We start from the raw sequence: 142,092 nt of genomic DNA, 5'->3' as shown, positions 1-142,092 counted from the left end.
AAGTCCGGAGTTTAGGATATCGTTTTATAACATACCCCTGCTTTCCTTTCTGAGCTGTCAGCTGTGTTTCTTGGTAAAATGTATTGCTTTTTGTTCAATGATTTCTCTAACCAACCTCTGAGGCCTTCACAGAACATCTTTATTTATAGTGATATTAGACAGAGAGGGAGTCTATTTGCTTATCAATTTCCTTCTCAAGGCAGTCTGTGTGCTCTTGATTATATCGAAGAGTATCAGAGTAAAAGGGAAGGAATACAAAGGCATGGCACAGTTTTCAGGCTTTTCTTTGTTTGATCGTTAATGCTGGCATCCTACTTGAACTCCCAATAAAATGCACCTAAGTCTGACGTTGTATTGTGACAAATTCTAGAAGAATTCAAGGGGTGGGAATATTTATAAAAGTTTCCTCTTCACTTTGGCCAAGACAAATTGAAATTAAGAAGGAAAAATCAGGTGGTATTTTAATTAAGAAAGCAGGTTTATTTAAAGAACTCAAAAAGTCGAGTGAAAGAAAGTGGAAAGAAGTAAAACTTATAAATTACTAATCAACCCAGAGTGCCACCAGATTATTATGACTGCACTTTAAATCATGCAAAGACTGTTCAAAGACTATATATATATATATATATATATATATATATATATATATATATATATATATATATATATATATATATATATATATATGATTCAAGATGTTTTTAATCTTTGGAAAATATTTTAAAACCAACTTAATTTGGCTTGAAGGTATTTTTGAAATTACTTTGGCTAGTTTTCAGGATAATGGGTAACACATGACCAAAAGAGCCAGGCACAGCTGTTTGTGTTACACCATATGAACCATTGAGATCAGGACATCCGCTAAAAGTCAAAGAAGAAGTGGGGCCACCCAGAGATGGTTTACTTTCTAGAGAGGCCCTTTCCTTAAACCCCAGTATAGCTCTGAAAGGCTTTCCCTCCAACGTTTATGAGTTATTCATGGAAAGTCCAACGTGGCGTACTTTAAAAAAATGACATTAATTGCTTCATGTGGCCTTCACAACACGAACAACGCGGAGAAGGGAACACCTAATCCAGTGTTGCTCGCTGAAACTTGTCATCTTTCCCATTTGGCAGGTTGATGCATTAGCATAGCAGTCCTGTCACTGCCTTGTCATTGTAATTGCAGGAGCCCAGAGACCGAGCAACAGCAGATGGAGACGGGAGCAGAGCTTGCTCTGTCAGAGCAGTTTGCCAGCACAGTAAATACAAGGCCTTAGAGGCAGGACACAGGTTTGCTTCTCATCCCAGATTACTTAAAGTGAGTTACACGTTTATATGCCCCAGGAGAAAAGAGAGGCTTAAAACACATACAGAGATATTTTGTGGCCCGTAAATTTAAACAGATTCCGCATTTTTCCTGGATTTTCTGCCTTCTAGTGTTGCACTCCTCAGGGCTCTGCCTTAAAAAGCGTTCTTACTTGAGGATCCTTTATTTGAGCATCATCCCAGCTTCACTGATGCGAGTCTGAAGTATCTCCAGCACAGCCCAAGTTGATATACATCCATGTCTAGACATGGTCTGTCAAAGTCAATCTACCAAATTAGCAGCTAGCGCACAGGCTGACACTCTGAACCCGATCGAGTGTTAAGACTCGTTTTACACAAAAGGGCTTCACTAAGCAAACGGAAATAGGTAGATGGAGACTCACGCACGCACACACACACACCTCACAGGTGAGGTGGACCTCTCAGCACAGAGTAATAACCTGACACCTCGGCAGCACGCTATACATGGCGAGGGACACGCTCAATGTTTCATCGACTGTAACAGGAGATGAAACTGACCGTAGCGACACCTATTTATGGATGTTGGCTTCTTTGCAGTCATGTTGAAAATTAGGACACCCTAATGTTCACATGCTCATCATGTCTAACCCCTTTTGTTTGATTGTTTTTGAAAATTTTAATTATAGGTAAACCCCAGAAATGAATCTGTATTTCTATCTGAGTATAGTAAGTCCTCCTTCAAACTTTAGTGTGACATTTTTTGCATCCATTTACCTAAGTTGGACATCAGTCTGAGGAAGGTTTGCTGGACTCCTCGCCTTCAGCTGTGAGATGTTTGAGAGGTTTCCTGCATGTTACGCCCATCACAAGTCACCCCAAACCCTCTCAGTGAGACCAAGAAGGGTTTTGACTTTGCTGCTCCAGACCTTTCATTTCATAATTCTCCTCCGGTTCTTGGTGGATTTACTCTAATGTTTTATCATGTTTCTGGGTAAAGTTCTTAGTTTTAAATTTTTGCTGTAGGAATTAACCCTACCCTGTTGTGGTTCTCCCAGGTTCTTTCCCTGTAAAAAAAAGTGGTCTTCTTGATTGTAGGCTTCTTATAATAATAAAAAAAGACTCTTGAAAACAGAAACCATACTTTAACATATGTAATCTAACAAGCCATGAGAAGGGCACAGCTTCATTACTGGACTCTCATACATAAAACAATGCGGCCAGGGGAAGATCCGGAAGCAAGAATGTCAAACCTGTCGCTTATGTCAGCTTATATGGATCAACAAGAACCCGCTCCAGGATAGGTCGATCCTTAGCCGTGTCGTCTTTGGGATATGTATCACCGTTAGACTGTGAAATATTCTGGCTCCAGGAATACACACGTGTCCATTCTGTCACAAGATAAGTGTCCATTTGTTTATGCATGCCACATATGTGAAGTCTTTGGCGTCCGTGAGTAATCTGCTGTTTCCTGGTCTAACTGCTTTTTGCAGCTCCAGCCGCATCAGATCGCATAATCCTCTCGGCTCCATACTTTAGACCTTGTTCTGACATATGGCATTGATTGTGAAGAATTAACAGTATTCTCTCACAACCCTGTCCTGTCTGATCATTTTTTAATAACATTTGAGTTTAATCTAACTGAGTTCTCCACCCCCAAAAGAGGGTTCCATTATAGTAGATTTTTATCGGATAATGCTGTATCAAAACTTAAAGAGTCTGTCCCCTTTTTAATATCCTCAGTATTGCAGAAATGCCCTGTAGATGGCAGCATTGCTGTTTCTTCCCATTCACAAATCGATACCTTTGCTAACAATCTGACTTCCTCATTGCGTTCTGCATTAGACAATGTAGCTCCCTTGAAAAAGAAGGTGATTATTCACAGGAAGCTGGCTCCTTGGTTTAATTCAGAGCTGCGTTCCTTGAAGCACAATGTTAGGAAATTGGAAAGAAAATGGCGCTCTACACACCAAGAGGAATCCTACTTAATCTGGAGGGACAGACTATTGTTGTATAACAAGACCCTCCGCAGTGTTAGAGCAGCATATTTTTCATCATTAATTGAAGAGAATAAAAATAATCCTAGATTTCTCTTTAGTACAGTTGCCAAACTTACCCAGAGCCACAGCTCTGTTGATCCATCCATTCCGTTAGCTCTTAGTAGTAATGATTTTATGGGATTCTTCATAAATAAAATTGATGCCATTAAAAATAAAATAATTGGCATCCTCCCAAACATGATTACCTCGTCCTCAGTAAGTGAGGCAGCATTGGAGGAATCTTTAGAATCTGCGCAGTGTTTGAACTGTTTAGAAGCAGTAGAGCTTTCTGAGCTATCTAAAATTTTAGCTTCATCTAAACCTTCTACCTGTATGTTAGACCCAATCCCAACCAAGTTGTTTAAGGACATATTCCCTTTGATTTGTGGCACTATTGTAGATATGATTAATCTATCCTTAGTAAATGGATATGTACCACAGGTTTTGAAAGTAGCTGTTATTAAACCTTTACTTAAGAAACCTTCTCTTGATCAAGATGAGTTAGTAAATTACAGACCTATATCTAATCTTCTTTTCTTATCTAAAATTCTTGAGAAAGTAGTTGCTAATCAACTTTGTGAACATTTACAAAGTAATGACCTACTTGAGGAGTTTCAGTCAGGCTTCAGAGCTCATCATAGCACTGAAACAGCTCTGGTGAAGGTCACTAATGATATTCTCATGGCCTCAGATAATGGACTTGTGTCTATACTTGTCCTGTTAGATCTCAGTGCTGCGTTTGATACAGTTGATCACAATATTCTCCTACAAAGACTTGAACATACTGTAGGGATTAAGGGGAAAGCATTAGGCTGGTTTAAATCTTATCTGTCAGACAGATTCCAATTTGTTCATGTTAATAATAAATCTTCCTCAAACTCTAGGGTCACCTGTGGAGTACCACAGGGTTCAGTCCTTGGACCAATTCTCTTTACTATATATATGCTTCCGATAGGCAAAATTATCAGACAGCATGGGATTAATTTCCACTGTTATGCTGATGATACTCAGCTATATTTATCCTTAAATCCTGATGAATCCAATCAATTACTTCGACTGCAGTCATGTCTTGATGACATCAAAAGCTGGATGACTTTAAATTTCCTGCATCTAAATTCTGACAAGACCGAAGTTGTAATCTTTGGGCCAGAGTCCTCAAAAAATAAACTTCTTAACCAATCACTTAATCTGGGTGGCATTAACCTGGCCCCTGGTAATAAAGTAAAAAATCTTGGTGTTATTTTTGACCAAGACATGTCATTTAAATCCCATATTAAACAGATTTCCAGAGTTTCCTTCTTTCACCTCCGGAATATCGCCAAAATTAGAAACATTCTGTCCAGGAGCGATGCTGAAAAACTGGTCCATGCATTTGTTACTTCAAGGCTGGACTATTGTAATTCTTTACTATCAGGAAGTCCACAAAATGCAGTTCAAAGCCTTCAGCTGATCCAAAATGCTGCAGCAAGAGTTCTGATTAAAATCAACAAGAGGGATCATATTTCTCCAATTTTAGTTTCCCTTCACTGGCTTCCTGTTAAATCAAGAATAGAATTTAAAATTCTTCTTCTAACGTATAAAGCCCTTAATAATCAAACTCCATCATATATCAGAGCTCTGATTACTCCGTATGTTCCTAACAGAGCACTTCGCTCTCAGACTGCAGGTCTGCTGGTGGTTCCTAGAGTCTCTAAAAGTAGAATGGGAGGCAGATCCTTTAGCTATCAGGCTCCTCTCCTGTGGAACCAACTCCCAGTTTTGGTCCGTGAGGCAGACACCCTGTCTACTTTTAAGACTAGGCTTAAAACTTTTCTTTTTGACAAAAATTATAACTAGTGGCTCATGTTACTCTCAGCTACCTTTATAGTTTTACTGCTATAGGCTTAGGCTACTGGAGTATATCAGGATCTAATTTTCTCACTCTATTGAGTTCTACTGTTCTTCAATTATGCATTATGTGTTGTCATTTCTGCTTTAACTTTCTGTTCTCTCTCTTTTCTCTTCATAGTAGGTACACCTGGTCTGGCGTTCTGTTAACTGTGACATCATCCAGAGAAGACGGCTCACCCGCTACTACTATCTAATGTAGAACAGATTACTGGATCAATGTGTGCTTCTGTGCTTTTTTGTCTCTCTTGTTGTGTCTCTGCTCTGTCTTCTGTAACCCCAGTCGGTCGAGGCAGATGACCGTTCATACTGAGCCCGGTTCTGCCGGAGGTTTTTCCTTCCCGTTAATGGGTGGTTTTTCTTCCCACTGTCGCTTCATGCTTGCTCAGTATGAGGGATTGCAGCAAAGCCATGTACAATGCAGATGACTCTTCCTGTGGCTCTACGCTTCTCCAGGAGTGAATGCTGCTTGTCGGGACTTTGATGCAATCAACTGGTTTCCTTATATAGGACATTTTTGACCAATCTGTATAATCTGACCCAATCTGTATAATATGATTGAACTTGACTTTGTAAAGTGCCTTGAGATGACATGTTTCATGATTTGGCGCTATATAAATAAAATTGAATTGAATTGAAATTGAATTAACGTTTCAGATGATCTCTAATCTTCTTCAAACACCTTCTGGTACAGAGTACAATTCATGGAATAACAACAACAAAAACAAAAAAAACATAACACTTCCACCTCCATGCTTCACAGCTAGCATGATGTTCATTAAAAGAATACAAGACTGGGTTAGTGCTAAACATGCCCTCTGTTTCAGATTCATCTGTCCAAGAAAATTAACCCTGATGTTCTGGTGTTTGTCTACATTTTCTCTGCCTAACCTTATTCTGGCCTTCATATTTTTCTAAGAGAGCAATCAAAGTTAAACTTGTCCAGTCTCATCCCTATTGTGAAAAGATACACTTTGATATCAAATGTAGTAAGAGTGTAGGTCTCATGATATTTTAGGGTTTTTGGAGGCTTCTTTTAGCATCTTGCGATCTGCTTTCAGGGTAAACTCTAGCATGCTGGCAGTTGTTCTGAATGCCACCTATATAATATTTTCCAAACAGTGTAATGGCTGATTTAAAATATTTTTTAGACTTCTTTAAATCTCTTACCAGGCCCATACAGTAATATGCTACAAGCTTCTTGCTGAAGGCCTCAGACAGCTCCTTTGATCTCAGTACGGTGTTCACCCTCATTTTATCGGTCGGGAATAAACCGAACTAAACATTTGAGGTCTAAACAGGACAAACTCTTTTCAAAATGTTGAGAAATTATGTAATTACCACGTGAACCTGATGTTATCAGCCTTAGACAATTTCAGTAGGAATAAATGTAGGGTTATCCTAATATCTTCCTCACCAGAAATTGCCTTGTTGTTACAATTCACGTAAGCTTTTAAACGGTTTTCTTCATTATCTTTCAATCTTCTGTATTGTTGCTATAATAAATATCCAAATCTGCTGTATATGTGAGAAAAAAAATTTCAATGGTGTCCTGATTTTTTTTAACTTCACAAATTGTCTGTTGGTGACCAACTGCATCACTTTTTAGGTACTGCCCAAAAGCTTTGAACTGTTTGACACAATCTGCTCTTTATGGTGGTGACAGCATGTTCTAGAAAGTCAACAGTAATCCTCTAACCTCTTTCATTCCCTCCACTTATGTGGCCCAGAGAGAGGCCTTCTCTACCCGAACAGAAATGCATGGTTTGCCAAGGTTGTTGACAAAGTTTTAAGTGATTTGTCTTCACTTCTGCTGTTTTAATTCTTTAGAAAATCATAAAAATAGCTATAGGTTGCATTCAAAATGTTAGACCAGTTCCAGGCTTAAAGCAGCTGGGTGTGGGCCGAGCACCGCGTGTCGCAAATTGAGCAGACATAAAACTGTATATGATGATAGCGGTCCATGACTTTAGAGAACAAAGCATGAACAGTGAGAAAGATTAAGGTTCCCTGAGCTGATTTAAGTTTGTCGTTGAATTAATTGCGAACTGATCTAAATAAATCATGAAGGAATGACTAAATCAAGAACTGATAATGTGTTAAGTTTTAGTAAAGTGTCAGGCCTAAATTAATACTGAAAAGTAATGCTCAGCTGAAAGTTTTACTAACTCCTCGAGCCTTTTCCCTTCAATCTGAAGCTTCAGCACACAGAAGCAGCTGTCTGTTTCATTGAAAGTGAAAATAATTGCCGGCAGTAAAGCAGAGGAAGGCTTTGAAAAGACAATGCCTCTTAAGGCAGCTGCTAGATCGGTTTGTAATGTAAATCTGAAGCAGAAGTTCGACTCTGAGCAGGATGAAGTAGAAAAGAGAGGCGATGCGCTGCTTCACTGTGCAGCCACGTCTGCAGAAATAACCAGACTTTCATGAATGGGTCAACAGCCAAAAATCCTTTCTACCATCCTTTAAACACTTTGCCTCAGATGTTTGCAAGAAACATCTAAACAAATCTGATGCATTTTGGAGGCAGTTCACAAGGACCGTTGGATGTTTAAAAAGAATGCTTTTTTCTACACAAAGCCTCATGTTTAGGGAAAAATAAAGGTGCAAATGTCCACGCAAAGAACACCTCTTCAAATGGATCTGAACCAGGGTTGGTGGTGGCTGGTGGCACAGAGAACGTTAAACTGATGGAGGGAACCACGGATTCATCTGCATTCATCCAGCAAATTCAGGAAGTAAACTTCTGCAAAGCGGGTTAAAAGAGTTCTGGCTTCCTCAAGAGATTCAAGCTATAAGTCTAGAAACAGCCTTCAGTCCCCAGATCTAGACCTCTTTGGAAATCTGTTAACACACGTCATAAGACCGGTTCATGCAGGACCCCTTCGCTATCTGATAGAAGTAGAGATTTTAAAAATCCAACTTGGGAGCCCTAAATAAACCTTTTTGTTAATTTAAATCAAACCTCTGGCCCAGCACCTGGCAACTCTTTAAGTGAGGACGTGCATTTTTTTTCCCCTTTTACTTTAAAGCAACACAATGAGCAGCGTGAAGATTTTTGTCTTGCAACAAAAATTATATTTAAACCATGAATCAAAAAATGTATAAGTACAGACACGGATAAAAATGTATTAGAATCCATGTTTAAGAAGTGTAGAAGTTTGAATGAGTTACATCTACAGCTAAAATAACCTTCGAGTACAATTGTTGGATGTTTTATTTTGTGATTTTTTTTAAACATCGGTTGTATAATTATTGTATCTGTAACAATATTTTTAAAATACATGTAACTGCAGCATGTTTTACATTTAAATGTATATCCATGACTTTCTGTTGCTCTGCGGCATAAACATGACATGACAGGGGCCCAATGCTTTTAGAAACTGCCCATTCTACTAGAGAAGGACACATGTGCATTTTTCAGCCATCTGACAAATCAAACTGGACACTTAATGAAAATGAATGACATGCCTATTCTTGTAGACCCGGCTTACAGAGGCCGTGTGAACTTTGCAAGAGAACGTGACATGATGAACTCTTTGATGTGACAAAATATGTCTAAATCTCCATTGAAATGCTTCAACCTTCTTCTAGTACCAGTTCCCCAAACCTAAATCTGACAGAAAAGCTGTGGAGCGAGTTGAAGAGCAGAGAGCATGAGAGAGGTCCCCGGTGCTTGACAATTTAAAGATTAAAAATCCCTCTCTCTGTTTGCTCCAACCTTCTGAAACATTTAAAACAAGTGTTGTCCTTTTGACGAAAGGGAGTATTTCCAGCAGGGCTAATTTTACCCCCTGTGGACTTTGTTGAAAATGAGTCCACGCTTAATAATTGTGCAGAAGATTAAAGGTAGAATTTATGTACATTTATTCAGTGTACAAAATCGCAACTAAATAAAAGATGAATCTAGTTTAAGACTTTTTGCTACGTTGTTTTTGCCAATACATTTAGGCAATGTGCTAGAATAAAATTTACCCAACCATAGCTAAAAATTTCCCTTTAATCCTTCTCTCCATTTTTGTCCGTTCTGATACAGTGAACTTGGAAAATAAGTACTCTTTCTTGGAACATGAAATAAATATATAATGATCTATTTTGTTCCCTTAGCTCACTGAAATTCTAACTATATTTTTGCATGCCTTTGTCCTTTCACTGGTGTCTTTTTGGCCAAAATAATACTTTGGCAAACTCAAATTTACGCTGCCTGCCACTCTGAGGTGGGTTTGTGCCATTATAAATTACAATGAAGGAAAAAAGAAATAGCAAAGCAACCAGCAATGGGCCTTTTTAAGCATTTTCTCCCGTCTCGCATAGACTGCCTATTAATTATCACCCAGAGTGCGCCTAAATGAAATTACACCAAGCTGCATATCATCACACGACACCAGGCGCATAACATGATATAATGTTGCTCCGCTTAAACTTACGGCATGTGAAGTATTTGAATGTGGAAACGCACACCGGCCCAGGCGCGCACAGATACACAAACACATACGTGCCATCAATCAGACGAGGAACTATGCTGCTGACACGTAAACACACCACAAGAGTCCCTCTCTTTTCTTTCAGGGCGCATACAGAGAACCAGTCATCTCTCCGTTTCCTTCACTCCATTCTCCACTCTTCCCCTCAGTTTCCTTCACACTGCACTCTTTCAGCCCATACCTGTGCGTTTTTTTCCCCGCTTCTGCAGATAAGTAAACAGCATCATCATTAAAGCTATGTCCGGACCGTGATGCATGCAGGACTTTTCGCGACAGGCGCAAATAACCACACAGAGATGCAAAGTGAAGTAGTAAAAGTCTGGGGTTCTTGCTAAAAAAAAAAAAAAGCCTATATTGGTGAAAAACACCAACGTTTAACACGTAACGATTGTTTAAATCTCGGCTCGTATACAGTGGGGGTCTTTGAATGAATGTCACCTAACCCTGGGCAAGCCCCTCCTTCTGTACCCCCACTCCACTTTCTCTAGTGAGTACCAAGACAAGAAATGTTTTACCATACAAATTAGTAAAAACATTAAGAGCTAAGATAAATACTGTTCTGTTCAATACAAAAAAATTACAAAAAATTAATTTATGGATGGCAAAAATATCCCTGGAGGTGTTTTGGAAGTTCCACCAGGGATTATCCCATAGGGCTCAAATTCTTCAAAAGAACCTCGAAACGGCTCTTTGATTTAGCGTCGAAGCTGCATTACTTATGGATCGCACACCTTACAGTGCTCACAGGGTGCAAAACACCAGGACCCCCGTTGAATGGACGCCGGTATCAATCGGGTTGGATCAATCTTGCCCTGAGATCGTTTATGTGGATCCAATTCACCAGGCTACTGTCACGGAAAGGGTTTGCTTCGCTGCCCCGGCTTCCTCTTTGTGTTTGACTCTGTATTTACAAAGTGAACTTGATACACCTCCATTGTCAGCGTTTGTGTGTGTGTGTGTGTGTGTGTGTCCAGCTGAAACTCTTCACCTGTCTCTTCCAGTTTGTGTAACTCTGACTCACTGAGTGCTCTCTTTTGGAAACAACAGGGACGTTCCAGGATTCAGGGAGAGCTGTCTAAACAAACAGCTGCAGCTCATATGATGCTTGTCTCTATTCCATCACTGCCATTCTTCTCTTCATGCGCTGCTGCTCTCGATGATTTAAAAATCCATATTGCGCTGAGAATTGCACATCTACTGAGGCCAGCTGCAAGAAGCCTTGGGGTGAAACTGCCTACCCCCCCCCTCATTCCTCCGTGCATATCCGTCCCATTTCACCTATAGGTATCAATCAAACACACGCTCTACTACACATGGCATCTTAATTATATTTTGCCTAAAGCAACAGAAACAGACTATTACCTCTTTGTTGGAATTCCACCTTGTCCCAGGATTTGCTGTGAGTTTTTATGGCAATTTGATCAAAGGCTATTTTAATTGGAAATAGGCCCCAAGTATGTCCAATATCAACAAGAAGCACTAAAAGAAGATTATTACACACAGGATGGCTCTACAGAGAAAGATTTATGATTAAGAATGGGCTTTAGCCTGCAGTGAAACTCTGTGTACATAACATATGGGAAGAAAAATATATACAGCGCAATTAAAATCCTGTAGCCATAAATATCTGCTGACATGAAGCTTTACTTATGGAGCTCTGTCTCATGGGGGTGTGTGGCTTTTTCACCTGGTGATAGAACTTAATGAATTAAAGCTGATGTGAAAAAATGTCATTGTGTCTTACAAAGGTATTCACACCTCTTAAAGCCTTTTGCGTATTTTTCCATGTTAAAACAGCAAATGTCAATGTACTTTAATAGGATTTTACACAAATCTGAAAAGTGCGGCATGCAGTTGAAAACAAACTCCTTATTCACCCCCTGAATGAAATCCTGTGCAACCAGTCACATTCAAAAGTAATGTTTTTAGTGAATAAAGTATCTGTGCATAAGAAAGTCTTGGTAAAAAATAAGACTGTTCTGTGAAGGTCTCAGAGGTTTGGGCGAGAACATTAGAGAACAAACAGCATCATGAAGGCCAAGCCATGTTGAGGACACAGCAGACCTATGGAAGAAGGCGCAACAAAAACTTGAGACTGGGGCGAAGGGTCGCCTTCCAATTGGCCTTGACACTTAACATACAGCCAGAGCAACAATAGGATGGAATCAGGGAGCTCTGTGATACTGATCTTTTAGTATCCAGTTGCTGAACATGAAGCCTCATAGCTGAAGGTCGTCAGACAATACATACAAAACAGGGCTGTAGTTCACTGATTGTGTGAATATAGAGGAAAACTAATGTTTCAACTCTCACTTTGTCTTCTTCAGAGTCTAGGTGAATTATACTCCTTTATTACTCTAATGTGGAATGGTTTTGATCAAATATTAAATAAGACTATGGATGACCCAGTGAGGGTTTTATGTTCCTACACCAACCGAGTCATTAAAATGCGCTTTGAAAAACAAACATTGGACATTTCATGAAAATTAAGGAAAAATGCCTATGCTTGCTGACCCACTAGCTTCAAAGTGCAGTTCACTCACCTGTGATCAGCTGTATTTAAGCGCTATAGGAAAGCTGTTAGGATTCCCAGAAGAGATGAATTTTTGGAGGAGCATTCTGTCTAGATGGAACCACTAATACCGATCCTGAAAAGGTTAGTGCCGTTTCAGATTCACTGACTCATCGATGGTTGTTCACCTGCCTTCTCCCCTGACAGAGGTTCTGGTGCGCTCCTGCAGACGTTTTTCAGACTCCTGCCTGTTTCAGATTTAAAATGTTGTAAACCATGCTCTGTCTGGCTGAAACTGGGGGTTCTTTGCCTGCTTTATTATACTAACTTTTTTTTCTTGAGACTTCAGTGTCTCATCCATGTACTATACATTACGATACATAATACTTTAACTTCAGGTTGGGTCCCATAAACTCCACCTGTGTGAAATTTTATTAGACTTGTTTTTCTAAAGATTTTGCACTAAACCCTTTTATAGGAATAAGATGACAATATAAACATCTCTAAGGATGCAGAAGAAAAACACATTTTTTTTTTCATCGATGAAGTTATACCAGATGATGAAGATGGCACTTCAGTTTGCAATTAAATACAAATTTTAGTTGTGGTTGCCTTCAGATCATTTCACTTTTGCCCACTCAGTCTAGTCCCCGCCACATTATGAAGCTCATAAATACACATTTTGAGCAGTCATGGTGTGATAGGTAACTCGAATGTACAACCCTTTATGTTTTGACCGTGCAATAAAGGAATACATTGGAAAATAAAATAAAATAATTTACCTCAAATAGATCATAAATCTGCTCCAGACAAACCAACCTGGAAAGATTCATCTGCTAAAATCCCTTTAGGTATGAATATGCACCTTCAAACAGTGTATAAAATAAATAAAGTACATCAAATAAAGTACATCAAATAAAGTACATCAAAATACACACAGCACCACAAGCACAAGCATCAGTCAAAGATTGTGATGCAGTGTGTGTGTGTATGTGTGTGGGGGATTATTTACTTCAATTTATTTAGCGTCAATTCACAACATGTCATCTTAAAGGACTTTACAAAAAAAGTTAATTGAATCTATTTATACAAACAGGTTAAATGAAAACCTTACAGCTTGATCGTATCAAACAATGCAGTCAAGTCAACAGATCATAATCGAGTCCTTCTGGATGAGCAACAGTGGACAGTCGCTCGCATTGTGTTGTTCACTTCCCAGCGATCCTGCATACGGAGCACACATGTAGCAACAGCAGAAAGGAAAACTCCCCTTTAACAGGAAGAAACCTCCAGCAGAACCAGAACCAGAACCAGAACCTGGCTCAGTGTGAACGGCCATCTGCCACGACTGACTGGGGGTTAGAGAAGACAGAGTGTACGAACAAAACGAACGCAGACGCACTGATCCAGTAGTACGTTCTATTTTAAAGAAAAGTAGGAATGTTAACGGCAGTAGTAGCTCCTTCAAAGGGGTTAGGGTTAGGGAGCGAATCGGAGCTAAGCTCTGAGTCAGTTTTCAAGAGGATGAAGGAAAGCACAGCTAGTTGGAGTAAAGACTCAGACAATAGCTAATTCTATGAGAGGAACAAGGTTAACCACTGACAGACATGGCTCGGAGTATCATCAATAGAAGGAGAACATGAGGTTATTTGCAGCAATAGTTCAGCCGATCTGCCCCCCAGGATGGTGTCAGAGTTAAACAGAACACCAGACGAAATGTGGCTACTATGAAGAGTAAAAACAGAGAGCATGAGTTAAAATAACATCAAAGATAAGAGGTTAACCTAAGCCACTCTAACTTTAAGCTTTGTCAAACAGGAAAGTTTTAAGATTAGTCTTAAAAGTAGACGGGGTGTCTGCCTCACGGATCTAAACTGGGAGTTGGTTCCACAGGAGAGGAGCCTGATAGCTAAAGGATCTGCCTCCCATTCTACTTTTAGAGACTCTAGGAACCACCAGCAGACCTGCAGTCTGAGAGCAAAGTGCTCTGTTAGGAACATACGGGGTAATCAGAGCTCTGATATATGATGGGGCTCGATTATTATTTCCTTAGATAAGAAATGTTTTGCCCAATCTGTCTGGATGATTTAATTGAATTTGACTTTGTAAAATGCCTTGAGATGACATGTGTTGTGAATTGGCGCTATGTAAATAAAACTGAATTGAATTAAACAGATTTATTCAGGGCTTTATATGTGAGAAGGGGAGTTTTAAATCCTGTTCTTGATTAAACAGGAAGCCAATCAAGGGAACTCTAGAATAGGAGAAATGTGATCTCTCTGTTTTTAATTTTTAACAGAAATCTTACTGCTGTGTTTTGGATCAGCTGTAGACATTTTCTGGACTTCCTAACGGTAAAGAATTACAAAAGTCCTGCTTTGAAGTAACAAGTGCATGGACTGGTTTTGCAGCATAACTCCTGGACAGGATCTTTCTAATTTTGGCAATATTTCGGAAGTGAAATAAGGAAATCTTGGTATAGTATAAAAAAAAAAACATGTGGTACATATCCATTTACTAAAGATAGATCAATCATTGTTAAATTGGTGCAGTAATCAAAGTGAACACTTCCTCTAATACTTTTTTTGGGATTGAGTTTTTCAATATGATTTTATTTTAAATATAATCTATTTTATTTATAATCCCATAAAGCCACCATTACTAAGCACTGGGGGAATAGATGGTTCATTGACTGGTGTTACCTGATTCTGAGGAAGGTGGAAGAACTGTGAAAGGTAAAAAGGGCTTCGATTGGTCCCCTTTTCCCCAAAACAACCCTCCCCCCCTCAGAAGTGGACAGAGAGTGCTACTCTGCACATCTGTATTCTCACTTCTCACACTCAGCACTACTATAAGCAAACTTTCATGTGCATGGAAACATGCTGCTGCTTACTTATGTACACATTCTGAGTAAACACAGGGCCACGCTGCCTCCCACTGCCGTCACGTTGTGCTTACAGGCCGTTTTATTTTCTGGACGATCACACAAATCTCAGGGCCCTTTATTCCTCTGTGACGCCACTCCTCTTCTCCCATAACCCACAAAGAGTTATTGCTAAAGATGCTGACTGTTCACAGAGTGCCTCATTCAAGGATATTGATGGGAAGTTGAGTGGAAGAAAAAAATGCAGTAGGAAAAGGTGGGTAAGATATAGAGACAGACAATTGCATCCTGGATAGCTTTATAGAGGAAGGCTCATGCAACAATTTTGGGAAGATTCACAAGCTGTGGACTGGGCTGGAGTCAGTGTACCTTCGTCAATACCTGCTGCTTCAATGGCCATGATATCACTGTGCTGTAAACTCACCTTGGACTAAAACTGTTTTCAAGAAGAAGATGAGACACTCTAGAGCCAGCAATGTAGCTTGGCTACAGGATGTTATCAAAGCAACCTGGGCTTCTCTAAAAGCTCTGCAGAAACACAGGCTGATGGCGTCCACGATAAGCTGCATTGACGCAGTAATTCGTTAAAAAAGGAGACCAAGTATGTGGCTGTTCACACACTTTACATTGCATGGACATGGCATTTGTGTGATTCAATGCATACTTTTAGGCTTAGGATTTTAGTGACCCTGTTGATAAAAAGACGGGATCACTAAAACTCCTTAATGACAAGTTTAAAACTTCTTTTTTCCCCGTATTTCAGCTTGCAATGAAATATATTTTAAAAATCTATTGTCTTAATATAAAATCTTGTAGATGCTTCTTCTTCCTCGATTGTTAGTCATTACTCAATTCTGAAGATTTTTATCTCCCTTTTTCCCCTCATTTGTGTCCCCTGTCCTCCTGCATGCTTCTTCTCAGCCGATATACTTTCTTGGCGGTTTTCCCTTACTTATCGAAGCCTTAAGCCTTTGTATGTTTGCTGTGTACACAAACAATCCATCAGTGCCATCTAGTAAGAAGGTTCTGACAGAAGGGGCCAAAGAAAAAAAAACTACAAGCTCATAAATGAGAACTTATTAGGAGGAGAACAGGAGGAGGAGAAAATGTTTTGAGGTCTCGACAGTCACCCAACATCTGCACCAATATGCAGAAGAGGTCTGTTCTCAGGACCCCTGTTCACACACTGTAAATATTGTTTCTCCGCATATACTGTAGAGTAAGCAACGTTCCAATCCTTGTTTATTCAAATCACAGTGGGTATATTAATTTTACTCTCATTGCTGGCTTAATTTTCGTTCACCGATCTCTAGAGGTTCGGGCCAGCCGGTCACATCTGTTTACTCTGAAGGTAGCAGTTCTCAAGCTTTTTATTATGAGTCACACCTCAGTTAATATATGTACCACCAGGTTGACGGACGTTTTATAACGTTATTGACGAGACTTTGCCTTTTTGAGCTGTGATGCATCACGAACATTGGGGGAAATGTAGCTCAGAGATCAGAGTAGCCGTCTTGCAGGAAGTGTGAAAGTAATGGGTGCAATTCCAGCTTTTTCCTGTCACTTGTCGATGAGCAAGGCACTTAGCTGCACTTGACCTCAAGTTGCCTGCTGATCTGGATTTTATCAGAGAGTGCAACTGGGTAAGTGTGACTCAGGTAATTTATATAGCTGTTTGAGTTGTCAGCATGACTAGCAGAGCGCTATATAAATTCAGTCCAATTACCATTTATGCCATGAAAACGAAGCATTGTTCTTTATTGGCATTGCGTAACTGGTTGAAGAAAGTGGTTTGACCATGGACGTTTAACCAGATGTTGATATGCATGTATCCCAAAGTTTGAGGTCAGAAAAATTACAAAAGCGGTCTCTAGAAATCAACCTATCAATCAACTAGAGAGACTTCAATCTGAAAAACTCACAGAGAAAGAAAAGGCAATTAGAAGGATTTTATTGATACAATATTTTAAGTCTTTGGCGCACAGACCTCGGCAGGAACATTAATGCTGAATTATACTTTAATATGCATAAGTAGATGTATGAGAACAGGGATGTTCCCCCCCAGGTCTGAAACTGGTGTTGGAGTGGAGATAGAAGAAGTTTGTTCAGTCCATATGGTGATCTGTGTAAGAGAGATGTCCAACTTGATAAACACAGGTTTGCATGAACTGTCCATGATGAGCAAGCTTGAAGCGACTGTGGAGAGGAAAAACTCCCCTTTGGGAAGAAACCTCTGGCAGAACCGGGCCCAACATGGTGGTCTTCTGCCGGACCAATAACGAGGTGATAGGGAGTGCTGAAGACTGAAGGGAGAAAACACTATGATGGGTTGAGGATGGAGGAACGTCTTGGAAGCTAGATGAACTCAGCTACGATGGTGGAGAAGGGGTTGGGGGTGGGTTGAATCGGACATCTGATTCGAAATCCAACATGCAATCCGTTTGCGCTTGTTGGTTAGCAGGCTGAGACGTGGATTTGAAGTTGCTTTTAAGATGAGCGCGGGATGCTGATTGGCTTCATGGAGGTGCGGTTCGTAGCTGATTGCTCACATCAGAGGCGGATCGGACTCTGATTGAATGGAGGCAGGCGATGAGTTTCTTCGATTGAACTTGCGCTTCAGCTTCATTTCAGTGTGCATGTTGGTAAAGTGTTTGAAAGCTAGCCTGGTCACTGACCAAATGAATGAGCAAATTCACTGGTTTTCATGGCTGGAGTTGGAATCAGATGAAGTCATGTGCGATGTCACTTCCAGCGAAGCCATGGTTGGGAACCATTAATAAAAAAAGGGCCCTTCTAATGAAGTTTTGAGTCTTTATTTTGACTTGGGTACAACTTTAGTACAAGTTTAAGACTCTGTTAATCTTTGCTAAATAACAAAACAGGAATTGATCTGAGCAGGAGGAGAACACGGTTAGAGCCGCTCCTTGAATTGTAAGTTAGCAAGGAATGTTATAATTTGTTTTTGAGATGGTTGCCAGCTCAAGTACTGTAGATCCCAGGGTGGATAAAAAGGTGGATGATGTGGCGGTGATTATTTAATCCCTATATCCTGTTTGTTGGCAAGGGCAGAAAGAATGGTGTGCTGCGGTAAATTGGATTAGCTGTGAACTCCCCTGGATTAACGTGAGTTTCCCAAGTAGGTTTTGCAGGTCAGAACCATTAAAAGGCTTGAGGAGGAGGCTCAAAATACGATCCACGTTGGTACTTTGATGGCACACAGAGGCAAAACAAACAAAGCAGGAACATAGTATCTTCAAGAGATGAATTACCACTGATAAATTGGACAATCTGGCATCGTTGCAGAGTCCCGCTGGTCATCTTAAGATGTGTCTTGGGATGATGGGGGACAGGTGGAGCAGAAAGCAGAAAACAGCCAAGGAAAATTTCAAAAAGTCGAGGATCACGACAACAGAGGCTTTTCCTTGACAGTCTCCAGGTTGGAAAGTGGGCAGAGAAAGAAGACAGCACTGGGAGCACAGGGAGTCAAACCTGGAACAGCTACAGTCTAGATGGACATCCTCAGCACATGAGCTACATGTTCTGCCCCCTTTATGTGTTAACTTATAACCTGGGCTAACTGGGGTAAATATAAAGGTTTTGCCTTCAAATTGTCTCATTAAAAATAAAATATAACTATATAAAAAACAAAGAAAAATGCTCTAACTGTGGACCATAGGAGCAGCTCTGTCATGTATTAAGTTCTATTTTCGTCCAATAAAAGTGATTTCTTTTTCAATTTTTTCCCCTTTAAAATGTTTTTTTTTTTTAAAAGAGTCAAAGGCTGGATTCAGATATGACTGATAATATCTTTTGGCTAAATCATGGCATTCCACAAACACATATGTAGTCTTTTATTCCTGTCTGCTTCTTCTTCTCACACTTAGTTTTTCTTGAACGTCATAAAACCGTTTACATAAAAACGGTGGAACCAAATATCTCCGCTGGCTCAAATGAAAAGAAACAGTAGAAAATCAAAAACAGGGAACAAAAGCATATTTTTTTTTTGGTAAACACTTGGTTTTAATGGATTTGTTGGCCTTTCAGACGGAATATCTGACTCCTAATTATCATCATGAAGTCGTTTTACCTACAAAATGTACTTCTCCTAAACTCCCCTCAGCGTCACATGTTTTAACAGTGACCTTAGCTATTCGCGCAGATTGTGCATCAACGCACAAAAAGACTAGAATAAATTGAGCAGTCCTTTGTTTAACTCTGCTATCAGGTCGTGCTCCATCCATATCTGTGCAGGCTGGTGGCTCTGATCGGTCTCCACAAGCTTCCATTTATAACCCGGCTGCCAGTGAGACTTGCAGGAAGGCCGTTCAGCGCATTCATCTATGTCTATTATGGCTATTAGTATGATAAAGCATATGGAGATAATAGTTGTATGAGAAGCGACTCCGGCTATCAAACTGTGACCACATGCATACACATATGTGACAAATTAATTTAACCCTCCCCCCCTTTAATTCCATAAATAGGTTATGTCATACAGAATCATTTGATATGAACAGAAAAAAACATTAGGCATGTCTGCACTTTATTTTAGGGGGATTATTTATTCATTGACATCACCTTGAAGCAAAACAGACCCCGAACCTGATCCCAGCAGCAGCTCTCAAATTATATGTAACTATGGACTATATCTTTTTTTTTTTTTAAATAAACACTTGGCATGTAAAGGTAGAGTTTTCTAAGGAACAGATGCAGTGCCTTACAAATGTATTTAATTCCCTAGGACCTTTTCACAAATTTCAATGGGTTTCATTGGAGTAGTATGTGATAAATCAACAGACTGATGTAAAGTAGCGCATACATTACTACGGTAATGTAGGCGATTCTCTGGAGGACTGGAAGAAGTAAGGATTAGGAGGTTTAGGAAGATGTTTATGTTTATGTTTATCCTGGAGGAGATGATATCTAATATCTGGCTTTGGCTTCCCAGTTGAGGATGAGAGGAAGGTGGAGGGCGGACATGGCCTGTTCTTTAAGTGGGGGATGAGCTGAGGCTGACTTTTACCCAGGAAGGCGTTAGGAAGGGCAACGAGGAGACTGGGAGGATCTGGGATGAGGAGGAGAAGGCGAGCGGTAAGCATGGGAGCCTATCCAAGCAGCAAAGCAGGAAACTGAGTTTATGCTTCCAATACCAATAGTCTGAGATCCAGGGATCTGTAAGGAGGGACAACAGGAGGTTAGTAACTTTCACTTGAAGAACAAGAATAACAACTGCAGCTAGTTTCCTCCAGTAACACGGAGAGAGAACTGGCAATACTCTGGCTCCTTAGTCTTTTAAGTCTGCCTTGATTAGCTCAGATGAGCTGCAGCTGGAGCTCGTTGACCAGCCTGCCTCGGCTGCTGCGGGAGGAAGGCAACACACACACACACACACACACACACACACACACACACACACACACACACACACACACACACACACACACACACACACACACACACACACACACACACCTGCCATCCCTGCAGACAGGAGACTATGGGGGGAAGAAGAAAATGACTTTGGATAATTTTTGTTTCTTGTTTCGTTTGTCAAGTCAGAATCCTTCTTCTGACTTGAGCCCCTTCCTCATGCAGGAAGACCAGACCTTCTTGTAACGTTGTTCCCTTGACTGTTTGGACCTATGGTGCGGACTACATATACCATTAAAATGGCAGACAGGAAATAAATAAATAAATTTGATTTGTAAATCTGTCTGCGCGCTTGTCAAGATTAGATTAATTACTTAATCACAAATTTGTTTCCACGTTTCTTTCAGTTTCTCACAGCCAGAATTAATGAATAACAGCGCAATTTTTAATGGAAACATTATTCTCCTAAGCCATGTATTAAACTATTGTGAAATAATCACAAGTCACATATTCATATTTACTTATTAATATAACAATAACATAAAATCACGTTTAGGATGCGGCTTTTTACTTCCAGGTTCAATTACAGGAAAAACACATTTCTAATTGCTGTTCCCAAAGCTCTTTTTAAGAATGTCCACATCTATGTGTTTTCTCTTTAAAATTTAAAACATGCACTATAACCCAGAATCACATATGATTGCATTATTTATAGTTTTGTGTATTTAACAGTGGATGGGGTTCTGTTTTTCCCAAAGTCTATTATAAAGTTAAAAACAAAAATAAATCATATTTGGCTTATTACACGCACCCACAGGTTTATGCAAGTTGTTAGGAAAAAAAATCTGTTTACATATTTAGCAATTTTCTACATATTAATTAGGTGTCATTCATCAAGACTGAGTTTGCAAAACAAATTAGCAATAGTAACCCACCATAGCAACACTTTGTCAACTAACATGACGCTGCCAGTCCATCCGTCTTGGAAGCTCGTCAGTAGCTGACCAATCAGTGATCGAAATTTCACCCAAAGTGAAACGGCCCTTTCCTGCGGGAGCTGCAGGTCCATTAACCCCGACAACATTATCAGGAGTTTACATTACGAACACCCTGACATCAGAGGGATTTTGTAAAAAACATCGGTAAAAATGGTCAAACATTGTCCGTGGGGAAAGTACAATTCAGATACGCGTTGGAGCAGGGGTGTCCAAACTTTTTGCCACATGGGCTCAAATAGTGAAGACAAAAGTATTCGAGGGCCAAAAAATTATAATAAAAGAAAACTATTTTGTGTTAAATATTCTGTTAAGAACAGCGGATGGGTCAGTATTTCTTTCAAAACGCTTTCAGTATTCAATTTTAATAAATTAATTCAAAGCAGATCTAAATGCACCAAAGTCTGCCTTTGAGTAAATGTCATTGAATAGATGTGGTCCTATTTAATATGAAATTAAAGAGAATGTGAAATTTGGGGTTATTAAAAGATGAATCCTTTGTGTTGTACCTCACATTTTAATTGTAAGATTTTAAAATGTTTGCCCTAGTTAAACAAAAAGTTTCAATATGCATCACCCAGCCATGCTGGCTGGTCAAGTCTTTCCTGCATTGCAGTTGGGGGGACCGCACAAAATACGTACAGAGGCCACAAATGACCACAGTGCCGCACTTTGGATACACCTGGTTTAGAGGGTGGAAAAAAAAGTTGATTCCTCTCCCAATACCTAAAAAGAGTCAAGAAAAAATAGATGAAAAAAGGCATGCAGCCGACCTCATAAGCAGCTGACCACAACAGTGATTGACGGGTAACTACCCCATGTTCGTTGGTATGAGGGTAACTCAATTTTTGTTCATAAACATTGTATGCTCTATGGTTATATATATATATATATATATATATATATAAACTTGGGCTTTAAAGTTGATTTGTCAGTGGTTATCCTGAATTAACTTCATTGACATGATTCACAACTCGTTTGAATTTTTTTTTAACCTGTATTTTAGCCTTGATATTGGTAAATAATGCAAATATGCCTCTGTTTATGCTGTGACTGTCATGATTGGGTAGTGGTTGTTGTAGGACCCAAAAAGCAGAGAGACAAAGGCAGGGAGTTGTTATGGGTGAATTTAATGAAAATCCAAAACAACGGAGGATGCGGGAGCCCAAGCAAAAACAAAACGTAGACCTAGGGTGCAAACAAGTGAGCGATCAGGCAAGGTGACATGAAGCAACATTAGGAGCCAGCGGTAAATGGGACAATGAGAGGAGCTTAAATACTGGGAGGATGAGAGTTGTAGCAATGGCAGGGGCAGATTGAATAATTGATGGCATGTGTGGAGAAGGAGTCGGAAGAACAACTGAGGAGGGAGAGCTAGTGGCAACAGGGGGCGAGAGAGAGCAACAGAGGAACAAGAAAGACAATCTAAATGTAACTGAGAATAACTAGATACAGGGAATAAACTAAATATATTGCAGAAGGGACCTGAAACAAGGCTGATCTGATAAATACCAAAACCAAGAACTGTGTAAACCGTGACAGTGACCTTCACTATTATCGCTATTAACAACGTCTTTGTTGTTGGGGTTTAGCTCGGCCTGGGGTTCATTTTGCCGTCATTAGATAACTGATGTTTTACTTCTAAATTATTAAACCATTGTGTTTAATAATTAGAAATGACAAAACTGTATTATTTTCACCCATTTCTTTGATTCAAATTGACTCTCAGTGACTTGCAGGAAATATCTGTGACTCCACAGACCGAAGGACAGTCAAGTGATCTGGACCTCTGTTATCTGCTCTCTGACATCGCCAGTGGCTAGTAGAGATTTACGTCACCAAACCTGTGGCTGCAAATGCAGCTAAAGGTGAGTCTGCAGAGCATTGACTCAGCACGGTGGCATGCACATGCAAATTTGTTATGATCGTGAATCAGGCAAACCCAGTATTCAAGCCAAACAAGTGAGGTTAAGGCAAAAAACAGGATTTTAATAATGAAAACAGGGACAGGCGGGCTCAATAGTCAAAAGGGCAGTCCAAAATCCGGTACACAAAAAGCAGTCCAAAATAGGCAGAGGTACAGACAGGGCAAAGCAAGCTCGGATAACCATGGGACAGAAACTAGTCGGTAAACCGGTAAATCAGTCAGACAGGGCAGGAAAAACAGATCAGGGAACAGGCTGGCTCAGAATCAAAAAAGGCTCTCGGGTTATCATCAACAGGTCAATCAGAATAAAGAATGCTGGAACTAAACTCACCGTGGCTCGTTAATGATCTGGCAGATAACTGAAGACCGAGGCAGAACTATATAGTGGAGTGAGCAGGTGAACGGGAGTGAAGACTAATTACAAGTGACAGGTGGAAACTGAACTGATTGGCTAGTGACTGGAGGTTGACAGGTGAGCAGATCTGATTGGCTGGTAACTGGTGTTTGGGGAGTGACAGATAAACAGATTGCTGGGAAGAGACAGAACTGAACTGGAAACATAAATAAAATCAAACTACAATAAAATCTAACCTATTCCATAAACCAAAACTAATACAGAACCTAAACCTAAGACTAAACACAACACACACAAGCTATAATAGAAACCAAACAAGAAAGAGCCCAAACCCAAAACTGATTTTAAAGACCAGAGAGTTAACTAATAAATCAAAATTAACAAACAGCTGAAACAAAACCCAAATCCTGACAAAATTGCGTTTTTCCGATTTTTGTTTGTAAGAAAATTTGTAAACCTACCTCATGGTTATGCCCTAGTTTGTGCTGGTCTATCTATCTTAGAAAATCCCAATAAAATACATTGAGGTTTGTTTTTGTATTGTCACAAAATGTTAAAAAGTGACAGCATATCTGTAGTTTAGCAGTTGTACAGAAAATCATTTTGAGTAAAAAGCTTTGTTGAGGTTGGGATTTTAATTTAAGACATTTCCTTCTTACTTTAGGAGAGCAGCTTTTCTTTATTTCCTGTGATTTTCTTTCCAAACAAAAAGCGTGAAAAACAGAAAGTTATTTCCGTTTATTGTATATGTGGAAATTGTGCCGTTAAAAACACATTTGTCATCCTTTTCTCCTTTTCGTAAAAATACAAAACAATAAAACAAAGTCAAACAAAACAACATTTGCAGATAAGTTGTGTTTTCCAAACTCTGAAGTGTTTCATTAACATGGTATTACACTTAACAGAAGAAAATTACAATAGTCACCTCTTTTTTCGTCTCTTTGGCTCAGCAGGATTCCTGTGCCCAGATGCTGAGAACAGATGTGGGATGGATAATTTTGAAGGTCAATTACAGGTTTGCAAAAGCAATCTGATGGAGAGGAGCTTTGCGATGCTGTGTTTCCTGGTTATTATGGGTCCACAAAAGACAAAACCTAAATTCTCCATCTGTCTTGGGTATTTATTGGTGGTCTGACAGCTAATGATTCCCTCAGATGTTTTTCAGCTTTTTTTTCTGTCCCGTGGCCAGGTGGTGTTCTTCTATGCTATATGCACGGCTTGACTCTTCCGAATGCCCTTTCACCTCGCCGTCGTTTCTCTTTGTGCTCCGGCTGATGGTTGCGCCGTCTGCAGCCAAACCCTTTGGACTGGAAAGTGAACGTGATTGATTTATTTTTCTTTCTTTTTTTAATTCCTTTCAGCATGTTCAGTGTTTCCATCAAACTTTCCTTCATACCGTTGAAGCCCTTCGTGCTGCAGGACTTTACTGACCGTAGGGTTTACTAATGCAACCTCAGTTGTGTGTGTTTCTAAGAAATGTTTTGTGCAAATGAAGAGGGTCCTGAAAAGGCGGCGGGGGGAGAGGTCTGAGCAGGTGAGACTCCATCTGGGAGAGAAACAGCTGTCGTTTTTATTTCTGGCGCAAACTGGGAGCTGAAAATAAGCTGAAACATGTGGGAGAATGACCAGCCAGAAACCTCAGAGGAAAAGACTGTCATGGTCTGGGATATTTAAAGTCTCCACATTCCTTTTGAGCTTCCAGGCGACTTCACTTGTTGGGCAAAAGATGCTCCAGTGGATGATAGACAGAGCAGAAAAATGTTGTATTGCAACAATTTTGTTGTTGCTGCCGCTGAGATCTTTCGGTCATGACTTTAAGAACGTAATCATTTCATGATTTTCAGCTGCAATCTCCCCTTATCTTCCCCTCCTGCTCGTCGGTTGTCGAGTTTGGCCACTCGGCGAGCAAAGTGGAATAATTTTTGTGGTTTTACTGCCTCAAAACAAAATGTCCTCCAGGATCCAAGCAGCCAGGATAATCACATTAGAGCGATTCTCAGGGAACCTGTTGTCCCACCTCCTCAGCTGAGGACAAAATGGTTCAACTCGAGGAGGCGAGTCATGTAACAGCCGACGGAAAGAGACAGATTCTCTGACAACACGGGATAATCTAAAATTCATTTGGGGAGAGCGGCACTGATTTAAATAATACATGCATAAACATCAGCAAACCGAAGGGATCCCTGTTGCCACAAAGTTTAAGGGGAAAAAAATTAGATGAGATGGGAGCTAAATTACTTTTTTTCACCTGGGATAATTTTAGAGCGCTTTACAAAATGTATCATACGCCTTGAACATTTTCATCATTATGCTGACAGAAGCCGTCCATCCGGTCAGACTGAGCCTGAGCTATTTCACAGAGACAAATAACGAGATTAGATAACGACTTTTACCCAGTCTTTTAACGAGTCTTTGGATTTGCTGAGTGTTGACATCCCTTAAAATGCTTACATATGTAATAGCACCTACAGGTAGTTCAAATATAAACACATACTGTTTTAGTTTGCAAATAATTTTGAAAACCGTTCAACTTTTTTTTTGTTCCACTTCCCTGTTATATTTTGTTTTAATGTATCATAAATTTTATTTGAAGATGTCGGGAGCATTTTGATGTCACTTTTATTTAGGAGTGTCGGTGTGATGGGGGCTAAAAACCCTTTTCAGATCTTTATACGTGCAAAGAAATTAAAAACCACATCACAAATCCCCTTTTATCCTATGATTGTGCACTATTTTGTTTTTTTACCTATCACAAATAATCCAGGTGAAATACGTTCGACGCTGTGATTGTAAAGCAGCAAAACGGCAGAGGGTTTAAGCGTGTTGAATACATTCGATTCTGTGTATTTATGTTGGTGCGGAGGTAGCTTTGTGAACCCCCCTCCCTGTGCACACTTCTCAATGTTTTCATGCATGCCAGTAAGATTTCCTTACAATCACAAGAGCACGCCCAAGACAGAGAAACAGAGAGACCAAAACTGAAACACAGCATCTTTTTTTTATTTATTTTGTGTAAACGCGAGTGTGTGCATCAAGGGCGTGACCCGGCTGACTCAACCACTCTGCATTCCTGCCCAGGTGCTCCGGTTCTTGTCCTCCATCAACAAAGGAGTAAAGGGGGGAACAAAAAAAAAAACAAAGAGTTGCACAAAACGTGCGAGCTTGGATTCAAAACAAACACAGCCTACGTGTTACACAAGAGACAAATTAGTAGATTGGAAAGGGGACGGGTAGGTTGCTGCTTGACCTTCAACTTGTGGTCGGTCCTGCTCACAATAACGCACAATAAACACATGCTTTTTGTTCACGTTGGAGCCAGAGACACATTCAGAAAACACACACACACACACTTCATAGGTATGTGTAACATCCTCCCTCCACTGCTGACAGCAGGCTCCACCCTCAGTAACAGAGGACAGGCTGGTTGACCTGGGAGGAGGAGAAAGCTAAGAATGGGAGGTGGGTAGTGTGTGTGCGCGTGTGTGTGTGGTGTGTGTGTGTGTGTGTGGGGGGGGGGGGAGTATGGAGCTGAAAATCAGTTGTGCTGGTGGTGTTGGAGCCACGGCACACTGGACAGAGACACACGGAGGAGCGAGGGGAACTCTGAATGGACCGCACTATTAAACAGTTTGTGACTTACAGCCCAGGAAGGACGACACAAGGGGACCTGCACCGGACTCCGTCTTTGAAACACTGGCCAGGAGAAAAGTTGCCAGGCTTTTTTTTTTTTTTTTTCCCCCAGACGTGACAGATTCATTGAGGATTCAGCTGATGGGACGCTGAGGAGTCTTTGAGAAGCCTGAGGAACTGAAGGTGTTAACCTGAATCGGGAAACAAAAACAGAGCATTGGTGAGTAGAAATCTTTACTTTGTCAGAGGTGATTTATCTGATGGCTGACACTGATTTCTATTGAGTCATATTGGTATTTTTAATACTACCACTTAGGCAAAAATATTAATGTTCATAGAGCTTTACTATTTTTAATCTTTTGTTAGTATTGTTGATTTGCCACAGTGGCTAAAAATATTTACCAGGTCAGTGTTCTGAAACACCTTGAAATAAAATTCATATAAACATGTTTCTTGATCGACCCAGATTAGCCCAGTGTATGTTTATGTTTGCACAAGATAACATTTACACCATTCAAGCTTTATGCGCATTGTTGTTATAAATCAGTTTATATATTTCTGCAGCATATTAAACTAACGTTGTGCTCTCATCAGCGGCGCCCTTATTAATCTCGACATTGTCTTATTTGAATTTGAAGCTGTTTTCTCTAAAATCTTACGTCAAATGAATTTTAGGAATGAGATACATAACACCGAATAATATTTGTTTTTAAAATATTATGTATATTGGCAGAATACCAAGTTTTGACAGTTTGTTTATAGGTCAGAATTTGTTTTATTAGTTTTTTCATAATTTATGATTATTATCATATTTATTTATTCTTATTTAATCAATATATAATTAAATGCACATAGTTTTACTAGCAATTGTTAAGTGTAGCATTATTAATATTTCCATACACCGTGTAATAAAAAAAACAGTCTTCACTGACTAACATCAAACCTGAGTACGCCTTGCTGACGCACACCTATTATGCTCGGCCTAAAAATATAGTTTCAGACTAAGATCGGGACTTTACAATGCAAAACACTAACTCTGTTGTTCTTAAGCCATGTTTAAAACTACTTTGATTGTATATTTAAGGTTATTGTAAATTTGGAAGATGCTTTTGTGCTCAATTTTTAACTTTCTGACTGATGTCTTGAAATATTGATTTAACATTTCCATGTATTGTCCTTTCCTCATGATCTCACAGCAATTTTGTGAATTGCACCAGGCCCTCATGTAGCCAAACACACAGGCATGTCTACTACATGATGCTACCACTGCCTTACTTCACACATGGAATGGTGTTTTCAGGCTTACAAACTTCTCCCCTTTTTTTCTTAGCATAGTTAACATGGTCATTATAGCCAAACACTTTAATTGCAGTATTAAATAGAGCCAGAGGACATAGCTCCAAAGATTAAGATGTTTGTCTTGTCCCTGAGTGCATGTGCACACTGTAATTGTTCTTTTGTTGTTGGTCTTCTTCCTTCCTGAGTGGCCGTACGGTACAGGTTTTGTGCCCCTCTAACGGGCTTCCACCAGCATCTTCACGTTATCTGTTGTTCTGGGCTTGGTGGGCTCACTTCACATCAAAGCACGTTCATCTCCAGGGGACAGCAACTGTCTCCTTCCTAAACTGTAATAGCTGGACACTCTCATGGTCTTTATACTACTGCATAATTATTTGAACAGATGAACGTGGCACCATCAGGCTTCTGGAAATTGTCCCCAGGGATGAACTAGGCATGTGGAGGTCTATCGTTTTCTTCCTGATATCTTGGCTGATTTCTTTTGACTTTTCCATGACGTCACACAAGGAGACAGTAGCGACTGTCGAGACGGTTGCCTTAAAATTTGCCCAGAAAAGTAAATTATATTCATAAATTTTTACATCACTACATATTTTTTAGATGTTATATTCCCATGAGATGCCGGAACCTCAAAGTAAACAGATTTTTAAAACAGCTACACCATCTTTTCCCCTCATAAGTTTCAAGCTTTAAGCACAGCAGTATGAAATTCCATGTTTTCATCCGACATTAACGCTGAAATTCAACACAGTATGTTACAATATTGTTTCCGTATGTTCTCAAACAATATTTCATGTACAGCCGGCCGTCGTCAATTGGAAGTATTTTGTCCCGGTTCCTCCCCGAGAATGTGTTTGTCTAAGTTTTTCCATGGATTAGGGACAAGCTCGGAGGGGAGGGTGGGTGGTTCTGTCAGGTCGTTAATGTGAGCCGCTGTTGCATGTAATATTAATGGACTGTAATAATGCCGCCTCTTAACACTTTGTCTTATACCTAAACAGAGAGAGAGAGAGAGAGAAAAAGGGACACACATGAGACAACCTACAATGCACTGACAGCGAGGTAGGTGACCGAGGCATGTTGCTCACCTTGCGGTTGCTCTTTTCTCCCTGCTCACGTGTGTTTGTGTGTCTTTTCTGTGTAGTGTTTTTTTTTTTTCCATAAATGTGAGTTTCCTGTCCGTGTCCTCAAAGGGGAAAATTAAGGCTCTAAAAAAGACACAGGAGATTTAGCCCATGAAGCATTGCTGTGCCTTTGGTTTGACAAAGATCAATGATTTATTGCCTGACTTTAGAGCGAGATTTACAAAGCAGACGGGATCATTATAAAGCAATATTTTTCTTTGCCAGCGAGGTGATAATTGCAGGATTTTCACAGCGAAAACATGCATCTTTCTGTCAGAATAGTTTCTAAATGGCCTTTATTAAGCCTTGAAGTAAATCTGTCTGGCTTGTCAGTGGAATCAAGAAACCGCAGTAACCAAAGACAGGAAGCTGATTTGTCTCGAAAAGAGCAATTTTGCTAACAATGTGCACAAAATCAGCTGCTTGATTGTGGACCCCACCAGGAATAATCGCAATCAACACTGTTGTTATCACAGTCATCTCGGCCTGGTTTCTAAAAGGGACTCATTCCATCATGTGGTGCATGTCTGACCATATCAGCTGCCAACCTCCAGGCTTATTTTAGTTGAAGTGGCAACACAGAAGCTTTCTTCTTAGTCTGCAGGGGCGACGCTCTGAATTTTACATCAGCTGTGTGACGTCCGGCTTTGTGTAAGGCGCAGGTTTGATGTTGGTGTGCTAGTTAATGATACATAACAAGGAAAACAGCCCATGGTCTCAGGAACAGACATTATCAGAAACGATAAGAGGACTTGGACCCTCTTCTGCATCGGCCCTCCCCATTGGCCAGAGGAAGGAAGCACGCTGCCTGCCTATTTTCTGAATGCAATGCAACTGGGCCCATTTGAGATGAGGTTAGACAGTAACCCTAATAAGTCAGCACAATTAGGGTTGGTCGGACATCGTTAAAGTTTTATAGGGCATATATCACCATTTTTACAAGTTTTCTTTTGTAAATGTGTTTGGGCTTGTAGCTCATTATAGCCATATTAATTTCCATGTCTGAAATGAAGAAATATATTTTTTAAAAAGCATGAAAGAAAGAAAAGAAAGCACGAGAAAGCCTCGGGTCACAGCTGAAAGTTGCCAAACAGTGATAATGTTGTATTTGGAGTCCCAAACCGCTGGCATCAGTACATAACTCAGTGACCACCCAAGAACAAAGTGGCGATAACAGTGTTATTGCGTTTTATCTGTGTACCTCTGTGTTTTATTGTGTTTTATCTGTGAAGCGCTTTGTTATTTTATATCAGGGAAAGTGCTATATATGAATAAAATGTATGTACTTGCTCCTGTATTCACTTCTCAATGTGAGATTTATATGGTAAACAAAACATTCAGTGAGGAAGAGAAAGCTGGGAGACCAACGGTGGATTGGAGACCTAACAAACCGGTACCCTACACAGGGATTTAAAATCACTCTATGATGTGCTCAGTCTGCCTGTAATTCAACACAGCGGTGAACTAGAAAAATGTACATTTCTGGTTGCTTTAAGGTCGATGTAAAATCTGCTGCCGCTCTGATAGCGCCCTTGATGTGTAGGAATCCAATTTCTCCAGCTGTTTGAGGTAGTTGTGTAAAACATAGCAGCAGTGAATGGAAGCAGCTGAAAGTCACCTTTCAACACATAATCAATCTGTGCTTTATTTGTGTCGTTTTTAAGTGGACTCTGTTAATGTGTCTGTCAAAACATTATTCTGAGGACACCATCCGTCACTCCGCTTAATCTATGTGGGTCCGTCTACAGGTAGCTTTATCACAACATGTTGTTTAGCTCAAAAACACACTTCAAGCTAGCATATACTGGCAAGACAAGGGAAATTTATTTGTATAGCGCATTTCAGTACAGAGACAATGCAAAGTGCTTTACATGATTAAAATGCAGGAAAAAAACAGATTGCATTTGTAAAAGAATTGAAAAAAAAAAAAACCTAAACAAATTAACCATCAGTCAGTACACAAAGTAAACTAAACTTAAATTCTGTTTATTTTTAGCCATTTAGGGGTGGATTTGCTAGTTTTATAACAAACATTTTCTGCTACGAAGCAAAAGTCTTGGTTCCATTAATAACAACAAGCCTTCCAGGTCCTGAAGGAGCAAAAGAGCTCAAGGCCGTCATACTATCACCACCGTGTCGGATCATGGGAAGGATGTTTTTGTCTGAAATGCTGTGTTAGATTTCCTCCTGATGTAACTTTTGAACATGTTCCACTCTTGTCTCATCGGTCCACAGAATAATTTTCACATTCTTGGGTCTAATCAATATATTTAATTTTTGTTCTCACAAATGTTTTTCTCTTTGTTAATGAATTGTCAACACTGATGGTAACCAAGGCAAATTAGTCATGCAGTCATGTAGGATGTTTTTCTGGTTGCTTTGTGACTTCCTGGATGATCTTCCAATCCTCTCTTGGAGTAATCTCGGTCCCCGGAAGGGTTCACCACTGCTTTAGTGGAGACCCAAAGCCTTTAAAATGGCATTGTAACCCTTTTCAGACAGAGCAATGTCAATGACTTTGTTACTCATCTGTCCTACTTCATGTTTTCATGAAGTAGAAGATCTTTTCAAGGGATTTCTTGATTCCACAGGTCTGGTGATAATCAGGCCTGGGCATGGTGAGTGAAATCGAACCAAAAATATGTTAGTTTATGATGTGACAAAGGGAGCAAATACTTTATCAAATATGGCCAGCTAGGATCATCCATATGTTGTAGTTCTTTTAGAAAGGTGTTGCATCAAAAGCATTTTTTTGTGTGTGTGCCACACAAGTTTATTTAAAAAAATCTCTTCCTTGAAAAACAATGAAAAGACCTATAACAATTCCTTTATGTTAAATGGTTTGCCAGTTCTTTGGTTTTTTTACCTCTTAAAAAGGGATTTAGACTTTTACTGTAAGGTCGTTTTGGACTCGTTTTTAGTCAACTTGCATCAACGGAGAAGGTTGGCATGAATAGAAAGCTGTGAGTTTAGCTCCTACAAATTGAAATGCACAAGCGGATATAGAGTATCAAGATGTCATTGAGGATCATTCAGAAGGTGAATGTACAGTGAATGCGAGTGCGATAGTGAGGATCAGATGATATACGGGGTTCAAAGATGAATTTGTGGTCACAGCCGCTTTATCATGCAGATGAAATGTCAGCTGCCCAAGCCGGTGGCACCACATGACTCATCCAAGCCTTTATTCTGTCTGAATCTTCTGATCCGTGTGTGATGTGCAATGCTACATAAAGGAGAGCCGCATATTTTACTCCCAGTGATAGGCTTATATCAAACGTTTAACTCCTGTCAGCTTGGATGCTTTTTATTACAGTCGTGCTCTTTCCTGCTGCCAAACTCTATAAATGAGGAGCCATTTATTGTCGAAATTTCTTTTTGGTGTATCAGAGGCATTTTGAGCTCTAAAGACGCTGGGTTGTCTAGGGAAGAAGTGACCTGGTGAAAATAAGAGAGCAAACACACAGAGGAGGAAGAAGAGGAGATTAGAGAAGGGAATTTGCAGCGTGTTGTTGCCGTTCACACTGGGCTGCTAATGAGGACTGAGAGGTTCCCATCGATCAGTCCGGGTCGGACCTTGTCAACGGAAACTAATCAAGGGACTGACAAGCGCAATCAAGACGAGCAAGGCTGCGGGGGGAAAGTGAATGATTTTTAATTATGTTTGGATTACAGCCCCTAATGTGTGAAAACCTGTTTGTGGGCAACCAGCATAGAAAACTCTTGGCTAAAGGGACTAAAAAAAAAGAGGTCTTTAATATGGCTAGCCTATAAACATCACTGCATATCTAAGAAAGGCTCTGTTTTATAGTGTAAATTTGGCTTTGATCATTTTTCCTTTAGTTTTCTAAATGCTTTAATCTTCCTGCCACAAAGACAAACGTTCAACCTTGAAATAAGACATTTCATAGTTTCTCTCTAAATATTAACAAAATCTTTTTTCTTAGCATATTCAATTATAATTGAAACAAACTTGCAATTCATGAAAGATCTTATTGTTTTCTGACAGGAAATATAGGCAAGCCTTAAGATAATTTTTTTTTTCAAAACTCCGTTTGTTTTTCTTCAGCTTAGAGTTTACCAGGTTTATTATTGTTGTTCTAAAAAGAAAATTAGATTTTTAGTGTTCTTGATTTAAGCTTCTCAGCAGTTCTGGGCCTCCTTTTTATTCTTAAATTTTGTTATTTTTTGTTTTGTGAGTGCTCAAAATGCTTTCAGTTGAGATAGCTAAAAAGCGTGTTTAAGTCTCTTTTCGAGGTAAAATGTGTGTCCACCACTGAAAAATGTGGTGCTGGCATAAAAAAAACTCTCAAACGTTTTATCTCAACTGTTGTTTGGATTATTTATTTATTTTTATTGGTTTAGTAACATCTGTTTACCTTATTATAGTAAATTTTTAAAATTATATGCAGTTCTTGAATCAAATGTGTGCAAAAATTGTAGTTTTAATCTTCCTCAGTTGGGATACTTGCTCCCATTTTCTAGTCAAAAACTTTTTTATGCAACCCAGACGATTTTTTTTAGAGAAATTTGTTGTATCGTTTACAGCTATTAATGCAGCAAAGGCCATGTTAAAACTGACAGACTACAGCTGCTTTCATAATCATTGGCGCCTCTGGTAAAGGCGTGTAAAAAGCCTCACATAAATCCATCTTTGATTCGGGTAGCGTGACCTGACACAGAAAAGTTTGAAAAAAAAAATTAAAAAGTATATTTAATACAATGATATATGCACAGTCTTCAGTGGCTCATTTATTGACAATTTTAACAACTAAATGTTCCTATAAAACCTTATGCTTTTATTATATTGAAAAGCATCATCATTATCTATCTATCTATCTATCTATCTATCTATCTATCTATCTATCTATCTATCTATCTATCTATCTATCTATCTATCTATCTATCTATCTATCTATCATAGTTTTTCTTTTAATTATTGAGTGTAAGCTGCTTAGGGAGTTGCTTAGGGAACTGGACATTTGCTTTTTAGAGTGGCTGCAAAGTTTGCCGGTTCGAAACTCTGTCTGTCACTCTAGGTCCTCGAGCAAGACCCTTGACCACAGAAAGGTCCCAGAGTGCCACTTATTGTGGCAGCACACTGCTCCCTAAGGGATGGATTAAACACAGAGAAATTCCCCTCTGTAGGTCTATAAAGGGAAATATTTATTTATTTTCCAACTGTATAGACATGAACCAAGACTCAACTGCCCTTGTTTCACAGAATAAAGCATTTTCTTGTGTGCTTCAAAACCCCAATATGCATATAGAATTGTGTTTCCTTAATTTTCACCATTAAACAAATACAATTTAACAAGACAGATACACATTTTGATGAATTGTGTTTTTTCTTATGCTTTTTTCCTGCTGTACACACATTTTATTTGGCAGGAGCAAGTGGGAAATTGGCTCTTTTGATTGTAAAGGTTGGTGACCCGCCTGGTTTAGGCTTTTAAAAGTTGGACCATGACTTTTAATTTTCCTGGAGTATAACTATGACCTGGCACAGACGGCCATTTCACTTAGCCTCTTTTCAAAACTGTAAAGAATAGAACATACCATTCAAGCAAGGCAGCTGCGTGTTTTTTCTTCCTAGGTGCAAAGAAATACGTAAATCTGCCAATATCCCCATTCAGAGGAATAATGACTGGACCTGCGATAAACAAGGCTGGGAGCGGATCGCCACAGACGGCATCTTGGAGTCATTAAGTCTTATTAACGGCTGTTTATCTCAAGGCTTTTGTACACATGAAAGCGTGTCGATAATTGTCAAAGGTGCTGTAACTGCATAATGAAACACTTTGACAGCTGTGTTCGTCTAAAGCCGTGACTTTATGACATTTGGTTGTGAACTTTCAGGGCTTTTATTTAACTTAGCATTGCTGGAACATGATGTAAATGAACAGAATGACCAAAACATGTGGGAGAAAAGAATAAAAGGGTGTAAAGAGCTGATACTTTTGATGTTTTTACGCACTCTTAACAACCTGGATCTGCCTGCCTGTGTCGTTTTGTGTTTGCCCCCCCCCATGCTGGAAGACAGCGTAAGACAGAGAGGAAAATGGATGGTTGCCCACCAGCTTTGCCCGTGGGGAGGAAGGCGGAGGGAGGGTTCGGGGCGTGCGGGGTTTCCATCTCTATCATTAATCAGACAGAAAGCTTTAGAGTAAAGAGAGGAAGCAATGTAGTGGACTAACTCCTAAAAGCAGTGTTTACAGTCCATCCGGCGCGGGGAGATGGGATAATTTGAGCTTTGCATTAAGCCAGTCGGACAAACAGGGATTGATGCGATGTGCTTGGAATACATTAAACAGCATACGGCACGGTTCTGGAGACGTGATGTTCTTTCAACATGCAGCGGTTGAGCTTCCTCTGTGAATACGAGAAATATGAGCAGCAGAAGTTTTCAGCTGTTTATGCGGTGGCCCACTGAGCGAGTAGAAGTCAGCCTGTGCAGATCTCTGTGAAGCGCAAGCAAAGCAAATGAAGCTGAAGCAATCGGCTAAAACCCCCCATGTCCTTTGACGGTTCAGAACAGCGAGAGCTTAAAGCGAAGAAGGCTAAACTCCCCTTTTTTAGACCTCTATACTCCTTTACCTGTAATTAATATATTGATTTAATCAAACTTAATGCAGTTTGTTTGACATACTTCGATACTTCTCGTCTGTGACCTCCATCTAGGCGCGTAACTGAAAATCAGGATTTCGCATGAGAAATTGATGACATGGATAGTCATATTTAATAAGATTATTTACCAGTTCAGAAGGCGCACAGCAGCTCTTACAAACGAGCTCATAAATTATGCTGTAATTACAGAGAAGGACACGAGTCCGACCAACACAAGGTCAGAAGATCCCATGGTGGAGTAGAAGACCTTGCTGTGTGCAGAGGAAAATAATGAACATATAATAGGAAGACATTCCAAGGCTCTGAAATCATGTAATATTTTTGGACGAACTTGAGATTTTATATGAATAAAAAGCACGTGTAAGGAATCATAAAAATAACTCCACTGTGTTTCACCCTCCTTCCACATCTCCAGCCTTCTGTTGGACACGGCGGACCAGCTGGCCTGCTCTATCACGCGTGCATCTTGAAAAATCCGTCTGGCAGAGCCGTTACATAAAGCCGGCGGTATTATAAGCTCTGTTATCTCACACGCCCGTCACTGAGGGGGCTATTACTTGCAAATTGGTCATTAGGCCTCAGTGTCGCAGTGACAATAACCTCATAATGGAGTATTAGTCACATGTGATTGCTCAATATTATCACTGGTTGGTTCAATGATATTTTTAGGCACTTGTACTGAAAGACATGTTAGCTCACGAGTCGTTAACGCAGAATGAAGCCAATCAAATCACGCTTGGCGATAATACACGGCACATCGATCCTGAGAGATACCACCACTTTCAGCGCTGTCATGCCCACACTACGGGTAAACCTGCCAATTTCTCATCAAATTTCTACAAAAAGCTTTAACCGTTAAAAAAAACAAAAGGCCCAAAGATTTGCCTTAAAATATTACAGAAAAGTCTAACAATTTGGAGGGAAAAAATCAAGTACAAAACAAATTAATAATGCTCAATACCTTACTTAAATTAGCACATATAAAAATGCTATGTAAGTGACACAAATAGAGTTTTACTTTATAACACGGATAAAGCACTAGAGTACTTGTTGTCATTTAAAAGGCTATAGTGTGTAAAATGTTGTGAAACTTATTGGCCTCCTTACAGATTCCTTTTTTCTCTTGCTTAATTTATCACACATAAATGTTCAAGATATAATTAGATAAAAATGAGTAAATACTAGAAGCAGTTTTCAAATTATGATTTAATTTATTAATGGCATAAATCTATCCAAATCACCCTGACCCTGTGTGAAAGTATTATTGTCCTTTCATGTTTTGATCTGTTTGTTGTTCAGTTTTCCTAGCTACAAACACGCTTCATTATCAGCAGGTCTGAGTTATCAAGAAATCTCTTAAATAGAACCTGTCTGACAACATGAAGGAGTCTAAAACATCCCGAGTAGCAAAACAGCAAAGACGGGCAACAAAGATTAATAAACCAAGTATTTTATATCTGTCAGTCTTGAAAGGGTGGTAAGCCATTTCTAACGCTTTGGGATTCCAGCAAACCACAGTCTGAGCCATTATCCTCACACGGAGAAGACACGGAGCGCGAGTGGCCAGCCCACAAGAATCACTCCAAGAGAGCGCCAACAGCTCATTCAGGAGGTCACAAAGGAAATCTCGGGCAAGATCTCACTTGCCTCGGTTAACATCAGTTAACACGACTTAATAACAAAGAGACAGGGCAAAAATAGCATCCATGAGAGAGCTCCCAGGCCAAAATCGCTGTTTACCCAAAAAAACACAAAGTGTGGACTGACCAGACAGAAGTATAAAGTTCTATTTGACATTTAAATACCACAGCATTTCAGGTAAATAACATCACGCAGCTTTGGCAGCTGGACGACTTGTTGTAATTGGTGGAACCATGAATTGTGCTTTGAGGCAGAGAATCCTAAAGGAAAACGTCCACCCTTCAGTCTGCGACCTGAAGACCAGGCCCACCTTTGTGATGCAGCAGGACAAGGGTGAGATGCATAACTTTAAAAATGGCTGTTAAGGCTTAAAAAATCTCCAATGTGGCTGAATTAAAACGACTGTGAAAAGCAGAGTGGGACAAATCTCCTCCACGGCGGCGTAAAAGACTCATTATCAGTTGCTGCCGCTAATTCTTTTTCACATGAGGCCAAGTCAATTTGCATAGTTTTTTTCTCCCTTGCTCAAATAAAAAAAGAGAAAAAATCAAATTAGATCACTGCATGTCTTCAAAAAAATACTCAGGTTATATTTTGTTTTTAGAATATTTCGAAACATTTAAGTGTGACACAATGTTCTGATCCTGTGACCGGAATGGCTTCATGTATGTAGCCACGTCCCTAACCTCCATGTTTCCCACTTTTTAATCTTCCTTAACAAATTCATTTTTGGGCTTTAGGTCTTTTCTTTCCCGACCCCCATCGTTTGTCCTCCCATCCTTCAGCCTGCGTGCGGTTTATTTGACCAAGTTTGACCCCTCCCACCCGAAGCTACCCATGACTCTGTTTCTCAAATTATCATCTCACCCCTCTCAACTTTCCATTCTTTTTTGGCATTTATTTTGAAGCTAAGAAAAATAAACGAAAAGTTTATTGCGATCAAGAGTGAGTGTGACATGATGGTGGGGGGGCTATGAGAGAAAGCTGCAGCGGAGGGGAACAAAAACAAGGGAAAACAGGAATGTCCAAGGAGGGGGGGGTATCCATGGGATGAGAACGATTGAGTGCAGAGGTGAATGGATGTCGACTGGTGGGATAAAGTGGAAAGCTGTCAATTCAACCTTGAGAAAGTTTGAGAAAGTAAATAAACTTAAGTTGGCTTGCGTCAGAAAAAAATGTGAAGTTTTGAAAGATGAACAAGCGGAGAAGTTGAGGAGTTATTAAAAAAAATAAGAGACAGCACCAAAGCTCAGCATGATTGGCTCATTGTCTAGCTTTCAGTCAAAACTTCATAACTTAAGGCTGGACAGTCTATTTGTGGTGCATAATGTGAAAATATTTCTGATGCTCCAACAGCAAAAGGTCTCTATGGTCAAGCTTCATGTTAAGAAAGGTCCCAGGATTTTGTGAATCTCACCTGTTAAATATGGGAAACACAAAAAGAGACCAAACAACTCGGCAACCAAAGATAGTTTTTGCTTTGGGTGATTCAATAATGCGACCGAACACGATACTTTTGTCGTGACAAGACTGAGTGTACAGAGGCTTGTGAGCGTGCCCGCGTTCAGCTTCAGCGTGTCATCATTCGGCCGGAAATTGTTTTGATAAACAATAAACACATTAACACTTTGCTTGTTTTCTCAGGAATGGAAAGGATCAGCGTGGAAACAGACTGGGATGGGTTAGGTCGCTCCTCTCCGGCCGCTGCGGAAGTAAACAACTTCTCCTTGTTTGTGACTGAACTGAACTTGTTCAACGCTTCTCGCGGCGGAGGGCCCCTCTTCGGGATCTTCCCCGAGAACGGCTCCAACACCACACCTCACGCCCTGCCGCAACCCAGGGCGAGGGACCAAGGCCTGGCCCGGGCCGAGATCGCCGTTCTGGGGATGGTGCTGGCTCTCACCACGCTGGGCAACAGCTTCGTGCTGTGGGTGCTTCTGAGGAGGAGGAAGCACAACGCGCCCATGCACCTGTTCATGGTCAACCTGTGTGTGGCCGACCTGGTGGTGGCGCTCTTTCAGGTCAGTTCACTAGGCCTAAACAAATGCATTCTCAGGACATACAAATGTGATAAACTGTTGTCTGTCAAGAAATCAGTGAAGTATGTAAGTAATTAATTAGGTAAGCAAAGAAGTAGACTAATAAGTCATTTGGAAGGTAAATAAGTAAGTGTTTAGATAAGTAAGTAAAATACTACATAAGTAGGTAATTAGGTTGGCAAATAAATAAACAAGTAATTATCTAAGTGCCAAATAATGGGGTCTAAATCACCACTTTGCCACGATGTGACGTTATATTGATTTGTTTGAATCACGAGACGATGTTTTCCAATATAACAAAATCTGTTACAATTTCCGATCGATAAGATTGATATGAGATGATGTTATCTGCCCATCTTACATTAGTATACACTATATAAAAGCATTCATCTAATGTAATAATAATAATAATAATAATAATAATAATAATAATAATAATAATAATAATAATAATAATAATAACCATAGTAATAATAGATCACCTGTTCACTGTAATTTTGTGCCTGAATTTAAAAATATATGCGCATCATAAAAATGACGATATGGATTGATATTTCCATTTTTGCATTTATTTGATTGTTAATCATTGATGTGGATTGATGTATTGTTAAACCCCTACCAAGTAACCAAGCTAGTAAATAGTTGAATGAGTCATGGAGTAACTATGATCATGTTTAATGAGGTAAGTAAGGAATAAAGAAACCCATGAAGTTAGAAAACAAATGGCCTAGTGAAGAAGTACATATTTCAAGAAAGTTGGCAAGTACTTGGGTAGACAAGTAAGTAAGTAACTGATCAATTGGTAGGAAGTAAAATAAAGTAATTAGGTTAATACCTACTGACAGAAGTCAGCAAGGAGTTAGGTAAAAAATGAAGAAAGAACATAAGTAATTAGATAAGTAAATACATTATTTGGTAATAATAATAAAAGTAAGAAAGTTATTAGAATAGACACAACGAAGGAAGGAAGGAAGGAAGGAAGGAAGAAAGGAAGGAAGGAAGGAAGGAAGGAAGGAAGGAAGGAAGGAAGGAAGGAAGGAAGGAAGGAAGGAAGGAAGGAAGGAAGGAAGGAAGGAAGGAAGGAGTATGTAAGTAATTAGGTGAGTAGCTAAGTAAATAACTGCTTAAGTAATTAAGTAAGAAACGACATTAATTGGGAAAATATTCAAGAAAAATAAACAAGTGTGAAAGTAAGTAATTAGATAATATGTAAATAATAAGCAAAGGAGTAGGTAAATATGTACAAAATAAAGTAATTAGGTTAGTGTAAAAGTAGGCAAATAAGTAAGTGAGGGCCTAATCAGGTAAGTAAATAAGAGAGAATGTCAGTAGGTAGGTCAGTAAGCAGTTAAGAAAGTAAGTAAGGTAGCAAACAGGATTAAGTAAATAAATAGGTAATGAACTATATATAAAAGCAAGTGGCTAATTGACTATGAGTGTATTAGTTTAGTATGGAAGTATATAAGCATGTCACTTAATACACACAAAATAACAGAATAAATAAATACATAAAATAAATAAATGTTTATAATTATAATCAGGTTGAACATATAAACCAATGTTTAAATATTTTGTTTATTAATGGGTGATGTGCAAATTTGCTGGAAGTTGATCAGTGATCCATCCTCAACATCCTCAGCACAGAATCAAGGTTGAAGGTCAGATCACGCTTTACGGCCTCCAGGTTTTTTGCTATCAGTTCACATGGCTGGTCTCCAAACTTACAAGGGTTTGTTTTAAGCTTCTGAGGACAAACTATATGTCAAAATCAGGGAATATGTTATTTTAGTGACTCCATCCAGATCTTATTTGCTCTGCATAAAATACTGGACCACTTGTGAAACTCGTCCAAGTCGCTTTCACCATCGACTGGCTTGTTTTGCCAACTTAACATTTGAGATCCTGGCAAAATGTTTCCTCAGCACTGATTTTTATTTTTATTTCTGTTACCTTACAACTAAACAAAAGCGACATACTGTTTGTGCTTATTCGTTGATGTTTCCATCATTATGAGGAACACATTTTTTTTGGAGACTGCTCACTCAGAGCAGAAGATCTTGCAGCGTACCATAAACAGTCGGGGCAAGGATGCCAACTCTTTCGCATGCCAGGATGAGGCCCCTCCAGCGGAAGGTCTGTTTTGATAACAGGTCTTGTTTTGGATGAGCCAAACCAAACCAATTTACCCCATCATGTCAATTTGTAATGTTAATGACGCATGCCGAAGACATTTAACAAGCTCGTTTACTTTCAAATACGGTTACGTCTTGGTGGCTTTGGAGGCATGCTGGTAAAAAGTATGCTATAATGATGGTTGGGGAGATTGTATGGTGTCGTGCAGAAGTGTTCACACTAGGTGAATTTGATGCATTTTGTCCAATACACTTTATTTAGATTTTCTTTGATAGACACAAAGTCCTACATAACTGTTAGATGGAAGGGCATGGATGGTTTTTGGTTTTCGATTTGGATTTATTTATTTTTCTTTCTGTCAGGTATATTTTAAAAGGATTGCTTGCTGATGTATTCATCCCCCATTACACAACAACCCCTAAATAAAATCCAGATCAACCAGCTGCCTTCAGATGTCACCTGGTTTTTATATAGAGGGGAAGACGAAACTTTGGTCAGTCAGATTAAATCCAAACTGAACCTGTTGGTTCAACATGCAGAACACTATGAGGAAAACTAAACTGCACATCCCCCATGAATGGCAGCATCATGCTGCAGAGATGATTTCCTTCAGTTCAGTCGGGGAATCTGGTCAGAGTTGATGGGTAAAATTAGGCAATCCTAGAAGAAAATCTACCAGAGACTTGTTCTTCCACTTGACAATAACAATTACAATACCATACTGTGTTGGTCCATCACAAAACTGCAGTAATGTATAGAAAATACATTAGAAAAATGTGTTACTCATAGTTAAGGGGAGTTTTAAGTAGAGGCTTGTATGATTGTCATTGGGTTTTGATTGAAACAACCAATCAGCGAGACTTAAATGTATAATCTGACAGCTAATAAATAGTTAAAGGCTATTTTTTGTTGATCTTTGTGCGTGTGTGCGTGTGTGCGTACGTGTGTGTGTGGTTCAGTGTTTTTTAAAAGGTCTAGTCAGAAGTCAGCTCTGTAGTTTTCACACAGGAGTATAAGGTCATTTTGTTGGGACAGTTTTCAGGTGCATATAAATAGCCTTTAGGTGTTAAAGGCAGCATGGAGGAGTGTAATCCACTGCAACATTGTGATTTACTGATGTGCATCTGGATAAGAATAGGAGCGTGTGGCACTGAAGGGTAAGCCTCGCAACAAAGATAAAACCCGGTATCACCTGAGATGGCCTTCAGCGTTGCACTTCCAAAACTTCTGCACCGCAACAACAACAACAACAAAATATCAGCGCTGCAAAACGAACCGTGACTCATGATTTTCTCATTGTTTGTGTCCAGGTTCTACCGCAGCTGATATGGGACATAACAGAGAGGTTTCAGGGGCCGGACTTGCTGTGCCGGTCCGTCAAGTACTTGCAGATTGTGGGAATGTTTGCTTCCTCCTACATGATAGTTGCCATGACGGTGGACCGGCACCATGCCATCTGCTGCCCGCTGCAGGCCTACCGCGTCGGGGCTATGTCCCGCTGGAACACCCCCGTGATGGTGGCGTGGGGCCTGGCTCTGGTCCTCAGCATACCGCAGGTAGGGAGCGGCGAACGAACCAAGCCTTTTAAACACAAAACACACACGCATACATGTTGAAATAGAAAAAAAAATAAGCCCTAATCAGGTGTCCACACCCTGGTTTGTAAAGAGCGGCTCGAGGTGTCGGTTTATTTTTAGCTACGTGAGTTCACTACAGTTCAGGTGACTGAAACCTACCTTGTGTCATCTCTGTGGGAGTGCTGACCACAGGTTCTTGTTACGTCTGTCAGGTGTTCATCTTCTCCCGCTCGGAGGTGGCTCCAGGGGAGTTTGAGTGCTGGGGTCACTTCACTGAGCCGTGGGGGCTGAAGGCCTACGTCACCTGGATGACTGTGGCCGTGTTCCTGCTGCCCGCCCTCATCATCACCATCTGCCAGGTAATCAGGGTTGCACCGGTCGCTTCCCCGCAGCGTGCACAGAGACTACCGATAACAGGATTACATGCACTAGGCAGCCTCAGGCATGAATGAAATGCGAGGTGCACTTGGCAGCCATTGTCCAAGCGCCCACGGGGACGCTGCAGTTGGTGTTTTGTGGCAGACAGGCATTCTGGACCGCCTCCCACCGGCCCTGCTCTATTTGGGGAAAGATATTTCAAGAGTCTGGCCATTTCTCCCTAATTAAAGCAGCGCTTGGAGGTCCACCGCTGAAGCGACTGCCCGCTCTCTGAGCGACCTGCCAGGAGATGAAATGTACGCAATCTCAGCCAAACTCCCAGCCAGTGACCTACTTCTCAATATCGCCTTGAGATCAAGAAGAATATTTTTTACATACAGAGGCTCTCGAAAGTTTACATTCTCCTGTTAAAATGCTGGGGTTTTCTGATTTAAAATTTTGGCACTGACAAAACATCCCCATACTTTACATTTTACACAAAATATGTCGAATAATTCTCTACCGGTTAACTGGAAGGAAATGGATTTCTTAGAAGGAAATACATTAACATTAACAGAGCATGACCCCCAACAACGTCTTTACTGGCCGTCTATCAACATCCCACATCTTGACTTGACATCATTGACCCACTCTGCCTTTCAACATTTTCCAAATCTGTCAGATTGGGAGGACATCTCTAATCCACTGTCCTCTTTAGGTGACCCCTCAGACTTTCTCTTAAATTTAATTCTTGTTTTTCATTTTCCTCTCATAAAGTCATTCTTTTGTTGCTCTTTTACACACAAACTACTTAAACTCATTGTGATATTAAAAACTAAAACATATCTTCATGCTCAGCTTCCAGCAGTCTTGTTAAAGGTTGGGAGCAGAAACGGCTAAACGTTTTTTAGGAGTATTCAGAATTCGATACACTTTAATGAAATCCCCCGTTCCGTCTGGTCTAACTAAAGCAATCCTAGAGCATGTTTCTCTGTGGGAGTGATGTTCTTTTCGAGATGCTCTGTCTTGTCTGGTACACTTTTTTGGAATTGTTTCCCAAAACTTTAAGTTTAGTTTTGTCAGACCATAACAGAAACCTCCATGAGGTTTTGGGAGATTTTTGTCTGGTCTGGACATTTTCTTCAGAAGATGTTTCTGTCTCACAACCCAGCAACCCTCAACCTAAACCTTTTGCTCCGACAGTGTTGTTATTGGCCTTATGGCAGACTCCCATCCTCTTTTGAAACAAAAAGTTACAGAAATGTCCAGATTTTGTAATGGCACTGTTTTCATATATTTTCTCTTATAGCTTCATTATCTCATAATATATAAATAATGCTGTGGTACTCTCTGTGTTCTTCTCCTGACTGGTACCTTTGTGCAATGAGATTCTTTTAATCCTGTGTAACCTCTCTGCAAACTATGTTCTCAGCTAAAATATGCGAGACAGGAAAATCAGATTCAGCGTAATTGATAGTAGGTGTGAACTCGGTGAGACTCGGTTATAAGACTGGATGAAAACCTGTTTCAGCAAAGTATTTGTTTAAGGGAGTCCACATTCAAACAACCATGCTTTTGCTACTGTTTGATTATTCATTTTCCTCTCACAGATTTATTTCTCTCGGTTCAATTGTTCAAAATTTAATCTCACATTGAAGGTGGAATCAGATTGGAAATGATTCATCGTGGTTTCATTTATTTTATTTTTTTACATTGCACGGGTGTGTGCACTTTTGAGAGCCACTGTATTTAGCAGGGCAGGATCAAAACCTGCAAAAATGCTGAACAAAGAAGGTCTAAGTTTAGCTGATTCGATTCATTACCCTGGATGGTAAAAATCCCCCTCAAAGCTTCTCTGATTTTCTTTTTAAAGGAGAGGTGGAGCAGGAACAAGAGGTTGAGTGGTTTTTTAAAAAGAAATCCATAAAACATTTTTACCGCAATAAAATTTCATGGACCCCATTCTCTAAAGCAGTGAAGATATAAACCTGTTCAGTAATGCTACTAAAAAGTTTCAGAGACAGTTTTATTGTAGATGGCTGATGCCAGCAAGCTCTCTCTTTTATGTCCTCTGAACGTACTGTTTCCACCCCCCCTCAGCTTCTGGCACGTGGCAGCCGTAAAACCCATCTGGTTTCCTCGCATTAAACTGCTGCCACAAATGTTGTCTTTCAGATAAGAATATTCCGCGAGATTCACAACAACATCTACTTGAAGTCTGAGAGGATAATGATGGCTGAGCTGAAGAGGAGCGAAAACCTGTTTCGCATCCATGGCCTCAGGAAGGAGGACGAGCGGGCGAGGGAGCGGGAGCGGGAGCGGGGCAGACAGGCGCCCGGGAGGGGGGGAGCAGGACAGCTACTAAAAGACAATAATGTCCATGACTGCGAAGTGGGAGAACATTATGACTATGTGCCGTCTGTTATTCAGTATAGTAGCTGCTGCGGGGAACATCAGACAGCGGCGACGTCACTGCCGCAGGAGCAAATACCCAACGGCTCAGATTTCCGGGAGTCCTGTGCCAACTCTCCCCGCTGCTCCCTGGACTATGCCCCCCCTCCGCATCCAGTCACTCCACCCCCCAGCATCACTAAAGCCATGTCCAAGACAGTGAGGATGACCCTGGTCATAGTGCTGGTCTACACCATCTGCTGGTCGCCCTTCTTCATCGTCCAGCTGTGGGCGGCCTGGGATCCGGACCCTCCAGACCAAGGTGAGTGACACACATCATGCTAAGGTGCAGCCCCACCCTGCAGAAATACTCACGCCTCTTGAAGATTTCCACATTTTGTCACATTAGAACCACAACCTTCAATGCACTTTTTTTTTTTGGGTCATTCTATGGGATAAACCAGGGGTCAGCAACCTTTACAACCCACAGAGCCATTTTTGCCCTCGGCCCAGCTAAACAAATTTTGTTTAGAGCCACAAAAGTTAATAATCTCTTTGAAACAAGAACTTGTTTTTTTGGTATACTATAGGACATTTGTTTACTTTTTTTTAATTAAAGATCAACAGTTATTATTTCACCAACAGTATTTTTATGTTTAGGCTTAATACATTTTCTTAAATTGGACATTTGATTTTTATAGCAAAGCAAGTCGTTTGCAAGCTATTGACAAAAAGATACTTCATTTATCTATAGTAAAATATTATACACACCATTAGTTTCTTTCTTTCTGCAAATATTATGCATATATTGCAAAACTAAATGCATCCTAAAGCTAGCAATTTTAAATGACCTTTAGATTTAGAAATATTGACCAATTTCCCCCCCACATTTTTGGTCAAAGTTTTTAAGAGCCAAAGCTGAAGGTGTAAAGAGCCCCATGCGGCTCTGGAGCCACAGGTTGCAGACCCCTGGGATAGACAAACACAAAGTGGAGCATGAATCTCAAGTGGAAAGAAAATGTATGTTTTTTTTCTAACATATTTTTTACAACTATAAAAACTCTCACACTACAAAATAAAATCCAATACAACCAGTGGCCTGCGATTGTCTGGCGACCTGTCCAGGGTGTATCCCGCCTCTCGCCCATTGACAGCTGAGGATAGGCACCAGCAACCCTCACGACCCCAATAGGGATATACGTGGTTAGAAAATGGATGGATGGATGGATGGCAAACAATGGCCTTCAAAACTCAACAAATTACTGTAGAGGCCGCTGCAATTTAAACTTTGCTCTGTGAAAGCCTCTGGGGGTTTGTTGGAGAACATTAGGGTGCCAAAAGATTCATGGAAACCCAAGTACACACCAGTAAGTTCAATGACAACTGCAAACCTACAAATGCATTGTGTCTCCTCTGAACGCCTGGGCAAAGAAGTCAACTATTGGAGAAACAAAGCCCACACGGCCATGGTAGCTGGAGGAGCTGCAGAGCGCCACAGCTCAGTTGGAATAATCTGTGGAAAGAACGAATATCAGTCGAGTGACAATAAGAAAGCCATAAGTCCCGTCTCCAGTTTCCCCGCATAGAGGACACAACAAACACGCTCAAGATCACCAAACACAACTTTCTGATAAACACTGTGTAGCAGAAACAAAGACATTTCTCTCAATGAACAAAGTGAGAACATAACAACACGATGATAAAACATGGTAGTGGCAGAATCATGCTGTGGGGATGTTGATAGAAAGAGCTGATGCCAGTGCAAGGGTTCACGTTTCCACAAGACAACTACCTCAACAACCAGAGCTGCAATGCAGTGGTTTTATATCAAAGCATATTTATGTATAAGAATGGCCTAGTCAAAGTTCAGAGTGAAATCTTATTGAGAATCTGTGGCAGGATTTGAAAATCAATGTTAACAGACTTCCTCTATCCAACTAGACTGAGACGCAGATGCATTTAGCTTCAACTTCAGAATGATGCTCTACTTTGTGTTAGTCTGTCACATAAAACCCTAATGAAATACACGGAAATACTGTATTTGGTTGTTATGTGAAAAAGTCCAGGGGGGTAGGAGGACTCGTTCAATTTCACAGTGAATATTCAATCCAGATAGAAAAAAAGAGTAAAAAAAACAACAACAAACAAACACCTGGGTCCAGGGAGCTACTGGCAGTCTTTGATGTTGTTTTGTCCCAGATGGATTAATTCTCCTCAGCCATGTTAATCCTTTTAATTGCTTTAAATGGCCAACCCTGATCTGTTTTGTCACACCAGACGGACCAAAAAAAACTAAGCAATCACGTTACACAGCAGCAGCCTCCGATCACCGCTGCTGTCCGTCTTATTGGGAAAGAATAGCTCATTATTCCAAGCACCACTCTCTTATTCCAAGAACAGGCTACAAGCTCAGATGATGTAACAGGGAATGAAACACAAGATCAAAAACAATGTCTGTTTTGACCCGCAACCAGAACCTCCTGGATCACATGTCTATGTAGGTTTTAAGCACAAACAACATTTGTTGATGTATTTACCGGCAGCTAGAGGCGGTGCAGTCGCACCTATAGCCGGGACAAAGGGTGTGGCGAGTGGGTGAATAACAGTAAATAACTTGTTTATATCCCCTGCTAATTTTGGACCGCGGCCAAGTGTTCACATTTCCTACACAACGATCCGTGCAAGCAGCTCGCACATGTTGTCAAAAACACAGAGGTGGACACACGGGGAAGAGCCATGTAACAGGCACACTCGCACATGCATATGCAAAGTTTAAATATGAATGAGCTCCCCTCGGCATGCAGCTCCACAAACACACCAACAGAAACACGCAGAGGATTGTTATCAGCGCTGCATTCAAAACATCAGTTTCACCATTTCTGCTGTTCCCGAGTGACCGCACCGTACCAGACTATTCTAGTTGACATATAAACAACCTATAAATAGACGTGAAATAAAAAAAAAAAAAAAGGACGAACGTACAGCTTTGTTCCTCTGGGAGATCGTTAATCCTAGTAAAAAATAAACAAAACACAACTACCACAAATGTTTTATATTTAATCCAAACTGTTCTATATGGTTGTGTGTGTAAACTGTCCCCCCTCCCTCACTTCTTACCGTACCGTACTGGTCAAAAAGTATTCATATTGCTCGAAGGTTTTCACAGTTTTGCACGTTACGATCAAAAATAGTTACAGTCCTTTATTGCTTCAAAGTAGCACAGAATTGAGAGGCAGAAAAAAAACACACAAATAGCATAAAATGCGTCTTCTATTCATCCACCTTTACTATGATATGACTGAATGACATCCTTTGGAACCGACTGCTTTCACCAAATTAGTAAAGAATCCACCTTTGAGAAAAGTATTAGCGGTATAAATCCAGATGTTGTGTGAAGGCGTCAGAGGTTTGTTGGAGAAAAATTAGGGAACAAAAAGCCTCACAAAGACCAAGGAACAGGGCAGACAGGTCAGGGATAGCTGCAGACCCACAAACATGATCGTTTGCCTGAGCTGAAAGCCAAGAGGCTCTGAAGTTTCTCCAGAGGAAGCTCTGCCAGAGGTAACTCTGAAGGAGCTGCACTGATCTACAGCTCAGGTGGGAGCAACAAGGCGAGTGTTAGGCGTGCACTCCACAAATCTGGTATTTAGAGAAGTGTGGCAGGAGGAAAGTCACCGTTAAAAGTCTTGTTCAAGTTCGTCTCAGGCTGTGTACATTACACAGCAAACATCTGGAAGAAGGAGACCAAAACTGAACCTTTGCACCTCCCAGCGAGACGCTAAGCAAGGCAGAAAACGTACAATGCACATAACCCTGAACGCACCATCTCTAAAACATGATGGTGGTAGACTCATGCTGTGGGGATGCCTTTCTTCAACAGAGACGAGGAAACAGGTCAGACTCCCACATCAAGATGGATGGAGGTGAGTACAGGGCAGCCCAGGGAAGAAAACTGAAAGAAGCCCTAAGCTCAGAGCAAGAGCTATAGTTAAATGGTGTAGATTAATGTCCATAAATATGTCACTATGACCCAGTCAAAGTTTAGATCAAAATCTAACTAAAAATCTGTGGCAAGACTTACAAACCAATGTCCATTGATGCTGTTTGTCCAATCTGACGGAGCTTGAGCTGTTTTGTGAGGAGGAAGGAGCAAAAACGTGTCTCATAAAACCCAGAGGAATGCATCAAAGGTTACAATATGACAAAATGCGGTGAGGTGTGCTAATGCTGCTGTCCCTTTTTCCTGTCCGTCCTCTGCAGGAGTGGCCTTCACCATCCTGATGCTACTGGCCAGCCTGAACTCGTGCACCAACCCGTGGATCTACACAGCGTTTTCCAGCAGCGTCTCCAGAGAGCTCCAAAACCTGCTGCAGTGTCGGTCGCGGCTCGGCCGCCGGGGCTCCCTCCCCGACGACTCCACGGCCACGCACACCTCCACCACTAAGGACAACCTGTACTGAAAGATGCCGATGAGACATAGACGTACACACCGAGACATGCTTGAAAAAAAAAAAAAACCCATGAAGGCTTGGCTGCACGACCACCACGCTGCAAGGACTAATGCTGCTGCCGTCACCATCTGCAGCACCGCAGCCTGAGAACAGTCTGACCTCTACCAGATGTTTGCTTTGACAAAGGACAGCTGTACCCACAGCAGGACATCCATCTGTACTCACCTGTCTGCTCCGCCCCCTCCTCCTCCTCCTCCTCCACCCGCCGGAAGGATGTCATTGACGATGTCAACACCACGCGCAGTCTAGCCTCTCGGTGTATCTGCAATGCAAAGCGACCTGGAAAGTAAAGAGTTTTTCACTTCAGTAGCTTTTGGCTTCGGATCTTGTGGAGCGACTCATGTGAGGAAAAGAAAAAGAAAACAGTGGCTGACTCTAACACAACGGAGAACACCAGGAATGCAACGGACGGATCGCTGCATTAATGTCCTCGCGGCATGACTAATGCACAAAGCAGCAGACAAAGCTGCGGATCCAGAGGAACCCAAACAGCAACATGAGAGATTGCTACAACTAGATATAGGGACCTAAACTAAGGTGAGTTTTTTTTTATGTCAATAAAGGATCAAAGACCGGATGAACACTCAGTTCACTCCGAAGGGTTTAGTCAAAAGGTGGACACCTATTCACTCCTGAGGATGGTGCGTTGAAGTGAAGCTCTGCGAGAAACTGCAGAACTAAACTCACTAGAAAGTCTGAAACCGGAGCGGCAAAGAAACAAGCAGAAACGAACAAAGAAACTTTCCACGAGCGACTGGGATGCAGCGATCTGGCTCTGTTTTTGAGCAAACATGCAAGACTTTCCGATCATGCAGACTCTGGAAAGTATGAAACCCAAAACAATACATCGGAGAAGTTGCATTCCATGTGCAGTACAGACGTTGTAACGTATATTTATTGAACACGTAAGGCACAACAGATACTACCTTTTATTTAAAAGCTGAATGTAAATCATGGACTGTAACGGTGTGGGGGGGGGGATGCCAAACCAAAGTTTTTATCTACGCAGGTCTTAACAGTAACACGCTTACACAAACCTGAAACAACGGAAAGAAATCACTGCATTTAAGCTGAAAGGAGGGAAGAAAGTCCACATTAGGAGTGAAATTAGCTCAAGTCCAAACCAAGTGCCTGAGATGTGGGTTTATAGACGCGTTCAGAGAGGCCTCCCTGAGCGTTTTAATCTTCAAATGATGTCAGCTGCGTTATTCTTAGACAGAGCTACCATCAGAGCAGGGATCACAAGATTTGTTATATCACACCATGAGCCATTCATGAATTTTGCCTTCTTATTTATTGTTTTCCAGAAAAAGGATATACACACACATTAACACAGATATATATATATGTATTTAAACCTCTTTTACTACATGTCTAGTATTATTTTTACACTGTGTTTCTATCTGTGTAACATATTATGCCCCTCCACTGCATGACGAGCTAAATGTTTCATATAAAAGTGTATTAATATAAGCTACTCCTCTTTTAGCAGATACGGTTCTGGTCGGAAGCTTCATCGGTGTGGTAGTCAGTCACATCGATTTTACAAAGTTTTTCTTTTTCTTTCTTAAATTAGCATTAAGGACACAAGTTTGAATTTATTGGGGATTTTCTCTTGTCAGGACAAGGTCACAACTCACACAGAGGCTAAAACATCATACAGACCCCTCCACTGGTATTTGAATAAATGTGCTTCAACATCAACGGGGGTCCTGGCCGGGTATTTGACCGATTTTATTTACAGAGCTTATAGAGCTCGTTTAAATTGGCAGGTTTTCTGGCTCAAACCTCGCTTTCAAACATAGTCCAGATATTTTAGTGTCAGCCTGCCTTATCTTTTCCAAAACCAGCTTTGTTGTGTGTTGATCATTCCCCCGTTGGAGAGCCCAGCTTCATCCCAGTTTGAGCCAGATAACGGTTGATATGAACTTGGAGCTAGTTCTCCTTCTTCATTACTCCATTAAGCTTGTATAGAGCACCAGTACCAGTGGTAAGCAAAAAAAGTCCCTCAGCATGATGCTGCCACTCCTATGCTTGACAGTTTATGATCTTAGGTTCAAACCCATCATCTTACTCCTTCAGACAGTCCTCAAAGGCTGGTGTCCTGCCTGTTCCAGATGTTTCTCTGCTTCAACATACCTGCATCAAATGAATTAGTCGTTAGCAACCTCCTGCCCAACTTTGGGAGACATCCAGAAGAGAAATCAGCCGTTTCAATAATCTTTACTGGAGCAGGGTCCCGTTGAAAACACGCATGATCCTGGACATGGAGTCCTCAGGGTGGACAGTCAAGTTCAGACTTTCCTGAAACCCTTCAAATTGTTCATTTCTGAGTCAGCGCCCTTTTAGTCTACATTCTCTCTGCAGACAACGACACTTGTGTTCAACGTGTTCTAGTTTAAAATCTACATCGGCCCCCGAGGCTTTCTGCTTCGTTCCCGAACATCCTAATCGACTTCCTCTCACCGGAGGACGAGAGTTTGGGTAAGACGGTGAAAACTCTCATCCTGCTGGGATCCCAAACAGACATCAGAACTGCTCCAGGAACAGATAAAGCAGCCGAACACTAAGCTTTTAGAATGGCCTTGACTTCAAACCCTTTCAATATTACTGGACTCTGCTTGAAAAAAAAACACAATACACATGAACTCTACATTTTCTGATGAGAACAGTAGTCAAATACGCAGCTCACTAAGGGATGCATATTAAAATATCGATGGGGGATTATGTTACATGTTATAAGTATTCTTCTACATATTCAATATATATCCCTTGTGTACATTCATGAAAATTCACTATTTATTCAAATACTGTGTGTTCGTAAACTGATTTGAAAAAAGAAATTCATTCGAACGGTTGGTGCCTGTAAACTTCTGACCAGAACTGGGAATCTGTGTGGATAACATGAGATTTGATCACGTTTGGTAAAAGTATCCTTGTCAGTTGAGATGTTTCAGAAAATAATGTTCGGGGCGGCTCAGTTCGGCTCCATCTGGTGTTTTTTCATCCGAGCAGCAGTGTTACGTGAGTCTTCAGGACAATACCGGGATGCTTTAAAGGTGTCTCAGGAGTCCTCGCCCTTGTTGAAGGAGCAGCCTCACCTTTTCCTCTGTGAGCCCAAAGTGTTTGGGCTTCCAGCACGCCACCGTGCATTTGCTCCCCAGACGCACGGCCTCCCACTTTGATTCCCCGCCAAACAAAAGGTTATTGCAACAACGTCCCGTGTTTCACTTTGTTATATCAGGAAATGGATAAACTTCTCCTAAACCTTCGGAGGATTCGCGTGTTTTTCCTCTCTCTCTGTCAGGAAGCACGGAGGTCAGAGGCAAGACAAGGCCCAGACTTCAGACTGAATCCGCTTGAGCTGCCTGTTCTGCTTTTCCTTCAAGTCATTAGAGCACATTAGATACAACTTAATAATGAATGGGCTTTAATAGAAGGACAATTTACTGATATGACCCTCTCTGAACGTCAACTAAAAATAGACCCATCCTCGCGGTGAATTTGCTTTTGACTCCCGAGAGCAGAGAGCTGCTACAACCGCAGACGTCATCATTCCTCTCTTTTCGTAAAACAAGATGGATGGTCCCTTTGGCTGGTCACAATTTATCTGTAATCACGTGTGACAGCGTGGGCGTGTTCATAGCGAGTGTCCCGACACCCCCTGGTTTTCGCACTGAGCCGCGGCCGACGTCTAAACTCAAGGTCACCTCATCGTTTCGGTCGGGCAGCACGTTCTGCGATGGGGTGTGAAAGAAATAAATGACCTGAGCTGGATCGCCGCAAGGGCAGAAGGGGCGTCCTACCTCCTCAGATCAGTCTGAGGTCAGGCTGAGGAATGACTGGGGGGGGGGTCAACCTTGACCACTGTCTATATAAATCAGACCAGGAGTGATGCGTTTTACTCAGGACCCCTCCTGCCTCCCTGATGTCTGCTGTAGCTGCTGCTGAGATCATTCCAAGACTGCGGGAGTCATATCTACAACAACAACTCCACGGTGTACATTGGAAGGCGGGGGTACAGGACCATAAAATCCTAAACATCTACATGTTTAGACAAAGCAAACAATTTTATGTTTTACTGTTTTTTTTTACGCCCCTCGGGTTCTTATTCCTTTCACACTTGCAATGTAATACCATTACTGCAATTTTTCTCCTTTATATAAATAGAGAGAGGTTTATATTGCAGGCCTTCGTCGTGATTTAACACAAACTTTCACCTTATATTTTCTGGCAAGACATTTTTAAGCTATGCAGCAAGGGCTCTGTGGGATCAGTGTAATCTGTTATCACTCTGAGACACTTGTTTTCTTTACTCCAGGGGTGTTTTTCTACCACCTGACAAGCCACTGCAGCTTTTCTCCTCATTAGAGTAAGCCAAAACAAGGCGTATGGACGACGTCGGGTAAAACATGTTTTACACGGGCTTGTTCAATAAGCGTTTTACAGGATTTATTAGCTGCAATTGGCTGTGGTGTGCCTGCTCCTGTTTAGCCTGCAGTACATCACATCTATGGGGCCATCTGATCCACGCATATAAACAACAAAAGCCTTCCAGCATGCGTGAGGCGCATCTAATGTGATGGAGAAGAAGACGGTCATTTCTAACACATACAGCGCCTTGCAAGCATATTCATATCATATTTTCACGCTTTGTCACTGTAAAACCACACATTTCAGCACGTTTTGTTTGGATTTTACGGGACAGGCCAACAAGAAGTAGTGCACGGCTGTGAAGTGGGAGAAAAATTATAAATCATTTTAAATCTCCCATGGTATTAGAGTTGTGGTCTCCACAAATCTGGGTGTTATGGAAGTCCTGTGCGCAGCAAACCATAGGTAAGACGTGCTACTTGGAGGGAAACTAACGCTGCACATCACTCTAAATGCACCATCCTCGTGATTAAGCAGGGTGGTGGCATCATGCTATTGGAATGCATTTTTCCAGGAGGGAAAGCGGAGCTGTTTGGGGTTTATTTGTAATATGGATTGAGCTGAATTAAGGGACATCCTCAGCTGTTAGAGGCTGCAAAAGACTTGAGACTGTGGTTGAGGTTCACATTCCAGCAGAACAACGACCCTCTAGGTCAGGGGTGTCAAAGTCATTTTGGTTTAGGGGCCGCATACAGCTTAATCTGATCTCAAGAGGGCCACACGAGTAAACTCATTGCAAGATTAAATAGAACTAATAAAAGTGGACTTGTTGTTGATTTTTATATTAAGTTAATTTCACTTTTACACAATATATTATGAATAACCTCAGCGTTTTTAAGAAAAGTATGTGCAATTTCAACAATACATTTACTCAGTTAAACATTTACTTAAGTGCATCATGCATAAGAACTGATCACAGTGATTGTACAATGTTGAAAAAACATTTATTCATATTTTTTGGAACTTAGAAACACTGTCCTGCATGACAAAATACATCAAACAGATAAAAATTAAGAAATGATTTAAAATCAATTTTCCACATCTGAAGCTCAGGGCTACCATCTGCTGATTAAAACACAGCGCCCCTCGTGGAAAATATGGGAACTGCAGATTTTCAATTAAACAAAGTACATGTTTTTTTCCAATAATTGTTTTATCATTCTCTTCCTTTTATCTCCTCTTTCTTTCACCTTTTCTTTTTTTCTTCTTGTTGTTCCTTTCCTCTCCTACTTTCCCATTGTAGTGTCCATATCATTTGAGATATTCCCCGCATGAATCATAATAAAACTATTCACATTCATAAATCAAGCGGAGCTCTATGGCAAAAGCAGTTCTGCTCCACTTGTGAAAGTCAAATCTGATGAGCTCTTTTTGGCATTAAGACAACAATTCTTATTTCCACATTGCCAGACAGGACACTGGAAAAAATAAATAAATAAATAAAACATACACCCCTGCTGTAGGTACAGCCAGAGCTACGATTGAATGGTCCAGATCAAAGTATATTCAGGAGTTAGAATGGCCCAGTCAAAGTCCGAAACCTAAATTCAACAGACTTTACTGCAAGGTTGGAAATTTGACATTCACAGACCCTCTCTATTCCATGCAACTTTTTATTTTTATGTATAAGAAACCTTGAGTAATTTTTTTCACTTTGCTGCTTCACTACCTTATTTTGGTCTTTCACTTAAAATCCCAATGAAATACAGTGAAACGTGTGGTTTTAACACGAGGAAGTATGGAAAAAAGGGTTCATCAGTACTTTTGCAAGCCACTGTATGTTATGTTTTTTTTTTGTTTTTTTTTACAGGAATTTGCATCGACAGGGAAGGCAGACAGTGAGGTATAATGGAGAAACAACGTTTGTTCTCTGTGAACTGTTTCATTTGAAGAAGGTACGCGTTTAACACATGAAACAAAAACAGTTATTGTAGGGAAGGAAGCGGACAGCGCAGTAAAAAGATACAGTCCTCTGGTAGATTATTGAGTTAACCCAGGGTTTGTTGACCTTGTCCTGCCTTACAGAAAATGGGAGTAAGGAGCTGCAAAAACAATACTTTTAGACAGAAAGCGTGACCCCATGTGAAGATCATCTCTGAGACGCCAGTTTCCACATTACTGACTCCCAGCAAGCCCATCAGTGTCTGCCGCAGGAGTCGGGGCTTTACACACCTCTGTCAAAGCAGCTTTTATCTGCCTTACAGCACACACATGCTCACTTACTATTACTTCTTTTATAATATGTTGTCTAGTAACTGACATGTGATAAGATGGCAAGACTTATTGGTTCTTCTCCAAACGTTTGTTAAACATACTTGAAGATTTCAGAAATGCTGCATAAATGGAGCCAAAATTCACATTTTCTGGGCTCCTTAAAATCAGAAAAATCTGAGGATGACTACAAAGTAGGGATTCTATGAGACATATAATCAGAATTAAACGTCATGCAGGACTTTGTACATTAACATTTGTTTAACATAAAAAAAAAGAAAGGTTATACATTTTGCAAGCATTCTAGACGCAGAAATAATGTTTAATGAGAACCGGTTAACTCCTAAAATGCATTGTTTTTCCAGAGTCGCTCTTACGACATCATAAAATGTTTGTCTCCTGTTACGGTAATGATCGAATCCCAATATATCTGAAGTTTTCTCATATATAAAACTATGAACAGTTTCTCTCTGGTAAAATAAACCTTTTCTCGTCAATCTTTAAAGAATAGCTTTAAGGTGATTTTTTTTTTTTTGTTCTTGGTCCTGAGTTCTTGACGTTGACATGTGGGTTGGAGTTCTCTGCTCCGAGCTGAAAGGAGGAAGAGGCTTGTCCAGCACCAATTCAGAGGTCTTAGACTGTTTGTTTGTTCATTCCATTTATATCCCTCCATGCATCCAGCTGTTCCGCTCTTCCCACAGTTTAATAGGTGATGCATGGATGGGTTAGTGGACTTATTCAGCTCAGGCTTTCTCTTGCTACAACTACGTAAAAACGTTATGTGAAAAAGTATTTGTCCCCTTACAGGTTTCAACATTTTTTTTTTTGCTTTTTTGTGAAAATAAGAGCTTTCAGGCCATAAAACCAATGTTAACATCTTGAAGCAGTTTGCCAGATGATTGATTTGTTTATCAAGGGGAAAAGCTATCTAGGGCAACCCGGCTATATGTGAAGTTACTAATCCCCCTGAAAATCATGATTTAACCATGATTAAAACACTTTTTTAGGAAAGCGGAGTTAGCAAATCACTCAAACAGAAACGGTCTTATACAACATAAAGTGGACTAGAAGATCTAAAGAACAACTCATGCCTCCATCTAAAGACATTCAAGAACAGATGAGAAACCATGTATCGGTCTTAAAAGGGTTACAAGACATCTCTAAGTTTTTGGGAGTGCAGTGAGGCACAGCGAGGGCCATTACCCACAAATGGAGAAATCATGAAACAGCGGTGAACCCTTCCAGGAGATGTCTGCTTTCCAAGACTACACCAACAGCGAAGTGGAGCTTAACGGATAAAACTGCTGACCAACAATAACACATGAACACTGTAAAACAAACATTGATTGGTGTGGATTAGGTCTGATGAGCAACAAAAGAGAAGAAATCTTTAAAAATATTATAGCAGAATGTCTTTGTACAAAAACAAACCAACTACTCAAGATACATTAGCTTCACTGATCCGTTATGAAGTATGAAGCAGCATGAAGAGACAATGTTCTTCTAAATGTATTTAACAAACTATAATATACATTATCAAAGTGTCAATAAATAAACAAAGACAGCTGGTCGATAAAAAATATTTAAATATCTGGTTTGTAGCATTTTATAAGTGAGTTTGTTTTTCTTTTCAGGTCAGGCGTTTTAATTATGCAGCACGGTGCTGCCACCGTGTGTTCAGCTGCTGGTACTGCAGATGCGGAAGTCAAACCATTCTGCAATAGAAAGGCTCAGAAATTCAAAGATTGAACCATTGCTAGAAAACACAGAAAACAAAACACCTTGAAATTAAAACATTTGTTCTTTTAGCAACTTTAAATGTTTTACCGTTTCTTAACTTGAAGCTAGAAAAGCACTAATATTTTACCAACCATCCGACAATAAAATATCTATTTCCTGAAAACTTGGTAAACAGGAATCACACGCTGAAAGATGGTGCATCTCTCAGGTTCATGCTGGATATTTAGATGTTTGGTTTTATAGGCCCCCTGTGGATCACGTTTGTCATTTTTTAAATACTGCACATTTGTTGTCGTTGTCACACAAAAGAATTGGACAGAAAAGATTAAAAAAAAAAAAAACTGCCGAAATCCAAAGAAAAGTCCTTCAGGAACTCTTAATCTGGACAGAGTTAAAAAATTAGGTGATTTAAACCTTTTAACAGCCTGCCTAGGTTAAGCCCCTTTTTTTTTTTTTTTTTTTTTTTACATTATTTTTGGTTGGATCAGCTTATTGCCTTCGGTAGATCAGATCACCAGAAGCCTCCCATCAAAGGAGCTGTGTGTTATTATGGAATAAGAGATTTTCCCAGGTCCTTTTGGAGAAAAACATATTTCTAGTTGAAGAGAAGCAACACACCACACAGGATTAACAACAAGCCATTTATTCATATTCTAGGAAGAGACGTGTCTACAAAGGCCTGTGCAGACCAGTCAGCGCTCTCATTCATGTTTCGTTGGAGGCCCAGCTTGACTGGGGCTCATTCCCACTCTGACCAGTCTTCCCACTCAGAAGACAGTTCTGGTGTGGATGAATCAATGGGTTTTAGACTTGTATGTATACAAAGTATACTTAATGTTGGTTCGGTTTAATTAGATTTGATCCTTAAAAAAAAAACAACATAAAAAAAAAACCCTCGAGACTGACGGGATAACTTCTGAAAAAAAAATGAATGTGTAAACACACAAGGACAGTCTTAATAAAAAAAAATATATAAAGACTGCAACCTCTGCTTCTTTCCCTGAAGGTTGACAAGGTGACAGAAACCTGTTGGTTCGGGCTGTGCCGCTGGTTGATGGCTTAATTAATCCAGCTCCGCAGGAATTCAGTCTTTTCAATTATCCTGTGGTCACAGGCGGTGACTGTGGATCACGTTATGCTTGGATGGTGCTCTTGGTACTGAAGGCAAAGTAATAGACGACGATGCCAATCAGGCCGGCCAACACCTCGGTCGACACCCAAGGGCCGCTCCACGCGCCCTGAAAAGGAGAGCAAGGAACAAATGAGTCAACCTGCAAATGATGCATTCAGAGGTGTGTGGTTTTAAATAAGCAGCATCAGTTGTTTTATAAAAGCTGGGAAATCCTGTTCTGATTAGCAGGTTAAAACTGTGCCTCGTCTACTCGGAGACAAACCCAGTCCTTTTTAACAAACAATTAAGAAAAAAAAGTGTACGTCCGCACGAGAGGATGCAGCACAACTGAAGAAGGCTGTAGTAGGTATGCCGGGCCCATTGGTGGCGCTGTGACACCGCCAAAAAAACAAGCAAAAAAACCACTGGGCATGCAACCAAGCAGACAACTCAGACAAGGGACACGCTGTGTAGAGCGAGCCAGTTAGAAAGGAAGAGTCCAAGGACACAACTAACAGTCATAGCAACGGCGCAACACTGTGACGCCATCTTTGTTGTTATTTGTGACAGTGAGGCGAAGTTACAAGGTCATTGTTTAAAAAAAAAAAAAAAAAAAAAAAAAAAAGATGCGGCTCACATGAGGACATGGAGAAATTAAACCGGCGTTTTGAAACGTATCCACTCTGGGACCCGGTTTCAAAGATGATTGTTTACAGTCTCCCAAAACGCCGCATCCATGTGGACGCACAGCCCAAACGACAAAATACCTTTGCGAATACACCTAATCTCGTCTCCATGGGGACGGGGCCTGATTTGTATTGCATCCTATTCCAATCCCACTCATCACTAGCCAGATGAACTAAAACTCACCTGGCTTAAGGACTGACTAGTCACTTCGTATTTGTAAGTGAACATTGAATCCGACACGTCTGCTGTTATAATAACTTCACATTTAATTACCTATGTCTATTATCTGTACAGCAGAACAAATATTAATCCGTAGACTGAGGAATATTTATGAAAGCTATAGAATAAGAAATATTTAAAAGTAGGCAGGCATGTCTAAGTTTACACCACATAACGCTGAGTTTGAATTGAGCCTCGAGTCGGCAGTGTTCTAGTTGCAAATCAGAAAGCAGAGGGATTTGACATTTGTTTTATGTCGCTACTATTAGCGACACATATGAACAGCAAAATACTGCGTGTGCTGCCGCTTAGGACAAGAATCTAAATAATTCTCCCTGATTACGGCTGCAGTCATCTGTAAGGGACTCACCCTGTGGTCGATGTTGACGGTGAAGAGAGGCTGAATTGCGTTAACGTCTTCATTGTTTCTCTGAGCCTGAAAAAGGACAAAAAGTGTTTTCATTAAACATTTTACTTAATTAAAATAAATAAATAAATCATCCAAAAAGGTTTAAGCCAAACTTCTGCGTATGAAAGCGTACTTTTCGCAGGGCGCTGTAGGACTCCTCGTCAAAGAATTTGACCTGATATGTTCCAGAGCTGGCCTGTTTGTGGGGAAGACTCCAGGACACCTGAAAGAGCATCAGGAGAAAACGATTCATCCACAATCCACGTTCTCTCCCTGCTAAAAGGATTTTAACCGTTTAAGCATTCATACTCAAAGAATAAGTGTCAAGGAATGTGATCAAGATGTTAGACATTCAAAAAGGTAGAGGGACGAGCATGTTGCTTTTAAATTACCAATCTTAGTGACCCTTCTATTTTGTAAATATTAAAAATAGAGCGCATATTTAGACAATCTCAAGACTGATTCTGACAAATGTTTTATTTTGAAAGTTTAATCAATTCACTAACAGCTGCCTGAATGCAATTCTTATTAGGAAACTATATTACAAGTTCCAACAGCACGTTTGGCCTGTTGGGACGATTTTTAGGGTTCTTCTTAGGATCTTAGCAGTTCCTAAGATTGTGCTCGTCTGGACTGAGATGTCTGATGTTTCTCTGTTGAAGCCACTTCTTCACCTTCCAGGCTCTTTCTAGTTCTTCCCTGAGCCCTTGGCATTTCTCTGGTTTCTCATGCTCTTTTTTCCCCTGGTGTTTCCATCACTCAGGATGGCCACATCAGGCAGGTAAGTGTTCTTCCACTTACCTGTCCATCAAAGTCACAGAATACAGCTTTATATGAGCAGCCATCTTCTGTCTCTCTTATTTATGTTTGTCTCTATCATATAAATGTACACATGGTTATACTTTGAAGGCTACCTGCCTTTCTTACTTCCCATTTCTTGATTGAATAAAAATTTCTTTAAAATCTACACCTGCCAGAGTGCATAATATTTTTGAGCATAACTTTATTCAATTTTAATTTTATTACATTTAGAATCTGTTTCTGATCCATTCTGGAGTCTATCTAGCAACACAAATGTGTTTTCCCAACTATAAAGCAGCCATCTTATTTCAGTGATAGACTCAGGAAGAGAACAGGCAGACTTTTGGTGATTTGTGACAATCAAAGCAAATGGCATTTTTGTAGGACATCTGAAAATGACCATAGAGCCGTTTATTTGTTGAGAATGTGCTGTATTGAGCGTTAATGCTTATAATAGAGTTTACACAGACATGACCATCCTCATATTTGTTTCAGGCAAACGTTCTCAGTATATTGAAGTAATCAGGGCACCATGTGAAATAAAAAAAAAAAAAGCGTCCTTTTTCTATTGTTACGACTGAAAAAGGACGCATTTATCCCGTTGGATCCCGCGCTCCCGACACAAGCGATGCTAATTCTGCCAGGGATAATTCTTGGTCATTTAAGCATTTCTCTTGCGAGTTTACTTGCAGGCGAACCCAAGTGACTGAGCTGAAATTCCTACGTTTCCAACAGCAGACACCCACTGCACACCTGTCAGTCCGTGGTGCAGAGAGGCTGTGACGCTGCAGGAGCTTGCGAGTCGCAGCTGCCTTGAAGACTTTTCCACGCTGAGCAGTTTATAGTGACGTCGCGTACGCGCTCGTTAAATTGGGCTCTGCACGTACCCGTCCTCGGAAACCATGTCCGCCTTATTATGTGGGTGCCTAGAGACAGAAATAGCTCAGGAGGCGACCTGGCGCCATTTAGAACGACTAATTTTAATAAAATTAACCATGAACACGCACAGACGTATAATAATGTACTGCATGCCAAAACTTTCTTTGTTGAATGGTAGGATTGGGTCATATCAGCCGTGTTACATGGGATGTACCATGGGGTGGGCTACGAAGGCAATGGACTTTAGGTCGGCCAATAGATCGATGGATGGATGAATCAATAGAATATATGAGAAAGCTTTTAAAGAGTAGTCAGGATATTGTGGTGAAGGAAAAGAAAAGCGCCAGGAAATGTGTGTTTGTCATAATTTATATTACAACATTCAGTAATAGTACTGCAATTAAAATATCTTCCTAATACTTCGCAACCCTAATGAAGAGCTTGTGTGATGTTGGAGCTTTGAGTGGACCATTCTAACGCAAATATGCTTTGACTAGTCCATTCTCAACATTATACTACCGCCACCAAGTGTCACCCTGATGATGGTGTGGTTATGGCAATGGCTCCACTTTGTGTTTTGCAAAAGTTCAGTCCTGACTTTTGTCTTTCATCAAGAAATTCCATGAAAACCGTGAATCCCCTTCCTTTAAACTTCACAACTATGCACTACAGCGGTATAGAAGAGTTTATTGTCCACTTTATTGTATTCTAGGCGCACATTAAAGGGCACTAGTCCAGTGCAAAAGTCCAGCTCTTATTTTGAAGCATTGAAGGTGGAAGGGAAATACTTTTTGTATGCAGCTTTCTGGACCAGAGGGACTTTAAACCTTCAACCTAACGGGAGCAGCTGGAATGAGTGAAGGTGGGGTGCAGACTAGGTTTGAGTCAATCACCTAAAATCACAGGAATTTACTTTAAACTGTGTGGTTACAGCATACCAAAATGTGACAAAGGAGTTCAAAGGGCCATGGATACATTTAACAGGGTAGTGTTGTGCACTAAATAAATCATTATATCATTAACTATTATCAATTAAGAGAATGTAAGGCGTCCTCAATGCATTTTTTCCCCAAATGTGAGCCCCGTACCTGGTATTTCCCAACATCCTGGCCTCTGGTCACAGGGAACTGTCTTCCGTTGACGTCAGCATACAGAGTGACGCTCTGCAGGGGGGAAACAGAGATCATAGGCACAGTCAGTCCCTCAGTAACACACCAGTAACACATGAGTAACACATGAGTAACACATGAGTAAAGCACTGTAGCAGATCTGTCTGCCGCGGTCACCTGCGCTCCGTTGGCGCAGCTCAGGCTGAGCTCCACGATGAAGACGGACTCTGAGGAGATGACGGCGTCAGACGTGGTGTAGGCCGACGGGGTGATCACCGGGTCCTTGCAGCTCTCCCCTGCCACCGAAAAAATATAGATCGACCACACTTTAGAAACACTAAACCCGCCCTCTGAGCAGTCAACACCATGCGCCCTGGCTTAACAAATGGCTCAACGATATCTGAAGGTGTGTTGATTAGCTGTCTATTAGCATCACAGGCTAATTGGAGCTAACAAACCCTCCTGAAAATGTTCGCTTAGACTCACCCGAGCAGGCAACCACCAGCAAGGCCAGGAAGGCAGCTATCCGGATCATTCTGGCGTCTGATACGTCGTGGTTCGCTTCTAAATAGACGTGGACGAGCCGCTGTGTAACCTCCACACTGTATGAAAGAAGTCCACCTCAGCCTACCGCTGCCACAGCACTGCGCCTGCGCCGCAATGAGGTGGACGTAGCGCCGCACAGCACTCTGGGAAACAACGCTGGAGACACGTCATCACCAAAGAGAAGCCACACGTCTTTCTCAAAACACCCGCAACGTTGGAAACTACACAATGTATTATTTTTACAATGGAGAGGAATGTTCATATAAACTGTGCAATTGTTGAATAAAAAAAAATAAAAAAAAAATAGTCTGTCTTTCTCGTTCTAGGGACGTTTCGTATGCTTAAAGCCAAATGTTCCCGGTCCAACTCACTCTTCAGGTTATTCTTAATAGAGTTAGAAATATACTTTCAATGTCTCCATTATGTAACCAACAAGAAAGGTACCTCAATTACCAGTTTTTACGTGAAATTATTTAAATGAAATTACTGTATTCAGTTGGAGTCTGTTCCCTATTGATTCCTTTATTTATGATTTTTTTAACACTTTAGATATTCATATACAAATTGTATATTTTATTTTATTATTTGGAGCTGTTATGACTGATTTACTACAGTCTATTCTTTGATAACTTAAAAAAATGGTCTATCCAACTTCATTTTGGAGTTTAATCTCCTAAAATACCAGTGGATGCCCGTGGAATGTTCTATTATGTTCTATTTTGTTCTTTCCTATATTGTATGAATGGGTAATTTAATTTGATGTGTAGGACAGGTACAAATGCTGTGCTTCTGCCTGTACCTTTTCAGTAATTTTCCGGTTAATGTTTTTCTTGTTGCCTGTAAATGCTGACAAATTATTTGATGATTGACTGAAAACAATGAACTTAAACTTTGTAGCGGCTATTAGCGCGGTTTAAATTATAACATCAATCAATCAATCAATCAATCTATAAACCCCATGTAAATGTGCTTGTGGTGGTGTGAAGATTTCTACTAGTATGACAGGAGTCTGGCTCTTAAAGAGCAATAATTGCAATGTTAAAAGCGTCTGCATGCAGTTTTTTCCCCATTCTTTTCCGTGTAGAGGTGAAAACTAGTCTTTTTAATCTATCCATTGTTGTCCGCTTATCCGAGTTTGGGGACAACAGTTCCAGGAGAGAAACCCAGCAACATTTGCTCATTCTGGGGAATCCCAAGGCATTCCCAGGCCAGTTCTGGGTCTTCCCCGGGGCCTCTTCCTACAATGACTTGCCCGGGAACCCCTTTTCTAATCCAATAAAATTAAATTCAGTTTATTCATATAACACCAATTCACAACACGTCAGCTGACTTTACAAGGTCTATGAAATCATGCAGATTGGTTAAAATGTTTTCTAAGGAAACCTTGAAGACTTGGAGCATCGACTACTCCTGGAAGAGCAGGTGGTCACAGTGGACAGTCACTTGAATTTTGCATTTTGAACCAGCTTTCAGGACTGGAGGATGATAGAGGGCACATAACTTTAGCTGTAATAAAAGCTCAGCCAATAGCTGTGTCTGCAGGAGAAACAGAACTAAATATTGAAATGATTTATACAGCATTATAGATAAGCTCACAATTATTCATACCCCTAGTAAATTTAGATTGAAAATTGTTATTGTATCATAGCAGTTAATCCCTTCTTATAATTGCTAACCAGGTTTCCACTGGTATTTTTCAATATATAAACATAGTTTTAGTTATAAATAACATCTTAGTTACTTATACCTGATAACGTCACACAGCAAATAAAGAGATCAAACAGACTGGTAACAACAGGAGGATAACATTTATTATTTTGAAAATCTCAAATAAAGTTCCAATATCAGTTTATAGAAATCAAGCAATTTAAGGTAAGGAAACACCTGTTGTGTGCAGAAGAAGGGGCCATATTGTCCAAAGCGAGTAAGTAGGACAAATTAAGAGTTATGAGGAATGCTTATCTGCAGTTATTCCTGCACATGAAGGTAATGAAAGAAAAGCATGTTTTTTATGATGTGGTTCAGCTTTCATGCTCCATCACATCATGAAGTGTTTGTGAAAAGAAAAACATATATATTTTAAGATTATTTTAGAGCTTTTCAAAGCCTCAAAAGTATTGTTTGAGTGCAAATCCTTCTAACATAAAACAATACAAGAATTTATTTACTATGTACAGACAACTCAAAGTGATGATATAAGTATTATATATAATTACTACAGCCACAGTATTCACAGCAGTTTATGAGTTTTGTGCTTTCATCTTTCTTTTTAAAAAAAAAAGATCTCATGCAAAAAAGTTTGAAAAACAGCACATAACTGGAAAAATTCAGTCCAGCTGAGAACCAACCAGCCCAAAGTCGCAAACATCTTTGCATTTCACGTCATTCACAGTTTTCATAAATTACTGTGGTTCTGAAGTCACTCCAGCAGTTGTTAAAAAAGAAAAATCATGACTTAGAGGATGTCGAGTCCTGGGTGCCTCTGAACAGGGACCACGGGTCACTGGCTTTAGATTTCTAGAAATAGACGTGCTGAAAGCTTCTGTCAAAGCCCTTCACTGCCCCTCGGTTTTCATTAGCATCATCGTCTCTGTTTATGTCATGTGCTGATGCTGTTCCTCTCAGTCCAGTGGATCTGCTGCTCTGAAAAGCCCAGTTCCTCTCCCCCAGCGCCCGTCACGCTTTCCCTTTTTCTGTTGAGCCTGAGCGGAAGCAGCCGAGACGGAGGGATCCTGCTGCGCCTGTCGTGTCAGAAGCTCCTTGAAGACCGTCTCCATGTGTTGACACACATCCTTAAGTATGAGATAAAAGGAAGCGAAGATGGAGGAGAAAAAAAAAAAAAAAAAAAAAAGAGTTCATATCTGTGATATTTTACACCAAAACTATTAGTGTAATTATAAGTAGGCTACTTGATAAAAAGCTAAATTATATTAAAAACTGTTTTATCGTAGTTTACAAATGGCTATGAAACATTCATTAGAAAAATTAAAATTAATGAATATATACATTTTTAAAACTAACCTTATCAACTTTAACAATCAAGTCCTCTGAAGATGAATGTTGCTGAAACCTGCATGCAGAAAAGGACAAATCAATACAAAAAAAATATTTCACTTTCTTTCAGACTTATCTTGAGGGACTGATAATAGCTAAATGGAAGCAGAAACAGAAAGCACAGAAATGCTGTTGTTATAGTATCATATTCATGCAAGTAAATTGGTTAAAACAGACAGAAATAATGAAGTGATATGATCAGTTTCTAAAATGTAAAGGAAATAACATTTCAGGTTTGAATTTAAAGGTTGCCATTTTCTATTGCATCTAAAATCATTAAAAGAAAATGTAATCATGATACAAATTATTCTTATACATGGAAGGTAATATGATAATAGGTGTAGTAAAGGAAACCAGACAGTCGTGAAATGCCTGCTGCTGATTTTTTGTAATTGAATCATTAATTGAAATGGGTATGTTCAAAATAATATTAAAAAAATGCACAAAAGGATTGAGCGCTCCGCTAATATGATCTAAAATGCCTTAAAATGGATCAAAGATAAGTCAAAAACGCAGCCAGTGATCGGTTCTAGGGTGCACATAGGTGTGGGTAATGTGATGTGAACCCAAGCCATCAGTAAGAAGTGCCAACAAAGTCTCACTGATGAGGAGTGGAAATGGTCTGAAGACGGCCAACTAATACCTTGACTGGCCTAAAGAAAAATGAAGCAACATTTTATGCTTCAGTGAATCTAAGGTTGTTCTGTAACACCCAGATTCAAGCATGGTGGCTCTGGCATCAGGGTATGGGGATGTTTCTCATACTACGGCATTGTGCCCATATCACATACCAGGGATCATGGATCACTTTCAATCCATGACACTACTAGGAAAAAGTCATGTTGCCCTATGCTGAAGAGGAAATTCCCCAAACCCAAAAGGAAGCAAGCAGCTTCTTGACTCCAGACCAAGATGATTAAGGTTATGGTGTTACCAGGCCAGTCACCAGGCAATAATGCAGTAGAGAACTCATGGGGTGACATCAAACATCCTATCGCTGAGGCTGAAAACTTCAGAGGAGTAGTGGAATATGGTCCACTCATCAGGGGCTGTAATACCCGCTGGTCGGCTCCAACTAACATGGAAAGCAGTTTTCAGAAACCTTTTATGCAATTCATTTTAGTACACTGACCGTCAGAACAGCTATTATTTTGAATAATAAAAAAAAAAGCATGCAAACTCTACACTGAATTTTTATCCTTCACCCCTCTGAGGCTGAGCTGATAAACACTGGATGTGCCTGTCCAGCCAATATTTATTCAGCCTTACTGACAGAGTAAGCCAGGTGGTTTCCATAACAACAATGACAAATGATCTAAAGGCAAACCATACTCCCCTAAGAGGCTTAAATTAAAATCACACAAAGCTGTAATGTAGGGAGGCAATTAAAGCCTGTAATGATTACTGGGACATGAAAAATACAGATACAAAAAAATAAAATACAATAAAATGATACAAAAGTAAAAAAAACAACAATTAAAAATAGATATTGCTTTTAATTGAAAAAAAAAAAAAACTTTAGACAAAGAGCAAAACATCTTCAACCACACAATTGAAGTACAGTTGTCTTTAATTTTTAACAGTTTTGTAGTGTTATGTAATTATAATTAGCTTTAAACAAATAACCGTTTTATTATTTAAACAAATAATTAAACATATTCTTTTTTTATTTAACTCAACTATTTACATTTACTTCTACTTGGTTTTTTATCAATTATAGAAAAACATGTTTTTTACATGTACACAAACAATGGCTTATTTCTGGAGTTGTGGTATTCAGTGAAGAAACATTTATTCATATTGGAACTGGCATACGTTTGGGATTTAAGATAAATTCAAGTCAGCTTATGCATTTCTTTTACATCTGCGTATTTGATAGTTTTACTTACTCGTTGCGCAAATGAGACGGAGAGGGCGCTCTTCTTAGCCTGAACTGTGGCCCTACGGGAATCTGCAGGTTCATCTTTCCAGCTGCAGAAAGGCTGCCCCCTGCTGGTGTCCTACGATCTAAGCAGCCACTGCTGTTGGCTCTTGGACGCTCTACCTTTGTCGTTGCAGGTGAGACAGACACCTCTGGACCATTACCGGCCGAACATCCCATCTCTAAATCTGTCGCAAACAATGTTGTTATATTATTATGCAGAAATATGTAAAAAAAAGAAATAAAGAAAACAAACATGTTTTGTTTCTGAAGTTAAAATACACACCATCTTTGCTTTGGGTGTAGTCCGCCTCGACTTCTCCTTCAATAATAACGTCACTGTAAGAGACATGACCCCCCAAATACAGTTTTACTTTTCCCCCACATGTCCTGCATACGCTTTTATCCGTGGTTTTGAAGACGTTTTATCATCTCACCTGTCGTCCGGTTCGAGAGTCATGCACTTCTCATACATCGGTCCTTGTACTTCGCTGTGACTGGGGAAGATGCTCTCGTGCTGCACGATGATCCCCTTCACCAGGGCATTGACCTGAGGCTGCAGGGTCACAACCTCATCATCCTGCAGGCCTCTCACCAGACTGGGGCCGAAACACACGGCCAGGTTGTACGGCTGCATCATGTTTTCGTCACTGTACTGAGACACACTGGAGGCGTGGAGAATAGAGAAGAAAATGCTTAACCACAGCACAGTGTCAGAGCGTCTTAACTCTTGTTCTTGGCAAGCTTGGAGATTTTCAGTTCTTGTTCAGGGTCTATTATTTCTACAAGCAGCTCTTGTTGGATGTCGTTTTGCTCACACCACTGTTTTGTGGTCTAACTGACATTTGGGTTGGAAAATAAGGCTGAAGGGGGTGAAAATGTAGTGGGGATGGAGGAGGGGGGGGTTTACTGAAATCATTATTAGGTCTTAATAATTTCCCACATCTCACTGCTAACAGGGTTTCTGATCGTCCTCTGGGTTTACCATTGCAAATTTGCTACTTTCAAACCTAATTTCACTCACTGCACTGCTATGTAATTTGTCATTTGTTTCATTAATCCTTTTCTCTTGTCAAACTGCAAGATTAATTTGGTATTTGTATTGATCAAGATTAGTTTTATCCTTCAAACCTCACTGTCGTGGCCTCTGTGGTGACTACTATCAGCAGTGGCTGTCAAATGCATCACGTACTGCTGAATCTGCCTTTGTGTGGCTATATTTTGGGAACAACTTGAGACAGAAAGCTCTGTTCGTACTGATTGGTCACCTCATTAGGGACAGCTGTTCATTTCTTCGTTGCATTTTTAACATGACGACGTGTTCATTGTTTTGACGTCGTTTCCACAGTCACCAGATTTCAATCCAGCAGATCTGCTTTGAGATGTGGTGGAGCCGGAGAGTCACATGGGTGTGTGCAGCCGACACCTCTGTTGCAACGGCAGTGAAGCCTGTATGTCAACATGGGCTAAAATCTCTAAGGATTGTTAGACACCTCCTTAAATCTATTCCAAGAAGGCATTTTTTTAAGATAAAAGAGGAATCAACTAACAATCTACAACTGGTTAAGTGGCCAAACCGTGTCAGAGTTAAAACCTGTGAGCGATTGCTGGAGAAATTACTGGAGTTTGATAGTTGGAGAAGAAAACTACTGAGAGCACAAACGTGGTGAATACTCCTTGGTTAACTGAAAGACATACGGTTATTGGAAGATAGCCACACCCTTGCTATTTCACGTGATTTAAGAGGGAGAAGTAGCAGCCAGACAATATTTAAATAAACAGTTAAGTGAAAATAACTGAATATCTCCATAAAAGCAGAAGTTTTGGCAGTTTGTTGATCTCTAGCGTACGATGGCATGACAAAAAGACAATAGCGCGGACCTTTGAGAAGCAATTTTAGCTGTCCATCAATCTGAGAAAAGTCATTAGAAAACAATTTGAAGTCCGGACAGATCGTTCACATGTCCAAAACACAAAGGTCGCCAATCTTCCCAGGATTGGCCGTCCCGGCAAATTTAACCCAACTTTTCACTTTGCAGTGTTCAGAGAAATTGCAAAAAAACAACAACAAAAAACAACGAAACAAAAAAAAACCGGAAGAGCTAACTCTCAGTCTACAGGCCTTTGCGTTTTATATCTTAAAGTTTATAACAGGACAAACGATGAATGAACATGTGTGGCTTTTCTGGAAGAGTTGCCGGGAGAAAGCATCGTCTCACTCAAAAGAATATTTCAGTAAAACTTAAACAAGCAGCCTGTGAATAACACCATAAGATTGGTGTTCTTTGGACAGATGTGACCAAAGTAGAGAGGTTAGGCCATAATGTCAACCACCATGCTTAGTGAGAAAGCAAACACAACACATCAGCACAAACAACTCAACTGCCAAGCACTGTGGTGGAAGACTGATGATTCGGGGATAGTTTTTCAGCAACAGAACCATCAGCTCTTCTGAAAACAAAAATTACAGCAGATCCAAAAGGTGAGGAAGCCTACAACAGCAACGCTGCAGAAAGACAAGAACCAAGGCCTTGCTTTGACTCAAAGAGCAACAGTCAATCTTTTAGACATGTTATGGTGACACCTTCAGAGAACTTTGGGTAATCAAGTACCCAAAAACCGCAATGAGCTGAAGCAATGTTGTAAAGAAAAATGGACCACTATTATCTGCAACATCAACTATTGCCAATTCTTGCTGCTAAAGGTTGTTTTAAAAAGTGATGCACATTTTTCCTCATGACTTCCTCATGGGTGACCTCCCTCCCCCCCCACTATGAATGTAAATCAGGTCATGTTTCACTTCACTACCGAGTATTCACATTAATTATGGGCCAAAGTATTTTAAGAGAACTGCAATAAAATATTCACCACAGCACAGCTCCCTTAGTTCTCTGTTCTCCTACCCAACAGCTGTAATGCTGTGGCACTTTGGGTCATGGAAGCGGCATTCAACACATAATATAGGTCTCAGCTATTTGCAAGTTAAATAACTTAAAAATAACTAAAAAAAAATAAAAAATTGAGAGATAAGTGAATATTTTTGAAAACCTCTGAGGAAACAAAATTTCCACTGAAGCCCGTCTAAAAAATAAAAAAAATAATAAAAATAGCCAATGGGAGTTAAATGTCAGCCCTCAAAAAAGCAGAAAAGCAGAGGGGGTCGGCCACATGTGACCGTGCCAGCTGCCAGCCAAAGAGCCGGGGCTCCTCTCTGCTAACAACCTAACAGAGACGCGTCAAGATCACCATCATGCCACAGGGCAACGACAGGTTGAGGGATAATAAATACACTGAAGGAGCGTGTTAAATGCTGATAATATCCCATGCACTCAAACATGATCACCGATCTGGCATATCTGGTTTCTTTACATCCGTATTGATATGATGGCAGAGCCTAGAGAGCTGAACTCCTGAACTTGTGTTTATCCGATACAGACAAGCAAACAAGCTCAGGTGGTACACGTTAGCATTCTTGCTCTTTTAGATTTTAATGCACATTTTAACCCAGGTAATCAGAAGGTTGTGAACTCTGTCAGTAAGGCTGAATAAATGAATGAGAATCCAGTAGGAACGGTTCTGAGCGGTCGGGGTGACCAGAAACGTGCCGGAGAAGTTCAGTTCTTGTGCCGCTTTGTTTTCTGCCGTGTAGAGCTTCGTCTGTGACCACATGGCTTGTGGTAAACCTTTAGTGGGGCTGTGATGGCCTCAGTCACACTGGTAAAACAGGTCCACCAACTCACCTCATTATGTTTTGTTTTACAGTCAAACATTTAGTCCTGCAGTTCATTCATTTTTTTTGCTTAAAGCTAACAATGATATTATGAAATGTGCACCTAATAGCGGCGTGTGGTTTTTGAAATGCATTCTGTTATATTAGTTTTGTTTCTCTCTTTTTTGGGGGGGTTATGTGGTTAGGGGAGTTGGCTGCGTTCTGTCTTGGAAAGAGGTGTGGTCAAGGTGCTGAGGACTTTGAAAGCACAATGTCAGATTATTTGCTCTTAGTATCGGTGTGTAGTGCTGTTTCTGCTATTGTGAGTAAATGGTCTGGCCAAAATCACAATAAAAGCAATCCTTCTTTTGGAGTTAACGGGGTTGAGTTAGTTTAATAATTCACTTTTTGAGTGGAGTTATTTTTTATGTACATTTTTCATAGCTCCACTACATTTTGAACTGTTTCATTTTCAAACGTTTTGCGGCTGAAAGAAAAACTCATTTTAAGCACGTGTTTCCAACGTTCTCTCTCTCTCTCTTCACTGCGTGGCACCTCAGAGGCACTTGTGACTTCTTGTGTGGTTGAAACGCGACAAAGAGTTGAAAGGTTCAACAGGTGTGAACACGTTTGCAAAGGGCTGCAGATGTCATTTCGAATGCTAAGCTTTAACAATACAGAAGTGGCTGACGACATTTAAAAAGAATAACTCATTTCATTTAGTCATGTTGGTGCCATAAAGAGTACTTGGTTTGAAAAAACACCAACTTAATCTGTATTTTTTTGGCTTCTGCTCTTTTTCAGTTTGTATCTACCTGGTTTGCCAATAAAAACACAGTTTCAACTTTCAGTTTTGTTTTTAAAATTTCCTCCAACTGCATCAGATTTGTATTGCTCCTGAAGTTGCAGTACTCACTGATGAAGGAAGGCAAAGAGGTATCTCATGACGATGATGACAGGCTCAGGGTAGGAAGAAACAATCGCCTTGAGCTGAGCTGCTCTCTCTGCATCGTCCTTTACTTCTAAGGAGACGTGATGAAAGAAAGATCAGCTGTCGCTGTGCATCTTCGGCCAAATTTAAACGCTTCGTCTTACTCGAACACTTACGGTTGCACTCCAGGAGCTGACTGTTGCTGTCTACAGGAAACAGAGGATTCTCCAGACATCTGAAGTAGAGCTTCAGCACTCCGGCCACAGAGTCCAGATCATATCTCCGTTCAGACAGAGGGTCCTCTCCTGAAGGGAAGATTGATGACACACTGTCCCACATTATTAACCCTCAATAGTGACTGAAGCTATACAGTAAGTGGAAGTTATCCTAACAAACACGCATGTGTGCGTACACACACACACACACGTTGATCTACCTCGTTCAAATGCATCCCTCAGGGCGTTGACCTCCATCTGAGATCCTGGTACTCTAAAAATCCCTTCATGGTGGAGACCTACAGAGGAAAACACACAGTTACCTTCCTCCGTTACTGTAAAGCAAAGGTTTTACTTTTCAGCTGCCACAGTATACCTAAACACAGAGTGGTGCGGTATAACACAACCGTACCTCCAATCCTGAACACTCACCATAAAGATTGATGAAGCGGATGCAGCTTTCCACAACGCTTGGTATTTGTTGTCCTGAAGCCTAAATAAAAACAATAAATGAAATACTTAAAAAACGATCTCTCTCTCCCACTCACTCAAAACAGAGACTGCTAATAGATAGATAGTAGCAATAGTTACTAAATTTTATATATATATATATATATATATATATATATATATATATATATATATATATATATATATATATATATATATATATATATATATATATATATATATATATATATATATATATATATATATATATAAATAAAAATAATGCTGCTACTATTACAACTACTAAATACGTAAATTCATCTTTTTATACTGTACAAGCAAAAGTTGCAATGGTGCCTTTAGTAAATACTGCAATTGGGGATAAGGAATTATTTCTACCTTTATGAAGGACAACATGTCGCCACTGAACAGTTTGTGATTGGGAAACAAATTGGCACTTGAAGGATTCTTTCTGATCCGCAGAGACTTTCCAGAAAACCTGCAGAACCCATAACAAACCCACAAGGTTTTTCTCCCCCTTCTAATTATATATTCTTGCACAGCTTAATCTTACACCAAGTCATTGAATGACAGATAAACAGGAACCACAATGCAGAACTTGAAGTTATACCTGGGCTGATGTCCATTTGAAGCTTCAGCTAAGAGGAAAGAAGAGATTTATTGAAAATGACAGGACAACATAATCTGACTTTCTATTTCAATTACCTGACCAGTCTATAACAAAAAAGGAGAACAGATTAAAATGTATTTAACCAATAATGGTAAGATCGCAACAGGACACCAGCACTTCTACAATGGCACATTGTGTCTGCAGTTCATTTTGTCACATTGTCACATGAAAAATGCAGAAGTGGTACCTTTTTCCACAGCCACTTTAAGCAGGTCATGTTTGGCTTGGAGCTTTGACACTAACGAGCTGCCAACTAGATATTCTTTTACTTTCTGTGAAACCAAACAAACATACATACATAGTTAGAAGTGGCCAGTGTTGCAACATTTATCACAGAGCTTCCCTAAAAGTTGATTTATTCTCGTCTGCAGACTCACCGTGAAGTAGACGTTTTCTACTTCCAGCAGGTTGGCCCTGCGTCGAGCCACGCTGGGTTTAACCGTCAGATTCTCAGTGCTGCCCTCCTGGGAAAGACCAGAGCCGATGCTGGGCTCCAGATCGTCATCGCCAATGCCCTCCAGCAGGGAGGACTTGGCTGTTGACATGCTTTTACCAGCCTGCGTGACAGAGGAAAACACATCAGCTCAAACCAAAGGTCACACTAAAGATGGCACAGATAATATAGACGGGAATATGACTATGGACCAAGATGTTAGTATAAGTTTCATATTTTTTTCCCCCAGTGTGCTTTTAGACCCAACTTGTTACATTTAGTGAAAGATGCAGTCTGTGTATGTGAAAGGTTCTTTAAAAAGACACAAACTTCACAAGACAAGACAACACAACTTGTTGAAATAACCAACCAAAGATTTTCTTTCCGTCATCTAGAAAATGAAACCGCTTGTATTTATGTTCCTTGAAGTTTGTCGCATTTTGCCACATTATCACCACAAACGTCAACGTAATTTAGAGCAATTTCATGTGACAGAGCAGCACAAAGTAGCACATAATTGTGAAGTAGAAGTAAAACGGGTACATGGTTCATCCCCTTGACACCCCTACAAAAGTCGCCTGTAAAGTCAAACCCTGTTCATCTGTGCTGAGTGGGCCTCAAAAGGTTTGTAGAAGACAACAGCAAGAAAGAAGATGCTCTGGTCAGATGAGGCAAAGCGTTTTATGGAATTACCCACATGCAAAATGGTAGGTGTGGAGGGAACCATCGCTGCATATTACTTTGAATGTACCATACCCATGTTGAAACATGGTGGTGGCAACAGCATGCTGTGGGGAGGGTTTTATTCAGTGACTGAAGTCTGAAGTTATGGGAAGATGAATGGAGCTAAATCTTAAGACAGTGGGGGTTCATCTTCCAGCAGAAGCACCCTAAACGTACAGCCAGAATTACAATGTGTTGCAATCTGACTGGGCTTAAGCTATTTGGCAAAATGGAAAACCCGAAACAATTTTAGTCCGCTGCTGAAATAGCAGTGAAACATGGTTTTAGAACGTTTTGATGCAGAATGGGGCACATCCAAATTTAGATTAATGAAGAAGAAGAAAAAAAAAAAGGAAAACCATACAATATTTCTGCTTAACTTGGTAATTATGCACTACTTTGCGTTTGGGCTGGGTTAAAAAGCAAGAAAAGTTGCATAAATACTTCTGCAATGCGCTGCATATGTGCTGGCCTTGTGCTTTGTGCACAATTCATCTGATCACAAGGTGCATTAATCAGGAGCAACATGAAGAACCCTTCAAATCTTATGCCGGTTAATCCTCGGGTACCTGCATAACTGCTACTCAACTAGTTTTACAAATCTCCTTTCCCTAAAGAGAATACAGATTTGCATATTTAACCCAGAAGAGTTTGGGAGACTTTGATGGTGCTCTAAAGTGACCAAGATCTTTCCAGCTTAACAAGTTAATAAATCATCTTGTTTGAAAAATTATTTGGTTCCTTGAAGTTGGAGCACATAACTAACGGTGCAAGCAAGTATTCTTTCAAGGTTTCAGCCATGTATTACAGTAAATGCTCAAGTCTGCTGTTTGCATGCACTTTGCATGCAGCACTTCCTTTAAATCCTAAATGTTTCCATAGGACGTTTTTTTAAATACCCACTGAACTCTATTTTTTTCCCTGCGTCACTAGTATTAGCCTTACTGCTGTTCTAGTTAATGTAACCGCTGTTCAAGTACAGTACAATGTACAGTATTGTCACAAGTGTGCAACTGTATTCTTCTGCTGTGGACAGAAAAAAAAAAAAAAATCACAAGGTTTTGGTCAAATTTTTTTTTCTTGCAGAGAACAGGCTTTCTATTGTGTTCTGTGGCGACATTGCTGTATAATTGCCAACATTAGTATTTTAGAATGGAGACATGCATCATTTCTACTTCCCATTGACACGTTTTGCATACAACAGACGGAGAGAAGAGCCCTCCGATCCGCAAACTTAGAGAGGAGTTGATGGACGAGTCAGAACACGACAGGAGGCACTGACACAAAACCCAAACCTGATAAACTTGACACCTATGGGTGAGGATTCCAAGGTCTTTTGAGTTATTCTTCTCATACTGCTCCACTCTGAATTGTTGCTGCATATACTAACATATAAACATATACTACATCTACAGTCCAACAGAAGTTAAAGTCTGTTGATGAAGTGCCAAGTTTCTTAGGATGATCTTTACCTCTTCTGTTTCTTCGGCCAAAGTTTTCAGTCGGCTTTGTATCTGCTTGAATCGAGTCTCCATCTCGCACCTCATTTCACACTCAGCACTAACTTCAGAAATCTGCAACATGCAAGGAAGTCATTGAGTCGCTTGTGCCATTAAAATTCACAAACATAAAGTTGCCTTAAAAGAAAAACAAAAAAAAAACCCACCTGGTCTTCTTCATGAGGCAAATAAGGGAAGCGGACAGGCATGGAGAAGGTGCTGTAGTGGTCCTGCAGGAGGGCGTCTCTGTCTCGGCTCTGGTCCAGTCCGACCGCGGCCTCCTGGAGCTGCTGCAGACCCGTGTCCAGGTTCTTCTGGGCCCACGACCGTCTGGACAGGTAGGCTTGCATCACCCGACCCAAAGAGAGGTGGTACCCTACGTCTGCACACTGAGGAAAACGGCCAACGTGAGCAGCAGATCGGGTGGTACATGAGGGGGTGGGGGTGGAAAATGGTGGAAAACTGAAGCTCTTACATCTATGAGAGTGGTGATGTCCTGGATGTAGTACTTATTCATGGAGGAGTTTGCTGCAGACAGGTTTAGGAGGTAGTCGTTCCTGGCCTTGCTGCACTTCAGTTCTATCTCCTGGACTTTAAGTTGTCTCTACATGTCACAATCATGTTAAATAAGAACTCAGGCAGCTACATAAACAAAATGCATGATCTACAAAAAAAAGAAAAAAACTATTTGTTTACCTTTTCTATCAACCTCTCAAGTTTTTTATTAGCACCCTGCTTTTGCTTTTCCTCCTGTTTCTCTGCCTCCCTCAGCTTCACCTCTGCACAAACAAACTCTGAGTGGTACTGGTGGTACGTCCGCCACGCCTGCACGCAGACACAAACACGCACGGCTTTTTTTTCTCTCTCTCCGTCTTTTGTTTTGGAAAAAGAAACTGTTTTAAGTGGTTGGTTTCTTTCTTACTGTCTGCAACTCAGTGGTAACCTTGAGTAGTCCGTCTTGCAGCTGAGTACAAAGGTCTTTACTCTGGAAACATGATGCAAAGACAAAATATCACAGATGGCACAAAAAAAAAAGAGGAAGAAAAGCAAGCCGGTGGCAAATCTGTCAACGTTAAGACACCTACAGTGAGACCACACAAACCTATCTCAATAAATAAGTTTCCGACAGAGTTATACATTTTAAGTTTGATTACTGTTAATTCTGATTATGAAAACTGAGAGATTGGTTTCTCAGATAACGTATTTATAAGTTGCATCAGTCAAAAAAATCCATCATAAAGTGAAAAAAAACAACATACATAAGTCGTGTCAGACTATTAGATATAAAATGTGGTAATTAGAATATCATATAAGACCTACGTAAGAAAAATATTTATATCCAGAAATGCTGTGGCCTACACAATCATGGGGAAGACTGCTGACTTTTATTCTCAACAAGAAGGGTAAAAAGCTTTAAATTCAAGAAGCTGGCTGTTCAGAATGCTGCATGTAAGCATATAAGTGGAAAACTGTGTGGAAGGAAAAAGTCTGGTAGAAAATGGTGCACATGCAACAGGGATAAGTGCACGCTATTAGGTTAGTGAGTTTTTGTGATCTTGAGGATTTGGGAGGCAGCTTATTGCCTTATGTTGATATAGTTAGGGGAAAAACTGAAACAGTTTTAACTAGAACCAGTTTCTATTATTTTTACCACATAAAACATAACATCAGTGCAGCAGCAGTCTAGGTCAAAATCTCATGCTTCTTTCTGCTAACAAGACTTAAGGAAATTTTTCCAGCATGATGGACCCATCACCTGCCCACATTGCAATACAAATACCTACTTTAATGACCATGATACATCTTTGCTTGATTGATCATCAAACTGACCATATATGCAAAATCAGAATATCAATTTGTGAAAAACTGATTTTAGGTTTCCATTAGCTGTAAGCAGCAGCAACCCCCACCCCAACAAGTAACATGACTCATTGTTTCAAAATACTCTCAAGGATGCATTGCTCACCTCATTCTATCTCACTTTTTCCTTCTACTCAACTTATCATTAATTACTTTGATATAGCGCTATGGACAAAGCTTCTTCAGCAGTGACCTTTTTGCAGAGGTTGCCTTCAACTGTCCGCTGAACGACTAACAAGTCAGAAGTCTTTCTCTGCGATCGAGTAGGCCAGAGCGTGGCGTTTTTCTATCAACAATCCATTTCCTTGTAACTTTCAGAGAAATGTAATTAAATTGATAAATTAATGGAAAATCAAACCCTTGAAATATATGTGTGTTGTAATCAATCTCTATAAAGTTAGCTTCCCTTTTTGAATTTTGCTACTGAAACAACGCAACATTTTTATGATATTTCAGCTAGTTAAAATGCACCAATAAACAGTGCCCGGTTCTGTAATAGGCCGATTCTGACAGTACCTTCTTAGCCAGACGTTGTGTGTACTCCAGACAGTGCATGATGGGCTGAACCAAGATGTTGCTGCAACTCTCACCGAGTCTAATGTGGTCCTTACTTTCCTGGCGGGTTTGAGACAGGAGAGCCAGCCAGACCTGGGAGACTGAGTGAGTGCTGGGCTCCTTCCTGAGAGGGACAAATGAGATTCATGGAGTGCTTTCTGGTCAGCAGCTCATTGCTTTTGTGCATTATGCTAGGGTCATTACCTTTTAATCCTCAAAGTGAACCTTTCTGCAAGTTTTTCCAGGGAGCGGGCGTACTCGCATTCAATCTCACCCCGCCGCCGCAGGTAGTCTGTCAGGTCCTGCAGCTGTTGGCTCTTCTGCTCCAGCTGGAGGTCCAGCACCTTCAGCTGGTCCACAAGCTGGCAACGCACCTCTGGAAATATTAAAAGCCAGGGGAGACAGAATGACTGGGAAGGCTCAAAAACAACAGAAAGAGTGACTCATTCTGAAAGGGGTGCATCAAGCTTTCAGTGGGATTTCCCACAAAATGCTGATCACTGCCAGGAAGAGGGGTGAGGGGTGTAAAAATTTACACACAAGACTACTTTTACCTTTTATCTGCGTGTCATAGTCCACCACACCCCCCCTCTCCTTTCGAAGCTTCGGATAAGAAGTCATTGTTGCGCCGACGGGGTGAAATTCTGTGTCAACAATAATATTCACAATAAAAAAAACATATATAAATTCATCAGCTGTGTTCTGTTAAACATAGACATAACCTGACTTGTGCGCATGCAAACAGCTCAGAGCATTTCAGCGAACAAACTTTAACAGCTGAAAGCTGTGCCCCCCCCGTTGCCGCAACAATCACACGTTTTCATAACCCTTCGCGCCTCACTTTCCACCGACCAGAACCAGCTTCTTCCTGCTGCATACAGTGAGAAGGCAAGAGATCTCGTTCATCTTACTGTAGCACATCTTCCCCGTACCGGTGGCTCTCTACCATGCTTTTCTGAGTGACTGACAGCTCGAAAAGCAGTTGGGCACGTGTTGCCTGCAAGTACCAGGCCAGTTGCACTGCACGGCTTTGCATGAGGTGTAAAAAAAAAAAAAAAAAACAGCTCCCACAGCATCTTAGCTCTATCCTAAAAATAGGCTGAACCACGAAGCAGTATACTCTGTGGGGAGGTTTGCTTTAGAGACAACAGGTGGTCTGAGCGATGACGTTGAAGTTTACTGATGCAGTCACAGCAAATGCCGGAAGGCTTGACTTATTACTTGAATGACTGATTCTTCTCAGGGAGCTTGTGCCAGAGTGTTTGATTCAACATGTTGGGCTGAAACTGGTCTTTCTGCACAGTAAAAAAAAATAACATAAGCAAACTTAAGCGGATAATGCAAAACAAAATGAAGACCAAAAGTGTTACGTTTTTGGCCCGCTATCATAAGAATGTGAAAAAAATAAACAGGGATAAGAATGTAAACATGGGATATTTTACCATCAATTTTACAGCCTTTCCCTCCCTCCAGTTGGGTAACAGTGCACATCAGAAAGGGGAAGAACAGGGTTTTTTCTTGCTGGGTCATAAAAACTTTGTACACTATCAGCACCGCAGTTCTCCTCACTCTTTAACTTCCCTTTTTCTTGGCCATTTTTAAAATCAAACACTCATCAGCACTCTCTTCAACTAAAACACGGGTCCTCTTTTCTTTTAAAGGAGACATTTAGTAACTGACCTGCAAAAGGGACTAAAAGCAGAGCCACGAGGTCCCCGTTGAAGGGGGGAATGTCTGGTTTTATTATTTTACAGCATGTGTCACCTTTTCCACATCTAACTTTCATTCTTTAACAGTGTGATCACCGGCGAATCACAACTTTCTGCCGTCACCTTAAATATAGCTTCAACCTTACAAGTATAGCTAGCTTTGCACTTGTTAAAATAGCTGTGCGTCTTATTTCACCTTTAGGTTTTCACAGTAACAAACGTGAAATCTGACAGGGTTATAAAACAATTAAAGCCCGAGGGTTGCCTCTGCTGCCAATAAAAACAATGAGGTAGGCAAGCACTTCTCACGGGAATTGAGCACATGCTGTAGTTAAATCAAAGATGAAGAAAGGTCAAATACAACCAGAAAGAAAACAAGATTTATTACCTTTAAGAGAAATGTTGACAAGCCCCTTCTCCTGACTCAAGCAACTAAATAATGTCAGTTAACAGCACAGTAAACCCTAAATGGTTTCACCTCCCCCTCAATTTGGACATGGATGTTTGTGGGTGGAGCAGAACTCATATCTCTCTATGACTCTTTCTCTCCCTTTTCTCACATACACACTTCTTGTTCTGCATCTCTCTCTTTCTCACCCAACCTTCCTCTCGCTCACACATACAGTTGGAGGCATCAGCGTGTGATTGTGCAAGCGTGACGAACAAAAAAAAAAAAAAAAAAAAAAAAAAAAACCTTTTTGAGTCAAGCCCTTCCTCTCTTTCCTTTTCATGATGCCTGCTGAACTCCACACTTCAGTCTTTGACCCCAATCATATTCCAGCTGTTCTCACTGATTAGCTCCTCCTCAGAGGTGTGGCGTCAGTGACTGAATGAAATCAGGTACATGAAAAAAAAAAACAAAAAACAAAAAACACAACAGAAAAACAAAACAAAAAAAGGGCTCTTTGCACAAGGGTTTAAAAATATAGTCAGAAAACATCTGGGGTCCGTTCTTCGTACGTTGCTTAAAACATCCAAGATCAACTGAGACATCCAAGATGATTTCATCCGGCTAATCATGATCCGGCTAATTGGGTTCTTCGAACACACCTGTTGTTTACGATTAGTATGGCTGGATTGAGTTATCTGAGACAACTGCGCGTTCATGCGTTTGTTTAAAAGGGGAAATGTATCGATAGTAGAAACATTGATCAGCAACGCTGCTATTGGCTGTTCAGCATGGCCAAAGAACGCCCACAGTTTTTTTTCCCAGCAGAACAAAAGCTTTTAATGGAAGGTTATGCCGAATTTGAGTCATTAATTAAAACACCTCAAAATCTGTTAAAGCCAGGAGAGAGGGCTGGCAAAAAGCAGCAGACAAATTAATGTGTAAATACTGTCCATGGTAGATGTTTCTATCACTTTCTACAGTATTCATTTTTGCATTTTAATAATCTCATATTTACTTTGTTCTTTTATGTCAGAGCCTCCACGGGACCCACTAGAACATGGGGACAAGTAAAAGTGAAATACAAGAATATTCTACAAAATGGTAGCCTTTAATTATTACACTTTATTTTAAAAAGGCACTTGTTATGTCAAGAGATCCAAATTTCAGTGTCATTCCTTAGACACGGGAAGTAAAGGACACGTGCAAACTGGGAATTTTAACAAAAAAAAATAAACAATCTTTATCCATAAAAAATGAAAATCTTCCTTTTCCAAGTCATCCACAGTTTACACGGTAAAACTGTATTGCTCCGTGTCTCGATAATCCAACCATAGTTTTTTCTAATACAATATATGGCTCGACAGGAAGCAAGCCTCTCAAAGTAAACTAAACTTCACAATAAAATGGCCCGAACAAATCTTCTTACTGAATATGATAAAAATAAAAAGCAAACCACCATACAAATAACTTAAAATTTTAGATTTATGGCTCCAACACCACTTTTTCCTCTTTAAAAGCCACTGTTAAATGATGTGTTTGTCTGTTTATAACAGGCACCAAGAAAAATCTCTCTACAATTACACTGTAAAGGATCCTGTCTATTGCGCAATACGCGATTAATTCGGAAAAACTCTGCAAATTATTCTTGCACCTTCCGCAACAGGTTGCAGTCGTAAAAATGGACATGGCTACGGCAGACTTCCCTATCTCCTCCGCGTATACAGCTGTGATCTAATATTGTTTACATGAAATAAGCCTGCTCTGGAGCAGGCTCAAGCTGGCGCACTTGTTGCTATGACAACAAGTGCAGGAAGTCTTTCGAAGAACCAAACGATCCAAGATCATGCCAAATCGTCAACAATGAAATCCTGCTAACTGAGTTAGCGACGTACGAAGAACGGACCCCTGGTGAAGAATGCATATATATAAATATATATATTGCATTCAGACTTATAGATAATGTTACATATATTTATTTACATGACCGAATGGTGAAATATCTAGAAAAGCAATAAAGAAAAAAAAGCCTAGGAGCCAAAAGTGATGATGCCAAGCCCAGGCGTAAAAGCATAACGCATAGCAGTTACTGAGAGCAAACACTCTAGTCCCAAGTTTCCGACTACAAAGTCTAAGCTACATGCACACAGACCCGAATAAAGGATCCGCACAAAAACATTTGTGTGTAAAGATGAAACCGTTCAAAGCCACGCCTGCGGGTGGCGCGTTAACGCTGCAGCCGGAGTAAAGAAAGCCACACTGAGCATGTGCGTGAAGGTGCTGGACATTGGCATTGGTGTCCACCCCAGCATGTAGCCAGTTATGTGGGCTATCAAACTTTCCCACGCTGGGAGCGGATTTCAAAAGTTGCCGGTTTTGCGTCCGCTTCGTCTGGACAGGACCGCCTGTCTGACAAAGAACTTTGATCTGGATGGGGCCAAAGATTGGTCCAGTCAAAAGAAAGCCTGGAGAATCCAGTAGCTTGGGGACCTTACAAACCAACACCTACAGAAGGATGTGAAGGGGCTATGAAACAAGCTCAGCCTGCCTGGTAATCAAATTCTGCGGCACAAAAATAATTTCCGCATACGGATTGATTTAGTCATTTATGCTCCAGTTCTGACCAGCATTGTTAGAACCAGGAAACATGTTTGTTCTCTCCAAATGTTCTCAGTTTTTGGAATTTGCACTGCAAAAAGATAAGTAAAATGGGAAGATGGGTTGGGTGGGAGCAGGCGCCAGTATCCTGCACTGCAAAAAGAGAACTGAAAATAAGTCAAATTTTCTTAAAATGAATGTATTTGCCCTTGATTTGAGCAGGTAAATAAGATTATCCGCCAATGGAATGAGTATTTTTACCCCTAAAATAAGATAACTAGATATACAGCACTTGAAATAAGATGATGGAGATGAATTGTCCATATTTTAAGTGCAAAAATCTTATTCCATTGGCAAATAATCTTATTTACATGCTCAAATCAAAGAAAAATACTCTCATTTCAATAAGGTTTTTCTTATTTTTAGTTCTATTTTTGCAGTGTGGAAAGAACTTCTTCTCTCATGTTTGGTCTGACTCCTACTGTGTGAATGATCAGGCATGGTTAATGTGGGAAACAGTGTAATGAATGGTGCAGTGGGAGTGCCCAGTCCCAGGAGTTTGACACAGGGTTTTCGTGCAGTATGAAATGTTCTAGCCAGAACGAACTGCGTTTTTGCTACTGTGAGTAAACACAGACTTGCATTTGGACAATTCTCTCAAGGCGTCACCAGAATAGCCTACATTATAACTAGTGGGGCCTGCAAGGATTGTGCAAGTCGCGTTTTCCTCTACATCATCAGTTTGTTTTAGACATGAGGATTTAACTATACTACAGCAATTTAGCTGTTAAAACCTTATACAGAGAACAGTCTGTAAATCCACCAATCCTGTATAGATCCATCTGCATTTAGTTTTCCCACAACAGGGTCGTTTGGCCCTAAAAAGTCGCTTCAAGCTAATATGGTGAATTGAAAAGAAGTTAGATTATTCGTACAGGATCAGATAGTAGCTAAAAAAAGAGTGGCTGTTACGAATAATTATGATCTAAACCAACCTGTGGACATCAGCAGATGTTTAAGACTGATAGTGGACACTTAAAAAGTGAAACCTGAAGTGAAAGAAAACAAGTTTCTTACGTGACAAACTTTATGCTCGCAAACAACCGCTGTCTCCTTGATCGTTCAATCCCTGATGATCTTTAGGGTAAAAGTGCTTCCTCCATCGTTTTTCTGTGTTGTGTCCTCTCGAGAGATTTCAGTTAATTCAGGTCTCTTTTTTTAATAAAGAATACAATCTGTGTCCTATGAACATCATAAGTCCATCAGACACTCTGGGTGCAGAGGATGCGTCCTCATCCATATATAGTGCTCACTTCCTGTTTTTAAGAGCAATGGAGATAAAGGCTTTTGTTGCCAAATATTGCTCTTGAAGTTACTTATCTGATCTGAATAACAATGGAAGGGGTGATTCTTATTTATTTTCTTTACTTGAAGATTTCTAGGTTTTATGGCTCTAAAATGATATTTACCTTTTAAGTATATTGTCTCCCAGGCATCCAAACATACAGTAGACCATGAGCAGAAACTGCATCCTCTAGTAATCTAACGAAATACAAAGTTGAAAGGTTTTAAGCTAAGATTTTAATGATTTCTGAAAAACAGCTTCATTTCTGAAAGGTCACTTGCCTGTGGGTTGCTCTTATCTGCCACGTACCTCTCTTTCTGCCGTTTCCTTCCTCAAACACTCACAGCTGGATAGTGTTGTGCAAGCACATTAAAATTCCTCTTAACAGACACTTTCTGGTCACTGTGACAAAGGACATTTTAGTGCTCATCTCGGTTTGTGATTTAACGAGAAGCCTTAAAAACTTGGAACAGACGCATTGCTGCAGGTTTAAGCCTTGTTGTGACCTAAACCAGAATTTGGTTAAAGAGTTCACAAATCCAGTAATCTGTGTTTAGGATGAGTTATGACTGAATTAGTTTTCTATTGTCGAAACTGAAAGCTAACCAATCCAGTTAATCTTTGTGTCATTTGCTGTGGAGACCGCTTCTTTTCCCCTGATGCCATCACTAAGAGTCACCAAAACTAATTTTGCACTGTAACAAAATTAAAAAGTCTCTCTCCGCGCTTTGAAATCTGATAGCAGACCACTTTGGACCAGCAGATTCAGAAGTCATCAAGTTACTTGTAAAGATAAGGTCAAAGTAATCCGCTAGATTACATCAGAGGACCAACATATATTTCGTATCTGTTTTGTTTTTACAGCAGTCACCTAGAATGTCAGGTGACCCATTCAGTGAAGGATTCGACCCTTTCAAGTTACATAGGAGAGTTTTTGCGAAGGGAGCCTGAACGGAGCCTATTGACCTGAAAAACAATTTAATATATCTCAAATTAAGCTAATACTTGGGTCAAAACGTACATAGTGCTGCTTTACCAACACAGATGAGGCACATAGTTGTTTTATAGAAGGGGAAATGATACTTGAATTTCTACATATAAAAATCTAGGAAAAACAACTGAACATACACTTGACTACTGCTTTCACGGTGGGGACAGTATCAAGTTGGAATTGCTTTTCTTTAGCATGGAGAAGAGAGCTGGTCAAGTTGATGGGAAGATGGGTTGGGTGGGAGCAGGCGCCAGTATCCTGCACTGCAAAAAGAGAACTGAAAATAAGTAAAATTTTCTTAAAATGAATGTATTTGCCCTTGATTTGAGCAGGTAAATAAGATTATTCACCAATGGAATGAGTATTTTTACCCCTAAAAAAAGATAATTAGATATTCTGCACTTGAAAAAAGATGATGGAGATGAACTGTTCCTATTTTAAGTGCAAAAATCTTATTCCATTGGCAAATAGTCCTATTTACCTGCTCAAATCAAGGAAAAATACTTTCATTTCAAGAAGAATTTTCTTATTTTTATTCTATTTTTCAGTGTGCATGTTTTAGATGTTCCCCTGGCTCAACACACAACCTGGATCTCGCTACTGAATGCTCAGGATTAGTGGCGCGTTCCTTTTGCCTTCGGAAGTCAGAACTCATGAGTTGCAGATTACGTCATCTCCGCTTTTTCCCGATCGTTTCCCCTCTGTCGGACAGTAGGAAAAAACTCGCACTGTTGTTGAAACAGTAACAATGATAACGCGGTTCTATGTGGTATTTTGTGCAAATAAACAGAGCTGAAACATCCCGTCTGATGAACACTGAAGGGTAGCTCCTGTATGACTGACTAAATGTTACATAAATAATAGAGCTGCTAGTGACAGAATGGGCTTTTTACTCTATGTTGCTGCGAGTAGCAACCATCGTGAATAAAGAGGTCGGGTAGAGCCGTTCCAGTTAAATTTTCCGACCCGGAGGTCGAGAAACCTGACTACCGAGGACAAATGAAATGCACTATTAATTAGTGTTGCTTTTTTCCCCCCAAAGCCTTTGAATGTGTCCCTTAGCTCCAATTTAAGATTTATTCCCATGTGTCTCTGACAATAAAACATGTTGCATTCTACTGCAGTCAACTTTGTATTGTTTTTATTTCATTAGTTGATGTGCTCAATCTTTTAGGTGCCAAAGCAGGCCCACGGCATAATAAAAACTCTGCATGTATTGGAAGTGAAATAGTCTTTTCAACACAGACTTTGTCAGACTGTAACTGTCTAAACTAACGCTCCGTTTCCACAAGCTTCTCGCTTTGATTGCACAGAACCGGATCTCTATTGATCAAAGCTTTTTGTTACAATTTCAGCCATGCACCGTTAGAGTAGCGGTAGGTAACTAGCTTCTGTGTGCAGAGGTAAATCATGCTACAGCACTAACCCCCTTCCCCTTGCTTTGCAGACTGCAACTGCAAAGCATGAGACTTGGAGTGATCAGACATTTGCAGAAAGCTCAAATTGAATCCTGCCACATTGATAATGCACTTTTGCAGCACCGTGAAACAGCTTGGTCTTTATAACAAAGGAAAAACTGGAGACTGTTTGCTTTATACAGCAGAATTTATTCGGACCAATGATCTGATTAAAAAGGAGCGTTGCACCAATTAAATTTTTTTTCTGGTGGGATGTTAAAATGTTTGTATTTTAAGATAAAGCCCTTTCTCTTTCTTCAATACCTGGGCACATGTGAAACACTAAAAGAAGTAGTTAAACGTCACATTTATAGTTTTTTTTCTTTTCAAACTAAAGAGACTAAACTACACTGCATGGATATTATAGGGCTTTTGGTATGAAATTATTAATCCAGTAAAAAAAAAAAAAAAAACTTTAGACCAGTAAGTTGTGTTTAATTGAGATAGCACATTGGCTCACTCCGTTCATCACAGCAGAAAAAAAAAAAAAACTAAGAAAAAAAACAGAGATGCAGCTTTGATAATCACACAACCGGCAAAGTCCGAAATAGCTGCAACCTGAAATAAAAATGGCTGCTTTAAAAAAACGTCAGGAACCGTGGCGTCATTGTGAGTCAGAGGAAGAATCTTTAACGTCTGTGCTTTCTGTTGCCTCGCTGACTTCACTCAACTCTTTGCTTTCTCCTCCGCTGTCCCTCTCGCTTTCTCTCTCCTGGTCGCCGGAGCCTGAAGGGCTCTGGCCAGACGTTGCTTCTTGACTCGACACACGAAAGCCAGGCTTCCTCAGCTGCAGGAAGATGGTAAAAATAATAAATAAATTTACACCTATAGAAAGAAAAAGAAAGAAAAAGCAATCATCTGAGAGCAAAAACAATAGTGTGAAAATAGGAAAAATTGGGGACATTTACAGATTCTCATTCACCTCATCGGCCATGTGGGCCAGGTCCCTCTTCATGGCGTAGGCGTCTTCTCCATCCGCGTAATACTTTGGTTCAACTTCACTAATCCTGTAGAGAGACAAGATAATATTTTATCTTATATTGTCCAACCCAATAAATTAGACGATTTCACTAATTAAATTTACTAAATAAAACACAACATATAGATAACACAGATGTTTTCAGGTCTTTATTCCTGATACTTTTCCTCTTAAAGCTACATTTAGGATTAGAATATTATGTAGAATAACATCAGACAAAAAAAAAAAAACATTTTAATATAGAAATGTGTAAAAACAATGTTAATACCTGCTTAACTGTTATTTTTAAAAGGTTACTTTGAGCTTACAAATTCTCTCTCTCTGATATATATATATATATATATATATATATATATATATATATATATATATATATATATATATATATATATATATATATATATATATATATAAAAACATCTATACATCCATTTAACGCCCCGCACTTTAATATGAGACAAAAACAGGCTTACTGGAACTTGAGGGTGTTAGAGTACAGGTGTAGAGCCGCTCGGTTGCTGCAGTGCGGAGAAAAGAATACATTAGTAAATTTCAGGGTGCTAATGAACTGGAAGCATAATGATAACTCATCTAGACCTGACCAAAACAAAACCGGCTAGCAAGTAAATGTAGAATACGAACCTTTTGCGAACGTGAAGAGACACATATTTAGCATTGAAGTTTTCTATCATGGCCCGGCTGGCCTGGTCCATCAACTTCTGGGCCAGACCGAGACGTCTGTGGGATCGCTTCACCGCCTGCAAAACGCAGACAGAGTCAGACACAGAACAATCAGCGAGGTACAAATTACAGCGAGCCATCTTTATTCAGACTCACCAGTGATGTAATATGTCCATGAGGCACATCATCTGGGTCCTCCTCCCTAAAAACAAAGATTATTTTAAACCTAATGTGTGATTGGATGCTATTACACTTGTAGAGCTGCATCTCGATAAATCAGAACCTCGCTGAAAACGTCATTTATTCCAGCAATTTAAAAAAAATAAAGCTTTATTTCCTCCCACATTACACAGTGACATATTTTAACGGATAATTTTTCGTGTTTATGTCCTCCCAAATTCAGAACCAACCATCTGTTGAATGCTCTTGTCCTAATTAAATAAACTATTTCACTTCACAACATGGCTAGTTTTTTTTATAGCTATTACTTGCACAGCATCTCAGTATGAATGACATGTTGCAACATACAAAAACAAAAACAAAGAATAGTTCCTGTTCAGGGTTTAAGATCTACCTGAAACTGTGTTCAGATACTCACATCTTTGCCAGAACATATCCAACAATTTTACCATTTTCATCCTCTGCGATGTACGAAAGCTGGATTTCAGGAAGACAGACACAGAGTGTTAAACATGATCCCACCCTGCTGGCCTTTAGGAGCAGGTAGTAACAAGAGGCGAAACGAGACAGAAGCAGCACCTGAGGCCAGGACAATCCGTGATAGAAGTAGTATTTCATCTGGTAGTTTTCTGGGAGACACAGCAGGTTACAGTGCTGCATGTTCATCAGGTCCTCCGGCTGAAACAGAGGAAATAAACGCCACAAAGTTCCGTTACAAAGAAGGGAAAAATACAGCCAGTATCTGTAAATGCAGCAGGAGTTACAGTTAGCTTAGCTTTAGCTGGTGCTTCAAACAGCGTGGCTGACATAGGATTCTTACCCGGGCGTTTCGTATGTTCATTTTGTTGTTTGTATTTAAATAAAGGCTTTAGAAAAAAACGTTTTTAATGTACACTATTTCAAAGAAGCGTATTATAATTAACTGCACAACAGAATTTAAAGCTCCGGGTCCGCTTGCTAACTGAGTCAATCAGCTAGCATGGAAGGAAGGAAGGAGGGAGGATGTTAGACGGGATCACTTCCGGTGCAAATGTGTCAGGACTTCAAAATAAAAGCACTCGATGAATTTTCTGCCTTATTTTGGCGGATATCGGCTGGTTCGTCTTTTGTGGGGTTCCATGATTACTTTACTCATTTGTTCGAAAAGTAAAAACAAAAAACGACTAAAATGTGAAGAAATTAAAAACTGCAAACATGAAAAGAGAGTCTATAAGAGTTTATAAGAAAGTCACACGATCTATTTTAACTTTATGGGATTTCATCAAATTCCAAAAAAGTAAAAAACAAAACACCTGGACAAACAAAACAGTTTTTTTTTTTTTTTTTTTTTTTTTTTTTTTTTTTACTTTTTTGGAATGACCATGACCTGGATGACTGAGAATCTTCACCAGCAGATTTCATTAAATCCCTCCCATTAGATAAGTAATTTCAAATGCAGATGTTATGTTTTACAGCAGTGTAAGAAACCCACAAACAAAATAAAAACAAAGTGGAAGGAGATGCAACAATCAATCGGTCAGTTTGCCCTTTATCGTCAAATACTAGGAAATCACACTATATTTTACCCTTTTCTTTAAATACATCCACACTAATGACTTCCACACATCAACCAGCAGTGTTTCCTACTAGTTTTTGGTTTGGTTTTAAAAAAGATGACATATGTTAGGGACAAATACTTTGATGCACAAATGGGGAAAAACATTTGATGTCTTCATTTTCTGTTAAATTAATAAGTACTACATACATCAATTTGCCTCTTTTATGTGTAATGAAAGAAATGGAACAGGTCAAATTTGGAATCTGCAGGTTAGACCTATACAAAAAACAAACAAACATAGAGATTGGTGTCAACCAGGAAAATTGCTAAAATGTACATTTTCATTCTCAAAAGTCTATTGTTTGTACTCTTAGTTGAGAATTTGTCATTATATAAATACTGACAGCCAACAACTCTGGCTCCAAGTTCCTCTCCTAGACTTGTCAATCGAGACTTTATTCACACACGTCTATCTTCCTAATCAACATACTTGAATAAACTTTAATCCCAATATTTGAGTCATGAACATACTTTTTAATATCTGAATTTGCTTTTAGATCAAATAACTTTATACATGAATGTCATTTTTTCATGGGGATGAGCTGTTTTATACCAGTTGCTCACACATTTTCAGCTTTTGATTCTCAAAATAGCATGATCCTGACTATTTAATTACATGGGTTGATAACGGAACATATCATTAGCTATCTATCCATAGCATGATTGCCATCATATTGATAATATTTGTTATTCTTTTTTGAACTGAACAGGTACTCTAACTTTAGTGGCCACCTGTGGAGTGCTGACCCAAACCAATAGCTACAACAATCAAACTTAATGGAAGCACAGCCCACAAATAGTAATTTCAAAATGATGCAAATAAAAGTAATTGGTCATGCCAAAAAGTTAGGGCAACCCAAAGTCAGTGTATGTTTCTAACAATTTTGTCAAAAATAAATATTAATTTTGACAAAACTGAATTCAATTCAAAGAGAAAATATCTCAAAACCTATGGTTATTTGTTAAACAAAACCTTGCTGCTTCTGATGGCAAATTAGGCCATTTGCCCCTTTTACTCCCATCTTAAAAGAAAAGGCTAAAAGTATACACAGTAGTGTTACATTAGGTGTACATGATCAGAACATTGTTACTCAGCATTTTGAAGGAGGTTAAAGGTCTGACATTTGACTTTGGTGCCCCTAGTTGTTGAAATGAGAGGAGAAATCAAGCTGGGGCTGGGGCAAAGAACTTTAAAAATTTGATTATTCCAGTTTGTGAGTCTCAAAAATATTTGAAAACAATTTTTCTATAGTATGGAAAAGGAGCTAAGTGCTGGACTTGTGAAAATAGCGTGCCCATCTCACCGTCCAAATAAGTTGACCCTAAAAGCATCATCATATCTAAATCACCATGAATTCTTCTGTGTTTTAGAAGAGGCTAGACCACCTGTAAAATAAATTAAGGCTGGAGCAGAACTGGGACGTGACAGTGACCCCAAACAATACCAGTAAATCAGAGATTAAAAAAAGACAAGACATCAACATTGAAAAGCACATTTAGAAATGAATTTTTAATCCAGATTCAAAACATGGCCCTTGCTCATTACGTTTCAGTCATGTAACTGACTTGATTAGTAATTGCAATAATGTCGCAAACTCCAAACCTCAACGGACTCAGGTGAACTCCACAAGGGGGAACTTTTGTCCAATCAGCAGCTGTATGGAAATCTACAGGTGCCATGAGGGGAGGGAGCGATGAGGACACAGGATATTTTTGACGCTCGGGCGGCAGCGACAACATTGTTACGCGAATGTCGTTTCATCCGTGGAGCAAGATGAGGACTTTTCCCACCCAGACCTGTGACGCCAGAGAAAACAAGTCGTCGTTTGGATCGCTGATTGTCGTCGTCTGAAATCCAGATCACTGGCACCGCCGACCTTTTGTACCGCTGATGTGAAAGTTATGGATGTAAACGGCGGTCGGGAAAGGGACCTTTGGAGACATTTCGGGTGAATGAAAGCGCAGATGGAGACCGACCTGAGACTGGAGTCAAGTTTGTGGGTCGGGAATAAGAGATACCTGGCTGTCCTGACAGGCTGGCATCTCAAATGGACCGAGGCGGAAAAGAAGAACCCCGATAAGCAAACAGGTGAGCAGCTGTCACCTTGACACCCTCCATCATATACCTGCGCACAAGTCTTAGAGTAGTATAAATAAAAAACAAAATCAAATGCAGCTTAATTAAAGCTATAGTCTATAACATATTAAGTATGCATGTTGTTATACCTACTTTATCATTGATGTTGCAAACACTACGCAACTTTGGGTTAAAAACAAAACGACAAAAACGGTGTTTAAGGTACAGACAGGGAGTGCTTTAATTAGGTCTTGCATAAAACGTGAAGAACGAGTTGAGCAGCACCAACATGTCATGAAACAAGTTTACTGAAAACAGGCTGGAAAACACACACAGGCCTCCTGACACATGATGGCGGGGTCCCATGGGCTGCGTTACTCCAAAATATTTCCCATATCTAAGTTATTATTATCAGTAGCAGTATGTGTGTGTTGAATTAAGTAGGTGCTATTTCAATCCCGTAAACAGAAAATGTGCAGTACAATAAATAAAGGTTTTCATTAGCTTTTCTGTCACACTTGAATGTTTCAGATCACCAAACAAGTTTTAAAGTCACATGTTGATAACAGGAGAATACAAATATAATTGAAATTGATTTTAAAATGTTGATTTCATTTATTTAGAGGGGGGAAAAAATCACGAATTAAGTTTGATTAACCACTAGCCTCATCACTAACTTGAGTAGAGCCTGTATGACATCAGAGATCATTAAAAGCAACACATCTTGCTTCAGTGTGAAAACAAAAATCACTGACATTTATCAGACAGCGCTACAAAGCTTTTATTTAAAAAGGCTTTGGGAGTTGAGCCAACCGCTTTGAGAACCTTGACCCACAATTAGGGAAAACATGAATATTGCAAATTTGTTGGTTCACTTTCAATAATCACACCTCATCATTACCAGACCTGTATAATCAAAAATGTCCCTTAAACAGAATCTGTCTGACACCATACAGTAAGCTAAACGATCTCAAATAACAAAACATAATTCCCACACATGAAGACACTCTAGCAAAAAGCCAAGAAACCTATGGTAGGGGAGGGTCTATAATTCTGAAAAACATTAAAAATCTACTTCTAAAGTTTTGGGTGTCCAGGGAACCTCTGCAAGAGCCATTATCCACAAAGGGAGAAAACATGGAGCAGGCCTAAAAAATTACTCCAAGAGTGCATTCAGAGTGCAACCTAGAACAGCATCTAAAGCACTGCAGACCCCAATCCCCTCAGTTAGTTAGTTTTTATGATCTAACAAAAAGAGAGACCCTGGGCAAAAATGACATCCATGGGAGAGATTGAAGGCCAAAACCCCTTGGTGATCCTCCAGGCTTTTGGGAGAATACTGGATTCTGTTGAATGACGAGATTAGGAATGCATCCCGCAACACCTGATTTAATGCCAACAACATTTCAGAAAAACAACAACATTGCACTGCAGTCTAACATGGTGGTGGTAGTATGATGGTCTGTGGTTACTTGCTGTGTTTGATTGATCCATGAATTCTTCTTTCTGCTACAAAATCCAGTGATTGCTTTGTGGCGTTAAGTTAAATTGCACCTGGGTTATGCGGTGCCAGAGGTGGCCTAGTCAAAGTTCTTACTTAAACCAATGAGAGGATGCATGGCATGATCTTAAACAGGCTGTCATGGTCCAAAATCCTGGCTGAATACAGAAAATCTACAAAGAAGAGCAGGATATGGTTTCCTCACAGCGTTGTGAAGAACTCTGACAGTTTTTACAAGGAGTGTCACTAGCAGCTACTAGGTTTAGGGGGTAATTACTGTTTTCTCTCAAGAAAATGAATAATGGGATAACAGTTTTTTTTATTTACTCACATTATATTTTTCTGATATTAAAATATGTTTGATGATCTGAAACTACTGACAGTGACAAAAAAAAAAAAAAAGGCAAAAACAGAGCAAATGGAAATGGAGCAAATATTTCTTTCATAAAACTGTAAGTGTCCTGTAACGTAAAAATAGAAAGACAAAAAGCTGGCTGCATGAATTTGAACCTCAACTAGAAGCAGCATTAAATTTCACAGGTGTCAGAAATCAGTGGGGTGGGCCTGTTGATTCATCATTAATGGATAGAGTGAATAACACTGACATAACCTGTTCCCTTGTCGGCGTACTGGTCAGGCAACATGCACTGCAGGCCGTTTTAAGCAAACAAAGGCTAAATTCTAATCGTGTTTATCTAGTATAAGCCAGGAGGGCACCCAGACCAGCGCAAACTCTATGAAAATGATGTGGCTCAACAGATTCAGCTTTCATAACAATCACACTGTAGTTTTGTTTTTCTTCCTGCATTCACTTGTCGCAGTATAGAAAGATCCAGGATGTCTCGTTGCCATGGAGATTAATTAAATAACTAAATGGTACACCTCTGTTATTCACGCTCTTCATCACTCCTGTGCTTTGACTTATAACAAGCCAGGACTCAGTGAGTTTGATATCGGTTCAGGACTTTCATTGGTCACATTTTAAAGTTTCAGTTCCCGTGGCCGAGGTGGTGGGAGTGGAGGAGGGCCGGGTGGAGATCCTGCCTCACAAGTCTGTGGAAGACACAGACAGAGACTTCACAGGTATGTCCGCGTCGGGGAAATAATCCTTACACCGCCGCAGTTTAATATTGGCACGTTGCATTGTCATCAGATCTGTCATTACGGTCCATTGTGACAGTGGCTACTGCCGCGGTTGATGATGTGGTGATGAGACATTTATTTTCTCGTCCTTTATCTGTCGACAGTTTTCTATGTGAAGCGTAGCAGCAGCAGGGCATCCGCTGGGCTGCTGTGGAGACTGGGCCGGACCCAGTTTACCTGTCCCAGTCGGGTCCTCCGAGACCAGTGGATTAAAAACCTAAGGACAGCCGTCAAAACACACAGTACGGAGAGATTCTTTTTTATTTTTTATTTAGATCATTTCTGAACCTCAGTTCTGCAGCTATTTATAATATTCTAAATGTATGTTTCAGGCCCCCTGCGTCCACACAGGCTGTTGGTGTTCATCAACCCGTTTGGAGGAAAGAAAAAAGGAAGGCAGATCTACCACTCACTGGTTGCCCCTTTGTTTGAGCTGGCTGGTATCAGCTCTCATGTAATAGGTAAACACTGATACGGTTTCTTGATGAAGTATACGTACCCCTTAAAAGTTTTCACATTTTGTCACATTTACAGCCTTTAAACGTCACTGAATCCTGTTGTGATGTTATATGATAGACCAACACAAAGTAGTACAAAACAAGAGGAAGGATATTTTTCTAAATATTCAAAAAAAGTGTTGTGTGTATTCATATTTACACCAATTTAATCTGAGGCCCCTAAATAATATCCAGTGCAACCAACTGCCCTCAGAAGTAAACTAATTAATAATAGAGTCATTTACTTGTCTTTAATGTCATCTCTGTATCAATCCAGCTTTTCTAACAGCACCATGAGACCAAGGAACATAGCGGTCAGGTCGGACAGTGGCAAGAAGAAGTCATTGTTGAAAGCAATAAGAAATCCCATTTGAAGGCACAAACATACACTTGAAGAGTGGACAAACTTGTTATTTTGCTCACAATTGCAAGAACCAACCACAATGGAGTTCCTTTCCCGCCAAGACATTTCATACTTCACAAGAACTCAGATGCAGAACTTTTAGGAAACCCTCATAGGTCCTTCCTGATGCAGCATTTTCATATAATAGTAGTCGGACAAATAAAATCTGTCAGATGCTTAGAGATTTATGAAACACTGTTCAGTCCATCGTCCGGGAATGGAAAAAGGTAGGCAGAACATCCAAAACATTGGTGTTCCACGTAACATGCTGGGCAATGAGAGCATTAATCAGAGAAGCAGCCAAAAGGCCAATGGTGACTGTGGAGGACCTGCAGAGATCCACGCCTCAGGTGGGAGATCTGACTACAGGACAAAAGTTAGCTGTGCACTCCACAAATCTAGCCTTTCATTAAGAATGGCAAGAAAAAAACCTGTTATTAAAAGGAAGTCATAAGAAGTCCCGTTGCCAGTTTACCACAAGCCATGCAGAGGAACCGAGTGGAAGAACAGATCAAAACTGAACTTTCTGTCACCCTGAACACGTCGTCTTCATAGTGGAAACTAATGGTGGCACCATCATGTTGTGGGGTTGACCTTTTTCCGCAGGGATGAAAAAGATGGTCAGAGTCAGAGTTAATGTGAAAATAAATGAAGCTTATTTTAGGGTAATCCTGGATGAAAAAAATAGCATCACACTAGGGTTACTGTGGCTCAGAGGGAAGAGTAGTAATCTTGCAGTTTCAGGTTCAATTCCACTTTTCTCACCAGCCACACGTCGCTTTGTCCTTGGGCAAGACAAAAGCGTTTTACAACTTCAGTACATTTACCACGGGTCACTTTCCAGCAGGGGAACAATCCTAAATCCAATTAGAAATCTGTAGGAAGACCCGAAAGCGGATGTTCTCCTATTTTGTGAAGTAAAACTGACTAAAAAAAACCCATCTCTGGATGTGCAAAGCTTGGAGAGACATGCCTAAAAAAGGCACAACCCATCATAAAGGACACTTCTCATCCCGGACATTCTCTGTTTACACTGTTGCCTTCAGGCAGATGATACAGAGAAATCAGATCAAGAACCAACCGTTTTAGAGACAGTTTTTACCCGACAGCAATAACAAAACTAAATGCAACCAAAAATAACCATTAATTATCATGGATGATGTGTGTGAGAATGTGCTATTCTTATTTATTAGTTTTTTTTTTTATCAATTATTTGTTATTTATTTCTTATATTGTGTGTAAATTGTGGGACAGAGATTTTTTTAAACATATGCACGGATTGATGGCACTTTTTAAAATTTCGTTGTTCTTGTGACAATGACAATAAAGATTCATTCATTCATTCATTCATTCAAAAAGACTTGAAGCTGCAACTGTAGTAAACGGAGGGTCTACAGAGCATTGACTCTGCATAAAAATGTCCAGCACAGCTTTTAAAATAGTTTTTGACACATTAACCCTTTTCCCTTTAACTTCCCCATGAAATTTGGCACAATCTCTGCTTATGTCGTGAAAAATATCAATAGCTTTTGAAAATGGTTTTAATCTGACAGGCAGCCTCTGTCTGACGCGCGTAACTCTAAAGCTAATTTTCTATGTGCTGAAATGTTTTTCTTTCTAGTGACTGAACGGGCCAACCAGGCCAGGGATCACCTCCTTAAGAAAGACCTGACAGGCTTTGATGGGTGAGTGCGGTCAGCCTTGTGATGTAAATTCTGTGGTGGGAGAGTGCAATAAAGGCAGCGTGTAGGTTCCCTCACATCACAGAAACACTCGTGTTTGCATTTGACAGTGTGGTGTGTGTGGGCGGCGACGGCATGTTCAGTGAAATACTTCACGGTGTGATTGGGAGGACGCAGCAAGAGGCGGGCCTTTGTGAGAACGATCCTGCGGTCACTCTGCAACAATGTCCGCTCCACATTGGCATCATCCCCGCAGGTGATTGTTCGAAGTCGTTCATAAAGTGTTCATCGCTGTAGGGATGGGAAGTCGACATATAGTCGCTTATTGTGTCTTATTGTAGGCTCCACAGATTGTGTGTGCTACGCCACAGTGGGCGTGATTGACCCTGTTACCTCAGCTTTGCACGTTGTCATTGGTGAGAAAAGATTTGCATTAAAAGAAATCCAGATTTTATCGCATTTTCGGCTCAAGTCTTTAACATTTTGTCACCTTGCAGGAGACTCTCAGCCTTTGGATGTGTGCTCAGTCCACCATGGCCTTGGTCAGGTGCGATACTCAGTGTCCCTGGTGGGCTACGGCTTCTATGGTGACGTGCTAGCCGAGAGCGAAAACCACCGCTGGATGGGACCATTCAGATACGACTACTCAGGTCTAACAAAGCTCTTTTATGAAGAGAGAAAAATATATATTGCAAGTCCGAGTTCAAGGGTATCTTGTTTTATTTCATCTTCTCAGTAAGGCTGATTGCTGCAATCTGACCACAACTTCCCTTATTAAAGATTTTCTGCAACCAAACCACTATGTACTCTTTGTTTCCTATCTTTTGCTGTGCATTTCTTTCCAACCCAAGTGATCTGTTTTGTTTAGGTGCAGTGGTGTTCCTGAGTAACCGAAGCTACAGGGGCACAGTCCAGTATCTGCCGGCAGACCCGCTGCTGTCCAGCCCGAGAGATAAAACCCGCTGCTTGTCTGGGTAAAACACCATCCATCCATTGTGTATATCTGCTTATCTGTGCAGGATCATGGGGGGTTGGGGGCGGCTGGTGCGTATCTCCAGCGGTCAATGGGCGAGAGGTCGGCTCCACCCTGGACAGGTCGGCAGTCCATGGCAGGGCAACATAGAGACACACAGGACAAGCAACCATGCACACACACTCACACCTAAGGGCAATTTAGAGAAACTCATTAACCAAACCATGCTTTTGGTCTGTGGTAAGAAGCTGGAGTAGCCGGAGGGAACCCACACATGCACAGGGAGTACATGCAGGCTCCATGCAAAAGACCCCCCGGCTGGGTTTTGAACCCAGGACCTTCTACCTGCAAGGCAGCAGTGGTAAAACACCATCCTTTGATAAAGAATGAAATAGTAAATCCATGCAAAAATTTTAATCAAGAAAGAATGACCGAAAGTTTAACTTTACAGTAGTTTAACAGAATCAAACTTTGAAGCAGTACAGGGCTGTTGTGTTACCTTACTTCTCTATTCTTTAAGAACTGTGCTATCCACCCACACACCGTTAGACACGTGCATTTTGTTACTTCTGTAACATAGAACTGAAGGACACCATAAATAGCAACATGCACCCAGGAACTTTTCATCAGAAAATTTTCCAAAAAGGCACATTGTAAATTAAAGGAATAATGGTGCATTGCTGTATATACACGATGTGCTTACGAAGTTGCTCAAATTCCAGGTTTCGGATGTGAAATAATTGAGACTTTGATCAATCATTTCAAAATTTCTATGTGACATATACCTTGTTTAATTCAAGTGAAAAACAAAATGTTTATCCAAGGAAAAAAACGACAGCATAAAAAGCAAAACTGTGCAATAACCTGATTGCATACATGGACGTCCACTGGACGTTACTTTGTTCAAGCACCTTTTGACTCATTTTGAGCATTTAGTCATTTTGAATGACCTGTCATCAGTTGTAAAGGATGGGATTGACTGTAAGTGAAGTTAAAATTGCTCTGGTAAGTTTTTTTTTTTTTTTTTTTTTACATTTGCTCATTTGCATCCTTTTGATAAGGCCATTATAAAAAAATTTATTTAAAGGAAGAGAGGTTACAAAGGATCAAAATGATCACATCACACAACAGTATCTCTCAGGGGAAGAATGCAAAAGGCACAATAAAGAAAGTTATTAATATCTGCACACGTGAGAGAACACTTTTGTTGTACAGGTGACAACGATCTGCTGTATTCTCCATGTGTCTGGCCTTAAGAGTTTCCAAAGGAAACATTCAGTTCTGACTAAAAATCTCCAAAACTCTTAGGTGAGAATGCGTTACGGTCTAATGAATCCATAGTTGGACACCTAAGCCATGATTTCAAAGAATAAATTTGGTGAAACAACATATCTCCAAACAAACATGGTGATGGCTGCATCATTCTCTGGAGTCAATGTTCCTCCGGTGCAACTTGTCAAGTGAACATCGTTATGAACAGTCAAACGTATCAGTCAGTGTTCTCCTCACAGTCAAATAGTTTTGGGGAATTATGCAAGACGTTGGATGCAGATAGACTCCAGTCAAAGAAGACTCGGTGCTGAAATTGGACCAAAAGGTGCTAAAGAACTAGCTTAAAGGTGTGCACACACTCATGCAGCCAGATTATTGCTCCTTTGTTATTTTATTGTTTTGCTTTCTTACACATTTTTTTGTTTGTTTTTAAGATACACCGTAAAAATGTTAAATGCTTTCTTATAGGTGTAAAAGATATTTAGCATGGTCTAATTTTCGTTACACAACAAACACCTGACATTTTAACTGGGGTGTGTTTACTTATGAGCACCGCTGTGACTTCTCGTCAACCTTCGCCTGTGTCCTAATCTAAGTTATCTGACACTGAGGGTGATTTGTTGCAACCCTAAACCCCTTTAATTAGAAGATTACAAAGCATGCATGTGGGCGGGCGGCACAGGAGAAAATGCTCAGAGTCACAGCTTGGGACGCTGTAACTGCTACCACCTGCAGCGTGTTGGGTGCATCTTGAGGAGGGTGACAGTGGGAACTCGATCTAGATGAAAGCTGAGACGTAGCCTTGTGTTTGGAGTGTCTGCTTCAGTCTTTGTCTAAGCAAACTGCCTCTGGTTGTCAGCAAATGTTTTAGTCTGGCTTTTATGAGTAGGTGTCAGACTTAAGGAGCTCCTTAAAACTCTGCGTGTTGTTTAATGTGTGTTTTAAGGTGTGGCGTATGCGCAAAAAGCACCGAGAGACTTTTCACGAACACTTCAGATTCAGGCTCCCAGTACAGCTCCTACTCTGGTCCATTCAACAAAGACTCACGAGGTAAAAACACATCTTAACCTATTATTACCTACCTTACCTTACCTATTATTTTGTGTGTTTCAGTGTGACTTATCATCCATAAATATATTTGTGCCATGTTTTTTGACCAAAAAAATAAATGGTTAAATCACTAACTGTTTGTATCTACATACCCTTAAACTTATCAAGTATTTATTTTATTTCACTATTACATTGCTTCGTTTAGCAGCAGGTTTATATTTAAAACCATTTATTTTTAGATATATTTGTTATTGTCTTGTGTCTGTCACGCTGGCACATCAAAGGCAGTGTGACAGCCTAACTTTGCTATGGACAAGATTATTGGTCTGCGGCCAACTGTTGTGCAGGTCAACCAATCAGATGCCCCTGTTTGACAGGGCAGTTTCAATTATCACATGATGGTGGAAATAATTAAATACTTCAGAACTTTTAACAAACACTTTCAACATTTATTTGTTTTTGATCATTTTTAATACATTGAAATCGTTTTACACATTTTGTTGATTTACTGGATGTATTATTAGTGTTTTTTATCTATTCAGATTTTTTTTTTGAATTATCACAATTTTTACAAATAATTGATTAGATTTTGGCACCTGTGGCCATTGTTGTGGTGCAACTAAAAGGACGACCCCATCCAAAAATTTCTAATTAAATTCGTTTTTTTTCTTAATTTTGCCTCTCTGCAATTTCCTTTTATGTCTTGTAAATTATTAAAAAAAACGTCATAGATAGACCTAAACAGACCATAAATAGGCAACATATCAGCACTTTTACAGTGTTTTATCATGTTTATGCTGTACTGATTATCACGTACAGTGTGTGGAATGACGTCATTAAAACTTGAGAATCTCGCCTTTCTGTTTGTCTCTTTAGGTGAGTGGGTGAGTGTGGACGGCAGGTTCAAGTGTGTGTCCCTCACATGTATGTCCAGCTCGTGCGCCAAAAGTCCTCTGGGTCTCTCTCCCTCTGCCCACCTGGCTGATGGAACTGGAGATCTCATCCTAGTGCGCGACACTAACCCTTTGGGCTTTCTCAAGTACCTCTACAGGCACACAACCACTCAGGACCAGGTTAGGGGTTCATTAAGTGAAAACGATGCCAAACAGGCGTTAATAAAAGTGCATCTACTCATGGTTTCCATCTTTTCTCCTAGTTTGACCTACCGTTTGTAGAGGTCCATCGCGTGAAGGCGGTGCGTTTCTCCCTGGCGGACGGAGGCGAAGAAGCAGAGGACAATGCAGGTCTGAGTGGTGCGATGGATGGAGAAGATGGAGGATATATCAAAAATGGAAAGAGAAGTGGATCTCAGCAGCACCTGGCAGGGAGAGCTAAGGGACAAACGATGACAAGTGAGGACAAAACAGTGACCCCCTTCATGTGCGGTCTTTGCTGCAGCAAAGCCCCCGCTGTGTCGGTCTGGAACTGCGATGGAGAAATCCTGCCTTTCCCTGAGATTTTCTGCAAGTAAGTGAGCCTTCGTTATGTGTTTTGTCCTGCATGTTGGGTTTATGATTGATTCTCTCCAGCTTTACGTACATCAGAAAGGACAGGTCTGATATGACAGCGTTTCTTCTAAATAATCGGCTTTGTGTTTTACTGCTCTGCCTCTCTCAGGATTCACGGCCAGTTGGTGTGTCTGTATGCCAGGGGCATCGAGGACGGGGCTTCGTTAAGAGACGGCACCGAGGAGAGGGTCGAGTGCAACAGAACGTGCACGCTACCCAGATGAAGTCTGAAAAGTGATAAATAACTATCAGTGTGGTGTTCAAGGGTTTGTTCAAGTTCCTACAACTGCAGCAAGTTCTGCAGCCTTTCATTGCCAAAGAGTTCCTCATATTTCAGGCACTTTAAATCCTATTTTTCCATGTAACGTTAGAAAAATAAATATTTATGTGTTTCTGTTGGTTAAATAGCCTCCCTCTATATGTGTGTGTTTTGGAAACTGTTCTTTCTTAAAAAATGTCATTAATATATCACTGTACACATGTTTGCTGCTTTTAGTCTGTAACTAATTTTGTCTGATTTTAGAGCATTAAGGCAAATGTTTGATGGAGGTTACACTACAAAACATATGAAATAAAAAATGCTTATATTTATTATTTAATTTCTTTATTAGTGTGAATAAAAGCAGCAACAGAATGAGAATTTGCTTTTTATTGAAGTACAACAACTCAGCTCTTCACAGCATTTCAACTAACGTACTACATTATTATTATTGGTATTATTATTATTATTATTATTATTGGAAATCAATCTCAATCAAAATCTTCCCACAACTTTCCGAATCCTAGGAAAGGTCCCTACATGTTGTGATCTGTGCACATTTGTTGTTGCAGCTTAGGGCGCAGACCTGGTGGAGAAACAAAAGAAACACAGCATCAGTCTTCTGTAGGCGGCAGATAGAAACATCATGCAAGACTATTTACATGCATTAAACTTTCTCACATTATTCCTGTTAAAACCGCCAAAGTGAATGTATTTCATTCAGATTTAATGACCAACACAAAATAGTCCATGCCCGGTTGGGAGTTGGAGATCTAGGTTGCCTTACTAGGCCGTCAGTCCCACATGGTCTAGCGGTTAGGATTCCTGGTTTTCACCCAGGCGGCCCGGGTTCGACTCCCGGTGTGGGAACAAGGTTTTGTTGGAGGAGGGCGTTTGCATCCTGGGAAGACTGCAAGTTTCCCAGTTTACGTCACACAGGGATAAATACGTAGGACAAATTTAATTGAAACGTACAAACTGCCTATGAAGTCGAAGGAAAATAATACAAGATGTTTCCTACGTAGAAATAAAAATCAGCAAAGTGCCACATGCACGTGATCCTTGATTAGTTCTAGTTCAACTAACTGCCCTCAGAAGTCACCAGATTAGTTAAAGGAGCCCACTAGTCAGGGATACAGGTTTGGAGAAATTTAACGCAGGATAACGTAACACATATACCAAGCTTCGAACATCTCAGAGGCATTATTTTAAAACTGAAAACGCATGGCACATTGGCACACTCTACCTAGACAGGGTTGCCAGCCTAAACTAAAAGGCTCACGGTAGTTCTGCAGGAGCTGCAGAGACACAGCTCAGAAGGGACAATCGGTTGACGCAGCATTTATCAGTGCTTTTATTTACAAATCTGGCATTTGTGGACAAATAGCTTAAAAGAGAAGGAGACATTTTGTTTAGAGTTTGCCATAAGCCATATGGGACACAGCAAAAGTGGAAGAAGGTGCCCTGGTAAGAGGTCAAAAGTGCCTTACATGCAAAGTGTGGAGGGAAACATGCACCGCAATGCAGCTTTGACACAAAATCACCAACCGTGAAATATGGTGGTGGTGGCTGCACCATGCTATTGGATTAGATTTCCTCTGAGGAGACAGGAAAGCTTGTCAGTGTTAATAGAAAAATTTATGAAGCTAAAATCAGTGCATTTCTGGAAGAAAAAACATTAAATGCTGCAACCCTCTAAATACAGAGGTGGAGGTTCACCTTCCTGCTAGACAGTGGTGCTAATTTCCCAGCTAGGGCTACAGCGTTATGTTTTAAATCAGACAATATTCCTTCGTTACCATGGCTCAGTCAAAGCCCAGACCAAAATTCATTTAGGAATCTGTCACGAGAATTAACATTTTTCAGTTCTCAAAAGTTCTGCATCTTATCTCACTGAGAGTTAGCTGGGAAAAGAAGGATGGACAAAACTGTGAGTAAAAGTGGTTCTCATGTATTGTCTCAAGGGATCTGAGTACACGTCTTTCCACTTCTCATTTTCACACGATTTTGTGTTGGTCTGTCACATATCAACCCAATAACATGGTTACAAAATTCATACATAAAAAACTGAGAAAAAGTCCAGAGGGGATGAATACTTGTGCAATTGTTTAAAAGAAACGGGTCAAGTCATGCGTTGTTAAAGATCAGCATTTGATTGAGCTTAGAAACACTCACCTGGAAGTGGTTCTTACCGTGGGTATGTATGACAAATGTTTGCCTTACTGGACGGTTATCAGGAGCGGCACCGTCTCCCAGACTAACCAGTCCTGCAGGTATATCAAGTTTTTGGTGTGGCCTCACGTAAATCACACGTTGCATGATTGGATTTGGGTGATTACTGTAAATACAGTTCTATCAATAAGAGAAAATAAGCTAAGCATTCCCTTGTTTTAAAAAGTGAATAGCTTCTGTAGCCCTGGTTCATTACTAAGCTCCAATCTGTCCTCTTTGCATGGTTTTGTTGGGTCCAATCTTGGTGCAAAATAACACATTTTTAAAAATCTTTGGTCAAAAGGGTGAAATATGATTCATTTAGAAACCTCAGATGCACATACACAATCACATCATTAGCCTTTGTTATATCTACATTAGCTCTCGTGTGATTAGGGACAAAAACACAGTGCTTCTTTTAGTATGTACATGCAGACAAAATCAAACTGGCACAGAAGTGGCTGCTGTAAACTTTATTGCTTGTAAACATACAAAAGGTTTTAGTGAATCTGTGCATGCATGTAAAAAACAATGTGGAGAGTCAGCTGGCGTGGGGATGCACCCACTTGTATGTTCCCTCATAGCGGAAGCCCGCCCTCTGCATGAGATCATCTGATTCACTCGGACCACGACTATGGACACAAGAAAAATATAAAGACAGTGGGAGAAGAATAAAGATTTTCAAAAATAATAATGTGGTTTTTTTTATTAGAACCGGTTTTATTGTGGTACTTTCTGTTCTATCCCAGAGAGTTTACCTTCCATATGTGTAAGGAATAGGCTGTTTCTTCATAGCTTCTATTTGGTGGAGGAGGGGGGTGAAGATCCTCCAGGCCTCTCGCAACTCATCGCTGTAGGAAAAAGAGGGGATGCCAGAAAAAAGTCAGTCTGGGTCTGATTTGTCAATATTTAGGAAAAAATGTGGAACACCACAAACCTGCGGACAAAGTGCATCTGGTTTCCACAGAAGACATCCAGAATCAGTCTCTCATAAGCATCAGGGAGCGTCACGTTCTGCAAATACATGTTAAGCACATAAAAAGATTATTTCATCGTTAACCAAGATTGGACAGATATTGTGGAAAACCTCAATAACATTCCTCTATAGAGAAATTAACTTTACATTTTGTTTTACAAAAGAAAAACTGGTAAAATACAGTGCTGTTGTTTTTTTGTTGTTGCAAGATTCATGCAAAGTAGCATAAGAGACCCTACACAATAAAAACCAAATAAATGCAAGCTAAAAAAATACTCTATAGCAAACTGGATTTTTTAGGGAAATTTGCAAGTATATATATATATGGTCGCTATATATATATATATATATATATATATATATATATATATATATATATATATATATACACTGACAGAAAATATGGTGGAATTATGTTGCATCCTATAAACTACAGCAGCTTTTTTGTTGAGCTTCCTGAATTTGTAGTTTTATTTTAGTTTTTCAGGATTTTCTGTGTTTTTGGTTTTAATAAATATTTTTCTATTTATTGACAAGCCCTGTAAAAGTTATTTTACACACTGTTTACACACAAATAACTTTTTCTAAACTACTTTTTTCAATATTTTATGACATTGTTTCATCCATTTTTGTGCATTCTTACATGTTTTATAAAATATATCTATTGTAACAAAAATAATTAAATACACAGATATTCCGTCTACAAGTGACCAACGGATATTCTCTGTTAAAACTAAGTTAAAATTATATCTTAGGGCCAATAATTAACTATTAAATAAAATGAAAATGACCTTGTATCTGCTCCTGTAGGTGAGGTCTAGCTCAGTCTCCTCCGGGCTGAAGAAGACTCCCGGCTTCTTGGTCATCATCTTCAGGTAAATGGCCTCGTCTGGCTGCACCCGGACCACCAACTCGTTCCTCTGGCAGCGTCCAGCAAAGATGTCTCCAGGTACGTCCGTGAACTGCAGACGCACCTCCGCTTTGCGCTCATTCAGGGCTTTTCCGCAGCGCAGAATGAAAGGAATCCCTGATGGATGAAGCAGTCACAGCTGAAAACATGGAAGCTGAAGACAGTGAGACAGAAAGAAAGCCGGATTGACGCCTCACCATCCCATCTTTCATTCTGGACATAGAGAACTGCAGTTGCAAAGGTTGGTGTGCAGGAGCCTTTCGGGACTGTGGGATCATCAAGGTAACCCAGTTTGGAGTCCCCCTCTCCGCTCGGATCTCCTACATACTGACCAAGCACCACATCTTGCATATCAGGAGGAGCGATGCACTTCAGTACCTTCACCTGCAGCACATTAAAAAAACAACCGTAAAATCAATTTCAGCATTCAAACGACTTGATAATCTCAGCACTGAAGACAAGTCACATACCTTCTCATTTCTCACATCATCTGGGCTGGTGGATGCAGGTTTTTCCATTGCAATCAAACAGAGCATCTGGAGCAGGTGGTTCTGCATGACATCTCTGCATTAAAAACCACATTTAGAGCAGCGTCCATGCGAAAGAAAAGCATCTCATGTCTGATAATCTCTTCACCTAATTATCCCAAAGCCATCAAAGTATCCTCCTCGGCCCTGCGTGCCAAAGGGCTCCTTGAAGGTGAGCACCACACAGGCCACACTGTTCCGGTTCCAGATGGGTCCAAAAATGCGATTTCCAAACCTGCCAGGAAGAGAATTTTAAAAACATACCACAGGATGGAGAGATTTCACTTCTAAAAGCAGATGCATTTAAAACAACCTTTCAGATTTTAATTGTGATCATTTATTTTAACATACTATCCAGTGGTCTTTGTTTTCACACTGGTAGTAAAGGCAAAGCTGGGTAATGAAATATGGATTTCCAATGCTGGATTTTACTGAATAAAAAGTGCTGTAAAAACTATATGAAGGGGGAAAAAAAATCTGTTTTGTGTACATTTGAATTTGAATTGCAGATTTTCCAGAGCCAAATACAGAGGTTCTGAGCTCATGATGAACAAGCCCAGACAGATACTTTGACGACTACTAGTGTTGCCTTTAGAGCTTGATCCGATAAAGAAGCGATGCCGTTTGTACTCCCCTTACTCTAGACAATCCAAGAAACCTCACTCTTTCTGCTGTCTAAAAGATAGGAGCGTTTGTTGTTGTTGTTTTACAGAATCAGAATTTCAGCCATATTTACCTTTGTTTTTAAGTCCAGAAAATCCAACTTACCCCTAGAAAAAAACCTTGTCTTATTTATAAATAATTACTGTGTTTTAGGATGATAATAAAGAAACACATTTTAATTTCTGTTTTTAGGTTTTAGAACAACGTAAAATATAATACATTTAGAAATATGTTTGAGAACCAGGTAAAAGTTCAGTTCTTTCCACATCTAAAAAAGTGTATAAACATATAAATAAAGCACCTAATTTTTAGAATGATAAATAAAAATGGTTGTGATCAGCTGCCTTATGCCACATGTGGCGTCCTCAATCTTTGTGTAGAAACTAATTTCTGGGAGCTTTTACCTCGACTATATAACATTTATGCAACAAATTAGCCAACCAACTAGAAAAGGTGAACATGTTCAGTAGACGACAAACTTTATTCATCTATGTAAAGCAAATCTGACCCCTTTTACAGACGTGTTTTGCTGAAAGCTTTAACGGACACGATTGTCTTGCTTGTTACCTGAGAACCATGAGGTTCTGGACCATCTCTTTTCCCAGGTAGTGATCTATGCGGTAGATCTGGTCTTCTTTGAACAGGGAAGACAGGTGGGCTGACAGCTCCTGGGAGCTCTGGAGGTCCCGCCCGAACGGCTTCTCAAAGATTAACCTGTTCCAACCTCTGCCGTGAACAAAGCAGATTATAAGAGACAACGATCAAACAGAATGTGTGCCACTGCTTTTCAGAGCTGAGAAAGGCACCGACTTGCAGCTCATGCAGTGGTTTCTGATGTTTGCGCTGACATGGTGGTAGACAGTGGGGGGCAGCGCCAGGTAGAAGAGCCGATTGGCCTTTTCCCCTCCAGGCAGAGATGACAGGTGGTTGTTGAGTTGTTCAAAGGATTTGCTATCTTCATACCGACCACTCAGGTAGGAGTTCCTTTTGAAGAAGGCTGACATACTATCAAGTTCTTCATTAGTGACCTAAGGAGGAAACCTGGCATAGTTATCCCCAAAAAAAACCTGAATACAATATGTTCCAAAAAATTTAAAAAAATCCACATTTTGTCACACTACAACCACAAACCAGAAAGGATTTTATTCAGATTCTATGTGAAAAATTAGGGTAAAATAATGCGGAATTGTGAGATGGATGTAAAATACTGAAACTCTCATAAATATCAATCCATTTTCTATTACTTTAACTATGCAGGGCCACAGGGTTGGTGTCTGTCTTCAGTCATTAGAGGAGAAGTCAGGTACACCCCGGAAAGAATACAATCACACACACACACACACACACACACACACACACACACACACACACACACACACACACACACACACACACACACACACACACACACACACACACACACACACACACGGCTGGGGACAATTTAAAGTGGCCAGTTAAACTAACATGCATATTTTTGACTGTGGGAGGAAGCCAGAGAAAACCTTTAAAAAACATTTAAAAAAATTATACATCATTTTTTTAAAATGTTTCCAAATAAAAATCCTATAAAGTGTTTGGTGCATTTGAATTCAGCCACTGAGTCTACACTAGAAAACAAACTAAAGGTCTTTGTTATGACAAGCCCTTAACTTAACAAAACCCCAAGCCCTATATATTAACCTAATCCCAAATCAAGACCTAAATTTAACCTAATCCCAAATCAAGACCTAAATTTAACCTAATCCCAAATCAAGACCTAAACTCAACCTTGTCTCTGTTAATGTCAAGTTGTCATAACAAAGACATTTTAAACAATGTAAACTTTGCTTTAATAGTGTCATAATTTACCAAATGACAATTGTGACAACGGTCCTAAACATTCATAAAGAGTCATTTATGTTCATACCAGGTGCTATGTCATGTTTATGACAGTGTAATGTCAGTCTTATGTGGCCCCCTTCAAATAAAGTGTAACCAGGTCTTTTAGGGTATGTCTCTTCAAGTGTTGCATATCTGGGTGGAAAGCATCTATGAACAGCCTTTTTAATGTCCTACCACAACCACTCAGTCAGGTTTTGTAACCATTTTATAGTTCCTCTAGCTGTGTGCTTAGGGCTAATTCTTTTGCTGGAAGGTGAACGAATTTGAGGCCCCAGCATCAAATCTTTTGCCCCCTCTAAAAGGTTAACCTGTAGGAAGCAAAGCCTCCTGACAGCGTGATGCTGCGCTCTAATGGAAGGACGGTGTGTTCAGGGTCATGTGCTGTGTTTTACTTGTAGGCCAGAAAGAACACTTTTTTCCCAGATTTTAGTTCATTTTTATAATTTTTTGTGGCACTACTGGCCTTTTAATGAAAGTAGGCTGACAGGAAGGGGGGCTGAGAGAGACAGGAAACACATGTGGCCAAGGTCCACAGATTGTAGTAAAACCCGAGAGCACAGCCACATCGAGGACTAAGGCCTCAGCACATGGACTGCAAGTGCTACCCCTGCGCCACCGATGTGCCCAGAAAGAAAATTTTTGGTTTCATCTGATAAGAGCACTCTCCTCCTTGTTTGAGCCATTTTGATGCCATTTATATTTTTGAATGTCAGAGGTTTGTGAGACATTGAGGGGATCACTGTCTTTCTAAATCTCTCAAAAACATTATCCTTGACCTGTCTGCTCTGTTCCCTGGTCTTCACGGTGCCTTTTGTTTCCAATTTTCTCAAATGAACCTCTTAGACCTTACTTATATTGAGTTTCAGTTATTACACTTATAATAATTCATGTGTACTATATGCATTTATTATGTGACTAGGTAACAGAAACTGGAATTTTGTGGCACTAGATTTCATTTTGGGGTACCAAACTTAAATGGGCTGAAGACACATGCCTGCCACACTTTTAGGATTTTTATTTAACAGTCCTCCACAGTTACTGCAACATAGCAGTACTTCGTGTTGGTCTGTCACATAAATTCCAAGTTTGTTGTAATGTGACAAAAATGTGAAAAACCTCAATGGGTGCGAATACTTTTGCAGGGCACCTGCATATATTCCTTCAACAAGGTCGTCTAAATACCTTCATGTGAGGCAGACACGCTGCCTTAATGTTCTCCACAGTCAGGTTAGAACGGGCAAATCCCACGATATAGATGTCCTCTGGGAGCAGGCCATCTCTGAACAACCACCTGAACAACGGGCAGAGTCAGGGCAGAGCAGCACTTTGCCCAAGGGTCAAACTCTTCAGGGTAAACAACTTCCAAGCAGTTGTGCAAGTCAGCTGGCTAATATGTGAGCTGTAGGTTTTCACTCACCACAACGTTGGATAGATCTTCTTTTTAGCAAGATCTCCCTGTGCAAACAGTACAAATAGTATATTTGATCAGATACTTTTTCAGTCATGCACAAAACAATCAAGCATGAGTCCAAAGTAGCGATAAGACACGAATAAGCAGTCAAAGGGCAAGAGAAAGAGGGAAGTGTTTGGATAAGGAAAAAATAGCTGATACAATGCAGAGTTTAGGCAGAACTTAAATTGATATAAAGCAAAAGCACTGACTTAAAACTATGACATTGAACTGAAGCCAGTAAAGTGATTAAAGGCATTAAAACATCTGTTTATGACTATTGTCCCATTACCAGAATGTGCTTATCTTTTAGCGCTGGAACCTGTCAGTATCTAAAATGTTCATTTTAACCTCCCACACACACACTTCTAAAAAAAGATCTGACTAAAGGAAACATGACACTAATAGTTATAAATTGATTACACATTTCTACTCACAGATGCTCCCAGGATGATAAATATGTGTGTGCTGGAATGACCCAACTCTTTGTCTCCGTAGAGCTCCTTCCTGAGCTGTCCAAACACCTCTGAACGAGTCAAGGGCTCCATACTCCTCCTCTGAGCAGCTTTCTCTCCCAGCAGTGACCCTGCGAGAGTATCACAGACTGGCATGGAGAATTTTATACGGTCACAATGGCCTTGCAGGAGATTTCAACAACTCTGTGCTGCCACCTATCGTCCCAAAGAAACACACACCTCTCGATTCTTGTGTTATTTCCTACTACATGCATCTTGTGAAACCTTTGTTTCCACTCCCTTTAGGGGGATGTATACACGCCTTTAGATCAGGTTGGGCAACCTTTACGCATTCTTTTAAACTCACATTGCAGGTTCCGTAGGACAAGACAAAAGCAGTTTACTGCACTGTGTTTATCTCTGAAGCCACTCCCTGGAAAAATATTTAGCAGACATAAAAAGGCCTTGTCTGAGGAGGTGTTTGAGTTTTATTCCTGGAATACTTCTTATTAGCATATAAAGAGATTCATTTGGTTTGGTCTCCAATCATTAAATACAAACATACCTGGTAAAGGTACATTCTAGGTAGCGGTGTGAGGGCATGGGTAGGACAGAATAGTGTCTGGGGTTGTGTCCGGGGTAGACTATGGGAGTTTGGAGGCTGATTACACCTGTTGGGGCCTGCAGTCCTGGCTAGTCTGGCTGATGTCTAGGTGCTTGGCTGACCCGGATTCTTCCAGAAAGCCCCTAGTCCGCAGGAACAGCTGCTGTGTGGGGACTCCCTCCTTGGGTCTCTGGAGGTGCACCTGGCCTGGGTCGATGCAGTACTGGGGCCACGTCCCAGAGTGCTGGGATCCAATTCTGTGGCCGATGGCTCCCAGGTTGGACTGGAGACGCAGATGATGTGCTCTCCCTACTTCGGTCTTTAAGAGTTCATAGTTGGTCACTCTTGTGTTTTCATTTATGCTCACCCACCCGTGCACTGACAAACAAATAATCCAAACGGTTGAAGGTCATAAAAATGCAAGTTAATGTTTCATCAATATGGCATTCCCACATTGATGGTGAATTGACTCTGGATTCAATAAAGTCAATCATGGAATTAGGATCCCATCTTGTGATCTTCTTTTAGTAGAACAAAACTGCCCTGGCACATGTAGGCAACCAGCTTCTCTATCTGGGAAGCCTGATATTCAGATGTTGGTCATATAATTAGAATATTATGATTTTTTATTTATTTTATTTTCAGTAATTCCGTTCAAAAAGTGAGACTTGTATATTATATCCATTTGTTACACACAGACGAATATATTTCAAGAGTTTATTTCTTTTAATTTTGTAATTCCAGTCTTGATATATATCGGTCGGTGTGTAATGAATGAATATAATATATAAGTCTCACTTTTTGAATGGATTTACTGGGGTTAAATCTACTTTTTCGTGATATTCTAATTATATGACCATCACCCATATATCAAAAGGACATGCAAAAAAAGAAAAAGCATTCAAGAAGATTTGTGTTACAAAGGATTTAAGTCTTGGTTTAATATTTGTAGTAATTCTAAAAATGTAGTTTAACCTTCAATACATAAAAAATCAGAGCAACATTTCCCAGATTTTGTGCCAGTATAAACAGTCGATAGATCAATTTCACTAGAAAAACTTCTGCCATTTTCAAAAACATACTTTTGGAAATTGTTTTCAAGATACTTAATGTGATAGAAAATAATTTTTTATCATTTATAATAAAAAGTAAGTTACAAAGCTAAACAAAATGATTAAAAATATTTTAAAAATATGTCTTTAATCCTCTTCCAATATAACATTTCCACATTCATTAAGACAACAATTACATTAATATACATTTCTTTCATATTGGAGTGTAAAACAAGTGACTTTCAGTTATCACAGTTCAAAATCCTCATAAAGCTGCCACTGCTAAACTCAGACAAATCCGCAGATCCCCCAACCAAAGTAAAAACAGTTTCCTGAGTTTTGTCCATAAATAAAATAAAAACAGTTCAACCCAATTTAAGAGCTCTCTGTTTAAAAAAAAAAAGAAAAAAAAAAAAGTCAGACATTGTCTGTGTCTTGTCCTCGATCTTTTCCTGGTCATCGGTATGGCCACTTGCCCAAAGCTTTCCATCCATCCTTCTGGATCCGTAGTGCTTTAGCTCTCTTGCTTCAGCTTGCTGAGTCAGGTAACAGGGAGGTGCCAGAGGTCACCTACTGGGCAGACTGGGAGGTCAGCTGAAGCTCCAGTGCTGGAAGGGATCTGCAGCATTACAGTGGTCCATCTTAACCTGATCCCCTCTCAGTTGTAAACATTTCCCACTGCTTGGATTCTTCAGAAGACTTTCCTGTAAGGAAAAATAAGGAACATCAGAAGAAACTACACAAAAGCTCAATTTAGTGGATTAATGCACTTGACAACAGTTATGTTTATTTAATACATCAAAAATCAGTGATTTATTTTACTTTTTTTCCCCCTCCACCTTTTAGGATTAAGATCACCGGATGCATATGATACTACGGCTAGTGGCATTAGGCACACACATAGAACCCTTCTGGAGTTCAGAGATCAAACTACTGTTTCTTAACGCAAACAAAAGTTAAGTATCTGAGAGCTGCTACAGTTGTTTCCTGGGCTGACCAAGCAGAGGAATGAAGCTGTCCTAAAAGAGCCCCAAACCTTTGAGAAGCCGCTTACACTGCAAAAATGGATCTAAAAATAAGTAAAATGTTCTTAAAGTTAGTGTATTTGTCCTTGATTTGAGCTTGTAAATAAGATTATCTGCCAATGGAATGAGTATTTTAACCCCTAAAATAAGATAATTAGACATCCTGCACTTGAAATAAGATGATGGAGATGAATTGTTCCTATTTTAAGTGCAAAAATCTTATTCCATTGGCAAATCATCTTTTTTACCTGCTCAAATCAAGGACAAATACACTAACTTTAAGAACATTTTACTTATTTTTAGATCCATTTTTGCAGTGTAGAGCCAACTCCTGAAGGAGTGTCCATATACACTGATGTTCTGATGCTTACACAATTAATTAAAAACCTTTACCCCACTAATGGCATTTAGTTTCAACTCCATCTTGGCCTGCAGTGGACAGTTGAGGGCTTGACAGATTTAACCGACAGATGTGCGTCTTTACTTCCACTTATTCTGTTTACTGTTTAAGAAAACCACAGAACATCATCAGTGTAGGGACAATATGCAAATCGAGGGTAAATTGGGTTTTAAAGTTTCCGATTTTTCCTCAATAATCTCCTAAATATATTTAAAAAGGGGCCAAAAAATGATTTTAGTATATGTTAGAGTTCAGGAAATGTCTCCATGTAGTGGATGTTATATGACCCTGCAAAATTATTCATTCTCTTTCACACATTTATCCTACCGGTACCTTTTGGTTTTATTTTATTGGGCTTTGAGGTGATAAGGTTTATGATTTTTAATTTTTTTATATTATTAAATATCTGAAAATCTTTTGGCCAAGATGCAAAATTCTATGTGTGGTGGAAAACTAACACTGAACACAACATCCCCATTATAAAGCTTGGAGGTGGTGGCATCATGATGTGGAAATGCTTTTTTTTCCCAGCAGGAGAAACGTAGCTGGTCAGAGTTGATGCAAAAAGCCAAATATAGACCAATCCTGGAAGGAAACTTGTATGAGGCTACAAAACGGCCCTAAACATGCATCCAGAGGGACAATTTGACTAGTTTAGATCAAAGCAAATACATGACTTAGAATCGGCTCATTCAAATGTTCAGATGTACATCCAGTGGCGCCTCTGTGTAAAAACATGAAAATGTTTGCTTTCAGATGTCTTCCATACAATTTAACTGAACATTAGGATGTTTAGTGAATTGTCTGTGGTATTTAGGCATAAGTAATACACTGCGAAAAGGGAACTAAAAGTAAGTAAACATTTCTTGAAATTAGTGTATTTTTCCTTGATTTGAGGAGCTAAATAAGATTATTTGCCAATGGAATGAGTATTTTTACCCCTAAAATAAGATAATTAGATATCCTGCACTTAAAATAAAATGATGGAGATGAAGTGTTTTTATTTTAAGTGCAAAAATCTTATTCCATTGGCAAATAGTCTTATTTACCTGCTTTAATCAAGGAAAAATTCACTGATTTCAAGAAAATTTAACTTACTTTTAGTTCCTTTTTTGCAGTGTACAGCACTACTCATATTGTGGAAATGAATGCTCTTCTTTTACGGAAATGTATGTATGTAGCCCATTTCTAATTATACTCATAATGGAAATAAGAGCAGTGTATTATGTCAAAATAATGTGAACAAATTAGGTTAAAAAAAGATGTTTGAACAGTGTTGTTTTACAGTAAATAAAAGCATAAATGTTAGGCACTGTTCAGTAAGACATGTATAAAAGTTTCTATCTGGTACTGAAAAAAAGTAAAGGTTGCTTACCTCAGTAAAGACCCACTCCTGTTGTGGTGACAAACTGGTACCCCTCCCCTTCAGCTGGCACAGCTCAATCTTCACTGGCTCCGATTGATCGTTGGCATGGAGACACAGCTGCTTTCCGATGTTGTGACGCAGCTCCTTGTGTGAAGAATACTCAAAGTACTAAAACACAAATCATCTAGTTAGAGCCAAACCATAATAGACAACATCCAGTTATCTTCATCTCAAATTCTTCATATCCTGCTGAGAAATCAGAGGTTCCTGTACCTGGTTTCCTCCCATGTTATGGCACTGATACATTATCACAGCTTTGCCTCCCTGGTTGTTCTCGCCAACATCCAGGCAGGTTCTAGATCCCGAGTTTCTGAGCTATAGCAAACACGGACATAGAATAAGAAAGCGACTCGGGCAATGGATCCGACACAGTTCATATTATTTTAGATGTTGATGTTAAAAATTGACTCACTGCTCCAAATTTTTCTGGCTTTAGGTCTGGAATGAATATCTCTGGGTAGATGGTGTTCAGGTACCAGGTGAAGTTCTTGCAGTGAAGCCTGTCCCTCAGATTGAGGCGATCAGAGATGTCGCCATATTTATTCTATAGTGATAAAAAGATCTGTCGTCAATACATGCCAAGTCAAAACAACCAACTAGAGCTGTGTACAAAATATTTGCAGTCCAACTTAAAAAAAAACTGATTAGTCACTTTTTGGTAGAAATTCTACTAATATCCAGTACTATTTACTATAATATTAGAGGCAGTAATACAAAAATAAGCAAGCTAATAGGCAGGCTGCTGATTCCACTCCAAGGAAGGTTGTATAATCTAATTATAAAATAGTAATCTCTGAAAACCTGACGAACATGGTTGTTCTTTTGGGGCCTAGTGGTCCAGACTGCTTGTCAGACAACCCTAAACATCGAATTCAAGTCACGGCCCTATGTGATTTTGTGATGTTTTGCGGGGATGTTTCTCATGCTTTACTATGAAAATACTTGAAGAGGTCATGTTACCGTTAGCTGAAGGGGACACACAATTGAAATTGCAGTTTAAACACTAAACGTCTGAGTTTCTAAAAGACGAATGCATGGACTGCTGTTTTTTGAACAGTATTTGTTTGTTTCATGTTCTGCTGAGGAACAAAAGTGTGGTTCAGTTTGCTTGATATTCTGATTTGGAATAGAATGGGCAGCGCTCCTGATGCGTTTGCTAGTATGGGAAACAAAAGCATTTAGCGCTTTACTCACTTTTCTTTTTAAACACGCTGTTATTCTTAAAAAAAAAAAAAAAAAGACTGAACATCTGGATTGTGCATCACCAGTATTAGAAAACAGACCTCACTGGCCATCACTGCAGCGTTTTTGTTGCGGCGATAGAAGATCTTCTTAAAATCGTCCATCCAGACTTCAGCCAGGCGCACCTGGTTGCGCGTGATAACCTCGGTGCCCTTGGGGAAGGTGTGTGGGCTTTTGGTGCGGAAAACGTGGCCCACCACCGAGCAGGGAATGATCTCCAGCTGACCCCCACACTGCCACACCTTCACACAGATAAATGTTTGACTTAAACGTCAAGGTCACTTATTGAGTAATACGGACAACTGTGGGAAAACAGATGGGAGAGACTGACCCTGAAGGACATTTCCACATTTTCTCCTCCCCAGATCTCCATCTTGTCATCGTACGTTCCGATGTGCTCAAAGTACTGCTTTGAGATGGAGAAAAGGCCTCCAGCAAAAGTAGGCGTCCTGAAATTGTCATGAGCAGATCCAAAGGCTTTAGGGCCTTAAATTATTCAGCACTTTAAAGAGTGAAAACAGCAGGATCCATCTTACTTTACAGGGTAGGTTTCATCCTTGCGCAGCCTCTTCGCCTCCTCGGGTATCGGCTCCCAGCCGAACGTCAGGCTCCAGTCGAAGTTGCCGCGGTTGTAGGCGCGGTTGGTGGCCACAGGTTTGTGGAAGTTGAAGGAGTTGAGGTCAATGGTGGTGATCTCTGGGCTGACTACAGCGGTGGGTTCCTCAACTATCCGGGCCAAGAGAGGTTCTAGCCAACCGTGAAAACACTCGCCTGACCACGAAGGAAGGAAAGAAAAGGACTTGACATTTGCTATGAAAGCTCTGCTGCACAAACTAACTTGCATCTCTTGCCAGGGGTTTCGCCATGAACGGCATTAATTTAGAGCTTTGCATCATTCATTTCAGAACGGTTACATAACAGCAAAACAAGTTGGGTGCACAGGTTTTTGGACTATGTTTGAACGCCTGCTCCATGTCTGGAATGCAATCAATTTAAATAAGGACCACCAATTCTGAAAAGAAGAGCTGTTAAATACTCAGCCAGAATTATGGCGTGTTTTTCTTCTCACAGACATTTATCCACATATTAGTGGGAATGTATTTACAGTGTTATGTTTGATATATTAGAAATCAACAGTAACTTCAAATTTGTGCACCCAGTTGTTGTTTTTAAATATTTTCTGCTGGGTAAACAGGTGTTAGACTAAGCAGCATATTCTACTAAATATTGCAGAGACTAAACATCAAGCAACACCATCCACTTAGGGTTCAAGTTAATTTCAGCTCGACATTAAGAGGTTTGTTCAAGCACATTTTTGTAGCTCAGTTTCTATTAGCAGAAAGTCAGGCAACAGTGTGCAACATAACATGCTAGCCGGTGGTTTGTGTACCACAGCGCTGTTGTGTGTGCAGAGGTGTCCTTACAGTGCGCATCAAGGAAGGTAAGCACTTCAGCCGTTGCTATGCTGGCTCCCAGCAGCCTGGCCGTGATCAGGCCTTTCCTCTCTGGCTGCCTGACAACACGGACGATCTTAAACTGCTCCACAAAGTCCTCCAGCTTTTTCTGCAGGTGGTCTGTCGGATTCAAAAACATGGGTTAAAAACAGCTCTTTAAAGAAAACATTAGCAATGACGTAAAGTGAAGATTCACCTCAGTTGTGCCACGTGAGCGACAAACCGCAAATCTAAAACTGTAAAACAACTCAGTCTGCTGTGTGTCACGCCACCTCACTGACTAGGACGTGCAAAAGTCAAACGTTCATCAAGCTTGTACCGACGTACGCAGCGAAGAGGAAACGCAGTGGGTAAAAGTGTATCAAACTTCCCGTCTAGAAGCTTTTGTGCCCACAATAAACGTCCCATCATGCTCAGTTTCAGGCTGAGCGGACTCGGCAACCCACACGTCAAGCGCGTTGCAACAAAAAGCTAAAGCTCTGGAGGCGTAAAAGAGAAGCGGTAGTAAAGGAGGAAATGTGTGCATGCAGCTAAGAGGGCAACAATGACAGACTATTTCTGGCTCAGTTAATGGGACAACGGTTATTAATAAATAACAGCTGGTTATGTAGCTATGAATGTGGCAGCAAGAATAACGTGGTTTATATGTGCTTTTAAAAAAAAGTATTCATGTCACATCAAATTTTCAGATATTATACGCCAACATAAAGTAGTGCACAATTGTGAAGTGGAAGGAAAACAATGCATGGGTTTCAAGATAAAAAAAACAAAAAAAGAACAAAAAAAAACGTATTCAGCCCTTAGAATAAATACTTTTTTAGAACCATATATCGTTGCAACTGCAAGTGAAGATCTACAGCCTACAGTAATCCTTTTGCCCATTTCTCTTTGCAAATCACCTTAAACTTGCTCAGAATGAACAAAGGGCATTTATGAACAGCATTTCTGAGGTTTTGTTGGAATTATTTCCGGGCTTTGACTAGGCCATTCTACAACATGGATATTTGAGCTGAACCATTCCATCGAAGCTCTGGCTGGTTGTGAAACTCTGTCTCAGGGCTTCACGTTTTTTTGCAGCCTCCAACAGGCGTCCTTCCGAGATTGCCCTATTTTTAACTCCACTCATCTTCCCATCATCTCCGACAAGCTTCCACGTTCCTGCTGAAAAACTGCCTTCACCATATTCTACTGTGTGAAGGATGTGTTGGGTGCGATGAGAATGGTGTAGCTTTTCCACCACCCATAGTGTTTTGCATGCAGTACAAAACACTTATCTTTGGTCTCATCTGACCAGTGTATCTACATGGCAAATTATGAAATGGGACATTCACTTCCTCTACTATAATGCATTATAACCTAAACCTTTTTTTAAGAATATATGAATAATTTAGCAACAAAATGTACCAACCGAAACATGAATTCTATTTTTTTATATATTTGGTGCAATGGAAGAAGATATAGGTACTCTATCCTCTCGGATATCGGGCCGGCCCTGTGCATTCGGGTCCCTGGATTTCGTTTCTCACTCATGCTTGGGTGATTGGGGTCTGGTTGACAGGCTGTTGCCAAAAGTTCCTGGAGGGGCTCTGCTCCATGGCCGTGGGAGCTATGTCGTTGGGGGATGGGGTGGTGCATTGTGTCCCTGTGGTTGGCTGCAGGTGTTCGAGGTCTTTGGGTCTTCTCCACTTGCTTCTGATACCTGGAGGAGGGATGGCAGTGGCCCTCTGCACCCATCATTGGGCACAATTCATGTAAGGCCTAAACCACATATTTTGCATGTTATCTCAGTCACACACTACAGTTGTTGCATTGCCCTGTGACTCTCACCATTAGCATGGCAACAAACAAGCATGAGCATAGACATGTGTGGGCATGAGCAGAAATCCAGCAAGGAGCAAATAAGACATGAAAGCTTAAAGCAGGGGAAACGGGTGGGAAGCATGAGTGTGATGAGAAGGCAACAGTTGAGCTGAATGTGCTTGATTGGAAGGTCGCTATGGCTGAGGGAGAGAGGCGCCATCCGAATTTGTCTAATTATAGCTCCTACCTTCTTTTCTTTGACCTTTCATAAAGTTGACCGTAAGAACTTTATCGTGGGTAGAAAAGGAGCTTTGAGGAGACTGCTGTGCTGATTTCAGACAGCCATCAACTCCAACGTCATTATGTGACGGACTATGCAAGTCAAATCCGGGCCTACAGCCTTCGAAAAATGGACCACAGAGTGCACACTTTCTTTTCTCCCAACATTTTTGTAAATTTCCGTGAGGTGGGCTTAGCTTATACGTCATGTCAGGCAAAGGATTGTGGGATACCTTATAGCTCCTTAGCGCCAGTGAAGGACATCGTAAGGTCCGTCTGCTAAAGAAGCTCTGGGAGGAAGCATACAGGCTCCTTTTCCTACCTCCTTGCTTACTGACTGCACTATTTGGACAGCACTTATGACCCAAAATGAAAACCATTACCAAACAACTCAGAATGGTGTTGTTGCCCCCAGTGTTTTATTATTATTTTTTTGTCTCTTTGCCAGTGTCTGTGGTTATCTTTCCCCATTTTGGCCATAGTTTTTTTTTGTTTGTTTTAGCAGCTGGCTGTTGTAAGTTTTGTGTCTTTGTGTCTGTTCTCTCTTTCTCTTACTCTAGCCTTGTTATTTCTCTCCCTCTGTTCCTCCATCATGTTTGGCATAACTCTGTATATAATACCTTAACAGCAATAAAATAAACCATCAAGGGTTGGCAGTCAAGGGAGGATTTATAGGTATAATAAAGCTTCCCTCAGTAAAGCAAATATGTTTAGCCTAACTACATAAACCATAAACCTATAAAAAACACAGGCTCAAGGAGATGTAGTCAAATTTTCAAAAGCACTAACAATGAATTAATAAATGATCAAAAGGAAATACAGAAAGAAAGAAAATATAAAAAAAACTAAGAGAAACAATCCCCAAATGTTTCCTCTATGCCAATATGTGATTTAGACATAGACTTGCATTTGCATGAAATACTACCCAGTACACACATTTCATTTGATCAGCAGCAGTGTTTTTCTACAAACAAGCCAAAAAAAAAAAAAAAACCCTATCACAACATGAATAAAATAAAAAAATAAAAAGACACTGCAGGATATATTTTTGTTTTTATACCTTCTCTTTTTTTTGCCGTTATGTTACAAAATTTAGAAATGAAGTAAATCAATGTTGTGCGGTGCATAAAAAGAGTGACTTTCATCTCCATAAGGCTGAAAACACCGTCCAAATTATTTTACTGTTTTCTTACAAAGTTGAAGTAGGAGTACCAGGAGAAAACTCCTCAATGCACAGAGAGAACATGCAAACTCCATCCAGAGAACCCCAGGCTGAAATTCGAACCCAGACTTGAGACAGCTGGAGAATGTTGAGAAGACTCAACGCATGAAAAGCTGCGGGCCCAACAACACTCAAAGACGGTGTGGACCAGCTGGCTCACATCCTCAATGACATATTTAACACCTCGCTAACCCATGCTTGTCGTCCCTTCCTGTTTCAAGACTTCAACCATCATACAAGTGCCCAAAAAAAAAAAAGACACACAATTTCATCATTCAACGATTACCTCCCTGTCACACTCACTCCCATGATCTGGTCCCGGTGAAGGACCACACGATCACAGATGAGGAGGAAAACCCTCCCTCCCCCCATTCTCACCACTTTCTACAGAGGAACAATAGAGAGCAGCTGCAATGCTTTCTGGTTTGGGGCCTGCAATGCCTCACACTGGAAATGTGTAGAGTGGTGAGGACAGTGATGAGAATCATCAGCACAACGATTCCCTCCATCCATAAAACTGCTGGCAGACGCTGCATGAACAGGGCTCAGAAAACTATGAAAGACCCATCCCAACTTCATCATGGACTGTTTACCCTGCTGCCCTCTGGCAAGAGGTTCAGCAGCTTCAAATGCAGAACAACCAGATTCCACAACAACGTCATTCCACGCATTATAAGACTGCTAAACTCACAATAGTCCCCCTCCCGTACTATGGTACAGTTTGTACTATGGTGATATCATATTACCCATTCACTGTTACAATACATCCTGCTGCCACACATACTTGCACTATTTTTTATTAAATTTTAATCATATCTTTTGGATTATAAGGCACACTTAAAATCCTTAGATTTTCTCAAAAATTGATCATGCGCCTTATAATTTATGTGGTACGATGCGCTCAAAAATCTGTTAAAATGCGTAAGTACAACTTTGGTTAGCAAAGAAAGCCTCTTCACTCAATGGATATTCGGAGCATTACGGAGAGTCGGCATGGAATCCGTGCAGCTCATAGTATGTGGACAGTACGCCCGAGTATATGAGAGCCTTTAGGCTGCCCTAGTAACTTAAGTTTATTTTGGCCTTATGTTAGAAACAGGACAGTGTAGTTCAACTACTCTGTCCTCCCGACAGAGACAGATAGAGAGCTGTGTACGTGAAGGGGCGGAGTGGTATTACGCACTTGGGAAGAACATTTTGTGGGCCTTATGGTCCGAAAAAGATGGTACACATGGTCTGATACATTTTTCTTATATTGCATTTACTTATACTGCCTTACTTTTAATTGTCTTCTGTTTTTATCCAGACCCTTGCAATGAAATCTCTCTAAAAAGCACATTTTGAATGTGCAGTTGAATGACAATAAAATCTGTCTAAGTTGTAGTGTTAAATACCAAGAAAGGTAATTCCTCATTCGCTAAAGTAGAAATGCTGGTATAAAAATAACTCTTTGACTAGAGGTGTCTTTTCCTACACAGAACAGAGTTTTGGCAGGGGTGCTATAAATATTACATAGTGTTTGTTTCTATTTTCAATACCTTATTGTGAGAGCTACTTGACATTTTACTGCTAAATGTCTGTGCCCAACAAACTTGTCTTTTGAGCTTTCACATCAAGATAATTAAGGCTTCTAATGAAACAAAATTAGCCAAGTGGTCTGCTTTGTAAAGCAGTAAACTGACCGGCTTTCTGTCTGCTGCAGCTTTCTCTGTCCATCCTTTTCATTAAACCTGGAAAACGCCAGTAAACAGCTGGACAAGGTGGATTTCATGAGTACAAAACGTGTAGGCTGTGTGTTATGCATGGATGCTCTTTGTGTGAAAAGGCAAGCGTTTCACACAAAGAGTGACGCTCAAATGTCCCCTTCTCCAATTAGTTTTTGTTTTTAGGAAACGTCACATCAGATGCCACCTAATGTGTTCGGTGGCGCTAGAATGTTGAGCATTGTGGTTAATTTTGCACCAAGCAACGTCAGAGATTCCTCAAACACGGATGTTATTCGTCTGATGCTGTGGGTCAAAGGAGAAATGTGTCAGCTCGGCTGCATCGATTTGGCTTGGCGCCCAGCATTTCATCAGGGTTAAGTGGAGGAGGACGGAGTGGCAAGGTGAGTGGTCGTGCGCGCCGTGGATAGGGTCGGTGCAGAATTCTCATGAGAACGCGAATGCCCGTCACATATCAAAACAGTTTTCGGGGGAAAATGATGGCAGGCAGGGACATTTTTATTCTTAAATATTGATAAATGAAGCAAAAAAGTTGGTTCCAAATTGGGCACTTTTCTCATCCCGGGCTGAAGGGCAAGTGGTTGAGCACCACTGGGGGGTCCATATGTGCATGTGGTGGCCTGGAGGCCAAGGTTGCACACTGCTACAATTCAAGGACGAAAGAATGCAAAGAAAGACTCCCTAAGGTAATAAAGCACTTCAATCTATTAGTTACTCATTAACAGCAATCACACCCTTTGAGCTTCCGCCTTGGAGAAACAGCGAGATATGTGGCTCATTTCAACGCACAGAGTGGGGATTGAACCGTAGACCATCTCTGCATCTGCATCACATCTGAAGCTGGTTGACTGAAGTTTGTGTTTATGTTCTGAATTTGGTCATTTTGAATTGAAGTAGACGGGCATAGTGGTACAGATCGTACAGTTTTCTGCAGAAATCCAAGATTCTTGACTCACTCACTTATCTGCAATAATATCCGGTTGAAAGAAAAGGTGGCAAACTCATCGGCAGTACACCAAAAACAAATATCAGGAGGTATGATGATCAGGGACTTGATACTGATTCGTTAAAAAGGCTGTAATTAGGGACTCAATCTGATACTTTGAATCAGACTGGCCCATCTCTAACAGCCAATGAGAAATAGCCAACAAGTTGCTTTGTTTGCTTAATGCTAATTATTATTTTTTTACCTAGAAAAATTAAAAGATCATAAATACTGGGTGTGCCAAAGAGAACGTTCTTTAAAAGCCCTACCTGTACCAAAAAGCAGAATTTCATGTAAGAAGAAAGAAGAAGAAAAAAAAGAAAGCAAAAAGCAAAGCAAAAACACTCAGCTCCACCTCTGCTAAAAATCCCTAAAGCAATGGGTGGCAAACAGCAAGTTTAAACTTGAATCACAAACTTAAAACAGGTGATAAAATCTGATCAGTGGCTACATTTATTTAATAAGACTTTATTCTGGTAGCTTTATATTATATTGAGAGTTTTGGGCCCGCTCTTTCTGTACCACTTCTGCTCAATTAAGCCACACAATTTGAAGAGGAGATCGAATCATTCGCTGAGGTGCAGATCTGGACTCCATTCTGTAAAAGTAGGAATTTGCACAGTGGCTTTGGTGTACTACCCCTCATGCTAACATTTACTTTACTCTGCATTCCCATTTCCTCATCATCCACGTGTCACACCGTTACCTGCCGTACTGGCGTCGTCGACCAAGATGATCTCCTTCAGCATGATGGCTGGAGACGTGTGCAGGACGCTGTAGACCGTCCTGAGGAGCGTGGACCAGGCTTCATTGTGGAAGACGATGATGACACTGGTGGTGGGCAGCGCAGGGCAGCGGGGAAACCTCCTGTCCACACACCTGAAAAAAAGAGCAGGAGGCATATCAGGTGAAATGAAAGTCACACAAGGTCTCCCACAACATCACACAAGAGCCCATTGTGTGCAGATATTCAAAGTTCCCATGGTTTTAGTTTGAAACGCATCAGCGAGCTACATTCATCACACAACCATCATTGTGAACAGCATTTTTTTGTAATCTGTAAAAGGTAAACGGAACGGCTGCCACCCGAAGGTGAATGGGTGTGTTCCTTGCTAACAGCAGGAGTATTTACTCTGACGTGTCCGTCTCTGTTATTGCACACTGTCAGGTTTAGCAACACAGGCTCTGTAAGCCCTTAAAGTCCTCAAAGAAAATTGTGAAAATGCTTGCAAATGATTGACCTGTGCGAGCACAGCTCTGTCTGAGAAACCGAGAGGTGTCGTCTCGTGTCTAAACGTCAACACACCTGTTGCCACAACAGCGATTAGCCCGAAAAAAAGATTAGTGGAAAGTCTTCAGCTTACTCTGGAGGCCTTGTGTCATCCCCAAGACTGCGGCTAAGTGAGATCCTGTCACTGGCAAACTGGTTGAAGCAATGCCGCGTCATGCCCTCATCCTTCTCCTTCTGCTCCTCGGGAGTCATGTTGTCCTGCACGAACGCTTTACCATCAGCCCCGGGGCTCTGAGGGTCCTGCGGCGGTCTCTCCAGGTGAGGCTTGAGATCAGCTCGACTGTAAAATCCAGAGGGGCATTTAAGGTCCTCTGTGGGCTGCGCCTGCACCGGCGGCGGCTGTGGAGCTCCGATCTGGAAGCCCATGTTGTTCACGGCGCTTCGCACCATGTCCATCACCTCGTCCCTCTTGTGGGCCAGGTCCTGCAGCCAGGGCTCTCCGGTATTCGAGGAGCCAACATCCCTCTGGAGAACCACCAGGATCACCATGAAAAGAGTGCCCCCAAGGAGGACCAGCTTTAGAGGAGACAGCCGCCGGCGAAGCAGACGCATGTTTCAGGACAGGCGATCCCTCGGAGGCTAATAAACAGAAAGAAAAAACAAAAAAACACAGAAATTCTCTTGAGTTTTCCTCCTTGGCAACTGTTAAAGGCCACCACTTACATGAAGGCCTTAAACGACACGCTCTCCTGTTACCATTACTTGCTTTTACCTGGTAGACATTCACTAACCTTTTTCAGCATGAAACCAAAGATGTCAAACGGGAAGAAGGAACAAAAAAAAAAAAAAAAAACTCACACCAGTTAGTGCAACTGGGCATGTGTCACAGCAGCCGGTGATCCAGCCAACCCTGTTCCTCCTCCCTCCTGGTCTCTTCAGGGAGCAGTCCCACAGGACGGAGCAGTGAGAGCTGGGAGCCGGTGAGAGTGAACAAACACAACACACCTCTCAGCAAACACCTGAACTCTCCTGCTCTGCTGCCACAGTATGCCCGGATCAGATCCACGTGGCAGCAGGTGAGGCTCACCTTAAGGCTCCCACGCCAGTTAATAAGTGACACGCAACTCATCGTTTTTTTTTTTGATCTCACGAGGCAACTCCACCTCATCGCTAATGATCAGCTGTCATCTGCAGCAGGGACTAAGATCTGCTACGTGGAGCGTGACATGACTTCAACCAGCCTTTTGTTCAACAGGAACCGGTTTGCTGCTGAGTGAAACAGGATATATCACTGCAAAGTAGGACATCTAGATGTCCTTTGGTGATCACTGTCCAAGAGACACACTCTTACTTGGTCATAATTAATTTAATATATTCTCAGGCCAGCTGGCTTTACAATTGATCCAGGGGAACACTTGGGTGTTCAAGAAAAGGCAAACTCCAGTCCGAGCTGCTGCTAAGGGGCATAGATACTTGTTTTTATTTTGTACACGTCAATGTCAAAATTAAACTAAATGTAAATATGTCTGACTTTAACGTATCTGCCATCAACTCAATCCATTTAATTTTCTCAGGAACTGAAAGACTTTATTTTACAGAGTCAGCAAACAAAATTTCCTCGATAAGATCCTGAGAACAGATAAAAAAAAATCTGCTTCAGAGCTGAAATGAAAGAGGAAGAGTTGGTGGCCAATGTCCTGTTTCCATTGCGCTTAAAAAGTTCACCTCAGCGCCGCGTTTTCAAACGCTTTACAGACACAGGAGTTCAGGAAGAGAACCGGTCTTTACCATCAACCTGTACTGATCCGATAGCACCGCATCTATAAAGTTTTCTTAAAACATGTCGCCACTTACCTAAATAGCAAGCCGTCCGCACTCCGCACCTGCGCTCTCTGCTCGACGGTGTGTCGCTCCGTTTGTGCGTAAAGCTGCCAGATCAGCCACGTTTCTGCTCAACCACTTTAGAGATGACAGCAAACCCTTGTCAACCCTTGTCGGCGGGTTCCAGCTCTTGAACAGATGCCATTTTTTTTTAAACAAGATAACATTTAGATGAAGTGAGTCCCCTGCTGGTGGAGCGCTTCCCCAACTGAAGTCAGTGCAGGCCGACAGGGGAACAAGTGAATTATTATATCAATATTTTTATAAGTTTGTAAATTAAAAGCTAATATAGTAGATCCATTAACCACAGACTGATACATCCAAAGCGTTTGTTTGTGTTAATTTGAATAAACTTTAGTGCTAATGAAAGTTGGTTTCTCAAAAAAAAAAAAAAAAAAAACATTACAAATACCAGCTAAATAGATAGATAAAAAATACTAAAAGCAATCAAAAAGGACAACCCTTCACAAGGTTGAGCCATTAAAGGTCTTTACAGTGCATCCAAGCATATTAGTAGAAAGTTGAGTGGAAGGAAGAAGTATAGGGCAAAAAGGTGCAAAAGCAAAGGGAGATAACTACGGCATATTCACAGGACGTGAACTGCGGCTGGAATCAGAGGGGATACATTACTTCAGATATGCAGCAACCTGAAATTAATATTAAAAGCTAAACATGCATTAAATGTTTGTGGGCGTTTTTCTTTTTTAACATGCAGGGAGTTTTACTCCAATATTTTATAATGTGAGATTGCTGTAAAAATAAAGAATCTAAACATTTCCTCCTAAAACATGTTCCTGCGCAGCGTGTTTGTTTTGGTTATGGTCCTCTGGGAACCTACAAAACAGCTTTAATTTGGTCTTTTAATTTTTTTTTTAACATTTCCTGCCAAGAAACGCTAACAAAGAGAGTATGTGCTGCTGCACAAGATGTGCACTTCATAATCATCAAATAAAAAATAAATAAAACAAAAACATTGTCTGGCCTTGGGATTACACCTCAATCAAGATAGTTTTGACCCACTTGTTGAGTGTTTGAGGAAGCTGGGGACTGATCTCTTAGATTGCAGAGGCCCTCGCCACCAAGGAGACATGTAAATCTAAACAAAGGAAGTGCAATATTCCCCTCAGCGTGACAAAGCGGTCCGTGCCCTTACTGTAGGAGTCACGAGTTAAGGTTTTTTCAGTTGAACTGGCTTTCTAGATTTCAAATATTTAAAATGATTGGCTAAAGGGTTCTTTCTTTGTATTTCTTTTGGGGTTTGGTGGCTCCTATTCAATTCTCTGTCCAGTTCTTGTAGCTATCAATTATGCCACGTTGTGCTGTGTATGTTCAAAAATCAGGGAGCCTGAAGGTATAAAGAAGCCTTGGGTCTTTAAAAACACTATCTTCAGCAATTAAACCATAACTGAAAGTTATCCTTTAAAGAAATTAGGGGAGAAATCCAGACACAGGCCTGACAAAGTCTTGGAGGGTCTGCATCATACTTCTACACTTCCACGTTTTCAGCTTGTTCTTTTATCACATTTCATTGGTTTTGGTTGTTGGTATCTACATTGTGTATCCTTATTGGGACTTTTAATTGATTTTTACTACATTTTGTATTGCATTAATTCTTTTTTAAACCTTAAATTTAAGCAATTTGGTCAGTGCTGACTGCTTTGAAAGGTGCTTTACAAATTGAGCTGGATTGACAATGACCTTGTTGGTACTAGAATCCACTTTACTTCTGCAACACTTTTTGTTATTTTTAATATATTTAGCTAAAGAAAATGGAATAAACTGCAACTTTGTGGCAGGCTATTTGGAACAAAGTCCTGAAACGGTCAATTCAAAATCTGTTTCATTTTCAATTCCCTTTTTATGTGTCAAAACAACCCTGGGTGTAGGAGCCTTTTCATGTTTGAAAAAAGCTATAAATAAGCAAATGTTTCAAAGAAACCACAGAATAAGTGACAGAGCCTCAGACAAGCTAATTTAAATGGTTTTCATTAAGAAAGAATTCACTGTTCTGCACAGATGAACCCTCAGAAGCCACTTTTGACATAAAACATTTTGCACACATAGCAACACATTTGCTACAACTTAATAAAACCGGACATTCCGCATTGGCAACCTTGACATTCATGTTTTTTTGAGTTAAAGTTGGCTTGTTACTAGCAAGTAAGTACAGTGTCTCGCTAAACTTTTCACACCCCACTGACTTTGACACATTTTCTCATTATGTGTATTAGCGGGGATTTTTAGAGACAGACAAATCCAATGTAAAGCACAATTTGTGAAGTGGGAGAAAAATAATACGTAGCTTTCGGGATCTATTGCAAATAGAAAGGAAAAGTGGTGCATGCATTTTTATCCAGGCCCCAGAATGAAACCCTGTACAATGAATGGCCTTCAGAAGTCACCTCAGCAGTATAAGCAGCCCGCCTGTGTGCAATTTAATCTCTTGACCGGACAATTATTAGTCGCTGACGCCACAAATTTGAGGAAGGCCTCCGTTGAAAGAAAGGCTAAAGAAAATCTGTTTTCCCAGTTCATCTCAAGCCCTGCAGGGGACACAGCAAACGCATGGTAACTCAACAACTCAATTAGTGAAGGAAAAGTAACTATGCACCTCCCCTTGAACATCCGTTCCCCGTGGTGAGATGTAGTTGGTGCAGCATCATGCTGTGGGTTTGCTTTCCTTCAGCATGGACTAGACAGCCGATCACAGTTGATGGGAGGATGGACAGAGGTAAATTCTGGTCAACCCTAGAAGGAGAGCTGAGAGATTGGGACGTGGGTTTTGCCTAAACATACACCCAGGGCTTCATCAATGAAATGATGTAAGGCAAAGCAAGGCGAGTTCATTTATAAAGCACTTTTCGGTAAAGAGGCGATCAATGTGCATTCGAGGGGTTCCAGCTGTCCCGTCTAAGTCCAGACCTAAACCTAAGTAAGAATCCTATCAAAGTATTGTTTCAGGAGGGCAAAAAATAAAACCTTGCATTTGTAAAACAAATGCTGCAGACCATGTATGCTTTGTGCTGATCTATAACAAGAAAACCTGTTAGGATATATTCAAACTTGTGGTTGTACCGTGACAAAAATGTTGAAAGACCCCGTAGAGGTCAACCCAGACACAAGCTGTAGTGCATCAGAATATATTAAACACCTGTGAATATATTACAATAGAAGTCATGTTCCTCCGTCGTGTACCCATCAGAGTAACATTAGTGCTTTTTCACCAGGGATTAGGAGGAATTAATGTCACTTAATTAATGTTCACCATAGAGTGCTGTAAGTGAACACTACAAAAGGGTTCAACATAAATGCATTATTCATGTGCAAGCAATTAAATACTCTCTCCTGTATCACCCTCTTGAAACTGTAGATCGTCTTATTGAGGAAAGGAGATGGATGCTTCTCTCAGGTTACTGTCACACGGCGCAGTCTTGATTGCAGGTTGCTGATTGATACAACAGGTAACAGATAGAACCCTGCTGAGGAGAACGGCGCTACCGTGCCCTCCAAATTTATTGGTTGGCTCGGAAAAGTTTTTATCAAAAGCCTCAAAAGAAAAGGCTGCAGTTGCATAAACCTCCACAGAACATACAGCTAAATATCCTGTCTGAGCACATTTTTTCAGTGCTGGTAATGTTCAACCTTTTATTTTGACAGCACTTTTAAGACTTCAGAATGGGATATTTTGTTGTTTGCTTAATTTCTTTAGATGATCCAGAGTCTTGTTTTTTTTTCTTTAGGTTTCTTCTCTTCAGCTCACCCCACAGGTATTCTGGGGGATTTCATGGAAGGAGGTTAATTTTGTGTCTGGTGAACAGTTATCGTTTATTCGGACATATGTTTTAGTTGAATATTATTCTATGTTTAACAGAATATTGCATTTCTTATTTGATTATCATTAGTTTTTCAGATGCTAAGGTACACTTGCACACATCTTGACTACTCTGTGATGTTGCCGTACTATCATGCATATTGTCTTTTTTCACATCATTTTGTACATAAGCTGGTGTTTTCCCACTGTTTAACTTGAATATTTCATCTTTTTTTTTTACCTGAATATGCCATGTTATCAGAAATTGTGCAATTCTTACTCTTGTATTTATTTTTACTTTTATTGTGGTCTTTCTGATAAGCTCCTTCTCTGTTGCTTTTGAAGTATAGATTAGCTTGTTTTTTTCCATTCCTATACATTTTGTGTAACCCTGTCTGTGTCTTTGCTACTGTCACACTCAGATTTCCCCATCATAGGACAAAAAAGTAATTTCTTATATCCTGTTGGAAAAAAAAGCAGTGACAAGCAACTTTTAGATTCTTGTAGATTTTTTTTTAATGTCTAACAGATTATCAGTAGGTCGGATTCTCTAGAGACTTTGAAAGAGAAACAAACCTGCAGCTTTACGGATCCTTAACTATACTTAACAGCAAGCACAATACACTTTTCCTGATATCCATCCGCTGTTTTATGCCACGTCCACCTGGGCAGTTTGTTCAATCATAGCCTGCCCTGAGCAAAGCACAACGTCTAGTTAAAGTGCTCGCAGCCTTGTGCAAACTCTACATGTTTACATTTGTGGTGGAAGGATAGAAAAGGCTTTTCTCTTGGCATCTCTCCCAATGAACCAGTTGGCAATGTAAATACTGTAGCTTCATAACTGCTTATAGAAGCCTGGTGACCCAACGATGCACTTCTTTGGTTCACCTCTCTAGCAGAGAAAGATTTGGAGATGTCCTTTAGCCGTTCGTACGGTCTTCTCTCACTGTGTGTGGAGGTGAACGGTGACAAGATAAAGCTAAAGCCCCGTCCAGCCTAGTGATGAAAAGAAACTGAACTCTCTGTCGTGTCGTATTAATCCATGGGAGAAAAAAGGTCAAGGAATACTAGAGATTAAATTGTTGGATTTTATCTTTACTTGTATAAAATTTCATACAGTCAGTAAAACAGTTTAAATATGAAATTACTAATAAACTATGTGTGTAAACCACTTGTTAAATATTCCATTTAAACATGGATATTTTAACCACCTATGTTCAGTGGTATCCATGCAGCTACAATTTGAACTTCAAAACTCTGCAAAGTATGGTGTTTTTAAAGAAAAAAAAAGTTTTCTTCTTCACTGCGTCAAAAATTAAGCATTAGAGGTCTACTGCTCCCAATTGTTCACTAGCTGCTTTGTGACCACTGGAAAGTGAATAACCTTCAGCAGGATGCTTGCAAATATTCAGAATGGTTTGGTTTTTCTGTTTAACTTGGTTTCTCACTTTCAGATTTTATGGGCCACCAGCACTGTAGCAAGGCAGTTTAAAAATACGTGGCAATGCTACAAAAGTAATGCCAAGGCTTTGAACTGAAGCAGTTCAAGAAGTGTCTGTACAGCCAGTGAACTGAGACAGAAACGTGTTTTCAAGCCGATGAAAACGGTGGACAGGATCTTTGCTTGTAAAAACACAGCCGTCATACTGCAGTGTGCAATGTCCGCTTGGCCTGCACACAAACCCCATTTAATAAGGAGCAGCTGTCAAATGAGTTAATATGTAATATACTACTACTACTATTATCAGTAGTTACAATTTTGATGAATTTGTCTTTTTCTGTGAGTGAATTGCCTTCCTGCAATATTTTTTAAAACATTCTTAAGACCATAATATTAATAAACATGATTTATTTATCCACAATAATCTTTGTACTAACTTTTCAAATCCTTACATGCATACTGATTAGCAGTTAAAAGCTCCTTAAATCTCTGATCAACTTAAAAAATTGTTTTGCAAATAAAATTCTGCAACATTTATTTTACAGTTACCAAAATAGCGATAAACCAAATAGTTATTAATATGGGATATTCTTTATTCACCCTGATGAATAAATGTAATATAGGATAAATTGTTCTACATCTTTCAGTGTGGGAATGTGCTACTGCAATACATTATTTATTCATTTTAAGGCATCATATACATCTTTACTAGGAGTTTTATGGTGTATGTACAATGAATCTTTTCACTTAGTATGTGCAACAAGAAAACCATAGGAAGCACAGCAATGAAAAAAAGTCATTTATTGATTTCTTATTTTAGGAAACTCCAACTCTATCTGTAATTGCTCTATATGAAGATGGGACAGTGTTTAATTGGGCTTTTTTAAGGACAGAGAGCGGCAAGTGAACGTGACGATCCGTTTCACAGCGTTTTTTTGTTGCCTGGACAGAAACAGAATAAAGCTTTTTTTTTTTTTTTTTTATAAAATATTCCACCTAAATGGCTGGGCTTCTAGTATTTAACTAACCAGAATATGTTTTTAGTCAACTCACTCTAGACAAAATAAAATTTATTACATACATTCATTTGATTATTTTGTCAAACAACAGTTCGTTTAAGGGCGCTTATTCTAAACATTAGCATCGAATACTGCCTTGTAAGGTTGTGAATATTGGGCCGTGAAGTACGTGGACATTAGAGCTGAATAACATCAAGGCAATACAGAGCAGATGGAGAATTTCTGCAAACGCATTATCCTGAAGCTGTCAGGAACTCAGTTTACTTTAAACACACTCCCAAAAAAAGTCACAAGCTTATTTCATTTGGAATGAAATCAGGTATAAATCGCAGTCCGATAAAGGCGCAGTGGGACATAATCACCTTCAAAAGATCATCTTGACACAAACAATCAGGAATGGACACAAAACTGTGGCGAATAGCATAAAACAGGCCTTGCAGCAACCGGTTTGGCAAGAAAGCGTTGTCGTACAGTATCTTAGAAATCTCACAGTGAAAAGTTTCTGTTTGCCCCTATAACAGGTCGAGCTAGAGCCCAAAACACACGGGACTCACACACAGCTGTAGAAAAATGGTTTATAGCATGTTTACAATCATTCTTCAGCTCTTCGGTTTTAACGCAAACCGTTCCTCCACCGATTTTACTACTTTTCTTCCTTTCGGCTGGTGCCACAGCGGCCGAGGGCTCAGTGGACCACAAACAGACGTGTGGCTAAATGCAGGCTAGTGGGAACGAAGAAAGCCCTGATTGGAAACACAAAAGGTTTGAGCCAAGGTTGCTGTCATTTTGTTCTTCCTTCTGCATATCTGTGCGTGCGCGCTCTCCTTTGTTAATTAAGAGCTCGGAAAAGTTACCATGGCCTTCGCTCTCTTAAAAAGAGGAATTGTATAGCTTATATAGTTGTTTTTTTTTATAGTGTTGAACAGAATCGTCAGACAATTGTTCTTTGGTAATTCTCCTCCTTCATGTTGTCCTTGCATATTTTTCTTTTAAGAAAGGTTGCTTAGTTTCTCACAAAATAAATAACGACTCCAGAAGGTATACTTGTACTATTGCTCATTAACACAAGCGTAGCCGCTTCCTTTCTAAGGCAACTGGGATTCATTATCTACCGGGCAGCTCGTGACAAAGCCTTCAATCAGAGAACGTGACAAGGCGTGGACTTGTCTCTCTGATGACCGCGTCCTGTCTCCCGGTGCTCATCGCCGAGCCGAGCTCTCAGTCTCTCCGCTGTCCCTGCCGTTTTGGCGCAGTGGGAGTCACCGTGTGGCCGGCTGCCTCGCTCGTTAACTGCCCGGGGGTCCGCTGGTGAGGAAGTAAGTGGTCATCTCCCCCTTCCCTTTCACCTTGACAAGACCTCGACAGTCCAGCTGGTATCCGTGGCTGGCCAGCACGTGGTACAGGTCTGTGGTCACCTGGGGAGAAAACGTGGATATTTGACACTGAGTATGTATGGGTATCCCATTTTATCTCTGAAAAATCTTACAGAATCAATACGATGGAGCTACAGCACATTGCAGACGTATTCAACCACTTGAATGTTTTATATTTTGTCATGCCGCAACTACAAAACTTGGCAGCACTTTATCCATCTTCTCACTGAGTCCGACCTACTATAAAGAAAAAACATCCCCACAGCATGATGCTGCCACCACCACATTTAACCCGGGGTGGGTGTGCTCAGAGTAATGTCGAATGTCAGTTTTCCACCCCACAGAACAGCTGGATTTCTACTGAGATTCCACTAAGGCAGGCTCCATTTACTAATTAGGTAACTTCTGAAGGCAATTAGTTGAAATTTATTTTTATTTAGAATGGGGTTGTCAAAAATATCGATACTCTGAAAAGTATCAATACTCAAATGCTGTATGTGGATGCAATGCTTGTATGGCATGGTATCGATACTAAATATTTTGCATACGAGGCAAACGAAGAAGGGAAACCCAAAGATTTAGACAAGCCTGCGTGCAAACAGAGGTGGCAACGAAGCACAAGAAACTTGGCCAAACATCTGAAGGAACAACGCCCTTGGTCTTCATGAGGTTAATAAATAAAAGTTCCCGTTCATACAATACATTAAACGCATTACTAAAGTTAGCGCACATTAATGTTGTGTGATTAGCTGTGGCTAACATGCTACTAGGCATACACACTTATTTAATCAGTTTAAGTAGAGTTTTTTGTGTTCATAAAATATTTTTTCTGCCTTTAATTATTTGTCATATTTTTATCCCCGTGGTATCAACAATGGTATTGAGTATCAAATATTTTCCTGAGTATCGATATCGAGTTTGAAATTATGGTATTGTTACAAGCCTAATTTAGAGTATCATTGGCTGAACACATATCCACATTATCCTCTTTAGATTTTAATTTATAAACATTTTCAAATCCACATGTTGCTTACCTTCCCTTTCACAGTGATGCACCACTTTGTGTTGGCTTATAACATAGAATCCAAATGAAATGTGAAAAGTAGCATGTTTTGCAAGGCACAATAAAATGATGTACAGATAGGATTTTTTAAAAAGGAACTGTCTCTAATTATTCAGCTGAAAATGTATTTTTCCATGCTTGGTCAAATAGTTCAACAATTATAGTCAAAGTTTATTAATTCAGTATATTACACTCTGATGGTTGGTTCTGAAATATTTTTGAACTGTTTTATATCACTCAGCAGATGATATCTAAAATATCGATTTCTTTTATTTCTCACATATTATCAAGTATCTTAGAAATAAAAAATGTTGATATTTTGCTCATTTGGGAGTGATATTAAACATCCGGACCAAACGTTTAAACATTGGGACCTGCATTAGCACAAACTGTCCTACAGATGCCAGCAATGCTCCTTCTTATATTTGATGGAGCCACCTCAAGCCTTTAGCATTGCATGTGCATGAAACATTTGACAATATGTTCCGACATCTGCTATATGTTTATGATTATGACGTTGATCCCGGCCCGTGGCAGCGGCTTTGTCTCCAGGGGAAATTTAAATTTAGCTCTCTGCCTGCTCCCCAAAGGGACATTAGAGAAGCATATCTGCTGGAACACGGCATGTCTGGCTGTAACTGGGATTCTTGCAAGATGACACCTCGGCAAATGCTTGACATTTTTCAGCAAATGTTGTTATCTGCAGTCAATTTTTTTTACGTGGATCATATAAACTGTTTTAACTTTGCATGCAAGTCTTTGAGGAAACAAAAAGTGAGTTAGACATAATTTTCATAATGATTTGCATATGACTGGAAACAAGTGACCCATATTTGTGTTGGAGCACCCACTGAGCAGAGCCTTCATGACTAATTTTTTAAGAATCTGCCAGAGGTGTGGACTTGAGTCGTAAACCACGCACTTTATAACGTTAGTCCTGGTGAAACGAAGTCAGAAAAACACTTGAAACTTAACTTGGACTTTAAAACGAATGGCTTCTGATTTCATTTGGAACGGTTAACATTTACTGTGTAATTCAAGATAAGGACATTTTTTGATCATGTTTCATCCCGCTTTGTTCTTTTTCAGGCAGATAAATAAACCCTTTAACAGTAATTCAGAAATGTTTGGAAATTATTTATTGTTATTCTGGGATTAAGTTAAGTTTGATCTGTAAAACTTCTTATAGACTCAAAATTCACAACTTTTGATTTAGGCTAAATCCAAATTCCCCGATGGCTCCTCACTCTTTACGATTAACCTCAGGTCTCCAGTAGGTAGTCTTTGTCTTTGTGGAGTAGAAGGTGGGTTATGGGAAAAGGCTTTGAAACCTGCCAAAAGTGAAACTTTTCAGGGACACACTTTGAAGCAATCAGGGTTGGAGCTGCACTTTACCTGACGAATGGAAATGTTTTCTGGTTTTAATGGCAAAATGAATGCTTTCTTGTTATCTGTAAATTAGAAAAATAATGAACCAACGCAATTTTTATCTTCAAGTTGTTATGGTGGAGGTCTAGGAGGACTGAACATGCTGCTCTCCACATACAGGGGGAGTTGGTGGACCGTGTGGACAGCATAAAGTTCCTGGTCATTCACATCTCATCCGATCTCTCCTGGACTGTGAACATCTCACACCTGGTGATCACAGTGTCCGGTTGGTTGGCCATTAACATTTTGTCTGTTTGTATCTGAAAGTCTCACAGGATCTTAGCTCTGTCATTCTCCATCACCTTGGGAGGTGACTCCCATTTTCACCTGGGGGTCTCCAGCTGGTATTCTGAACAAATGTTTCCGTGCACTATACCAGCCACTTGGTCATGGCGTTCCATGTATTCCTTCCCTGCTAATATCTTACTCCCTGCTGTGAGATGCTGGATGGTTTCTGGGGCCTCTTTGCATAGCCTGCACCTGGGATCTGGGTAATGGTAGATCTAGGCCTCGATTGCTCTGGTGTTCAAAGCCTGCTTCTGTGCTGCCACGGTCAACGCATCAGTGTTGTCCGTCAGTCCAGCCCTCTCTAGCCACTAGTAGGATTTGGTCATATCAGCCACTTCAGCTATCTGTCGGTGGTACATCCCATTCAGGGGTTTTTTCTCCCATGATGCTTCCTTCAGTTCCTTCTCTTCTAGCTTCCACTGTCTGAGACATTCACTAAGCGCTTCATCCTTTGGATAGTCGGTAGGGGCCGTCTCCTTCTGGGGATCTTTCATTATCAGTGAGCTTCTTCAGCCAGTAGGCGTGGATCATGTCTGGGCCTGGTGCTGTCCAGTTCAGAAGAAAATTCTTATAAATTGGACCCTGTTCAATTTCAATACTGTTTTTCTTTTTTTCATTCTTATCCAGATCTGGAAATGATAAAACGAAATTCCAGACTACCCAATAAAGGTATTTGGATGCACCCTAGTTTCCCAAAGCAGGAGAACTACTTTTTCTGCAATAGTAAGCAAACAATGAACTAGAAA

At 40.2% G+C, this 142,092-nt stretch overlaps 8 protein-coding genes and 1 non-coding gene across 17 annotated transcripts in view; 3 read left to right on the top strand and 6 right to left on the bottom strand.

The window, feature by feature from the left end:
- Positions 1–26,885: 26,885 nt before the first annotated feature.
- Positions 26,886–55,226, top strand: avpr2aa (arginine vasopressin receptor 2a, duplicate a). Of its 2 annotated transcripts, none has more exons than XM_036137475.1 (7): positions 26,886–27,566; positions 29,651–29,707; positions 39,682–40,058; positions 43,520–43,765; positions 43,999–44,145; positions 46,319–46,856; positions 50,795–55,226. In XM_036137475.1, the coding sequence occupies exons 3-7, from the start codon at positions 39,684–39,686 to the stop codon at positions 50,992–50,994; spliced, it is 1,506 nt and encodes a 501-aa protein (XP_035993368.1). In that variant the 5' UTR covers positions 26,886–27,566; positions 29,651–29,707; positions 39,682–39,683; the 3' UTR covers positions 50,995–55,226. The 2 variants fall into 2 exon arrangements, with proteins under 2 accessions (XP_035993368.1, XP_035993361.1); XM_036137468.1 differs by having other exon boundaries at positions 29,647–29,707.
- Positions 55,227–60,057: 4,831 nt separating this feature from the next.
- ssr4 (signal sequence receptor, delta) lies at positions 60,058–65,308 on the bottom strand. The gene is made up of 6 exons (XM_012866533.3): positions 65,132–65,308; positions 64,823–64,941; positions 64,625–64,699; positions 61,990–62,079; positions 61,818–61,883; positions 60,058–60,668 (listed from the first exon to the last, which is right to left on the bottom strand). The coding sequence occupies exons 1-6, from the start codon at positions 65,178–65,180 to the stop codon at positions 60,564–60,566; spliced, it is 504 nt and encodes a 167-aa protein (XP_012721987.2). The 5' UTR covers positions 65,181–65,308; the 3' UTR covers positions 60,058–60,563.
- Positions 65,309–66,980: 1,672 nt separating this feature from the next.
- On the bottom strand, positions 66,981–83,747 carry LOC105928955 (rho GTPase-activating protein 4). 4 transcript variants are annotated; one of them, XM_012866528.3, is made up of 22 exons: positions 83,636–83,747; positions 81,787–81,876; positions 81,437–81,608; positions 81,194–81,356; positions 79,740–79,802; positions 79,514–79,642; positions 79,293–79,421; positions 78,985–79,206; positions 78,791–78,892; positions 76,540–76,719; positions 76,350–76,434; positions 76,103–76,130; positions 75,871–75,970; positions 75,454–75,514; positions 75,243–75,320; positions 74,983–75,111; positions 74,792–74,897; positions 70,604–70,831; positions 70,453–70,505; positions 70,135–70,354; positions 68,213–68,261; positions 66,981–67,983 (listed from the first exon to the last, which is right to left on the bottom strand). In XM_012866528.3, the coding sequence occupies exons 1-22, from the start codon at positions 83,670–83,672 to the stop codon at positions 67,813–67,815; spliced, it is 2,595 nt and encodes an 864-aa protein (XP_012721982.2). In that variant the 5' UTR covers positions 83,673–83,747; the 3' UTR covers positions 66,981–67,812. The 4 variants fall into 4 exon arrangements, with proteins under 4 accessions (XP_012721982.2, XP_012721983.2, XP_021174174.2 ...); XM_012866529.3 differs by lacking the exon at positions 83,636–83,747 and adding an exon at positions 83,330–83,590; XM_021318499.2 differs by lacking the exon at positions 83,636–83,747 and adding an exon at positions 82,144–82,248.
- Positions 83,748–89,849: 6,102 nt separating this feature from the next.
- On the bottom strand, positions 89,850–92,568 carry naa10 (N-alpha-acetyltransferase 10, NatA catalytic subuni). 3 transcript variants are annotated; one of them, XM_012866525.3, is made up of 8 exons: positions 92,381–92,568; positions 92,140–92,238; positions 91,979–92,037; positions 91,537–91,582; positions 91,342–91,457; positions 91,173–91,217; positions 90,643–90,727; positions 89,850–90,507 (listed from the first exon to the last, which is right to left on the bottom strand). In XM_012866525.3, the coding sequence occupies exons 1-8, from the start codon at positions 92,399–92,401 to the stop codon at positions 90,325–90,327; spliced, it is 654 nt and encodes a 217-aa protein (XP_012721979.2). In that variant the 5' UTR covers positions 92,402–92,568; the 3' UTR covers positions 89,850–90,324. The 3 variants fall into 3 exon arrangements, with proteins under 3 accessions (XP_012721979.2, XP_012721981.1, XP_012721980.1); XM_012866527.3 differs by having other exon boundaries at positions 90,379–90,545; positions 92,381–92,567; XM_012866526.3 differs by having other exon boundaries at positions 90,382–90,507; positions 90,629–90,727.
- A 2,293-nt stretch (positions 92,569–94,861) lies between these two features.
- On the top strand, positions 94,862–105,903 carry zgc:158263 (ceramide kinase family protein). Its single transcript, XM_012866522.3, has 13 exons — positions 94,862–95,246; positions 97,723–97,818; positions 97,983–98,120; positions 98,211–98,339; positions 100,400–100,463; positions 100,571–100,716; positions 100,802–100,876; positions 100,958–101,110; positions 101,329–101,434; positions 103,652–103,755; positions 104,632–104,828; positions 104,912–105,222; positions 105,373–105,903. Exons 1-13 carry the CDS (start codon positions 95,111–95,113, stop codon positions 105,485–105,487), a joined length of 1,770 nt encoding a protein of 589 aa, XP_012721976.2. The 5' UTR covers positions 94,862–95,110; the 3' UTR covers positions 105,488–105,903.
- Positions 105,904–105,982: 79 nt separating this feature from the next.
- Positions 105,983–114,764, bottom strand: LOC105928953 (glucose-6-phosphate 1-dehydrogenase). Of its 2 annotated transcripts, XM_036137437.1 has the most exons (13): positions 114,581–114,764; positions 114,111–114,148; positions 113,876–113,984; positions 111,620–111,837; positions 111,377–111,535; positions 110,256–110,381; positions 110,090–110,183; positions 109,817–110,003; positions 109,501–109,736; positions 108,671–108,747; positions 108,492–108,584; positions 108,300–108,365; positions 105,983–106,108 (listed from the first exon to the last, which is right to left on the bottom strand). In XM_036137437.1, exons 1-13 carry the CDS (start codon positions 114,752–114,754, stop codon positions 106,096–106,098), a joined length of 1,590 nt encoding a protein of 529 aa, XP_035993330.1. In that variant the 5' UTR covers positions 114,755–114,764; the 3' UTR covers positions 105,983–106,095. The 2 variants fall into 2 exon arrangements, with proteins under 2 accessions (XP_035993330.1, XP_035993327.1); XM_036137434.1 differs by lacking the exon at positions 105,983–106,108 and having other exon boundaries at positions 108,192–108,365; positions 114,581–114,763.
- trnae-uuc lies at positions 106,321–106,392 on the top strand. Its single transcript has one exon. It is a non-coding gene; the product is annotated as a tRNA-Glu (tRNA).
- A 1,348-nt stretch (positions 114,765–116,112) lies between the features above and the next one.
- On the bottom strand, positions 116,113–131,087 carry galnt6 (UDP-N-acetyl-alpha-D-galactosamine:polypeptide N-acetylgalactosaminyltransferase 6 (GalNAc-T6)). Of its 2 annotated transcripts, none has more exons than XM_021318511.2 (11): positions 130,897–131,087; positions 129,176–129,681; positions 128,518–128,690; positions 121,772–121,921; positions 120,884–121,118; positions 120,679–120,796; positions 120,389–120,589; positions 119,518–119,649; positions 119,319–119,420; positions 119,055–119,213; positions 116,113–116,958 (listed from the first exon to the last, which is right to left on the bottom strand). In XM_021318511.2, exons 2-11 carry the CDS (start codon positions 129,652–129,654, stop codon positions 116,845–116,847), a joined length of 1,863 nt encoding a protein of 620 aa, XP_021174186.2. In that variant the 5' UTR covers positions 129,655–129,681; positions 130,897–131,087; the 3' UTR covers positions 116,113–116,844. The 2 variants fall into 2 exon arrangements, with proteins under 2 accessions (XP_021174186.2, XP_012721974.2); XM_012866520.3 differs by lacking the exon at positions 130,897–131,087 and adding an exon at positions 129,834–130,064.
- Positions 131,088–136,959: 5,872 nt separating this feature from the next.
- Positions 136,960–142,092, bottom strand: part of LOC105928969 (adenylate cyclase type 6) — a 21,522-nt gene continuing 16,389 nt past the window's right edge. The window contains exon 21 of the mRNA XM_012866548.3: positions 136,960–138,609. Within this exon, the coding sequence (XP_012722002.2) occupies positions 138,481–138,609 (129 nt within the window). The 3' untranslated portion in view covers positions 136,960–138,480. The remainder of the gene's footprint in view (positions 138,610–142,092) is intronic.

The sequence above is a fragment of the Fundulus heteroclitus genome, chromosome 1, assembly GCF_011125445.2.
Source record: "Fundulus heteroclitus isolate FHET01 chromosome 1, MU-UCD_Fhet_4.1, whole genome shotgun sequence".
NCBI lineage: Eukaryota > Metazoa > Chordata > Actinopteri > Cyprinodontiformes > Fundulidae > Fundulus > Fundulus heteroclitus.
Note: the sequence above shows the minus strand (reverse complement) of the source record. Positions and strands in the feature narration are given on the sequence as shown.

What these genes read in the sequence shown, in the direction of transcription:
- avpr2aa (XM_036137475.1), top strand. Translation starts at nt 39,684, where the DNA reads ATGGAAAGGATCAGCGTGGAAACAGACTGGGATGGGTTAGGTCGCTCC. An exon ending in TGGTGGTGGCGCTCTTTCAG is followed by an intron (nt 40,059 to 43,519) that starts GTCAGTTCACTA and finishes GTTTGTGTCCAG; the next exon opens with GTTCTACCGCAGCTGATATG. An exon ending in TCCGGACCCTCCAGACCAAG is followed by an intron (nt 46,857 to 50,794) that starts GTGAGTGACACA and finishes CGTCCTCTGCAG; the next exon opens with GAGTGGCCTTCACCATCCTG.
- ssr4 (XM_012866533.3), bottom strand. Translation starts at nt 65,180, where the DNA reads ATGATCCGGATAGCTGCCTTCCTGGCCTTGCTGGTGGTTGCCTGCTCG. An exon ending in CCTACAGCGCCCTGCGAAAA is followed by an intron (nt 61,884 to 61,989) that starts GTACGCTTTCAT and finishes GTCCTTTTTCAG; the next exon opens with GCTCAGAGAAACAATGAAGA. An exon ending in CCGTCAACATCGACCACAGG is followed by an intron (nt 60,669 to 61,817) that starts GTGAGTCCCTTA and finishes TCTCCTTTTCAG; the next exon opens with GGCGCGTGGAGCGGCCCTTG.
- LOC105928955 (XM_012866528.3), bottom strand. Translation starts at nt 83,672, where the DNA reads ATGAAAAGGAAAGAGAGGAAGGGCTTGACTCAAAAAG. An exon ending in TCAGCTCCTGGAGTGCAACC is followed by an intron (nt 74,898 to 74,982) that starts GTAAGTGTTCGA and finishes ACGTCTCCTTAG; the next exon opens with AAGTAAAGGACGATGCAGAG. An exon ending in CCGTCTCATTTGCGCAACGA is followed by an intron (nt 68,262 to 70,134) that starts GTAAGTAAAACT and finishes TTCTGCATGCAG; the next exon opens with GTTTCAGCAACATTCATCTT.
- naa10 (XM_012866525.3), bottom strand. Translation starts at nt 92,401, where the DNA reads ATGAACATACGAAACGCCCGG. An exon ending in ACGGATTGTCCTGGCCTCAG is followed by an intron (nt 92,038 to 92,139) that starts GTGCTGCTTCTG and finishes CCTGAAATCCAG; the next exon opens with CTTTCGTACATCGCAGAGGA. An exon ending in TGGCCCACATGGCCGATGAG is followed by an intron (nt 90,508 to 90,642) that starts GTGAATGAGAAT and finishes ATCTTCCTGCAG; the next exon opens with CTGAGGAAGCCTGGCTTTCG.
- zgc:158263 (XM_012866522.3), top strand. Translation starts at nt 95,111, where the DNA reads ATGAAAGCGCAGATGGAGACCGACCTGAGACTGGAGTCAAGTTTGTGG. An exon ending in CATTGGCATCATCCCCGCAG is followed by an intron (nt 100,717 to 100,801) that starts GTGATTGTTCGA and finishes GTCTTATTGTAG; the next exon opens with GCTCCACAGATTGTGTGTGC. An exon ending in AGCTTTGCACGTTGTCATTG is followed by an intron (nt 100,877 to 100,957) that starts GTGAGAAAAGAT and finishes GTCACCTTGCAG; the next exon opens with GAGACTCTCAGCCTTTGGAT.
- LOC105928953 (XM_036137434.1), bottom strand. Translation starts at nt 114,754, where the DNA reads ATGCCAGTCTGTGATACTCTCGCAGGGTCACTGCTGGGAGAGAAAGCT. An exon ending in CCAGAATGAAAGATGGGATG is followed by an intron (nt 109,737 to 109,816) that starts GTGAGGCGTCAA and finishes TTCATCCATCAG; the next exon opens with GGATTCCTTTCATTCTGCGC. An exon ending in ATTCCTTACACATATGGAAG is followed by an intron (nt 108,366 to 108,491) that starts GTAAACTCTCTG and finishes TTGTGTCCATAG; the next exon opens with TCGTGGTCCGAGTGAATCAG.
- galnt6 (XM_021318511.2), bottom strand. Translation starts at nt 129,654, where the DNA reads ATGCGTCTGCTTCGCCGGCGGCTGTCTCCTCTAAAGCTGGTCCTCCTT. An exon ending in GATGACACAAGGCCTCCAGA is followed by an intron (nt 128,691 to 129,175) that starts GTAAGCTGAAGA and finishes TCTTTTTTTCAG; the next exon opens with GTGTGTGGACAGGAGGTTTC. An exon ending in AGCCAGAAAAATTTGGAGCA is followed by an intron (nt 119,421 to 119,517) that starts GTGAGTCAATTT and finishes TGTTTGCTATAG; the next exon opens with CTCAGAAACTCGGGATCTAG.